The sequence below is a fragment of the Cyprinodon tularosa genome, unplaced genomic scaffold (assembly GCF_016077235.1).
Source record: "Cyprinodon tularosa strain WSP-4 unplaced genomic scaffold, ASM1607723v1 ctg115, whole genome shotgun sequence".
Taxonomy (NCBI): Eukaryota; Metazoa; Chordata; class Actinopteri; order Cyprinodontiformes; family Cyprinodontidae; genus Cyprinodon; species Cyprinodon tularosa.
The window spans coordinates 558,830-702,628 of NW_024037948.1; the positions used below are offsets into that span (position 1 = coordinate 558,830).

A 143,799-nucleotide genomic window follows, 5' to 3' on the forward strand; every position below is an offset into this window, starting at 1 on the left:
CAGTAGGCAATCTGGGATTGAACCCATGCAGCGTCCGTCTTAGTCCTTAATTCTATTACTACACCCTATGAAGATATTGCAATACATGAAACTTGCTTCTATTTGTACAGTGTGACTGGATGTCTTTTTTTGTTGTTGCAAAGAACAGTGTGCAAAAATGTTGTTTTTTGGTACTTGAAGCTGATAGATGGATGCACTAAGAGTTGCAGCTCTAATTGTAGTTTTAAGGGGTCTAAATGCAAATTATGCTTGACTTTTTGAAACCACACATTCATGATTTGTGATGGACTGCCACATACATTTCAAATAAAACATGTTAAAGGTTGTCTTCTCTATAGCAAGCACCATTAGATTAGTTTTACATATTAGTTTTACATATAAATCATATTAACAATGTGATAAATTAACTATGTATGTAGCTGTTAGGTCCTGATCAGCTATGACAGTTAACCTGACTAGGATTTTAAAAGCTAAATGAAGACATCCTCTCTATCTCTCTGCCTTCCTACTCTCAGGGAGGATTACCAACCCTGGGACACACAAAGAATAAAAAGTTGATTACTTCCTAAATATCAATTATGTTATTTAGATTCTTCTCTCTCAGTGGGTTTTTGTCAAGGCCAATGAATTGTGACAACACATTGTCACCTACTTCTACAATGGCAGACATATTTGGGGATTTTAATAAAAGATGACACCAACATTTCTATGATAAAACAGAAGGCAGCATGTGTGCATGTGTGTCTAAAATTGGCTCGTGTCTGACATGGGCATCGATTTGGACAGACAGCATATTGTCCCAGATGTCATCAGAATTAGGCCTGTTGTCTGACCTTTGACCTTCCCAGATGGTAGCAACATTTCTCCCCTCACACACTCAGAAACCCCGCCCGCTCTTATCTTAATGTTTTAACCGTGTGGTTATATTCTTTTGTTGAGGTACAAGCTTGAGGGATCGGAATTATTAAAGCTCTATTAAAGCTGTGTTGAAATAGGATAAACTGTGCTGTATTTTTTAACATTCACATCCTAAAAACATTCCTGTACTCCTGAGAGATCATATTTTTTGTCTTAAAAAGAAACTTCATATTTCATGTTTTATTTCACTCATTTTCAGTGAAGTTTTAGACCATCTTGAAGGTTTATTGTCTTCATTTATCTCTGACAAATTAAAATTTGAGATGTAAAAAGGTCCTTGATATCAAGGAGGAGAGGAGAACCCTTTAAGCCAATGCTCATAGCAGACCCACTGTTCTCTAATTAGGCATCAGGCTGGCTTTACCCAATCCACTGAGGGATCCACACATTATATTTCTGTTACTGCAGGTAATATCTTAGCAGGTTCTACTCTTGAAGTTTAAACTTAGTGCCAAAATGCTGTGGCACACTTTGAGATAAATATACATTCTAATCTCAAAAGTAAACATGATACGTGACAACAAAATTTAAAACAAATAATGGTAAAAAAGCACTTTTTTTCATTCATGGAAGAGCAACTCAAGAGAGATTTGAAATAGGTGCTTTAATGATGTAAATGCTTATTTAAAGTATTGTTTATAATACATTCATTACATTTTCAGTGGCACTGAAATAAGATCATTGTTGACTATTAACTAATTTGACAAATTTTTCAGTATTATTGGTTTAACTTTGTGGTCCAAATGTTTTTATTTGCTTTATTATCTGCTTTTATCATCAATTGTTTTATTCTGCTTTTATTTTTCTTCAATTTTGGTGTTTAATAAATGTAAAGCACTTTGAATTGCCCTTGTACTGAATTGTGCTATACAAATACAAAATTGCATTGCCTTTTATAGCTTTTTTGTTTTTGCAGTCTTAGACTAAAGTTTTATCCCCCCCCCCCCCCCCCCCCCCCCCCAATCTGCAAGGACAGCACCTTTTGAGGGCAACAAGACCTCTGACACCATCCCCCCTGTGTATTGTCTGTGTTTTGTTTTGCTGCTCCAGGCTGTGCAAAATAAAGTCTCTTTGAAATTCATTTAAACAGTTTAGCAGAAATAAATGCATATTCCAGCACAGTAATATTGATAAAATATGTATTTGTAGAAGATTAGCAGCTGTGGGATGTCTAATGCATAATATCAAGCCTTGATGATTTTTTTTTTATGAAGAAGCAAAAAAAGTGGAAAAAAAACAACGACGTTAAAAAATTATTCTGAGATCCAGGCTTCTATGATGTAAAAGTCAGTTTAGGGCTGGTTGAAATGTATTTGACATAAATGTAGTTGATAGAAAGCACATGATTAAAGGAAAATCACTCATGTTCAAACATTTTAAACCTTTATTGTGTTCCTCATACAATTCTCAAGAATAAATAAAACAAAATGCATTCAGAATTTTCCAGGGTTTGCTGTGCTGAATTTCTAAAGTGCACGTTCTAAAACAGCAGATGCGGACCAGTGAAGAGAAATGGCACTTCTCTTCACTAACATATTCATTACTGCCATTAACCTTTTTGGCTGCACAGTCCCCCTTATCTAATTATCCCCTTATTGCCGCTGAACACACATGGACGCATCCATTCTGCTTGGCATCACACATACAAAAACACACACACCCCACCTCCACTCCTGCCACCCAACATGTTTGACAAATGAGTTGTCTCGCCTCATCAAGCAGCTGACAATGTGAACAGATGGGAGGTGTAGACATGGATCTGTGCCATCTCAAACACACAAATTACAGAATCCCAGACATATGTTGTAGTTTTTCAAACAGAGACCTATACTATACAATTAGCATATACTATTTGTATATGCTAATTGCTAAATTCAAATTTAAAAATACTATACTAATCTTAAAATTTCTTTTATCTTATACTTGCAGGTCCCTCCAACTATTTCAGTGTCCATATCGTAATGTTTTTTTCACACAGCATCTCTATTTTAGGATGTTTACTATTATGGGTGCACACATTTACACCCGATGGACAGTATTTGAAGATCCCCAACTGTTTTTTTTTTATTTTGTTGAGGTTGAATGAATTAGCCAGGGGAACATATAAGGTGTAACACCAGGAAGTGGAGGAATCCAAGAAGCCGCTGACACTGGGGGGACTTGACTCTGGAGAAGCTGTTAAACACTCAAAGTTCTACTGTTCGAAAATATATTGTGGTGTTTGAATGTCTTAGTTTCATAATTGTGTTGCAGTTGTTATTTGTAGGTTTGACTTAGTTGTATAGCTTTATTTATTGTTTGTCTTGAGTTTTTTCTCTCCCCTCCTTGTTGTCTATTGGCTAGCCTATGTGTTTAAATACTCTAGCCTATGTGTTCATTGGTTTCTTATCCTTGGTTAGATTGGTCTTAGTTGTTATCTTCTTTTGGGCCCATTTTTTCTGAATTTTGAGTTGTTTGATGGACTTTGCTTGTTAGTACCATGGCAAAAATAAACGGAGGCTATTTTTTCAACAAGTTTGTTGTTTGAATGACTGCTTGGTCCTTGACATATTCAATAAAAGTGATTTAAGTGTTTTTAAGTGGTTATGGAACCTGGAGGGAACATTGACACTCTATCCAGAAACAACCCTGGTTGGGATTTAATCCATCTGGTATTTTCTAACCAGTGGACTCTTCCTGTAAATCCTGTCAAGCAAAGAATTGTGGGATACTGTAAAGCTCCTCTTTGGGGGACAGAAACATCAGCAAACATTTCTATGCTAAATTAACTATCCAGTCTGTACGAATGAGATGGGCCCTCATTCTCCTTGTTTCCCACTCAGCTGCTTCCATTTATTTGATAATCACATCTGCTTCTGTTTCTATTTTTTATTTTTGTGTTTAGCTTTGCTTAGTTTTGCTGAGCTTGGATTACCACTATTTTACTTCCATTGCTCTCTCTACCGGATTTCTTCTCTGTCAGCATTGGAGCAAACATTAACAGCTCCTTTTTTTATGCTGTATTGTTAGGAAGTGGAACAATTTAAGTTTTTTTGGAGAGTCTTTGAAAAAAAGTGATTTGAGTCTTCAGAACTTTTGGGTTTTAAATATTTTGCAAACTTTTAATCTAAAATATACATGTGTCACTTTCTGGCACTGAAAATGGAAAGTATGTATGCATGTCTTTTTTACAATAAATTTGTGTACAGCTTTTTTACAGTTAACAGTCTGTACGCTGTTCTACTTTTCTTAATATCTTTTATTTACTACTTAGAACAATCCTAATATTTAAAGCAACAATACAGCTATAAACTCTACAAGGAAGAATAATCTAACACTGTTTGGTATTATTTTAATGACGTTTTGCAACATGGTACCTGAAACCATAAAATATGGTCAAGTAAGCTGCACATCGCCATCTTAGATTAGTCTCATTATTCTTTTCACTTTCAACACTTTCTGTGTTTTGCAACCAGTGTTTAAAGCTTTATTTGTGCCTCTTATATTATCTTTTATCATTATTTCATTATTTTCACATCCACTTACTTGATTTTTCAACTCCTCATACATGCTTCACTGCAGCTCCTCTTTGGGTTAAAATTTTGACTGATTAAAAAAAAAAAAGCCCTATAAATATGTCGAAAAGCCCCCCTACCCCCAAAAGAAAAATAATAATCATGAGTATATTTTTCACAAACCAAACATTTACAGTCACTGAAAAGCTCTGACATCCACCAATTGAATCTTGTTTCTGCCACATTGTCCATAAATAAAACAGCTCTGGCTGTTGATGACAACCTGTTTGTGTGTTTCTTGCTAATTGTTTGTGTCTGATTTGTTTGGTTTCTGCAGTTATTCTCTTTTTATTTTTCAAATGAGGACAGGCGAGGAGGTTCAGCATGGGGGTATATGATCAGGTGCAGCAAGAGAGTTTTGTTTTATTCTTTGGAGTACTCAAGCTTGGCAGTGACGGATGCATTTTCTCCTCAAAGGTGGCCTGCTTTTTCACCAACCTGTCAGATCCAAAAAAAGAAAAAAAAGGAGAGACATCAACATCTTGTAATAATTCAAATTATAACTAATTTCATTACTTGAAAAAATCATACATTGTGATTTCTGGATTTTGTTCTTAGATTATTTCTCTCACAGATGACAAGCACCTACAATGATCATTTCAGACCCCTCCATGATTTCTAAGTGGGAAAAATTGCAAAATAGTAGGGTTTTCAACTGCTTATTTTCCTCACTGTAGGCTTTTGTAGTAAAAACAAACCCCAGAATGGCAACACGTAACAGAGCGTCTAACATTTTTTGGCCAGGGAAATCTGATACATCAGGCAGAACATTAACCAAACCAGGATAAGAAGACAGAGCATCTCACCTGGCCAGGTGCAGTACAGCCTCCAGGATGTTGGAGCCATCCTTGGCACTGGTTTCACAGAATAGTGTGTTGTATGTCTGGTGGGTAGAGGAAGAAAAACATTATTCATTCTGTGAGATTGATTTGAAAGTATTAGTGTCTTTTCTCGCTCAGTCTGAAAACTAACTGTGAGGAGAAGTTAAAAGCAAATTAATGGAATTAGATTCATATTAATCAAAGTTTAATTATGTAAAGGATCTTTCTGTCAGTTTTACTCTGGCTATGTCTTGTGTCGCTCAAACAGAGGATACATTTGTTTTCTGAAAATCAGGACATCATCATTCTCTGTATTAGCAACTGGGGGAAGAAACTGTGGCTAAGAAAGAAATATGTAACCAATGTGACTTTGGGGTGTGTCTGTGGAGAAAGCAGTTGATAAGTTTCCTTTTAGTTAAGAGAAAACATAGGAAACTGCAGAAATACAGAGAAGGTTGGAAAAAGAAAGATGGATGGAAGCTTTTGCTGCTGTTACTGTTAAGAAATTAGGAGCATCAGAGTTCTTTATCATTTTAACGAAGCTGCAACAAGAGAATCAGGTTTTATTTATTTGACAAAGAATGGCTTATACATTTGTGCCACAGGTAACAGTTTGCTGTGGAGGCTCCTCTACATTTGGGCTGGATTCTGATTCTACGTAGGAGCTATCCATCAGGTTATTGTATGAATACCTTCACATTTAATTTTATACTATTGTATAGACTTCATATTATTTTTATAGAATTGTTTCTTTCATGTTTAAGGTGTTAAATAACTATAAAGTATCTATTTTGATTTACTAATTGAGGAAAGGTAAATTAGAATTAATTGTCCTCTCAAATCTATATTATTAAGTATATTTAATAATTAATTGCTTAGACTTAACTACTTTGACAAACTTTGTTTTGTTGTTTTCTTACAAAGGCTTTTTGTTACTAGTGTATTACCATGGCAAGCTTTTGTCCATAGTTTGTAGGAACACAGCCATCTCCGTCTCGTCGAAGATCGCACTTGTTACCCACGAGCATGATAGGAATATCATCACGCGACACATCCTGAGAAATGAAACAAAAGAGATATGCAAGCTATGACTGAGTCCTCATTAACCCCTTTAACTGCCTGTTCAATCAAATAGTTGATTGAACAGCAAAATGGGTTAAGCAGAACACAAGACTTAAAAAATGTTAACCAGCTTTTAACACAGTGCAGCCCTATTTTAACAACCCTTTGATACTGTGCGGAGGTCAGTCCGAGCACAGTAACAAAGATGACTGTTGAGTGTAAATGGCAAGCACAACTGTACCGGACCGTGCCAGACACAACCAAACCACACTAACATGGTACTAGTTCATCAGTAGGGTTTGGCATGGTTCAGTTCTGGCTCGGTTCTCAGATAACAAAGAGTGCATGAACAGACTGTTTCATCTCCTTACAGTCGGCCTCCGTAATCATGAAATTTCAGACATTTATAGAAACACAAGCTTGCTCCCTACCGTACCACATGATATCCAGTGATGATTCTGCTTAGCAGCGTGATGAACCTCAAATCTTGTCATTGTTTCCTGCATCTGAAAGCCCTGATTAGACTATCATTCCTTCTTCGCCTGACTCTCCGCACTCTTCCTGAATGATAAACCGGGCATACACTGTATGATTTTTTTCCCCTTTTTGGGCTAATTCTCCAGTTGTGCAAGAATTTTTTGGATCAGGCCAACTTTCAGCCTAATCGCACGTTGTGTCTCGTGTAGTATACAGGGGGTAATGAGGGGTGATCAACCTCTCGCAACCACCTCCCGAGCAGGAGTCGTAAGGTTGGGTGAAAATCAAACATCAAGATCGCATCAGAGCCTCAGGCCGCAGTGTGAGAACTTACATCATGAAATTTTAAACCTTGTGGTTTCGTCATGCAGTTTGAGCTGTAGCTACGTCTAGCTATTGAAAATATCACACAGTGTATACCTGACTTTATGGGCGCCGCCATGTTGATTTGCTTGTTTACCACTAGAGAGCAGTAGTACCATAGATCATCAATAGTAGGCGAGGAAATGTGATAGTGTGATGTGTAAATGGTCGTTAAGGAACCAAGCTCGGCATGGTTAACTGATCTAACCTCGGCACGGATCAGTTTGCAGAGGAAAGTGTAAATGGGACTTATGTGTACATATCCTGTCCTCTTTTTACTAACATCTCACTACCAGCTAAAAACCAAGCATGCATTACTATGACATCACAAGGCACCAAACACAACAAATGCATGCTATCCTTTGAAAACTTACATATCGGCTGCAATTAGGAGAAAAGAAACATGCAACTTAGTTTTGATTATTAATGATTAACAAGTTTAACTTGTCAGCTTGATCAGCTTTATTGATTAAAACATCGTGGGGAAAAAAAACAATCTATGTAGCCAGCTGGAAAGCAAAGGTTTGTCTTACCTCAATCATGTCCACCCATTCTCTAACATTCAGGAAGCTTTTCTCACAGTTGACATCGTACAACAAGAGTACACCATCTGCACGTCTGAAATAAGACTTGGCAATACTGCGAAACCTGTTGGGACAAGAGGAGAGGTTTCAATGAAAAGAGAGCATATCATCTCAAGGAGGTTAAGTTATTTTAAGATTATAGCTCTTATATATAGCTACAATAAACTTTATTGGTTGTGTCTGTTCTGTATCTTATTGTTCTTGTTTATCATACCGATTTTAGCGCTTACCTCTCCTGTCCTGCAGTGTCCCATAATTGTAATAAAACTGGTTCACCATCCACTATGAGTGTCTTCATCTGAAAGTCCACTCCTGAGAACACAGAAAGGGACAAAAACTAACTCCACATCAAGGTATCACTAGTGCAATATGTAGCAATAGGAAGAGGGAGGACTTTTAGTTTATACATCTCACCCAGAGTAGCACTGGAGTTTAATTTAAATTCATTCTTGCAGAGGCGAAGCAGGAAGCTGGATTTTCCCACAGCAGCATCTCCAGCTAATACAATCCTATAGGCCTTTTCTGAGGTCATGTAGCCAAGGTCGGCATTTTCCTTGTCATCGTTCTGCAGAGGAGACACAGCAGCTGAGTAAACATCAGAGGACTACGAGTTCTAATCAATCACCTGATCCACCTAATCCATCCATCCATCCATCCATCCATCCATCCATCCATCCATCCATCCATCCATCCATCCATCCATCCATCCATCCATCCATCCATCCATCCATCCATCCATCCATCCATCCATCCATCCATCCATCCATCCATCCCTTTGCAGGTCTTTTAATTTTTTCCTGGCTTTTGTGGACAATATCTTTGTTGGTGTTACCTGAAATTGGTTTGGTTTGTACAGAGCCCTTGATTTTCCTTTTGTTTGAACATTGCCGACTGGCCTTTTCAATTCCTTAGAGAGAGGTTTTTATCCGTTTCCTGTTTAATACCATTCAACTACCTTTTTCCGTGGATCTTTTTACAATTCTTTTGCTTTCCTAATTAATCAGAATCCATATATGTCAGTGGCTTTTGTGCCAGAATATGGGGACCCCAAAAATTCAGTCAGTATAAGAAGTAAGTGTTTAAAATGTAATTAAAAGATACATTGGTATAACAGGATCAGAATCTGACTGGAAACACTGTGTGGAGGAGACATGGTTAGTAGCTGAGAATAACCAAGTGCTGCTGAAGTTACACTGAAAGCCACTAAACTTCTCAGAAGAATCAATCAAGTTTATTGCCAAGAAGGTTTGCACATACAAGGAATTTTACTTGGAAGCTGTGATGATTTGGATCACTAAATGACTGATCCAAATCTAGACAGTGCTAAGAGCAGGAGAGTTGTAGTCAGTCAGGGGTAGAAGCAGTCCAAATGCAGAGGTTTCCAAAAGGACTAGGTGAGAGAGGAATTCACAATGGACACAAAATAATCTGTGACGGGAGTCATACTAACTGGGCAGAGTTTTCCAGAGGGGGAGATGTAGTAGACAGAGCCGAAGTCCAGGCTTGGGTCATACAAGATGAGAGAACAATCCAGACAGAGGGAGAAGCAAGCAGATTGGGTTGAGTGGCAAGGCAGGAGGTCAATGTCCAGAGATTGGAAGCCAACAGCAGTATCCGATAGGGGCAATGCAGACATCAAGTGACAAGACGGGTCAATATCAGGTTAAAACAAGGATTGCTGGATGGACTACTAACACAAATGGCTTCCAAGAATCTGACGGTTACCCACTGGAAAGCCAGGAATATATAGTGCTCCTCTGAGATGCAGCAGTTCACAGTAATTGGAGCTGCTGCAGATGTAACTGCTCATACCAGATACTGCCAGTGCAGCTTAAAGAGCACGTAGTGAAATTATGGGAAAACACACAGCAGCATCACAGGCAGTAATGGATAGGAATCAATACAGTGGTAGGATGAAAGATGCACAAGTCTGTTTGGATCCCAGAGACTTAGCTCTTATACACACACGCACTTATTACAAGCAAACACTTCATAGATGAGGATGATAACCTTAACAAGCCATTCAATGTCATTTGTATAACATGTGAATATTATCAGGCCAAAATCACCAGGGTCTCTGAACTTTTGATCAGAGTTATCAGAGTAGTGTCTGGTGTTATTATGATAAAAAGATAAAAAGAAAAACATCACTTGACAATAAAAGGTTTACCTTAACCATTAAAGTATGGGTGGAATAAACTTTTTTTTTTGTCTTATCATTAAAATTCTTTGAAAAAAAGGCATAAAAAGCAAAACTTCTGCTGGGGAAGCCTGGGGAAGGCCAGAAAAACTGCATGGCGTGATCTAAGCAGGACCTCCTTAGCTCAGCGTGTGCTGCTGTCACGGTTGCTCAGAGACAGACAACACTCACCTTCACCTACACTGTTCTCATCTTACCCAGTTACACTCGATACGCCACCACTTCCCTAGAAGTAAACACTTGCAAAAATAGAGATATAAGTGGGAAGAATCAAATCCAAGGCTGAAAAGCATCGGTGGGGATCAGAACAAGGAAAATTATATATAATAAATATATAAAAATATGTTATGCCGTCTAACATCGCTGAAGAAGAATCCAAGAGTGTGTGGGTAATCACCTATTTGTGCTGTGACATTCAAAAGTTTAACTTAAAGTTAAATAAAGAATTGACTTGTGAACTACCTGTGACAGAGACAAAAGGATTGTGTTATGCAAAGGACGGTGTGAGATTAATTAAACACACCTAACTCATCTTTCACCCGCTGCACTGGTGCTTTAAGGTATAATCCCTGAGGGAATTCATAGTGCATCTTCTGCAGGGAGAGTGGACACCTACTGTATCCCTTATTTTTAAGAGTAACTTAATCAGCTGTTTATTCATTTTAAGTGGGGTCTGTTTCATATGATGAAACCCACTAACTGAATGATGGAGAATAAAATGGAAAAGTTTCAGGTAATAGTGTTACTGCCATCTGGTAGATAATACATAATCTCATTAAGTATTTGGTTGTGCAATAACTAGGTGCACATTGACTTTTAGTACACCTTTCTAATTGTTTGGTAAAAATGTATGCATGTAATTACGGTTTATGTAGCTTTATTCACATTACCTTATATGCAAGAATGTTTTACAATAAATAACACATTTCTAATGAAGGGTTTTAATTCTTTAATTTTTAATATGATGAAAAACTTTCAACTTTGGTTCTGTAGAATGATAGCTCATATATGTTTCCTATTGAAGTTTAATTCCTAACAGAGTGCGTGGTAAAATATCTTGTGTTGCATGTTTCCCCATATCCTGCTAGAGATGGCTATATTTTAGGTTTGGAACTCCCTTCTTCTGTTCTTTATTTTTAAGGACACTGCAGAATATCTTCAATTGTCAGGTAAAAGGACAAGACTAAAGAAAATGGCGTAATAAAGTTCAGCAAGAATCTCAAAAGCATGAAAAATGATTGATTATTCATTGTAGAAGATTCAGAAACATTTGCCCTTTTCCAACTAAAATCGGAAGAAGTTGAAATGGTGTACACTAAAAATCTATTTATTATTTTCAATTTTTAGTATATTTGTTAGAACTTAATAAAGGGATATTGAACATTGGTAGTTTTGTAATATGTATCACTTGATTCTTGATGACTTTTATTGAAAAATGTTTTAACTTGTATTTTAACATCACCTTAACACTGATGGCGCTGATAGTTTTCTTCATTGTTGGGGCAGGAGGTGTAGTAACACTGGGCCCGTCATTGGGCTTCCAATCCAAAATTGAGCTGCAGTCTGAGCCAATTGCTGACTCTGCATCCTGGGTCTCTGCTACCTGTGACAGAAACATACAGTATCTTTGACACTGAGATAGAAGTGTGTGGTTATGTCCTCAGGACTGTTTTTTTTTTATCTGTTCACATATTTCTTTAATTCCAGATTTTGATTGACAGAATTTTGCATAGAATTTCATAGATGATTCAACTTCTAAAATCTGACCTCTGTGTCAGAGTTTTCTCCCAGAATGCTGTCATTGTTGTCATGAACATCCTTCCTTTTCTCCTCTTCTTCCTCATCTTGACCCTTAACTTCTTGCTCCCAGTCGAAGCCGCCATGTGAGCCTCTTAGCGTAGACATGCCGCTGTCCATGTAGATCTCAGGTAGGCTGTCCTCTTCATACTCACTGCTGTTCCTGCGCCTCAGCCCAGGGTCACAAATGGCCAAGGCCAGAGTGTCACAACTTGGCCTTCGGCTGTACAGTGGGAAATCATCTAAACGCTGACCGAGCCTGAGTAAAGGAATATTACATTTGATGACTTATTTACATCCCATTAGCTGGCATGAATTTGTCAGATTGGACAAGTGGGGTTTAGATGTGGAGCTCCTCTGGGGTCCATAATTGGCCCTTCCTTTATTACCTCTTGGGTTATTTTTAAGGTAAATTAGTTTGATAATCAAAATATTTTTTTTTCTGCCATTATCCTGACTTCGTAAATTAAGCTGATTCATTTCTTGTAACCATAACTTCCTAATCTTCAGTCATTTCAATATTTGTAAATTGTTTTTTCTTCTATTTTTAACACTAACAGGTACAGGCTATATAGACCTACTGCTTTCTTTGGGTTGCAGAAAGAAAAACTAGGACAACCATTTTCTTACCATGTGCTTAGGTTCATACATAACTTTAGAAACTTTGTAGCAGTGGCTGACATTAAGATTAAGACATTTCAGCAGAACAAGTAGGATTTTGTATAGCAGTGCAGAGAATCTACAGATTATAAAAACAGCATTCTATCAAGATGGTAAATACCTCTCTGTTCTGATTTACCTGTCTAATAATGCATGTGGTGATGGGTAACAGATGCTTTTACTCCTGATTCTGTTCTTGATGTCTCCAGGGGATCCACCGTTACCAGACTGTAACACACATTAGCAAACCTTTTTTGTTTTCCTATTGTCTGCATTTATCCCTAAAAAATCTAATTCAAAAGAATGTTCACACTAATTTATAGTGAACTGAAGGGTAAAGTTATGTTATTGTCTAAAATGGTAGTGAGTTTTTTTTTTTAGGAGGTGGTTCCATCCAGTTCACTGTGAAAAGGGGAGGTTACCCTTGTGATCTTCTCTAGAGCTGCTCTCAGACCATCATTGCTGTCGTGCAGCTTCCTGTTGGCTGTCCTGTCCACACAGAGAAAAATAAATGACTTTACATTTATGATTTCTTTCTCTATGCTCCTTTTAATGTTATACTTACTGCAGAATCTCAATCTGACTTTCCAGGATGTCTCGCTCGTCTGAGAACTGTTTCATGAGCTCCTCGTCTCTGCAGCAAAAAGTAAGACAGAAAACACCCACTTTCTAATGTCTAACTTTGAAAAACAAACAACAGGTGATGTATATTTCATGCACTTTATATGCTTGTTAAGTTCTCAACAGAGCAGTGAAGCCCCAGATTAGAATAAGGAAGTCTGAGATCAATTCTGAGTAACAGCTGTAAGATGAAGAAGCAACTGTATGAGGATGATGAGAGGATGCGTGGAGGCCAAGTATCTATCAGCCTGTGACTTTTGTTTCGTCTGTTGCTAGGCAACTCCTTTGGAGAAGATATTGTGTGTATTGAGTCATTCCAGGATATCCTGTTGCGGCTCTGACAAAACAAAACTTCCCAGAGCAAAACCTGCGTCACTCAGCAGGTTGAGGAGGGCCCTTAGCCAATCTCTGTCCCTCTGTTCACTGGTAGCTGTTATAGAGAAACCTCAGGACAAAATTATGAGTTTTATACCCGTATGAAGAGACAGTATGTACAAACAAATATGACACCCTGTAAAAAATTATCAGTTTGCACAGTGGTGCAGTCTGTATCACTGTTGTCTTGAAGCAAGAAGGTCTGGGTTAGATAAAATGTTTGATTTCAAAATCACTAGAGAGCTCCTTGAATTTTACAATCTGTTTCAGTCTCACCACAGTGTTCACTCTGACTTTAACAGAGGCCGACCAAGGTAAATTAGTGGAATTTAAACAGAGCAAAACCCCTTTAAAATGCTAAAGTTGAATAAAGAATGTGTACAATGTTTGCCTGAAGTGATGTAACCATTTCAAGTGAGAAAAAATGAAATAAATTCCTTTCCAAGAAAGAGCTTTTTATAAATATGGTTAAAAGAAAATGTTAAGAATGTGTTTATTTTAGTTTAATTGTCATCGATATAACTAGATTTTTTAAAGTAATGTTGAAATTCATATTAAATGTCCCTATTTCTAAGTAAGTAGGGTGTCCCAAGTGTGTAGACTACATTTCACTAGACAAGGGAAAAAACTGGGTGAAAAAAACCCTGCCATAAAAGGTCTTTATTCCATTTAAGCAATAGTCAACAACCAACCGACCGACCAACCGAAACTGATGCAGAACTGAAGTTTGCTGCTCTTTTAATAAAACATACAGTATTTGGTTAAAGTTAATCTTCATTAACTCGGCGAAGTTGTATAAAGACCCAAGAATTTACCGTTCAGAGTTCATGCTTTGATCAGTTAGCTCTGTCTTTAATCCATCCATCTCACTCTGCAGACATGCAACCTTGGTCTGAGACTTCAGCAGCTCCTGTTTTAACCTTTGGTTTTCCTGAAAGAAATAAAAAATTACCAGACACTCAGAAAAATAAAGCAAAGCAGCAGAGATATTGTGTAATTAATAAATGCAGGTGTATCCAAACTTACCAGCGTTAGCTCATTGATCTTCTTCTTCAAAGCTGGGCTCTCATCTTTGACGGTGATGTTCTTGTATTTCTCCTCTATCTGGAGGGTAGAACATTTCACCGTTTTTATACTTCATTAAAAGTAGGCTAGCAGTAAATTCTTAACTAGATCATTTCAGTAAAGTTACATCAAGTTCAGTTTGGCTTTTGAAAATAAACATGTTTACTCACAAGGTTCCTTTTCTTGGGAGGACAATCAGTGTGACTGGGCTGGAACTAATTTTAAAGAGGCAGTTTTTGTTTTTAATCTAACTTCTTCAAACTTTGCCCCAGTGTCTTTTTTTGTGTGAAAAATCTCATTACTTACAGTTTAGGTCATCAGCATACTTAGATAAACTCGCCTCTGACGTAAACAGTCTTTGAATGTTTAATGTCTTAATGTCTTTTCTTTTGGGTAAGTAGACTGATATTACAATGAACAACCTCAATGTTTAAAGGAAACAGCGATGCTGATCACAATATGGGAATTCATTGCTGCTTTTCTTAGAACCAAACACACACAGGCTTACATTATTGCATCTATCAAATATTAGTCATATGCTTCTCCACATGCTTCTCTGGTGTTTTCATGTCCTTCTTTGCTAAATGTGTTTGTTTATATTGGTTTATATATTGGTTTCCTGGCATTGATCTGCTCTTCTGTATGGCCATGTAATCTTAATTAGCTGAAGGTCAGAGGTCATTCCAGTAGTTTAATGTTTTATAGAATCTAAGATTTTGTTGGTTCCACTAGTGCCAAGGTTTCAAGCATCAACCTAGTTATATGAGGTAAAGTTGAAGAATATGTAGGCATTGCTGCTTTAATTCATTCACTCTCATTAGAGCCACATGTAGCAAAAAAATGTCCCAGCATGATGCTGCCAACACTCAAATGGCTCACAGGCTTTAACTTTAAACCACTTTGACAAAATAGTTACATTTCTGTCTAGTTTGACTTAAAAGGAGCAATAACGTCTTTGGAAACATGAGGCCAATGTTAATCCTTGTTTTGTTCCTTTACGTATTGAACAATTTCTCTGTGAAAGACCTCTGTTTTTTTGCAGCAGTAAATATTCCCGATTGGCTGGTTGAACGTTTTGGTCCGCTGGATGCACTCTGCCATTTTGGTTCTATGCTATGTTAGAAAGCCTTGAGTGGCTGCTATTCATGTTCACATATCCACCATTGTGCACATTTATGTTCACATGAAACGTGCAGCTATGTAAACAGCAGATTAGAGAACAACACATACAAATGGGCTCCAATGTCTCACCATAGTATCTGAAAATATACCTTTAGTTCTTCACAAAAGTATTTGTTTAGTTCTTTAATTCTAAAATGAAGAAATGTCATTTATTACTTCTGTAAACCTTTTCCCTCAAAGGTATTTTGAAAATTTTAGTCAAGCTTAAAGATGTGGATTTAAACAGGGTATTCCTTCCAAATCCAAATATTCTTAACTGCACGTTTAAACTGGTTCTACAGCAGCCACACTGGAATTAAAGCACATTTTAATCTGTTATAAACTAAGGCTTCGGTGGTTCCTTACCTTTCTGACCACCTTAAAACGTCCTCATGATTGGAAATAATAGGCTTTGCTCTGAGGGCGGTTCAGTGTCAGAAAACTGACTCATTTTGGTAAGAAGAGCAGAGCTTCCAGATATCAAACCAGAATTATGCCAAAAGCTTGTTAATCACAACAAAAGTATTAAACAAGATAGTATTACACATGCATGCTCATATTTGAACTTGTGTGTATGGTTTTGAGCATGTCGATATAAAGGAAATGTACACTAATTTCAAATAATACATTCTTGTTTCTAACTTAATGTTCTGTAAGTGGAATATTTAGTCCATCCTGACAGAGACAAAACTGATGGAATGATACCAGCTAGTTCCTAAGAAATTTACTTAACTCAGCCTTAACATTAGAATCCTAATCTGGAGATTAGCTATTTCATAGCTTACAAACTTTATAGACATATTAAATAATGCATGGAGTAATGTTGATGTTTGTGCATTAACAAAACATGAGCAAAACTAGGGATGTAGGTTATTTTTACAAGGAATTACCTGATTTGTTTTAATGTTTTGTCTATTTGGTGTTTATCCTTCAAAAAGTGTTAAAGTCAATTGGATGTTAAGCTGAGGAAATATACCATCTGCATCCTCTGGATTTTACACTGAAGCTCACACACTTCAGTGTCGTATTGCCTTCGCAACTCATTCAGTGCTGCCTCCATTCTCTTCTTCTCCTGGGGGAAAGACACACAAGAATTCACAAAATCGCATTTCATTTGAAAAAATATTCAATTAAAACTGTTATTTTCAGTTTTAATGGGAACAGTCATTAATGCTCTACTAACAAAAAACTTGACAGGAAGTTCAGTGAGTGGTCAGATCCGGACTTTCTGCACATTTATCACACAGTTGGAAAACACATGTGATCACCCTCTGATTTTATTGACTATGTTACGACTAAACTAACAGCAGCTCCTTACATAACACACTGGGACAGTGATAAGACAAGGCTTATGCTCCTGCTTAAGGTAAATTGCGTCAGTTTCCAAACACAATGAAATAAAGTTGTATAAATCAAGAGATCTGAGAGCTGACTTGTACAACAATTACCATTTCAGTCAATTTCAGGTTGGAAAGTCACCTACTTTGAATGAATGCTTTAAAAGAAAGGATGTGCTTTATATCTATCTTTTAAATGTTAGAATCAATTCCAGCTACATGTAGTACAAATATCTATTAGTTGGAGTCTAACATAAAGTCAAATGCTTTCAACAGGGATGCAATAAAATTAAATCTAAATAAGAATTCGTAAAATAAGGGAATTTTCTTTCTTGGATTACGCAGTTAAGGCAATTTACCAAAGGAATAATTTACATTTAAAATAACAAAAAAGTGCATTGTCTTATTTCAAATTTATAATATCGAATTATCTAATTCCACTGGCAGATCAAATTAACTGTAAATAACTTATTGTACATAACTCAGTGCTGGTTCCTTATTTTTTGTTGCTGGTTCCCCACATGAGTTTCCCTGATGTTTGCTGGTTTTGGTTTTCAGTATTTTTTTTGTTTTAGGTTGTTTGCCTCAGTTTTTCATCATTACACTTACAAGAACTCGTCTCTGCCTCACTCATCTCTGCATTTGGGTCCTCAAACAACCTCACCACCCATGTTGACACCCTGGTGTGTCTGAGTAAGCAAGGTGGAATACAAATGCAACCCTCACTTTTCGTACTTCTATTTGTTCATAAAATAAAAATAAATAGAAAGTATTATGACATAAAACCCTAAAAACAGAAATTTAAGTTTAGAGTTACAAATTTAAAAAAGTGACAACAGATTAAGAGTTTTCTAAATTGCATAAATCTTTCCACCTTGGCGAAAACAACATTTTAAAATAAGAGGGAAAGAAAATAAACAAACCAAAGAATCTATAAGATGTAGAACATGATCTGAAGGTAATTTCAAATTGATGTTATAGTGCTTCCGCCCTTCATGCATTATAGATATGGAGATTCCAAGTTTGAAATGTCTTGTTTTTAATGAAAATAGTTAAGGGACAAATTATTGTTACACTATGTTCTCTAGTTTGTAAGTACTGGCTGCTATCTGACACCTCAGTGATGGTGGCTTAACTTACACATTGTCGTTTTATCCTAATGCCACCAATCTTATCGCCACAAATATATGCAGCCTTATCATTTTACACAGGAGGATAAACCATGCCCCAGTACCTCTGTCTGCCCACCAACTGGTTTTATATCCACAGAGTAGTGAAATCCATCTGATCAGCAGGCGTGTCAGAATTGGTATCAGTAATCTGATATACGGCTGTGCGTGTTTGTTTGACATAAGGGAAGAGCTGAACAAACGCAGTTTGCTTATCACACTGCTTACACAAACTCTAGGGAAAGGAGCAGAAACGGCTCACATCGGCTACCCTGGCATATGAAAACAAGCTAATCTTCTAAATGCTTTTGAGAGTTGCATTGTTTCCATGTGTTAATCCAAGCTTTGTCCCACCTGCTCATGTGTTTTCCTCTCTGCAGCCTGGATTCGTTGGTCCATCTCCTCCTCCATCTCGCTGAGCTGCATTGATGCTTGGTCCTGTGCTCTGAAAAAGCATCAGCATGCTATAATTCACAACCTCCATGGGTTTTATCTGTGCTCCACCACAGGACTCCAAGGCAATGGCATGTATTCAGATGAAACTACCATCAAGATTTCTCCAAAATCAGGGAATCAAAACTGTTTTAAATAGTTTATATCATACTAACATCTTGTTATATGTATAATCTGTTAAGGATATGGGGAAGTGAGTCAAATGGATCTTTGCCTTAACCTTATGTCAATTTTGTAAATGGGAAAAAAAGTACTTAATTATCTTGCTATCCAGAATTATGCTGCATTCTCTTACCAGTAAATTTCTAAAGATTCTTCATCAAGTAAAATTTCAGCTCTTATTCGATCGATAAAATGTTTCTAGAGTTGGTGCAACTACAGCTTTGCCAGTGTTCTCAAATAATGATATTTTAAAGAAGATTCGGTACATTTGGTCTCTATTTACCTACCTCTTGATGGCAAGAGCCAGATTCTCCATCTCTGAGTTCTGCTGCTTGATCTCTTTGGTGAAATTAACGATGACTTTCTCAAACTGAGGAATCAGTCTGGGCTCAGTCAGGCTGATGTTCTGGTACAAAGTGGCTGCCTGTTCGTGCCTAAAAGAAAACCAGGACACTTTTCATTGTTTGTGCCACTATTTTACCGAATCTATTAGATTCTGATTTGACCATAGACCTTTAAGTTTTTATTCACTACTCTTTATTTCCTAAAACTTTATGGTTTAATTTTGAGGCATTGAAAAATGCTTTCAGACGGCAATAATTTTTTTTTTTTTTGTCTATTTCTCAAGTCTGAAAATTTTTTCTTTTAGTGTTTTATTCTGCCTTTTGTAGTCGTCCAATGATTGTATCACAAAACATTTTGTTAATATTATAATCAAGGTCTTTATAAAAACATTTTGACCACTACAATTAAGGCCTGGCAAGTTATTACCGTATGAAAAAAAAACAACATAAGAAAATGAAACCCAGAAACTTTTGGATTGTCCTTTCAATTCGGAAATGTCTCATCCACCGATGTAATATATTTTTGTGCTGGAAGAAATAAACGTACACTCCTGTGTACATCAAGGTAGAAATCATCATAACCAGAGCTTTTGTATTCCTAATTTCTTTGCTTGGTCTTCAAACTACTTCTGCCAAACAGTAGTTTTCCTGGTTCCTCCTCACTTGAAAAAATCATCAATTTAAAATTTACCTGCTAATGTCACTTTTAAGCTTTGGACTTTGGTACATTTCTTTTTTATAAGATATCACAACTATATGTTGAAAACTACTTTGCTGTTTGTGTGTAATTTTTTGCATATTTCTTGACTTTTACCCATCCATCCAACTTTTTTCATAAGAACTAAGGACAACCTAAAGTCTGAACCATTCAAGTGATGACAGTAGCTAGTAGTGACACAACGAAATGAAAATATGTGCAAAATCTGCAGTTAACAAATATAAACAGAACAGATTGTTAGGATGGAGTTTATAACATCAAGCACATCAATAACAGAGCAGCACAAAGAAGGGCTCAACTGTGAAGTTGAATAAAACCCAAACGTGTACATTTACAAGATGTATATTTTTGTAGTTCCTTGACTGTAATAACCCTCAAGAATTTACAATGAACTACAACATCGTAGGAGTGGAAAACAACAGCAGAAAGGTCAGGTTTAAGAGGATGTAGCTTTCGGTAGCGGAGGTCCCAGCAAACTGATCCATGGACACTAAAACTGGCTGTGGGAATGTGGAATTGCCACCTTTATGGTACATATGCAAATTGCTGTTTGCGGACTACACCGAAACATAATTTTTACTGTGAAATTTGTGCCAAAATCTTTCTTTGGCAATGCTTTTCTTTATCAGGGAAAGTCTGAGATGCTTACAAGTCTTTTTTCACAAGTAAAATCTCAGTTGACTAATTACTACATACAAATGACTTATTAAATGCTTGTAATACTGTCCGGCTCTAACACTGCACTATTGAATAAGTTAGTGATCGAAATCCGAGACTGCCTGACTATAGGTTTGTATAAAACTAACAAGTTTTTTGCAAGTATTATACCATTTAGCAAGCAGGAAACATTAATAGAGATTAAGCAGTGTTAACACCTGTTAATGCAATGTACAATTTACATCCTATTTCAAACATGCTGCACTTTTCAGAGTATTTAGCATTTTTCTTCTCCCCCATAGAGTCTGAGGATGTCAAAAGTCATGGATGAATTACTGTATGTGCTGAAACCACATATCTCAACAGTAGACATACACGGGTACAAGGCACTCTTTAAATATGACCAACAAGAACAGAGCTGTGAGATGCCAACAGGGTTGGTGGCACAGAAACTTTCAAATGTGGTTTTACAACCAGAGCCAGTAGGGGGCGATGGCAGAGCACTTAATTGTCTCATAAACACTTTACTTAAGATTACTATCACAGGGACTTATAAGAGGATATGTTAAAGGTAGAGTGTGTAGTACTTACAGGGATTATATAACATACATATATAATCTATATGTATGTTATATATTGTCATCTATGAACTGAAAGTCTCAGTATTTATGTTTGCGTTGACTTAGAAATGGCTATTTATAATTACATTAGGAGTGGGTTTGCATTTGTGGAGGCAGACATCTTTGCACTTATAGCAGTGCAGAGCTGACAAACTAGTGATTATAGAAATCACAATTACACTTGAATGGGACTGCAGATAGATATATGCCTATATATGATCTACACAGACTAATAAAATACTATTTATAAAATTATCTATGTAAACTAGACTTACACCGGCCACGACCGACAACTGCACGGTTATTATAAAGACGACGATTTACAGTTTTTCTGAGTGGACTCTCATCTTTTTTCTGCCCTCGCTCCATGTTTGTTTTGGTCAGAGGTAAAAAACGGGGACAAATCACATGGATATTAGAGGTAATTTAGACAGCGTTGCTGAGCTCAGGCAAGAATCACGGTGCAAAGTAAAAATGGATGGCATACTTTTTTTTAGCTTTGCACAAAGTAATGAGAATCATACATCAACTAAATAAAAACCCTCACTTAGCAATTTTACAGATGTTTTGCTGTTGATTTTCAGACATAAAACATCCTTTCTTCTTTTGGAAAAGAAAATATGAGGTATGAGTTCATTTTTCCAAATTACTGTCTCTCAGCTGACTGATGAAGCAGAGGCTGTGAGAGTTTGAAGATAAGCGAGTTCTTTCAGCAGAAAACACCACTGTGACAATCAATGTCCTGATGCCTCAGTTCTGTGGCACGAGGATCAGTCTCATGCAGGGCTGTTGGCCACACAAACACACACAGTGATATATGCACAGAACTTAAATTGACTTTCCTAAGGTTGGACTGTAATTTTGGAGACATATGGTCTTGTCGTTTAGCCATTTTGGCCATTGTTAAATTTGGATGGAAAAGAGGGAGGCTTGCAATTCCTTGAAAGAATTATCCCTAGTTGGAGCAATGGGGGCGACAGCATCATTCTGTGGGCTTATATTGCCGGAGGAGGGTCTGGTGCATTTCACAAAATAGACAAAATCATGAGGGAATATTATCTGGAAATACTGAAAAAAACAAACCAGCAAGATAAAGCTAGGGTTCAAATCGGTCTTGTTAATCAGTTTCAGTTGCTCCCAGAAACAAATTGTACAAAGTCTATGTACAACTTCTGATTTTAAGATAGTTAGAAAAAAAAGATCACAAAATAACTTCTCCAACAATTATAACAAGGGTTGACTTGTTGACAACCCTTGGCTGACCAACTTAATGAAAATTTGAATTATTTAGGTGTTATACTAGCCTGACGTAGTCCGACTCAATTCTAGTCAGAATATGAGTCTGATACTGCTCCATAGAGCTGTGATTATGGGGCGTGTTTTGAACGAACCAGGAAAAAAAAATGCCTCTGCACTCAATTGGATAGAACTACAACCAATAAGAGCAACGGAGTGCGTGACGTATGTTAAGCGATGCATAGTTGTTGTCCACAAAAATCAAAGCGTGCAGTTTCACGCCTAGAATAAGAAGATGAGACTTGATCGCGTTTCTCTGTTCCTCTTTTAAAATTAATTTGCTGTCGATATCTTCTAGAACAGACCTAATAGCAGAATCTACTCACCTCAACTCTCCAGCGGCAGCCATTATTGTTGTCACCCAAGCGCGCTTTGGTCACGTGGTTGATAACGTTACTCTTGATCATCTGTCCATCATCGTATAAAGCCCGCCCTGACAATTTGATTGGATCGCCTGACAGTGGGCTTTAATACTCGCGCTACTATGGAGCAGAGCCAGACCGAACTTCCCCGAACTCAAACCTTGTGGGCGGGACTAAGTTCGGACTGGCACCCAGGCTAGTGTTATACAGGAAGTATACATGTTTTCATTTTGACAGTTTATGTAAATATCAGGTTTGAACTGTAATCAGCAGTTACCCTGTACATTCACAAGAAAAGAAGACATTGTTTTCCCTAGATGAGAATGAGACACAACACTACATTAAGTTATCAAGCTATTTAAAGGTCTACAAGAGGAAAATAAATATATATATTTTTTTAAATGAGAGAAATATTTGACTAAATATATACTAAATATCATATATCCAGATCAGGGCCTGAATTGTTTGAAGCAGTGATAGACGTTCTGCAAGTAATCTCCAAGACATCAAGCCGGCAAAATAAAGACCTTGAGACATTGACATACACCCCTGTTTGCTTACAGGTTACCAAATCACACAGGGCATCACAATACATGACAATAGACTCATTATTATATAATTATTGAATTTTTGCCACTTTTGCATTAGGGCAAAAGTGGCATTGGCTGTAGTGGTTTGCCATGCAACTGGTGGGTTGCTGGTTTAGTTAATCTCTGTGTTTCTCTTAGGCAAACAAATTCACATGTATTACCAACTGATGGTGGTCAGAGGGCTGCTGTTCTATCAGCATGTCCCTGGGCAGGTGCCCTCAAACTTTAAAAATGACTCCTGCATCGTCAAACTTGCAAGAGATGCAATTTCTTTGCAACTTTTCTGTACTAGACCTTCATCAGGCAAATGTCTTCTCTTGCAAGTTGGACAGTGTATATGAGTCCTCTTTCAAATCATTCATCTAGTATGTATTTCATTTCCATATTTTCTACTGAAATGGGCATTTATGAGATTTTGGGGGTTTTAAAATCTGCATATCTTTCGTTGATTTGAATCTATTATTTAAAGGCACTTAGAGTATCTCAGTTGACCTGCTCTCTAAAATCAAAACTGACTTGAGTTGAAAGATAACAGAAACATACTTTCTGAATGAAACAATCTAAGAAAACAGGGATAAATGGCAAATTACAGAGACGTATAACCAAAAATTAAAACAATTTAAGAAAATTATTCATCCATTGACATTTTTCATCCTGAATCAATCATAAAGAAGAAACAGCAGTGTTCTTATCCTGTTAGCATGAAATCAATAGGCAGTTACTATCAGATACTCCTCATACAAGGATCCAGAATTGCTGTCTTGTATGTATTAAGCTTTTTTTATACTCCTCTCTCTTCATATAAAATCCACAAATAGCAGCTAATAATGGTTAATATATAATATAATATATGTAAAGCTCTATATATTTATGCTTATTAACAATATGATATTGAAATGTTTCAACTTAAACAAAGTTGTATTATATTAACATTAAACATTATTCTTTTTTGGTGTTAAATGTATTATACAGACATCATTTAATAGCCATACTGTCTGAATTTCATACAGACTCATTACTTTCATTCCTCCAGAGAAAAGACGCACATGACGATTACTTTTCCTACACAACATAGGCTGTACAGTGAAATATTTTTCTTAAGGGCTGTATTTGCACATATTTTTGAGTCTTTAAAAGTAGCCTTTAAAGATAAATTGTCAGCATCAGCTTTACGCACACTGAGCTCTCTGTTAAAGGGACTCTTATCTTTCTGAACATTTCCATATTTCTAAAGCATGCAGACAGCCGTGCAGGTGCGCTCTCTCTCTCACCTCGGGATGAACTTGGCCTGGTCCCCTAGCCTCTTCTCGAAGGTGTCCCAGGCGATGGACACTTGTCCTCCGTCTGACTCCATGTTCTCTCCGTAGCGGTCGTGAAAGCCGTAGATGAACTCCTGCAGAGTGACGGTTCCGTCCTGATCCACGTCTAACCTCTGGAATATCCTGTCCGCCTCAGCCGCTGACACCTGCAGCTCGGCGCAGATCGTCAGGAACTCGTTTCTCTCGATTCGCCCGGAGTTGTCGACGTCGTACGCGCGAAAGAGGGCGCGCAGCCGGTCCTTCTCGTCAGCGCTCATACCCTGTGCAGAAGGCTGTGGGTTGCTGCAGGGCGAAAAGGAGGACTTTTCATGAAATTACAATCACCGCCGATACAGAGAATCCAATCAACCAAACAAAGTATCCAGTGTCTTTTTCTTGGGATGACAGAAAAACAACACAAGAAAAAAAAAAAGAAAAAAAAAAAAAGCTCGCGTTCCTGCGTACTACTTTTCGCAACTTTTACGCACAGATCAAATTTTGGATAAGGTGTGTAAACTAAGACTAATCCTCCGTCTGTGGATAAAATAGTATGTTGGACTCAGGTAGCGCACCTGCCCTCAGAGTTTGTCCCCTCCTCTTTCTCTTCTCTAACAATAACTTTACGCAGATGGAAAATAGCTGCGATATCTTTGCATTTGGTGGCAAACGCAGTAAAGGAAGCAAATTCCTCCGCTACGATGAAAAATACCGTGTGGATTTAACTATGGGATTGGGATTATACGTTTAATAAAATAAAAATAGGCCTACTGTCATCCTTAAGGTATATATATATATATATATATATATATATATATATATATATATATATATATATATATATATATATATATATATATATATATATATATATATATATATATATATATATATATATATATATATATATATATATATATATATTCAGTGGCGTAACGACACAACAACAGGCCCGTGAGCAACATTATCTGTGTGAGCCCCATATAAAGTACAACACTCTGGACCACCCATAATTCCAAGTAGTAGTGTAAAAACTAAAATACTCAAATACATAGTTCTTTTAAGATCTTTATTGCGTTTTGAAACATATTATAGCGTTTTTTTTAACCAACCATCTAATGAACTATACACAGATATTGAAATAGTAATTCAAAGTACCACTGTCTGCTTTGCTATTGGTGTCGTGTTCAAACGTCTCACCATCCTGTTGAAATCTACCATGTGTTGGGGTATAAATAAGGTTATAAATAAGGTTTAGTCAGTCACCTCAGAATCAGGTGGGTTTCAAGAGGAATTTTTCGTACCATTACATCTCCATACAAGCGTCCCAATTAACATTTATATGTATATATTTTTGTTTTACTATTTGGGTATGATTAGAATTAATGATATAGATACTTATAGGTAAGCAAGAGGCAGTGTGACGTAATTATATCATTATAGTATGCAGTTACCAAAGATAAAAATGTTTAGTAGTAATCATTTATTTATGCAACTATTCCATATAAAACCTCGACTATCTCATAATTAAGAGATTACGATGCACCATTTCATCGTTTGACAAACTATGATATAAATCTTTGGAGAGAATCTCATGTTTAAGAGATTTCCATACTTTTTTGAGGTATTATCGCTGAGATAATAAAGAATTTCCCTATATAAGACAAATATGTTTTAAATCGATACAATAATGAAGCATCTATATGCTATATAGTGGAACGACTGTTACTACAACTTATGGCTAAGCTATATCCTGATTATTGGATTTTATGTGATAATGGTTTTATAATTAAATAATGACATCTAACACTTTCATAATTATGAGATTGTAAAGTCAGTTATGAAACTGTTTAAAAACTTCACTCATTATTGGATGGCTATGAGACATTAGTCTACACGTTCAAGTCGTAATTGCGATTTTCTTTTAAGAATTGTAGTATTTAAGAGATAATTATCTGATAGCTATGTAATGCTATTAGTTTAATTACTTGAGTCATGTATATGAGATATATGAGATAGTACATGAATGTTAATACGAATGCACAATACAGTCTAAATCTTTACATATAATTCCTTATTTTCAGCACACTGACAGGAACTCATGAACATTTTTGGTGATTATTTTCCTTACTACTTTTAGCTGAAAAACATTACCAAATTTACAAATCATGTTTTTTTTTTTTTAACCTTGCATCAAAGTGTTATTTCCCTCTCTCCTTTATACAAAAAAGGCTTCTTAATTTCAAACCAGGCTGACCTGCATGTATCCTTAGATATAGCAATAAACCGGCGTCAAGATTTTTAACCATCTGGTTAAAAGGCCAGGAGGATACTAAACATAACGTATTGTTATATTAAAAGATAAGATGGTTGAAGCCAGTGATTGATCCAGCTTAAAAAAGGAGGTGATACTGTACATGTTTCGGTACACAGATCAAGGTAAATTATTTGTATATTTACAAAGTCCTTTCAGTTTGATGATTTATCAGCTTTTTCTTTTAAATTGTCTTTACACTATCACAAGTGCAGAGCAATGAAATGAAATCTCTGCATTTAACCCAGTGGGCTGCCATTGTGCAGCGCCCAGGGAGCATTGTTAAGGGTCTTTGCTCGGGGGCCTAGAGTGGCAGTCTGAACTCGGATCCTCTGGATTCCAAGCGCAATGCCCTAACCCCTAGGCCGCCACTCCCCTTTTTATATAATGTGAACTTTAAAGGTTCTGAAGTTTTAACTCATTCAGAGGGTATACATGTTGATTAACAAATGGTTTGTCAACATTTTTGCATTCAACTTAAATTAACTTTAGTTTAGTTGTTCACAAAAGATGATAAATAATGGTGATCTAAAAATGTTAATTCCTTCATTATGTAGTGTTATTTCTAGTCGAAGTGTTTGCAAAACTCTTCACATGTTACTATAACTACACTTTAAATACCTTATACTCTGAATTCATGTCACATTTTCCAGCAGAAGCATGATGTATACGAAAAATATGATATCTACCTACTTACCTGATCATGACCTGTTCTTTGTTGATAGAAAACTCCTCCAATGGTACAGACTTCTCACCTTCTTCAATTTTATTCTTCTGACCTTGGTCTTGCAATCCACTGAGGAACTCCTCTAAGGTAATTGTACCATCACCATCAGCATCCAGGCGGCTAAATATGCCTTCTGCTTCTTCAGATGGGACCTGGAGCTCCTGACAAATGGTGGAAAATTCATTTTTTTCAATCCGTCCTGAGTTGTCCGCATCGTAGGTGCGAAAAAGTGCTCTTAGGCGGTCTTGTTCCAGCTTGGCCTTTTTGTTTTTTGTAGATGCCATAGTGATCAAGCTTTAACTTTAAGACGGTTGTTAGAACCAACATTAAAATCGGAGAGTACTAAACTTAGATTACATTTTGGAGACAGAAAATGATGTGAGACACCTATAAGGTTAAAACCAGAAGAACAGTCTCATCAAGAAAAGGCGACTGTTTCATAGATAACCCTCTGTCATTCTGTTACCTCACTTTTATATTCCCCCTCCTCCTTTATCTGCCTCTCCTTTCATTTTTTTTCATCTATTTATCATGAAAGATGTCCTGTTAAGGCAATTACAGGACCCTTGAAAATAGTGTTGCAAATGCTGTTAAGACCATGGCTGTTATTAAAGAACAAAAACCCTCAGGAATAGAAAATTAACAGAGGGAATGTGCAGTGCTATCCATATGAAGTACTTTATTTATCAGGTTTCTGAGTGTTTTTTTGTTCTAAATAGAATTTTGTTTTGCCGTAGCATAGAGTTGAGGTCAGTAAGGCTACCACAGAAATTTAAAAGTCAAAAAATGACTTTTAGGTCAAGGAGGTCCAAAATGTGATGTCTATTCAATCCCTTGGTTAATTGTCTGTAACTGCTTTTCCTTATAGGGTTATGGGAGGGCTGGCTTCTATCGCCAGCAGGCATTGGGAAAAGTGATAGAGTACATCTGGGACAGGTCACCAGTCCACCACGAGACAACACAAACAACCATGCATTGAGAGACCTGTTGAACTAGTATTCATCTTTCAGTATTGGAGAAGGAAGCAGAAGTAACTTAGGGACAACAGTTGAGTAAGGTGCAGAAGATTGTCCTGCAGCTTTGGAATGCTGATGCTTTATACTTTAAGTACTGGCTATTTGGCATTTAGCTGAAAAGAACATGCATAGGCAGACAATGCAAACTCTGTGCAGAATGTCCCCTGATTAAAACCCAGGACCATTTTCCGCAAAATCACTGCTGCTAACTGCTCCATCATGTAGCCCCAACATATCAATACCTCTGAATAAAAAGCACAAATGCATGCCAATGTTATGTGATTTAATAGGCCTATTATAGTGGGTTATTTCACAGAAGGACTTAGAAATCTTAGAAAGTTTTTTTAATTGTCTTCACTTCATATGTCATTGTTGTACTGCCAGATTATTGTAAACAAACTGTAACTACAGTTGTTAATTATTTAACAATTAGTTGTTAATTATTTATATTAGATCATTAAAAGCTGTTAGCCATTAATCACAATCAATTGAAACTGCATTTATATGAATTTACTTTGATTAGAATAATACATTGTTAAAATATTTAATTCTAATTATTAATCATATTCATAATCAGATACATAATTGCACAGCATTGGCTCATAGTGAGGAAAATTGTGTAGGTGTACAGGTTTGTCTCTAGTGTCTTATGACAGCTCTTTGGTCTTGGCCATGTTAGTAGTTGGATTTTTACTGATTGAATGGGGTGGACAGGTGTCTTTATGCAGCTAACAACCTTAGACAGGTGCATCTAAATTAGGGTAATAAATGGAGTGGAGGGGGACATTCCGAAGCCAGACTAACAGGTCTTTGAGGGTCAGAATTCTAGCTGATACCCTGGTGTTCAAATACCTATTTGCAGCTGTATCATAAAAATGAATTGTTAAAAAAAAGTTATATTGTGATTTCTGTATTTTTTTTTTTATCAGAATATGTCTCTCACCATTGACATGCACCCATGATGACAATTTCAGACCTCACCATGATTTCTAAGTTGCAAAATAGCAGTTTACTGCTATTTACGCCATTGAACATGACAGTATGTTGTGTGTTTTTTCTGGAGATTTACAGTGGCCTTGAACTTTTTAACCTTTTGCCACATTTCAGGCCTCAAACAGAAAGATATAAAATTTCAATCGTTTGTGAAGAATCAACAAGTGGGGCAAAATCATGAGGTGGACTGAAATTTATTGGATTTTTTAAACTTTTTTAACAAATAAATGAAGAGTGGGGCGTGCAAAATGACTCAGCTGCTTTACTTTAAGTGCAGCAAACTACTATTTGTCATAATAGATAAATAGAGAATGGGCAAAAAATTCAGTCTCTTCATGTGAAAAACTGATAGAGACATACCCCAGGCAACTTGAAACTGTAATCGCAGCAAAATGGGGTGGCTACGAGGTATTAACTCAAGGGGGCTGAATCATTTTTCACAACCAATTTGTCAGTTTTTTATTTCTAGAAAAATTTTCAATTTTTTTCCACTCCATACCTGTGTCCCACTTGTTTTGGATTCTTCGCAAAAAATTACAATTTTATATCTTTATGTTTCAAACCTGAAATGTGACGAAAGGTCAAAAAGAGCAAGGTGGCTGAATGCTTTCGCTAGGCACTGTGTAACACTGATGGCTAATTAGTATAGTATTAGTTATAACTTTCAGTATCATCTTTAATGACCTCTATGTCTGTAATTCTATTTTTCCGTTAAATCACACCAGTAGCAGCTGATCTTTTCTATTTCTTAAAAAAAAGTCTCTGCATACAGTCGCTCCTTGTTTTCATAGTTGGAGTTGTGGATATGCTATTTTCCATGGTTTTATTTGTATTTCTCCATCTTCTGATCCTTTAAAGGAGGTGCGACCTGTAAGTTGTATAACAATAATAATTTCTTTCATATCTCTTGTAATATGTTTCAGTCCATCCATCCATCCATCCATCCATCCATCCATCCATCCATCCATCCATCCATCCATCCATCCATCCATCCATCCATCCATCCATCCATCCATCCATCCATCCATCCATCCATCCATCCATCCATCCATCCATCCATCCATCCAACCAACCAACCAACCAATACATTTATTTAACCACTTCTGTTAAGGATGTTAAGGCTGAGAATATCATCTCATCTTTCTAAATTCTGCTTTGAAATGTTTTGCATATCTGTCACATTGTTTGGATTAAAACTGGCATGCACTATCTGTGCTGTGTTTGCAGATTAGTTTTTTTTTTTCAGATTATATTTATAGAATGGATTATATTCAGAAATATGGCAAAACATTTAGGTAATTATGAAGTCTTTTGTAGAAATCTAAGCATCCTGGAGCACTGACCCTATAGCACATTGCAGAGATTTTTAGAGATTTTATTCCAGTATCTGCTGCTTTGCACCAACTGATCACATGACTGCAAATATGACTAATCAGGGAAAGCAGTCCGTCACCAAGAGGGCAAACAACTTGTGACTTGGAGTTCCTGTAATTGACAAATAACAGTTTGAGAAGGATTTTGCAGCCGGTATGCTGTATATGTGGAAATATGTGCACTGCCCAAAATAATCCAATCAGACAATTTTTTTTACAGTTGATAGAAGAAAAGACTGTTTTAGTATAAGGCTCGAATGAATACAACTCTTGCAAGATCTATCCTATTTTTTTTAATTTCTACAACTCTATAAGGCAGCTTCAAAGGTCCAACTTTCACAAGGGGTACACCACAGCCCTGAATGCTTTTTAACTTGACATTTTTCCTATTAATCTCAATGAGAAATACAAGTTATTTATTAATTTTCCTTTTTTGATGTTGTTTAGTCCTTTATTTAGGAATGAATTCTAACCTGCATCCTGTGAGCAGGTATGATTGCATGTGAAAGAGCAGTTCTAGGATATCTTCTGTTTGCCCAGGGAGTGGTGCAAAGTGCTGCTGTACTGGAAATACTTAGATCATGAGAACACGCCATGTGTTACTACTACTTGGAAAAACTTGGGACAGTGTACTCACGGAGTGCTTATGAAATATTTAATCTAAAACCACAAAGGGTTGTATATTTCAAACCATTAAGAACTTCAAGTTTAACCAAACAATGTTACGTTTTTTTCTGTATTTAGAATGCATCAGGATGATTTACAGAGCATTTGATCTACAAGCTGAAGGCCATTTGGTAGCAAATTTACAAGCACCAAATATAACCAATACTGGCCTGAAAAGCCCAAGTTATCACTTTTTGGACTGGATGTACAGACAAATATTTAGGTCTGCATGGTGATCAGTGACAGGGACATCTACTGGTTTAGAAATGAAAAGACGGAACACTCAGAAAATACATTTCAATCTGTTATTTTTTCCTTGCTTTTTCATTTTAACCTTTTTAATTTATTCTGTTTTTCTATATTATGTTATAGCTGTCATTGTCTTTTGTTTGTTTTTGTTTTTTTGTTGCTGTCCAACAGTGTATCTAAGTTATGAAGAATCCAACAGCAGAATTTACAACTTTCATGTAATTTATAAAAACATAATATCTGTTAGAGATAACCAAGAAGTTGTATAGTACAAAATTATTCATTAGTTTATTAGGAAACGAAAAAAAATTATGTCTTGTAAGTATGAAACAAATAAATCACTATCAGCTTTTTCATTGTTTTCCACAGAAGATAGATATTTTTAAAACACTCAGTGCTGTTACTAAATATATTTATGTGACCCATGAAAAGGGGTTATATATCTTCAGTATGCAAGTTTAATCATTAATCAGTAATTAACAACAGAGAAAGGGCTGAGGGTGTGCAGGTTTCATTTGATCTCTTTTTATTTGAGAATGCTTTTGTCCCACAATGACGCGTATGGATATTTATTGTGTTTTATTATTAGTTGAATCTTCCATTTTATTCTTTGAATTTTTTCTATTTCCTAACATGTATTTTTTTGACTGAGCTTCAGCACCCTTATAAAATATATATTTCACATTACTGCTTTTTAATTTACAGTCATGAGATGCTTTTATCAGACATCCCCCCTGATGATAAAGACCACCTGATCTATTTTTTTGTGGTATCTGATGCAAGGGGAATTGATTAGACATGTAGAGACTTTCCTACACTATCGTTTATTGGTATCAGGTTGCATGTTTTAAATTTCTCTAAAAGTCTAGGAAGAAAAATCTAATACTCATACTCTATTTAGAATATTATTAATATAAAGCAGTAAGGAAAATGTGTTAGCATGCAGGGTTCTTCCCCCACTATGCTGACATTTTTTGACAATAGACTAAAAAAACTTTGTTCTCAAGTGTGAGTTATCTAATGTCCTTTTTTTAAAGCTGTTTCATTTTACTGAAAACTCACCCATCTTCATAGAAACTTTGCAGATAAAAAGCAATAGTTTATTTTTCATTAACATGAAGGCATGCTATGCTGACAATGCTAACGGGGCACTTACCCAGTTCATATCAGAAGACACATAAATTGTTGTATCATCAGCATATAAAGTTATGTGGGCATTGTCTAATATGAATAAAATGTCAAAGACTATGAAGCTGGGGACCTAAGCAGCTACCTTGTGGAATTATTCATAGAAGGCTTCTATAATTGGAACAAATACAATTAAAGACCTATCAATAAAAGGGCTACTAATGAAATTGATTTATGATTAATTAATAGATGATATCAATAAATAGAATTAAGTTTGTTTTTTCTTTATTTATAGGCACCAATAGAATTATCATCATCATCATCATCATCATCATCATCATCATCATCATCATCATCATCATCATCATCATCATCATCATCATCATCATCATCAGAGCACTTTAAACCAGCTAAAAGCTGAAAAAAAAAAGTGCTGAACATGTCTAATGCTACGTTCACACCAGACGCAGCAAGAGCAGCAAAATCGTGTCTGCTGCTTCATTTTCGCTGCTTGTACCAGTTAGTTCTGACGCGCGGCTGAAGCAGCTTTGCTGCTCTGGCTGAACGGTGCAAAAGTGGGTCTGACGCGCATTGGGCGGAGCTTCACTATTCTTTCTCTGCCTTGCAGCTATACAGTATTTGCTGTGATCAGTGGGGATAAAGTAGTTTTAATATGTTTTAAAGTGAGAAAATCAACCTGAAAATTTAATCAATGCAGTCAGTTCATCTAGATTACAATCCTGCCTTCCAATATTATTTCTGTCGGAGCCGCTTAGACCCCCACATACCAGTGGTGCGCTGTCAGTAGGATCCCATTCAACAGCAGCCTTTGGCCGGGTTGCCTCCTCGCGGTTCACCACGGCGGCTGGTAGCTGTTTTTCATCTAAATAATCCAAACTGCAGGCACCAGGATAATAAAAGCTAACATATTCTGCCAGCAGATTTCTGCATTTTAAGTTCATTTATGCGTTAATAAACTGTTTCAGAGGAGTGATCACAGCGCTCTGTGTCATCAGCGATGTGTCTGTCTCTCTGCCAGCTCCCAGATCCCCTTCTCTGATTGGTTGACGCGGCGCGTCGAGCAGCAAAAGTTTAATTTTTCAATCTAGAGCAGCAGCACGGTGAGTTTGAGTCTTATATAGACAAAGCCTTGTATCGCTTGTCTATATAAGACTCAAACTCACTGCTGATCTAGATATTTGAATTGAGAAAGCTTCCTGGAGAGGTGGCGAAACGTCTTGAAATTTTGGAAACCAAGTCAAGTGGATATTTTTTTGAATTTTTACAAAATGACTATGACCTGGATGACTGAGAACCTTCATCAGCATACAGAACTAAATTTGTATAGCTACCAGAGTCACAGGCCAAGAGAATAACATTAAAAACTATAGGAATGCTGATTCTGTTCTATGACTACCCTCTGTGTAACTACTGCAAGTTTAAGTTTAGTTTAGTTTACCACACCAGAAGAGAGACTATGATTGATTGATTATCATTAATTATATTTTAAATGCAAGAAACTAAGGATCCCATGGGAAACCTAATAGTTTCAGAACTGTCACCACATCGACATCTGTTAGAAAAGAGAGAGTCACATGCTGAACCATTGTAAAAACCACAGAGCAAGGAGCTCCAGCTCAAGGGTCCAGAGTCAGGAGGTGAGATCTGAGCCCCTGTAGTGGAAACCTGTTCAAAAAATAATTTAGAAAGTTCTTAGAAGTCTCTACTGATAATTCCAAACAGATCAAAGGAGGGTTAACCACAGAGTCAATTGTGGTAAACATAATAGGATTATATCTGTTAAATGAATCAATATTTTCCAGAAAAGTAATTTTTCTTCTTCAACTTTGTTTTGGTAATGATGCCAGCAGTCTTCATGATCTGATGGGACACATCCAGTTTATCTTTCTTCCATCCATTTTTTCCTCCTTATTCCATCAGGGTCGCGGTGGGGTTGCTCTATGGGCGAGAGGTTAGGTACACTCTGTACAGGTCGCCAGTGTGTCGCAGGGCAATTCATTTATTCATTATTAGATTAATCAAAACACAGATTAATAATGTGATATAAGTCTAGAAGGCTAGGCTATGAAATCAGCAACGATCTTAAGAAGAAGTCTATATTGTCAATTCCAGAGGGCTTTTTTATATGGATTTGTCTAACCAGGTCTTCTGTGTCCTTTTTCTGTGAAATAACAATATCTTTAATTTGATTTAAATAGTAATGTTTATATATATATATATATATATATATATATATATATATATATATATATATATATATATATATATATATATATATATATATATGTATATATATATATATATATATGCCTTGACGTTTATATATGCCTTGATGTTGCTGTCGCTTGGGATTGCCACATCTATCACTACTGCCTTCTTCTGCTGTTTGTCGATCAACACGATGTCTGGTTGGTTAGCCATCACCTGTTTGTCAGTCTGGATCTTGAAGTCCCATAGGATCTTAGCTCGGTCATTCTCAACTACCTTAGGAGGTGTCTTCCATTTTGACCTTGGGACTTCCAGCCCATACTCATAGCAGATGTTCCTGTATACTATGACAGCTACCTGGTTGTGGCGTTCCATGTATGCACTTCCTGCCTGCATTTTACACCCTGCTGTTAGGTGCTGTATTGTTTCAGAGGCATCTTTGCACAGTCTGCATCAGGGGTCCTGCCTGGTGTGGTAGACCCTGGCCTCTATTGATCTTGTACTGAGTGCCTGTTCTTGTGCTGCCATGATTAGTGCCTCTGTGCTGTCCTTCAGTCCAGCCTTTTCCAGCCACTGGTAGGATTTTTTGATATCAGCCACTTCTTCTATTTGTCTGTGGTATACGCCGTGCAGCGGCTTGTCCCTCCATGATGGTTCTCCTTCCTCTTTCTTGTCCTCACTTTCGGTTTTCTCCTGCCTGAGGTACTCACCAAGCCATTTGTCTTTGGGGGCCATCTTTCTGATGTACTCCTGGATCTTAGTTGTTTCATCCTGGACAGTGGTCTTGACACTCACTAGCCCTCGGCCTCCCTCGCTACGCTTGGTGTACAGTCTCAGAGTGCTGGATTTGGGGTGGAACCCTCCATGCATTGTGAGGAGCTTTCTCGTCTTGATGTCAGTAGCCTCTATCTCCACCTTTGGCCAGATTATTATACCAGCGGGGTATCTGATGACTGGTAGGGCATATGTGTTGATGGCTTGGATCTTGTTTTTCCCATTCAGCTGACTTTTCAGGACCTGCCTTACTCTTTGTAGGTATTTAGCTGTGGCAGTCTTTCTTGCCATCTCCTCGTGGTTTCCGTTATATGTATATATATATATATATATATATATATATATATATATATATATATATATATATATATATATATATATATATATATGTATATTTATATATATATATATATATTTATCTAATGATCTCCCATGGGGATACTAATTTCTAAATAGTAAGAACTTTTTCATTCATTTGAATGCATAGAACGTATAGAGACATTTTCTTTACTTTACTTAGACCCATTAGTTCTTTATTGTTTTCCATAGTTATTTTTTTTGCCATTATTACCACACTGTTGAAATTTGTTTGTTAATGTTGGTTTTTCTTTTGCCTGTTTAGTTTTGTTACTTTTTATTCTTAATCTCTCCAATCTCATTTTTGTTTAGATAATCAACAGGGATTCAGATACACTTTTTTTGTCTTTATGTGTAGAAGGAAGGGATGCTCTGTTGACAATGCTAACTGGACACTTAGTTATTTTTTAAGATGATAAAATTACAATAGGAGGAAAGCTTCTCTGAAAGTTCAATATATAAAAACCATAAACTGGATTGGCGGCAACAGCAGCAGAAAAACACAAGCTGGCCTCTACTAGACAGGGAATAGAGACTACAGTTCTCACAGTCTGATTAAACCAGATATACATATACATATATACACATATGGACACACAGGAAAAAATTCAACATTTTAGATTTAGTTTTTTTATATATATAAATAGCATCAATTCACGTAGCTGTAAATCAGAAGGCCTTGATGTTGTAGGTTTAATTGTGTGGAAAATATAATATAAATATAATGATTAAGGCCTTTCTAAAGGCAAAGCTGTGGGTCCCTTCACCAGCAAGTCAGACCTAACCAGGAGGCCAGTACTTGCCTAAAAAGTGAAGTCAACAGAAGGTATTTTTTGTCAGTAAAGAAAGTACTTATGTGTGTTCTTTGGTAGGAATTGTTGTATCAGTCCATTTTCCTACAGAAAATCACAGTAGTATGTTGGGAATGCCTGATCTAGCTCCAACAAATGAGTCCTGTTTCATACAACGTTTATAAAGAAATGGTGTCATAAGGTTCACTACACAGTAGAAAGTAGGCCTTTAAATGGCCACTAAAAGGCATAACATAGAGACAAAGTTCCCATAAAAACAAAATGAGAGATGCATCGATTCAAGTACCCTCCAGACCTCCAGCTGTCTATTGGCCAAATGCATGTTACAACTTGGAGAGATTGCTAGTACAAATGCACCAATCCAGTTTTTTTCGGATCCAATAGCGATACCTGGGCTGATTGTAACGGCCAACTCCCAGAACCGGTCCGATTCAAATGTTGAATGGATGAACCATATTGCCATGTGAGTGAAGGCTTTAGCCTTGATATAAACATTGTTAAAAAAGGGTATAAATTAACCCAAATATAAATAAAATTAAAGAAATAACAGTTGCATTTAAAAGGCACTGGATTGGATCTCCGATATCTGATATCAAAGCACAAATGCAGCTGATTAGTCAATACCAGAACCGATATTGGTGCATCTCTTGTTGCCATTGTTTTGCAGAGCAATACGGTACATAGACATGCACATTCACTCTAAGGGGCAATTTAGAACTGCCAATCAACCAGACGACTGTGTGTATGTGTGTATCTGTGTGTGTGTGATATTAGTGGACTGGTTTCTCAGCTGAATAAAGCACCAATCAAGACAATAGTAAACAACAAATACTCTTTAGGGATCTTTATTGTGGCAGTATTAACATAGAAATCAGCCCATGTTTTTATTTTTTTTAGAACAAACAAACATTCAAAGTTCTACTCCACAAAATCCATAAGGCTTGGTTGTCTCTGTTATTTTTCTTCTTTTTTTAAAGGTTGACTTTTAAAGAAATCTCCCAGAGGGACCCAATCAAAGAGACTGAAATTAAACAATCAAATAAAACAAACACGATAATGACAAAAAAAAAAAAAATCCCCCAAAAAACAACATAAAGTTCAATCATGGTTAGAAGTTTACATACATTCTTCATGTTGGGATTTTGATAACAAATGGGATTTATTCTTTTTCCAGTGGATAAACAAGTGCTGGTGGCAAATTTTTAGTTTTGATCCTCTTTTATTTGCACATAAATTATCAAGAATGACCGTATAGCCCTAAATATCCCCACCGACGTTTGCCTAGAATATTCCCTAATAAGATTAATTGATTACGCGCTTTTGAAATCACCAAAATTCTACATGTTGTATTGTCAGTCCACAGTTCAAAGAAGAACGTTATATATTAAAGACATCCTTCAACTGATATGACATCAATGTAAATTGTGAGTGTATGTAAACTTCAGACCAGAACTGTAACCAAATATTCAACAAATATTGACAGAAAAACAGGAAGAAAAAAAAACTACAGAAAACATGCATGATAATCTGCTACTGTACATGCCCTTAAAATACTGAAACCTTCCCCTATTATCCAGCATTTTTGCATATATAAGACCTGAGTTTTAAAATCTTAAATACATTTTCAAAAACAGTGTTTTAAAATCCGAATACTATGTTTTTGTCAAATTTATCTTTGATGAGGGAATATTCATTTTCATTTAAGAATATAGAACCACATCATTAAGACTTCTTGGGACCTCTAAAGGTGCACCATTTTTTTGAATAATTTTTGATAAATCTCAACACTTATAAGCTGTACTGCTTATCAAACATGGGAGGGCAATTAGCTCAAGAGCTAAAAACTCTAAATCATTTCCCTCTAAAAGAGCTATAACCACACAGTGCTACAGAGTCAATCAGAAAATCAAAACAGTATGTCGTCTCAGAATCAAAACATCTCTTCATTGGTTGCTGTTCTGTTTTTTAACATAATTGTTCTTTGACTAACTGAGCAAATCCATACTTTGACTGGTTGGTTGACAATGACTGAAATTCTGTTAGATGTATGTTTCCCAAAACAAAATCTTATGAATCCATTTCATGGTAGTTGACACGCAGGCATGCTGTTAGCGATGAGATTAGCGCCAAAGCTCTCCTTTAATGCTTTATGAACACATAGCTGAGCATGATGAACATAACCTTTCAAGTACTTTAAAACTTCATTTTTGGAGGCTTAGATTTAAATGTTTAAACTTGTCAAACACAGTTAGCAAAGGAAACTGTTCTGAAAAATATTAAAGTAACTGTTTTTGTAGATAAACTGCATATTTTGGACTTTAAAAGCACAGTATTATCTTATTGTTTAAATTTTGACATTTTGTTTGAAAACCGTCTAAAAAAGTGTATAACTCTGTGAGCCGAAACATGGCTACTCTAGTTGAATTTTCCTTTTTCCATTTATATGTCTATGTCACTGCTCTGGGTTTAGGAGTAATCTAAAAAACATTGTGCTATAGAGGTGTTTCAGTAGAGCCACCCAGGTCATGGTTTGGAATGGGCAGCATTAATCCATCTGATCTTCAGGTGTGCATTTTATTACCTTGTTCATCAGCATCGCATTTTATTGTAAGTATTTAGATTAGTTAGCTATTTCAAATTCCCTGTCACTTCCCCTTATCCTCACATCCCAGCTTAACCTTCTCAGCTCATCCTCACTTTCTCTGCCCCTCAGAGCCAATTTTCACTTTAGTATTTTTTTATTTTTTATCATCTCAAGTAAATATGTAAAACTGGAGCCAAAAAGAAAAGAAACTCTCATTAACATGATGATTTGTCCTTCTGTTAGCTTAAAAAAAATACAGATAACAAGCAATAGTCTAATATGGATGAGACAGCCAAGCCTATACATAGCTTCACATAAAGACATACATAGAGAAGAAAGAGGAAGATCTTTATCTGCCTGTGTTTTTTGTTGTTGTTTGTTTTTCTTAGTAAAATCACAACTATAAACACAATATTTACAGATGAGGGCATGCGGTTTGCATTACGAGCTCATGGAGCCAGGTGAACTATTCTCTAGTGAATGCAGCACAGCAGTATACATGTGTAAATGATGTGTTTGCATCGCCTTTTTTTTTTTTTTTTTTTTACATCTGCAACATATCTGAAGCTTTAATTAATGTCCTAACATTTAGGGATAAATAAAATATGACATATTTGTCCACGATCGGATGTGGATTATTTTACAGCGTCAGTGCATACGGGTTGTCAGGTTCATCCTCCACAGTGAAGCAAAGCCGAACTCAGATCTGTGACGTCTGAAGTGAACGTCATCGTCGCATTTTGGCCCTTTGCTTTGTTTCATCTGTGAAAGTCAGTGCATGTGCTGTAGTAGGAAAATAAAGGCTTTTTCTCAAATACATGTTTCTTTTGTTACTGCATAATTTATATGCATAAAGCTTGCAAATGCATAAAGTGTATAAAGTTACAGAAAAATACAGCTAATCATAAGACATCAGATGGAAGGAAATAAAAGGATTTACTTTTGAATGATGCACTATGTCATATGAGTTGAGATTCATGTACGCTAAATGTTTCAGTATGACTTTAGCAGGAAGAATACATAAAAAAAATACACAATATGTTGCACCTAAGAAGACCAAACAGTTCTATCAGAATGACATGGATGCATACACAACTGATTAAACTATGTAGATAGACTGCAGCTTTACTAATATTTGGTTCCACATTAATGCTATGATGCTATCCGGAGAAATATATTGTGTGAATGTTATCTATGACATCTGTTTTCATGTTCACATAAACAGTTGAGCTTTCCTGAGAGTAAGCTACTTTTTTGTGTATCCAAGGTCCGTGCTCATCATTGCATGTTTTTCATAACCAATAAATGTTGATAACTCACTCAATACAATAGTTATGTGTTTTTCCAAGTCAGTGATGACTTTTTACCTGACTTTTTTAACTTGTATTATTTTAATGATGTACAAACTGAATGACAAACACTCGGATATTCCATAGCAACAAGTTTCTTAATGACTTTTTCAGGAAATCTTCTCTATAGATCTGTTCGTTGCCTTGGTGAGTGTGCTACAATTTAGCAGTATTTTTCTCACAGGAGCGATTTGCTTGCATGATTGGATCAGGTCTATGGTTCTCACACTTTTGCACAAGTATCACAGCCAGTAGTGTATTTATCATTCTGGGCTTATTTTTGTCATGGATTTCAGAGCTAAGAATGAGGGCATTCTACTTTCAGTTGTGAAAAACAATACCAATTTCTGACATTTTTAATTGAAAAAGCTTCCTGGATGGGAAGCGAAACGTCTTCAAACTTGGAAACAAAGTCCAGTGGATTGTTTTTTTTTAACATTTTAACTCATGAGGCACCAAGCTTAACAAGACGGGGTGTTTTTTAGAGTCAGTTGGAAAGTCAATCGCTGGACTTCAAACTTAATAGAAGGCAAATACTTTTTTGTCTTTATTTAATATGAGAAGTTTACATATCGTACACTAAGATTGCAGTGCATCTTTAAACAATTTAGGAAAGTCCAGATGATGTAAGCCTTTGATACATTAATTCATTACATGTGAGTAAGGGGTGGGTGGGTGGGGGGGATGGGGGGTGATCATCTGGATCATCCTTGGATACAATTTCATAATACCTTAGGGTGTAATATTAGTCTGTGTAAATAAACATAGATATTAATTAACAGTGTGGAAACCAAACCTCACCAAGATACTTTCTGTAGCGGCTTAGAGAGTATCAGTATCCACAGTACTTTACTGACGTGGCCTAAAAGGACACTTTGCAAAAAGCTAAATAAAAAACCAGATTAAAGAATGTAAATGAATGCAGGAGGTAAAACTTTAATTTCTAAATTTCTTTGGTCTGGTAAAAATCATATGCAGCATAACGACCATTACTATCTTTAAATGAAAACTATTGAGTATGAGATTGGCAGCATCATGATACAATGCTGTTTTGCTATTGGAGAGAATGGTGCACTTCACAAAAAAAAACCCATCCTTTTAAAATAAGATTCTAAAAAGATTAAAAAAATAAAAGTAACATCTCAAATCAGATCAGATTTGAGATGTTACCCCCTCCCCACCACACACACACACACACACACACACACACACACACACACACACACACACACGTACTTATGAGAGGTATGATGGCTGAATAATTCCACTCTGGTTATACTTGCATATAATTACTTCAACAGAGTAATTTAATTATTCTGTTTAATTACTTTTTAAAATTACTAATTACTTTAATTTACTAAACACAATAAAGCAATGCAGTCAGGCATCTTGAAACTGTATCCAAGATAGAGAAGAGGACCTGTGCACGTCTGCACAACTCTTAATGTCAAGCTATATTTTTATTGAGATATAGCCTTGAAATACTTCCACATTCCTCATTAACTTAAATAGTGTGACTCAACCTATCAAAAGGCTTGCAAAGCCATTAATAAGATCATCACATGTTCTTTCTCAAACCTGAAGTCTATGTAAATGTCTGCATTAACAATGAACATATTTCCTCTCACTACTCATTTTTTCAGCAATCACTGGAACCATTATGAGCTAATATGAGCATAATAAGCTAAAAGATAAAATGTGTAGTCGGGTTTCATTTCAGATGAAAAAAAAATAATATTACACAGTTTATGTAAATATGTTTCTTTACTGTTAGTTTGATATTACTTGTCCAACATGGCAGAGACCTGGTTTGGTCCATGGACACTGTTGCACATTACTTTCAATATTTGATCAAGATAGTTGTAGTGGTTTTTCTATGAGGCAATACTTGCTATAAAACTATGAGAACCATTTGACCAAACCATTGACAATCCTCACTTTACCATTCATGTATCTATAATAAAAGCCTGATGATTGTTTCCTTAAATTATTTTCCTTTTATCTGCTTCTTTGCTTTCCATCAACACATACGCAAAGCTTTTTTTTTTTAAGTAATACCTTTCAAATCCTCGGGTGACAAATCTGACATTATTTTCTTTCTACATTTTCCCTTTCCCTTTAGGTTTTATTTTTGCTGCATTTGCTAAAATTAATGATCCTAACCCAGGAACTGACATTTAGTTCACAAAACAGTTAAGGTCCCTCAAAAGACATTTTATAATCACAGGTTTGTTTTTCTCTACGCGCTTTCCTTCATAATGACATCAAATAATCCAAACAAAAAAACAAAATAATAAAAATAAAAAGATAAAAAATGAAGCTTGAAGTTTTGTGCTCTAACTTTTGCTGGAGTAAAACCAGAGTTCCACCACCACAAGGAAAACAGCTGTTGATGGTAGTCTTAAAAAAATAATTTCTCAAAACCCACCATTCTGACAAACTGGAGTAAATAAGCTTTTATTTTTTAATATATATATATATATATAGTGACCATTTGTAAACTCTTAATTTGAAAATAAGCTCAAGGTTGATCTTCTGACTGAAAAATTCCTGAAAGATCTGAATCACATATAAACGTATAAAACTTTAAAAACAACTTATTTAATATTGGTAGCAATTTTCAGTATTATTTTGTATTTTCTAATGAATCGGTTGCTGTTGTTGTGTTTACTGGTATTTTTTTTTCTTTCAGTTCCCACCCACTCCTTCATCACTGACAGACCTGATAACCAATCAGGTGACCTGGTTTAAAAGATGAAACCAATCAGAGTTATTAGTGAGTCTCTGTCTCCACTTGTCAGCATCAGGAGTGCAGAAGCTTTTCAAATGTAAAGAAAAATAAAACCAATAAAAAAAATTATTCATTCTGCTTCCCTTCATGATTTCCTTTTTTTATTCTCAGGTAATTCTTGCCAGAAATGTCAGTCTTATCAGGTGATCCACCTTCATGATGATTACTTAAATGAAGTTTAACCTTAGGAGGTAAATCAGTCTACCTATCAGGTCAAAGAAATAGAATTATTTTCAAATTGTTGGAAACACTTTTGAACAGGACAGTTAACTTCACCTAACTGGTTAATTAAAATGAATTAAGACATCTGAAGTTAAACCACATGTTTAGACAGACATTTGGCTCCATCTTTCTTTGAACTGAAAATAATAATTCCTTTTCTTCTATCTCCCTCTTCCTCAGTCAGACCACAGGTTCTCCAAGGCCATGCTGATCTTACAGAGAATCCAGCGTCGCAGTGGGCAGTAATACTCGTAGTGGAACTGCTCGAATTCTGGCGTCTGCCTGATCTCGTGGAGGAACGACACGTCGATGTCCGACTCCAGCAGCAGCAGCAGTGTGGGCACAGTGATAAGTAGGACACCCATGAGAACAGCAGCAAACCTAGCTACACCCAGCACCCAGGTGTTGACTCTCTCGTTGGATGAAAGCAGGCGCAGGCTACTGGCAAGGGCCCTGCTCATTCCACTTCTGGAGGCCAGGCGACTGCGTTCATATGCTCGGTCTCGCTCCCTTTCAGCCTCCAGCTGTGCTTGGATGTCAGGGTCAGCGTGGAGCTCTCTCAGCAACCTAGCGGGACTCTGGACTGGAGAGAAGAAGAGCTGGTTGACTCCTCCCTGACTGTCCTCCACTGGGGTGGGGAGCATACTGGCGCAGGGGCTGGAGAAGTGAGATAAGTTTACATGAGTTCAAATTTAATAAGGCAATTGTTTTTTTAGAGAAAGCATTTAGGATTAACATATTGATGTGTGCAAAGTGTATGAAAACATGTTACCATGAATTGTACAGATAAAAACCCAGCTATCCTTGGAAAATGTTGAAAAAAGCTCAAAACTATTTCATTTCAAAGTATAGTTCTGCTTACTAGGTAAGTTAAGACTATAAAAAATATTCATATTTGCTCAATTTTATATTAAAGGTAACATACTAAATATTTCATATTTTAGGATAACTTCATCATCTATATTTGAACTATGCCAGACCATTAGAGATATATATATTTCTAAATTGTTTTTCAGATTAGATTCAACTTTACTGACAGGTACAGGTAAAAGGCAACAAAATGCAGTTTAGGTCTAACCAGAAGTGCAATAGGAGCAAGAGCAGGATAAATAACGGTTCCATAAATACAGGACATGGGTTTCTACTGAATAAATATAGAGATGAATACTATTATAAACAGAATTTTACTTATAGATGAAGATAATATATAGATAAAAAGTGTTATGAACTAAATTTACAGCTGGATATGTACCTAATATAATATACAGGTGGATATTACTATAAAAAGATAGTTAGGTACTATAGCATATATAGATGGATACAGATGGATTTGACTATAAAATTAATAAATAAAGTTTGGACAGAAGCTATCTAAATTAAAGTGCAGTGGAAGGTAATTGCATATTACAGTTAAAGTAGGTTATTGCAAATGTATATGTAAACAATTGGTACTGTGAATAAACATTTGGCATTGCTCTTTAAAGTGGTAGCAAAGCCAATGATTTAAAGATGCTACTATATAAAGGTCTCAATGTTGATGAAAATTTGTTGGAAGAGCCTAAAACCAGTTAGAAATGTAGCCTATAACCTGACTAGGTTATATATAGTCTGTCTGCAGCAATGATAAATTCCAGAGCATCACAAGAAGCTTGTGGAAGGATATAAAAAATGCTTGATCCAATCATAAAGCTTAAAGGTAGACCTACTAAACATTAGGAAGATGAGGGTAGACATCTTTGACAAGCTTATTATTCTAGTGTTATTATTCAGGTTTAGTCTGATCAGGTAGTGAGATGAGAAGATGCTTTGATCAACAGTTATTTAATTAAAAGTTGCTGAAAACCAGCTTTTAAGCTGCAACGTAGTTTCCCAAAACTAAGCAATAACACATTTTGTCTTAATTCGTTTGAAAAGCGTAACTATGATCCATGTTTATTCAAGGTTTGTTATAGACCTGTAGGCAAGTTCAGAGATGGTGAGTGGACAGCAGCCCTCGCCGTCTTCCTCCAGTCCGTCTTCAGCTTTGGGTGTTTGGGGTGGGATGTTTGAGGTTTCCAGGGAAACACAGTGAGGCTGTGGTTCATTGATCAAAGAGGAGTTTCCTCTTTCTGCACTTGGCTGATCAGTGTCTGGCCCAGGGGGCTCGAGAGGAGACAGGGGAGCTGGGTCCTTAACAGCTACAATGCCTGAGAAAAGGAAATGCACAGAAAAATGCTTCATTAAAAAGATTCAATGAAGTACATTAGGATTTCTCAAATATGAAAATTCTAAGGAGGTTATGTTTTACTGGATAAAAAAACAACAACAACATAAGACATCTGGTTTCTCAGTATCCATTTTTCATCTGATTATTCCAGTATGAGAGAAAATGTTGCCTGTCCAAAAACAGAAGTAGTTTTTTCATGCTTTTGCACTCATTCAGCAAATGCTGTGACATAATACCAAACTGAATATTTATGCTACAGTCATATATTACACCAGCTTTAGCTGCAAAGATCTAGTTAAAGCTCCAGTTCCATATATTAACCACACGATGGTGCTCTTGTCCTAGGTTGACAACTTGTGCACATAATATAAGAAATATTGCCTAATAAAAGTCAAGGAACCACCTTAAATTTAAATATCAAAAAATTGAGATCAGTTATGTAAGTTGTTGACACAGAAATGAAGGATATACCAGAGCTACCATCTGCTTGGTTCAAAGTACATGTCACAGCTAGGATGTTCTGCAGGCCTGCAGAGGCTAGCATGGGAATTTTAACTGTGCATTAGTTAAGGTTAGAGCCAGTTTTTATGCTATTTGTGCTTCTTTCTCTTTCTACTTGAAGGTTTTGTCAAAGTAAATCTCATTAATGATACGCTGAAATAGGACAATAGAGCAGCTGTGTGGATTTAGTGAAATCTAAGGTGTTGACTTAATGATGAGTGAATGAATCTAAATAATGAATCTAAATACAATCCATCTAAATAAGTAATGTATGTGTAAAAATAAAACCAGCCCTCTCCCCCCAGCAGATTGAGAAGGAGCTGGGGGGGGGGGGGGGGGGGGGGGGGGTTAATGTCTAGAGAAATAAGAATCAGAACGTGAAGAACTTCAGCTCCAGAGCTTGTCTTGCAGCTTTGTGATGACATGGAAAGCTATGGAAAAATAACTGCTTGTGGAAATGGATGAAAAGAAGTGGAGAGGTTAACAAACGATACAATGGAAACATTTTAAAATAGCCTCTGTTACGTCTTATAATGACTGAGGAGATCAATATATACATAAGAAAGCCTGTCTACACTGATATGGCTCACTTGTTACCTGAAGTCTGCCTCTGATTGGTTGCTCAGCTAATTAGAGGCAGATTGGTTGTTAAGCCTCACATGGCTCCTCTCCAGAGAGCACACACTGCCAAAGGTAGGGCTAAAAGTCTAGTAGGGATTCAGAAATACCAAATATCAGAAACCTGTACAGACTGGGATAGTAAGGACTGTTCACTGGAACAAGTTTGTTGGCAAATGTTTTTACTGTTTTGTTAGGTATTTCAGATTTCGTCTAAATCTGGGGATGATTGCAGTTTTACCCTGTCCAAAAACTCTAGATGTTTCCTTTCAGAAAACTTTGTTTGTGCCAAGTCATAAGCCATAAGCCAAGTATACAAACAAGTGGAGCATGAGCAGCAAGATTTTCATTCTAATTTTTAGTGTTTATGAGTTAGATAGCAGCCTGATTATACTCAATGTGGTTTCTTTGGTGTTGATTATGGCGCTAAAAGCTGATGGGTCGAGCATGTTCATGCTTCCTTTTCTCTTTCAAACTCTCAGATTAGCATTAATATATTTTTTTTAAGTTTATGTGTCTGAAATAAATAATCAATGATTGAATTAAAGAATTATTAATCATACATATGCTCCTCACCATGTTAAATGCCAGTTATCATAGTATAATCATAGAATAAACATCCTATATTTATTAATCAAGGTTTTTATTTTAGTATTACTCATGAAAAAAAACCTTAATCCTTATAAAGATACAGAAATAGAATTGCTTCTACTTTAGCCTATTTCAGAATTGAAGAATTTTTCCTTCAAATTGAGATGAGTAGTGAGGCTAGTTAATTTAGCTAGCTTTGTTTGACTCATTGGTTTATGAACCCTATATGGTTCATCAATATTGACACCACTTGTTAATGTATAATTCACAAATATTTATTCCTCATTTCATTTTTCAACATAGTCGAGTTTACAAAAATGTGGGTTTCTTGTTCAAATTGTAGCTTCTGCTTTCTGAGTTTGTAAAGTTACCTCCTGTATGCAGGACCTGCCAACAATAGAATAACGTGCATGTCACATACATACTGAATGGTAATTCTTCTTTTATATTCTTTTACAGAATTGGTTAAAAGATGTCTCTTCCCAAATATTGAGAAAACAGATGAGCTTTCTGGTTAAGCTACAATATAAGTAGGTTATGGCAGCATGAACACCCACTATCTTTATAGAGTATATCTACTAAAAGCCCTGCTCATTAATCTATGGCACAAATTACTATTTGTGGCAGTAAAGCAAGAAAAAAGAACTGAGAATGATAAAAAAAAACTGAACCAAAGAAAGAGAGAAAATAGGAAAAGCAAGAAGGGGGAAACGCAGAAAGAAAGGAAGGAGGGAAGGGAGTAAGGAAAGATAGAAGAAAAATGTAAGACAATGAATGACAGAAAACAATGAAGGAAGGAGATGAGAATTGTAGGTAGATAGGTGGCGATAGGGAAGAATAGTTAAAAAAAGAAACAAGAGAACTTGAGAAGAAAAGATAAGTTAAAGGAAGGACAAATTCAAGTGAGAATGGAGGGAAAAACCAAGGACAGGTGTATTGAAAGAAACAAGGGGAAAAAAAGAAGCAGGAAGAAATGTAGGACAGTAAAAGGGGCAAAGGAGAAAAGAAAGTTAAATCGAAGGGAGAAAGGACGGGTAAGAATAGGAAAGAAAAGATTAGGAAAAGGAAGGAATGAAATATGAGTAAAAGCAGAAAGAAGGACTGTAAAAGGGGATGAAAGAGGAGAGGGAAGAATGGAGGAGGGATACAACATTTAGACATGGAATTAGGACTGAGGACAGAAAAAACAAATATTATCCTATACACTTTTTTCAATATTTATTCAGAAATGGAAAATGCCTACATCAAATAAAAAAATGTCCAGACTTTTCCAGGCTATATTAATTCCTTAAAATATTTCAGATAGAGAATATGCTTCTTATATATGTTGAACTATTTCTTTCTTTTTGTACCCATACTCTGTTCCAGTGAGCCTCTCTGATGTCCGGTTCTGGTTCCTGTGATTCGTCCACCATGCCCAGCCAGTCTCACATAAATGTCTCGTGCAGTGTGATTGGCTATTCGTAGATGGATGCTCCGCCGTGTTGTTATCTTAACCTGACATCTGGCGGCCTCGGCCACCACCACCGAGGCTGCCTGCTCCTCGAAAACCTCAATAGGCCCAGCCGGTCCCTGTTCCATCCTCTCTGACTGCGGTCTCTCTGATATCAGGTCCACTGTCAGTCCTCCTGCTTGTCCCTGGCTTATAGACCTTTTTGTATCCCCTACTTTAGGATGGTCGGTGACTCTCAGCTCCAAGGTGCTCTGCAGGAATTCCCCTGAAGCTCCAAGAAGCTCCATGGTTTGGTCTGACAGCAAAGTATTTACCAGCTCTATGCTGAGTCCCCCACACCCTCACTGAGCGGACTGCCAGCTGGGCTCAAAAGCAGAGACATTCACCAGACACATGCCCCAACTCATACACAGACACAGTGGGCCCTCCTGTGAATGTCAGTGATATTAACATAGAGTGGAGGGGGCATTAGAGGAGGATCAGGCCCAAAGCTGCAGTTTCTATATATAACAAGGTGGTCCTAACTGCAGAGAAGCAGCTAATCTAGCTGTGCTTACAGAGGGGCAGGCCTGACCCCTACTGGGATAGGGATCCCTTTCTTTTCCTTTCTACGAGGCTGCCTTTTTCTGCCTCTTCTGCCGACGATAAACCTTGCTCTATTGTGCATTAGTTATAGAACAAGGCAAAAGAGAAACATCATTCTCTGGAATACACCCTCTGATTAACCAGAGCGATGACTTGTCAAATCACTACCATGATCCTGCTATCTATTATATGTTATACTATCTTCCATGTCCTCTGCTATCCTCTATATATGTTGCAATCTGAAGCTCCAAATATAGATTCCTCCAAAACAAAAAGCTTCTGTAGAACAAACTGTAATACGAAAAAAAAATGCCTGGTTGGGATTTTGTTTGGATTTTGTCATAAGACAGTCCACACAAACAGGACAAGGACACCACTGACCTTGGGTCAGCTTCCTGTTTCCCACTAATAGTCGAGATTAGTGCTCTGAATATAGATGGTGATCCTAGACCATCTTGGGGACACTTTATCCCAAAGTCCTTGCAGCAGCTTCTTCAGTCAGCATTTCACAGTTTATGTGTGAGAAGAGATTTAAAAGAACTTGCTTTGATGATCATCACTGTAAAATTCATGAAACTAAGTGGCCTTTACTGCAGAGCAAAGTAGAGCATATTTAAGTTGACTTTTATGCTGATACATAATCCCTACCTCAATGGTCTCTTGATTTAAGGTACAACCCGCAGTGTGAAATAAAGGGGGCAGCCCCCAAATTCAAACTTGAACTCTTCCAAAAAGAGGCAAAACTAACAGCAATATCAGGCATACAATACTTATGTGTGCGTATATATAAAACCTGGATGACTCTTAACTTTCTGCTCCTGAATGAAGACAAAACAGAAGTTTGAGTCTTAGGACCATATTTTTTTATTATTTGACAGCTTATATTATCTATTAACTTAACAAATATATATATATATATATATATATATATATATATATATATATATATATATATATATATTTTTTTTTTACTTACAGGAAATGTTTGACATCTATCATTACCCACAAAGGTTATACTAGCAGGTACTGAGTTGATTATACAAATTTTTCAAAATCCGATCCAATGTGATTTTTGTGGACTATTTTTTCATTGGTTCCATATATATTTAAGTCTAAATTCCTTAGTGTAAATACTTTAGTCATCTATGAACTCTATTCTTTCCTTTTCCCCTCACCCTCTTAACCCCCACCTGCTTATCCCTTTCAATAATGAATTCTATATTTTTTTAACCCCACCTATCTTTTTCATTTCTCATTAATCCCTTAACAAACATTAAATTATAAAGCTATAAAAAGCTTGATATAATATCTAATGTTTCTACTACAACCACTAAGAGTAACTTCTATTAGTGTCCTCCAGGGGCGACTCCTCTGACTGTAAAGACAAAGGTCCAACTTTAGATCTATATTTATAGAGAGCTTTTAAATCAACATTTATAAGGTATCATTAGTTAAAATCTTCGTGTTTAGTTGCATTACATCAGACATCCCTGTACTTTCAAAAACCTTTATAAACATGCCTTTACCTGCTTCTCTTTGTAATTATCATTCATTTATTGTTCTGTTTCCACATCCTCACTGATCACTCAAATTGTGACGCTTAATTCTGCCTTATCATTTAGCTCTTCTGTCATAATATCCCCCTCTCATTTCCATTCACCCTGTTTGTCCCCACTCTTATGTAATTCTACCCTGGACTCTTCTACACCAGCATCTCTTTCCTGACCTATCAACAAGATTGATGCTTAAATCAAGTAGGAGCACAATGTGGAGAGAATAAAGGCAAATAAAATCATAAAAAAGCAATGATAATGAGGAAAAAAAGGAAAGCCAACTATCTTTCATAGGCTCAATAAATCTAAAAGTTTAGTTCAGTGGAAATCATAGAAGGCCGTTAGGTTGACTGAACAATTGCATTTTATCATTTATTCTGAATCCTGTTTGTGATAACTATACTTTTACGTATTTTAATAAGTATCCAGACAATGGTCAGTTAACTGAGTTTACTATAAAGTCCCCGCTCTATATAGTGATTGAGGGATTTAGGGGTTAGGGCGAATGTTCAGACACAGCATAAGACCACTGATAAAAAGCTTTATCTAAAAATAGTAAATCTAATGTTTTAATCTCTGCACTTTATAATAGGCTAATTACAGCCAATGAATTGTGCAAACATAAATGGTAATCAGCCAAAACTAAAAAGAAATATAAATATATTTGAAATAAAATTGCAGCCCCAGATGCATACAGGGGCACAAACTGAAGGACTCCTGTAGCCAAATGCATCACTTCTGATTGAGCCTCTTTAATGATACAGCAGCAGATGTTTGCTGTGCGGCTGTTTCTGAAGCGACAAAGGGCACATCTGACTGTGGAAAACGGTGCACACACAAAATCAGACATGCAGACACTCAGACGCATGGTGGCATCCTCAGGGAAGATCATGGGCGGGGTATTTTTAGCGTGTGGCAATTGGTGTCTCCAGGGACACGAGGCTGATGGAGGGAGCATCAGCTGCTCAATTAACTCTCCTTGGCTGAGAATCGCACATGAGCTTCTTCTTACACATGGGAGGCCCAATGTGACTTTCTGAGGCGTGTTACAGGAGGACATGAGTGTGCAGCTGTGGTGTGCGCTCTAAAACCAGAGTATACGGGTTCTTCCTACCAGAGTCTGCTGCTGTCTCTTCGTATTCATTGGTGGATGGCAGTGCAGGTACCAGAGGTTCCATGTTCATGATGAGATTTTTATGGCTCAGAGAGTTAAAGCTTCGACTCTGACCAAATTGTGCTCTGAAAAAAACCAAAACACACATCAAGACATTTAATACCAGAAGTTGTTGTTTTGTGTCCACCAACTGAGTCTTAAATTAAGCTGCAGGTGTCTTAATCTCACCTGTGAACTTCTGGCGGTTCCCTCTGAATCTTGGAGCTGGCTTCTATCACTTCTTTTGCTACTCTTCCACTGACAGGAGGAAAAACACATATTTATGGTGTTACCAACAGCGACACGTCGCTTTTCATTTTTTTTGTTAGAATAGATATAGAATGTAATTAAAAGTTCCAGTCAGTCAGTGCAACAATTTATTTATGTATACTATGGTAAGTAAAACATACATACCATATATATATATATGGTGTGTCATTTCCCTGTAATCGTTGTGGTTTATTTTCTCTAGGCGTAGCTTTATGAGTTTATTCCTTTGAGCTTAGCTTCTAATGAAACCTGGGTTTTAAACTGTCCATTTAGTGGCATTCATGTTAATCTCTCCTCCTCAAACTACCTGTGCTCCATCTGCCCAAGCTGATTTACTTTGATAACTGACCTACAGTCATTGCTACTGGTATATACTGTATATTCACATTGCCCAAACCTAGATTCTGCCATTAGATGTCCTGCTATCTATCTATCTATCTATCTATCTATCTATCTATCTATCTATCTATCTATCTATCTATCTATCTATCTATCTATCTATCTATCTATCTATCTATCTATCTATCTATCTATCTATCTATCTATCTATCTATCTATCTATCTATCTATCTATCTATCTATCTATCTATCTATCTATCTATCTATCTATCTATCTATCTATCTATCTATCTATCTATCTATCTATCTATCTATCTATCTATCTATCTATCTATCTATCTATCTATCTATCTATCTATCTATCTATCTCTCTGCCTGCCTGCCTGCCTGCCTGTCTGCCTGCCTGTCTGTCTGTCTGTCTGTAAATAAACATGCGCTTTTCCAGACATGGTAAAAAGTATAAATTAAATTCCTCACTTTTTTTTGGAACCTTGCCTTTTATGTTTGTTCATTACTTATTTTTAAAATCATGTCGTATATGTTTTATTTTCAGAATATTCTTTACCACTTCCATGCAGATGAAGATGATCTTCTGTCTCACCTGTATCTGAACCTGCTGCCTTTGAAAAAGATGTTGCTGCTTGAGACGGTCTTTATCTGACTCGACTTTGCACACCTGACAGAGAGACACAGAAGAAGAAACAGCGGCACTTAACATGGATTCAGAATACACTACATAGGATGTTTTTGGCAGAATTTAGGGTTTAATTTTACCCTTACCCCCTCTAGGTTTGTGTTCACAGACTCCTAGTGAACATTCTGGGTAAAAGTTCACTGGGATCCTTACAGACTGGGTATTTTCTACTGTACATTAAACATGCTTTTAGTGATGATTGCAGCCAAGATTAGATTTATGATTTTGTGTGCCTCATACACTTTTCTTTTTTCAGCGGGTTTAATATAATTTCCAGGAAATAATTTTCAGAGTTGAGCTTTTCTATGAGAAGGCCGGAGCAGCAGGAGTTGCTTGGCAGCCATTTCCAAACTTGATTTAGTCAGATTTGATTAAGAGGTTCTGGTGGTTGTCTGACATTTGAGCTGACTTTCAGCCCTGCCCTCTCTGGCTCTAAGACATGCATCCAGCTGTATTCCAGAAGCCATCATACAATAATTCACAATAAGTTGCTACAATAAACCGGTTATTACGACATTAACCCCTATCAATGAATGTGATTTTTGGCTGATTCTTTAGAGTAAATACATGTTTTGTCCAAATAAAACAAGGTGAAAATACACTGAGCCAAAAAAAAAAAAAAAAAAAAAAAAAAAAAAATGAAAACCAAACAAAATGATCTCTAGAGGGACTGACAGTTTGGAGAAAAAAATCTGTCAAAGAAATGTCAAACCTCAGTCAGCAGTCTCAGCAGACAGGTCCTCCAGGGACATCAGAGTTTCCTTCCAGTAGGAACTACATGGAATCCAGAGGGTTAAGGGCCCCTGATTAGTAACCCTGCCACCAGATGCTTATTGATGAGCCCAAACCCTGTATCTCCAGTGTGAAGCTCACATGGGTGATGCAAACTGCCTTGATGTTTGTTTTTGATGTATTTCACATCTAATTCTTTAGTATGTTTTCTGTTGATTGCTGCTGAAGTTCATTGATTAATGGAAATAACTGCTGTTTTTAATGTGAGGCTTCTTTGTTCTTAAGTGGTTTGAATTACTCTGCATCTCACAAAGATTTGTTTTTTATAAGCCATGTAAATGTAGTTTTTAATTATTAACCCTGGAACAGATTTGCACAGTGCCCATTGTAAGCTCTATGTTCATCAAGTTATATGTATAAAAATCTGACATTAGATCCTAGAAGAGGGGGGTGATCCTGGTCCAGAAAGTAAAAAAAAAAAAACCTTTACAGAGATTAGGTCCAACCATTTGCATATCCAGCTCTGCAACACAGACAGGGAGCTACTCAGCTAGTCAGTTATTTTTTTGAAGAGGTGCACTCTGCTCCTTATCTTTACATCAACAGCAGCACAACTAGCTACCGTATCAGCTGTTTCTCTGTGCGACATGCTCATGCACTCTTTCTAACGTAATAACACTCAAAAAGCAACATTGTCCCCCTCATTCATAAAATGATAAAATTGCGGACATGTCAGAGGACAGCTTTGGCTGGGAAAAGGTGGTCCAAATCGGGGACTGTCCATGGAAGTTAGAGACATCTGGTCACTTTACAGTAACATAACATTAACATCCATGTCTTTTCTCATTTGCTCATTACATTGATTACCAAATAATGACTAAAAGTCATTTAATGGGATTCCTCATGCCTGCTAGATGCTAGCTCACTCAAAGAAGGTACAGAATCAATTAACTAAAGGTTATCGGTTCCAGATTAAGCAAATCATTTAATAAATTTTATTCACCTCTTGGATTTCCATTGTGAATTAGTTTGAGAAAAATTCCAATGACTATAAATTAGCTAATTTAATCACATCCCTAATTATTCAAGATAAACTTTGGTTTTCAACCATAAAATCCTGTTATATCATTGCATCATCTCAGTGATTATGGCTTTCCATCATGTTTTTCCTTCCTCTTTGTACATAGTAGCTTAGTTTAGTTGAGTTTCACTAGTATAGTTGAGAGTTTTTAACTGAACTACGTTTGACTTGGAGCTTAATGACTGTTGTAAATAAACTCTTATGTCAAGAAAAGAGCTTGTGGTGAATTTATTCCATATATGTGCAGTTATTTGACCATGATTTGAGCTTGATTTAAACTTTCATTTGTTGTTCTAACACACAGCAAGTAGGGCATGTGTTCATAATCAATATATGGCAGTCTGAATATAATCAGATTAAATAACATATTTACCACAACTAGTGGGATGGCCAGTAACTATGTTAAAGTTTTGTTTGTTTTTCACTTTCGTTCATTTTCAATCTCTCCTGTTTTTATCATTTAAAAAACATTTTTTGTTGACCTTCATTTTCAAATTAAAATGAAAAAAAAAAAAAAAAAAAAAAAAAATCACACAAATACATATAACACATTTGTGTTTGTAGACGCACTTATAAAAGGCCTGGTTCTCCACCCCACACTTCCATAGGTGCTTACACGCAGCAGGAGTCGATGTGTGAAATGTCAAAACCAGCTTTTTCTGCACAGAAGAGGAGAGACAGAGAGAGAACTGAGAAAATAATAGCCAAAAGACATGTGAACAAGGAGGAGTGCTGAACATAATGTAAGGAAGGCACAAAACACTGACCCACAGATCCAAAGTTGTAAGCTTAGCAGGATACCAGATAGATATAGTGATTTGGCCACAGTGTGAAGCTGTAAAAATGGCTTGTAGCTTACAGAGGATGGATTTTTTATGGGAAGGGAGAGGGGATTTATTTCTGTAGATGTCTTGCTTTCAATCTTGTGTGTCTGGTAACATGAGATACCAGATCAATATCAAATGGGAGGTTAGAGTGTGAGAGGTGGAGGGGAAACAGTGTAGTTAATATCATGGAGGGAGTTACGGTAACATGGTATGAGGCATATGTTCTTTTGGGATCTGTTTCCTCTCCTGCACAGCTCCCTTTTTGTCATGCATCACATGCAGTGCCTTGCAAAAGTATTTGTATACCTCAGCTTTTTAAAATATAGTCACATTACAACCATGTACAAAAAATAAAAAAAAAATGTCCCAGAACAACAGAAGATAGTGTACAATCATAAAGTAAAAGGGAAAAGGATGCACGCCTTAAAAGATGCATCCATTTCGTTTAATGTCTAGAGTGTTCTGTGAAGAACTCAGAGGTTTGAGAGAGAACATTCATAAACAATCAGAATCACGAAAAACAAAGAAGACAGCTGACAGGTTGGGTAAAGGTTCATTTTTTTCCCTATTTTGTAGTTTCCGGTGTCCTTCTTTATGTGGTGGTGTGCTGGGTTGCAGCACATCACAGAAGGACTCAGATAAGCCCTGTAAGGATATCGGGAAGGCAGGTTCTGTTGCTGGCATGGAGTTAGACTCTATGAAATCACTTACTTAAAGGTATAGTGGAGGATGTTCTTTTCCCAGGTGGATCATTAAAATAAGTGGCCTTCCTTATTGTCTGATGATATGTTTACATAAGGCCATCCCACATGCTCGTCCCTAGTTAGCTATCTTTTTCTGAGCATGCATGCTTTCAGGTGTATATCTGTGATGAGCTACGGTTTCAGTCAGTCATTGAAGCTGGCCTTTCTCACTGTGGTTCTTTGAAAATGGCAGAGGGTCGTAAGAGAAAAAGTGTGAACAAAGTCTATAAAAGAAAAGAACGGCCACAGAAGAGAGACACAAGACCTGGGTGTTTTGAGGAGATTCTTTCACGTGATGGCATGAAATTGTGTGGTGGCGAACACTGAACGTTTTAATTTTTATTTTATTTATTGTTATTATTAGACTTAGTTTTGTAAATTTCTTTTTTTCTTTTTTAAGACATCTTTACACTTGTTTTGGGTCAGACTCAGGATTTCCTGCCTTTAGGTCCTGCAAACCAATCAAACTGGCCAACCTAAACATTCTATATATAGAAACATATTTGATTTTCAATGATCAGTTATCAAATTACTAATTACATTATTTCTGTATTACAAACATAGACTTTTTTGGGGGTCAATCACATATAATTTGTGTGTTTTAATATGATAAAATCAAAAACCTTTGCAGATATTATGTTCAAAGACGTTCAAACATTGACAACTTCTTTGGTCCCACCTTGGCTGAAATACTAAGGTAAGACCTGATTATATTTTACCATACCAATTAAAAAACAAACATGTATTGATACTTCTGGTAAAAACGTATCATAAGACATGAAATTAATAATTTATTGTATTAGCATAAGCCTGTGTTGAATAAATCTGCTTGGTTCATATCCATCCTGTCGTCTCTTCTGGTTACTAAATCATCTGGTTTTAGTGACTGATCTTCAGGTTAAGACGTCCAAACTGGTTTGCTTCCTCCCTACTGAAATGAAAAGTACGCTGCCTGCATTACTTGCAGTTTGAGAGAGTTTGGAAAAGAAAGATGAGGTTCTAAGCCATGTGTTGGAGGCTACAATGACAATCACCAAGTGCTGAAGCAAAAAGTGAATAAAAAGATGAAAATAACAAAAGTTAAACATAAAAGAGAAAATATCATAAAACACAGGAAAGTTTTCTTTGTCCTCAAACCATCCAACAGCTAGATTTAAATCCACCAGCTCCTCTTAACAGCCACTTGACCCAATTTGATGCATAACAAGGTAGGCCATTGATAACTTATTAAAACATAACTCTTTGACTTTGTGTGAAACCCATTAAAGAACATTAAGAGAAAAAAAATTCCATCTTGTTAAAATATCTACAATTGTAGAGATGTTTTTTTTTTCTGGACAGTGAAAAACCTGATTTTATTTTATTCTGAGACCTCTTTACATATTTTCTAGATAACATTCTTCTGTTGTTCAGATTGAATTGTTATCTATACTACTCAGCGTTTTCAGCACAAAAACAAACAAGACAAAATTATCCATGCAAGAAAAAAAAAAAAAAAAAACGGACTTTCAAGTGGCATCCTTGTTTTTACACTTTATGGTATACAATTATGTTATTGTCAATAGGTCCCACTTCCTGATCTCCACTCCTAAGTTTAACCAAATCACTGAATTCATTTGTGTTGTTAAACTTAGAGTTTTTTTCAAGCATGAATTAAATATTTTAAGTACATGAGGAAAGATCAATTACAAACCATATTACAAAAAAAGTTTGATAGTTGCAAGGATACGTTTCTTTGTAGGATTATTTTTCACAGCATGTCAACCTTTTTAGACACATAATAATTAAAGCATTAATCTGACCGGAAAATCTTAAAACTGTCACATCACTTAAAAAAAGCTTTTTCAAGCAACTGTTGTCTTATTAAGGAAGTGAAAAGTTGCAATCAGCCCAATGTGGGAAAGATGGATTTAAATTGAATCTGTGATATCATCAGTTTTGTGGAAAAATCTTATAAGATCATAAAAAAACACAAATACACACAACAGGAAACACCTAAAATCAATATGTAAGATATTGTTTGAATTAAACAGAAATAAGGTATAGATTATGCATCATAATATGGCATAATCTAATTGACCATGAAGCTATCATCACTTTGATTACGTGGCTATAAGGATAATTGAAAAACAGTGACAATACAATAATGCACGAGAAATGAACAACAAAGTGAGAATAAATATTACTCCATCATTCTATAAGTGGGGGAAGGTCTGCAAGGAGAGGTGTTGTGCGAGGGTTCAATAATGCTTTGTGCTACCATGATTACTTATATCTACTCACCAGTGAAGACTATGTTTTTTTAACACAGAGAGAAAAGACAGAAACACAAAGATAAGACTACATCTTCAGCCCTTTGTGAGTTACCAAACAGTCAAGCAGGCACACTGACATGCTAAGCAGAAATGGCAGAGCTGGGTTAAACGGCAATGAGGAGAATATTTATGAGATTGGATAAAAACCAATCAGCTGAAAGGTAGATGAAAGAGCAAGCAAATGTGTTTGCTAAATTAAAAAAGCAGATATGTAAAGTTTAAGACTGCTGCTTCAAATCTACCATGATTCTGTAAGATGATTAACACAGAGATGAAGCTGGTGTCCTAACAGTCTGAACAAATACTGAGGAGCAGTGCATGTCTGAGATGTTATTTATCTGTAATGCAATGCTTTACTTTGGGTCACAGACAAACACACACTGTAATGAGAGAGAGATTAGTTTTTACACACGCACCATCCTGTTACAGTGAATCCTGCCTGTTAAGGAGATCTGAAACAGTGACACACATATACATTGTGTGTGATGGTGGACAGGATTACAAACAGTACAGTTTATCTGACAGATCCAGTAAAATAGGTAATTGACAGAAACATGAAGGAGGGATGAGAAGAATAGATGGAGAGTTCAGATTGATTTCCACAAATGCACAACTGATTTCAAATGATTACTGTGGCTCTAAATCACAGTGACAGTTGGCGTTTCAGGGATACAAATGTTAGAACGAAGAGTTATACGTTTAATGTGATGATGAGAACGACTTTTCAAATTTTATTAGCAAGATAGAGGAATAAACATAATATATGACTAAAGATTTTGAGAAACAATGCTCACCTCTTTCTGGACTCCAATGACATAAAAGGTTTTCCCTTCAAACTTCAGCTTGCTTACGTCTCCCCTGAAAAAAGACAATTCTCTGTTTTCACATTCTACATTAATTATTCAAAGAAATACTAAATTTAGATTTTATTTTGAAGGAAAAAAAAATTCTAGATTCAACAAAGACAAAAAAAAAAAGAAATAAAAATAACCAAGCTAGTCCCCCCAACTAGCTTGGACCTGCTTTAATCTGGGTCATTATAATGATTGTTTTGCTTAGAAGAGTACAAACTCCTACATAATTCTTAAAATTCTTTTGCAGTTTTTGCAGAAAGTATAAAGGATTGGATAAAAAAAAACTTTCAAATATCTGTTAGATGTTTGGTGAAACCATGTGTCAATCACACTGGAAAAATTATCTAGAAATACATAAAAATGTCTTGAATTAAGTGTATTTACTCTTAATTTGAATACCTAAATGAGATAGATATCAACGGAATAACTTTTTACTATTAAAATAAGATGATTAGATAACAATCACTTGAAATAAGACAATGCAATAGCGTTATCTTATTTTAAATGTAAATTTTCTTGTTCCATTTGCAAAATGTCTCTTTTAACTCCTCAATTTAAGAACAAATGCACTTATTTTAAGAAAAAAAATGTCTTGTCTAGGAAAAGAGGAAAAGGGATCAGAAGTAGTTCTCTCTTTTTAGTACATTATAAAGGTACAGTTCATACCAGATGTTTCCTTTGGAAAGAATAAATACAGTCCTGTGATGTAAAAGGACTTAAGCTGTCATTGTGGTCCAATGTTATCTAAAATGTTATATGGGGGAAATTGTGTATTTTGTGCTGTAATAATGAATTAAAAGAACAAAACTGTTTGATTGTAATTATTTTCACCAAACCAATTATATTTACCATTTGAGGAGGTGAATCCTCTTGTTTCCCTGGAAAACCACAAACCCTGTGGCTGTGAAGCCCAGAAAGGCTGTTGAGCCTGTAAAGTCCTGAAAGCACAAACAGCAGAGGGGAACGTTGGGAATTAATAGGTCAATTACCCTGATTGTAAAATATATAAAATATGGCAAAGGGTAGGAGGTTATTTAATAGAGGGATCTAGATTAATTACCTTGCATGGATGGGGGTCGACTCCATATGTTTCCAGACTGTGTGCCCTTTGGAGCATGTTAAGCTCTGCCATCGCTGCACATTGACCCCTAAGGGAGATGAAACAATGCTTAGAAAGAAAACTAAAGTGTCGCTAAAAGATGCCCATATTGTATTTTCTATTTGTATTGTATTTATGTTCTAAATTATTTGTTTATAAATCTAAAATGCTTTAAGGAAGCCGTAAACCTCAGTATAGAGGCTTTAGTTAAAAAATATTTTTAAGACTCAATCCTCTTTACAGCAGGCTAAGATAATCTGATAGTGTTAAGGATCTACTAGATTGTTGGAGGTTAATAAGACAAAGATAATTTTACTCTGAAGGTAAGTATGATGCCAAACATTTGGTTTTATACCTGTTATTTTCTGGTAGTACTATAGAAAAATTACAATCGAGATTTTTCCTTACGAAGATATTTCCTCATGGCCTGTACATATTTCCTTTATATTTTGGAAGTTTTTATACCTCCATACTCAGTTTCAGCATTGCTGTAGAGGAGGACACGCCATCTTTATTTATATTGCTATCATCTTATCAGATTGAGAGTAGTTTATGGGGAATCTTTTATGCAGTTCTACATTTAAATTACAGTTAATTTTAAGTAATAAAGATTTAATTTTTTACTGCTTTTTAATATTGGGCCACAATCCATGTCTGGTGTGACAGAGGCCTTGGGAAGCCTGTCTTTGACCGTACACATTTAATTCAACATTACCATGTGTCCCCATAAGCTGTGACTCCTCCAAAATGTATTGACTGTGGAAATCACCTCAACTCTTTATAGCTCAGAGTTAATCAACACGCCGTTAATCCTATCAGTTGAACCCGTCAGGGTTCAGACAGAATGCACTTGTGGGAAATGAAGCATTTGCCTTTGATCTGCAGGAATCATCCCAAGTGTGACGGACAGGAGCTTCATAAGTCAAATTAACCAAAAACATGATAAACATGCAGCACTGTGGAAAAGTTTGCATAACAGCCTTTTTTACATTTTTTTAAATGCCTTTTTTTAAGGGCATTTACTACTCAGACTCAATACATGCATGACAAGTTAATTGTTGGTTTTCTTGAATCCAACTACATAAGAGACTACCGCCAAAACAATATATGAGGTATATCAGTTTGTTATTATTACTAACCTAGTTTTCATGCCAATACCATCTCAAATAACTATCATATAATTTCTCTTATAATCAGGCTTGGTTCTCAGTGTATTTTTTCCACCCTGTTCTAAAGCATCATGGAAGAGAACATCTGCCTTCATTAAAATTAAGCTAGAAAACCATGGGCCATGTTCCAGACAGAAAAAAACCCCATCAGACATCCTCTATCATGTTTTATTTTACCTGAGCTCATTTTTGTGTATTTCCATAATCTTCCTCTCCAGTTTGAGGGACTGTTTAGGGAAAAGCTTGAAGTCTCTGATGTAGTCTGATGGATGCTCCTCTGGGTCATAGTCTCCGAGCTCAGCTGCAAAGGAAAGGGGTTGTTAATGCTGTTATGCTGACATCTAGCAGTATTTATGTGATAAAGTGGATCATCGTAAAGGAATAAAGTGAGGAAAGGCACATATTTTTCTAGTCTCCCATCTTTCATGTCTAATCTTTCCTTCGTTCGCTGGATTTAGAGCCATTCGAAGAGGCACCACAGAATAAAAGTCTAGGTACTGTGTTTGATATAATAAATCACTAAATTTGTAGCAGGTATTTAAAGAACTGCATTAGGCTGGTTTTAGTAACATATCTGTCAAAATCTATAAAGACATTGAATGAGGTCCATACACCTCAGAATTGACCAAGGAGTTCCCCAGGGTTTTGTACTTGAGACATTACACTCCACAGCTGGATATGAGCTACTTTCATATTTGGCTTTATATAAAACATTGTGGGATAAACAAATTGTGATTATAGAATATAAACTTATAAAAGAATAAATAAGTGAATGATTACATTGCTTGAATTTTTGCTGCAGGTCAGGAGAAAATAACAGATGCCTGATGAATTTAATGATATATTAAATTATATATTGAAATATTCCCTCAAAATGTGTCTGAAAAGTCCTCAAATAATACAAAATAAAGTATATTGGAATAAGGATAAAATAATTTCTATAATTTATTTCGAAATAGTATTGACTTAAATAGACAAATAGTCCATACGTTTCTCTTACTTTGCCTTTTTTAATCTTTACCCTTTATGAATCAGGCTTAAACTCCAGGGAGACATTCAGCTTCTCTTTGTTATGCTGCCTGTACCACTGTTTCCCAGGCGAAATCAGACTATCATATTTATTACATTGTTGCACTTTGAAAAACAAGCTGCAACTAAATTATCACGTTAAGTGACAACACTATATAAAAAGAATCAAACAAGGGTTTATAACAGTGTACAAAACAATGAGTCACAAGGCTTTTAAGAATGTCAGCATGCTTTGCAAATCAAGACGTTTACATAAAATATCCATACACACATGCTAAAACTACAGGAAAAGATTACATTCATAGAATTTTTTTTTTTTTTTTACTTTACTGCGACTTATATTCTGCATAAGTCAAAATAAATAGGTAAAATAAATCTGCTTCTGGATAAAACGTAGAAAAGGTGTAAAAATCTTAATATAAAATATGGACAAAATTCATTTTATAGCAACATTTGATTCTCAAACTGCATTCTGTACTTAAGATTTAATAAAAGTAAAAGCAAAGTTAAACTGTTATACTTTTTTTTATTTGCTAAATTTTTCCCTTCAGCAAATAAAAATAATAAATATAAAGACATGATACACTGGTCAGCAAAGCCACACAAAAAGACCCATTGCATCAACATAACTCATCCTATTGATATGAACTTTTGCTCATATGTTGTCAAAGATAGGAACAAGTGCAGCAATTGGCACGAGCACGCTATATAATTCATGAACCACAAGTGGCATCTAGAAAGTATATTTATTTCTAAAAGAGAAAAAAATACAAATTAAAAGTGCTATGGTTTAAGTTGTGTAACAGTCAATGTGTTAAGGTGATTTTCACCAAATACAATAAGGCCTGCACTTTAAAATGACTATACTGTACTTGCAAGCATGTGGAGCATAAGATGTGCTTTAAATAGAAATTTGGTTATGTGAAACTTTTGTGCAGAAGTTAAAATTATTTGAGTGGTGAGCCGCTCACCCAAATAAATAACAGTAACCGCTCACCGTGAGCGGTTACTGTTATTTAAATCAGGGAATTTAAAAATGAGTTTTAATGTTTCTTTATTTCCATTGTAGTAAATCAATCCCACTGAATGAGGCACCAACGTTTAGATACAGGAAAGAAGAAGCAGGTTCACTCAGCAGATCATCATGTGCATTTGTTTGTGTCAGTGTGTGTTATTTAGATAAACAAAAAAGGTTTAGTTCAGGATTTTTTGTTTAAGGATCTTTCAGTTCAATCTGCTGCAGGTTAAAATTATGGTAGTCTAATCTGAGTGAGAGAAAGTGAAATAATGGTAAATGGCATGTACTTATATAGCGCCTTTATTCAAGTCAGGAGACTTGACCAAAGCGCTTTACACTACATTCATTCACCCATTCACACACACACTCACACACTGATGGTGGCAAGCTACATTGTAGCCACAGCTGCCCTGGGGCTCACTGACAGAAGCGGGGCTGCCGTACACTGGCGCCACCGGGCCCTCTGACCACCATCAGTAGACAATGCAGGTGAATGCACAACGACACTGAAAGTCGGAGTCAGGGCTTGAACCGTCAACCCTTCGATTTCAGGGCAAACTCCTACATCCAACGCCACTGTCGCGTGAACACATTGCTTAAATAAACAAATAGTTATTTGCCAATTAAGCTAGTATTACAGTTGTGCTTCTTTTGTTTTTGCTAAACATTTATTTTCATAGACAATGTGACAGAAGTGCAGCTGATTCAGATGAAGGAAATGATTGGATTAAGAACAAATCCCTCTGACCTACACTTAATTCTGGACCCATTTTTGATTAATAACCATAGCAAAGGTTAAATGAAAAAAACTACAAAGAGTTTAATTAAACAATAATCATATTCTCCATCTCCCCTAAGCAACATTTTGACTAAGTGGGATGGGGACCTGTCCTCATTAATCAGAGCAGCCAATGATACGCTGCAGACACGCTTTGGCTTGAGATAACTGGGCGAGTCACACTCTTCTCTCCTAGGACACAAGCCAGTGAGAGGCTGTTAGCACAGCTCAGAGATGTGAGCATCAGCCAGGGGGCTTCATTGATACGGCTGAGCTTCCTAATCCACAGTGAAGCGACTGTGATATGACGTTTATCTGTAAGTGTTAATTAAGAGAATGAAAAAAAAATCTATTTTAATCCATTTTCCCAGAGGTTTACATAGATTTCTTGGTGTCATAAAAATGTGGCACTATAAGATAATTCTTATAATGTTAATTCTAGCTCGTTAATGAGCAAGAACCCAGAAAAATGAGCCAAATGCTTCAATAGTCAGGAATACAATTTATCTTCTAATATAAGGTGGCATCATTTTAGTTATGAATTCAGACAACAAAAATGTTGTTGGCTAGGAGCGACTTTTTTAAGTACAGCATAATATCTTATATGACATATAATACATTTTTAGAGTTTAGATTAAAAACCGTTTTAAATGCTGACAAAGCTAACAACAAAATGCAGAAATTTACGGCATCTTTTTAGTTTATATTTAGAGATACATTTTCAAATTCCCAAACCAAATCTGATGAATAAAAAGTTTTTTTTTTTTTGTTTTTTTTTTATTAAAGGGATTCAGCAGGAAAACAATATGGAACCACTCTTGCCCTCTCTTCAGCTTACCCCAAAGTTTTTCACTACACTTTATTTCAGAGAGAACGTTAGCTTTCGTATTTGAAGAATTATTTCTGTTTCTATTTTCATGTATTGTATTAAAATCCTTTTCCTGTCAACCCAATGGCAACCTGTTCTTCAATGACTGGTGGGTCCACCAGTTGTCAATGTACGTTTTCTCTACATTATCAAAAAGTAATGATGTAATTCAGTCATTCAGAGAAATGGGCTTGTGCATGCTCTTGCACTGGGTTGTTCATGTGCATTCTTTTTTTTTTTTTTTTAATATAGAGGGCGGGTTTTTCAAAAACTTGTGAAAATCCTCCACTATACCTTTAAGTAGGAAAATATATTGTTGGTAAACTTAAACTCTCAAGTGAAAATTGGGATTTAAAAAAACAAACAAAACAAACTTAGTGACAATCTTATAACAGTATAAAGCGCCACGAACTACTAGCAGAAAAGTTTAAATAAAACTTTTTTTTTTCTTCCAGAAATGTGAAAATGGGTAATTCCAGGATCTTTCAGCACTTAAATAATCATAAACATGGAGCCAAGACCAACACAGATGGTTGAACATACATATTGTTACAAGAGCTGATTGTTTTCCTCCTTGACAATCAGTTCCAAGACTGCAATCTTATAGTAAACTTGTTAAGGGAGCTGAATAGAGGAGCTGTAGAAGAAAACTAAATGCTGTTCAAACAGCAAAATCTGCCATTTTAACAGCTGTTTTGCTGTAAAATGAGGGTTTTCCTTGGTGTAAGATGTTTCTTAGGATGTTCTCAAGTTAAAGATTTTATCTCTATCTCCTGTTCAAGAACATGCTATTGAAAACAAATCTATTTTGAAACCTTTGTAAACCTCTTTACACTTGGTTGTCGATATATGTAGCCAACATCATACAGTCTTCCTGTTGCTCTGAACCGATCCTTACCCTGTATGATGCAGGCTCCCAAATATGCAGCCTCAGCAAAGGGACACAGGAGGCGGCCGTGGTAAATGTCTCTCTTCAGCTGGAGGTACAGGAGGTATCTGGCAGAATACAGACAAACACATATCCACTTAAAATAAATAAATATATGCTTTAATTTAAGCATAGCTTAGCTGTCCCTGAAAGGTAGATTATTGACTGCTTTGAATCCGTAAACAGTGAAAGAAATTATCCTTTTAAACGATTATTTAAACAGAAGCATTTGCTCCCTTTGCGACACTAACCATACAGCAGATCGGTGCTGTGGTTACTATAGAAACAGCTTCACTGCAGACATGTCCGTGCTGCTAACGTGCTGATTTGTCTGGTTTTCCCAGACAAAAAAAAAAAAACACAAAAAAAACATTGGTTCTAGATCTGGGGACACTTGTTGCTATGGATGCGGATGAGCTTCCAAGAGAGATCACATCAACTAGTGAAATGTATATCAGACCAATTCAGCTTGGGTTGTAACAAGTGGCAGAAGGAATTCATTATAGACTGAAAGGAGAAAAAAAGACTAAAGGTCTATTGTTATTTATCTATTGGCTGTGTTGATATATTATCATAAAAATAAATAAGGCATCAGATTGTTGCATCTGAAGAGCTTTAATATTACGTTAAAATCTTCAGTACTAATTTGGAAAATACCTGCTTGGTGTTCCCATGATATATCTGCCACTGTCCCTCCCATTAATGCTATGTGACATAAGCAAATACTCCTTTATGGTCAGAGCTGTCTATATATTGTTGAAAGGAAGAAAAATAACTAGGTGATTATTACAGAGCTGCATTAAATACTCGGTTATTAGGCTGAAGAAAATGTTGTTGGGCCTCAGGAGCAGTAGAAAAATGAAAAAATGTGGTGGTGAACATCATCCCTTTCGTCTCTTATAGCCATATTGCTGGTGAGCAGGTCTTAGGTGCACAGAAGTCACCTGCTCTTCTTTTTCTTTGTGTGTTTCTTTCACAAAATAATTAAATGCATGAAAAAGCAATAATCACGTATGGATTCCCTGGGTTACTGAGAATCTACACCAAAGAAGGTGTGTATCAGTACATGTTGTCAGTTTTTTAAGATTGAATGTCAAGTTAGGAATTTCTCCTATAGAGTCACTACATGGTTCTGGCATATTGTATTCAACCAAACATTTACTGGTTTCCCCAGCAAATGAAGTGTTGCCTCAACATTTTATTTGCACAATAACGTTTTTATTTATTTAACTGAGTCAATTTTGTACTTGTTTAGCTCATACATACACATCTGAATTTACATCTTGACATATGTTGCACATTTTTCTAATGTTATTTTTAACAACCGTACAGTATTTTGTGTTGTAAAGTGACGTTTACCATGTAGTCTTATATTCTTATCATAGTTTTCCTTGTGCAAGTTTTGGATGCTTTTATTTCATCTTCGCCTTTTCTGCTTATAAGCCTGAATGAAACGCTTTTGGGACATATCATTTTTACTGTATTGCATGTAATTTAAGTGCAAACCTGATTTAATTTTATCAATGCAAATAGCATCTGCTCCAATCAAATAATTTTATGGAAAAAAAATGAAATATTTGCACATGAATAAATCATCTTTATCTGTCATTTTTTTACCTGGTGAGCTCCTCCTTAATTTTCATTGGCTCATGGGGGTAGAACTTGACGCGGAAGCACATGGTGTATGGCTGCTGAGCTGCTGAAGAAAAAGAAGATACACAGGAAGAATTGCTGAACTATTGTTCAATAATTCATTTATTTCAATAACTGAAATCACAAAGTATAATGCCTCTTATATACTAATCACACACAGATGGTTTCAATTCTTTATTTCAATTAATCGTGATGATATTCTGCTTACAGTTTATAAAAGTAGAAGATTTAACATTAGCATATTACTTCAAAGCAACAGTAGTTTTAATACATAAAAGTGTACTTAATAAAAATTAGGTTAAATAGCTGCTTAAAAGTTATTTAAACAAAAAAAAGAGCCTAATCAGAATGCATATTCCAGTTTATATGTGTGGGATTACTTTCGTTTTCACTTATTTGTTTACTTTTATAAAGATTGGTCAGAAATGTAGGGGCCTTGAAGATTAAAATTTCTAAAATGGAGTGTTTGAAGAGGAGTGTTAGAGGAGAAGAAATAATATTCTCTAACCAGTAATCTTCTCAGTGCTCCCCCCCTCCAGCCTGCCTTTAAAGGAATAGTACACCCAAAACATGATTAGCCTTCATTTTCTACTCACCCCAATGCTGAACAAAACTCTGGAGTACTTTTTTGATATCTCAAATGCATCTGGAGATCTGGGAGGCTTCTTGCTGTCTGCTGACATTCAAATAATGGAGGTCTATGGCGCCCGAGACAGAAAGGTCCACAAAAGTCCACAAAAACTTGTCAATATTCCTCCATACTGCTCGTCCAATGTAATCCAAGTGTCCTGAGTGGGTAGCATCCAGAATTTACTCGAAACGAAGTCATTTAGAACGTTTTAGAGCCTAAACAGTACACTGCATAAAATATAAATCTCAATAAGTTATTTTTTCTTAAAATAAGTGTGTTTTTCCTTGATTTGAGGAGGTAAGTAAGACACTTTGCCAATGGAACAAGACAATTTCCTTTTAAAATAAGAAAAAACTATTTTATCGTCTTATTTCAAGTAAATATTATCTAACTATCTTATTTTAAGAGTGAAAATACTCATTCCATTGGCAAATCATCTTATTTACCTGCTCAAATTAAGGCTAAATATACTTAATTTAAGCCATTTTTTACTTATTTCTGGATTGTTTTTGCAGTGTAGTGTATAGGATTTCCTAATAGCGCCCCCATGCGCGCTCACGATTCTACGGAAGCCGGCAGACCAAACCAGCGCATTCAGCTCGGCAAAGAACTCATGCTCTTCCTCAACACTGAAGTCCTCAGACATTTTTCTTTCGTTTGTTTCTTTCTTTGCACAGGTAAACAGCACATTTCTTCTTCTACGCTTGCATTATCGGCAGACCAGACGCTGAATGCGCACTTTCTTCCGGTTTGGTCTGCCGGCTTCCGTAGAATCGTGAGCGCGCATGGGGGCGCTATTAGGAAATCCTATACACTACTGTTTATGCTCTAAAAACATTCTAAATGACTTCGTTTCGAGTAAATTCTGGATGCTACCCACTCAGGACACTTGGATTACATTGGACGAGCAGTATGGAGGAATATTGACACGTTTTTTGTGGACTTTTATGGACCTTTCTGTCTCAGGCGCCATGGACCTCCATTATTTGAATGTCAGCAGACAGCAAGAAGCCTCCCAGATCTCCAGATGCATTTGAGATATCAAAAAAGTACTCCAGAGTGTTGTTCAGCATGGAGGTGAGTAGAAAATGAAGGCTAATCATGTTTTGGGTGTACTATTCCTTTAAGAGCAGGAGCCCCTGTGGTATTATCTAGCCATGAAATAAAAAAATAAAAAAAAAAACACATCTACATAATACATGCTGAGCAACGTGAAAAATGCATCCTCCCACCAGCTCCAAAACAACTGGAGCTGCTTATTTGCTAAAGCTTAAGGGATGGCAACAGTGTCTCTGAAAACCTTCTTGAGAAAGGCTGCTGGTGCAAACGCCGTGTAAATGTAAAATCTACTGATGTGCGTAAGCTGAGAGCCAAAAAAAAGTCCCAAAAACACAAGACGCAAAAATCTAATTTGGTTGGGAAAAAAGCCTGCCAGCGGCAGAGATGATGTGTCATTTCAAATCAAATCTATTCAATGCTCTTCCTCCATCCTCTTCTTTATTTTTTTCCTTTCTTCCATTCTCCGTCAGCTTTTCTCATCTCAAACTCCACAATTTCAGCTATGCTCCTGATTAATCTGGCTTTCCTCTTTTAGCCTCATTATCAACAAGCGTCGCTCAATTAGTTTGAATTAGCTCTGGAATATTCTGCTTTTATAACTCTTGTCCATGACATATTTATTACCCCGTAATTCCAGTTTTCAGCAAATAGCCTCAGCCTTGCATTTACTCTAAGGGAGATTATGCAGCCATTAGCTCTTTTACTAATTCATAACAGTACAGAAAGAACAGCACAATCATTAAAGAGTGAGTGAACTTCAGATAGTAATGTGAGGATGCAGGAATAGAGGAAATGAAAGAAATGGAGGAAACATCTAGACTAGATGGAGAATTATGAGAGCACAGGAAGAAACCGTTGAATAAAAACATACATGCCAGGCAACATTAAAACTCACAAAGATCTCAAAACCCCCAAAGTGGATTTTGGCTACATTTTTTATGAAGGTAAAGTAGATTTTTATCCCCTGATTTTTTTTTCTGTCCTTTGAAAAAATAATAATATATATATCCCAAAACTTGCTGCAGTACAGAACTGTTCAATAAAAAAAAACAAAAAAAAACTGAATGTTGTAACTGTAACTATACAGTCACATGTTTACATCACTTTTTTTCATCACAGTGTTTTTTTTTCATCATAGTATTTTTGTATCACTGCTGCTTACCTTTATCAAGGCTGCACATTAAAAAAATTAAAAAGTCTAGAGTGTGTACAAAATGACAAAATAAATTGATTGTCAATAAATACAGATTTACAATAAAACTTTAAAAACATTAATGTCAAACATTTTTTTCCCCAAATTAAAGAAATTAAAAAAGATACATTAAATGAAATTTAATAGACTTGTGTAACTTACAATACAATACAACTACATAAAAAAGCTGAATAAATAGATTCTTTTTTTTTTTTAAATTGACATAAAGTGGCAATTTTTGAAACATCAAAAATGTTCTATTACTAATGTGTTCAGATATACAACAGAAACAAAACATTTACATGTACCTAAGTTAGAAAGACCCAAAACGAATAGAAAATCAGACAAAGGATTTTATTCACTTTTTTACCTATTCCTGCGAATTACTGAGGTTATGGCTTTATGGTGGCCGCTCCTATCTGGACTTGTGTCTTTTAGCCACTTTGTCACTAATTTTGCTGTATAATCACTGTGATTATACAACTTCTTAAACTAATATTTAAGGTGTTGCTTTAATATTCTGAAGTCATGTAATTTGCTCTTCCTTTAAACTGGTTTGTGGAGTGCACTAGTTCCCCCCATTTGAAAATAACACACAAAGCATTATGCTGCCAACCCCGTGCATTAAAGCTGGAATGGTTAGGTTTAAAGGATGCAGGCATCCCTCTTTTTTATTCAAATCTGTAGCTGTGATCATCTTGGCGCCCAGATTGTTTTAGTTTAATAAAATATAATACATTTATGAAAAATCTGAGTCCTTGTCTTGAGGTACATTTGTAAACTTAACTTTCTACTTTTGAAATATGGGCCTCTTCCTGACTGAGTGATCTTTCAGGTTAACCAGTCAGTCTACATACGCACCCTCACTTATGGTCATCAGATCTAGATAATGACCAAAAGAATGAGATCCTGGATACAAGCGCCTGAAATGAGCTTTCCATGCAGGGTGGCTTGGCTCACCATTAGAGACAGGAGCTCAGTCATTCAGGAGGGGCTCAACATAGAGCTGCGTCTCCTCCGCATAGAGAGGAGTCTACTGAGGAGGTTCGGACATCTTTATTGGATACACCCTAGGCCCTTCCCCCGGGGGGTGTTCGAGGGCACATCACTACGGGAGGAGGCCTAGAGGATGACGGACTATGTCTCTCGACTGGATGAGCTAGAGTTATCTGTGGAGAGGGAAATCTGGGAGTGTCTGCTGAGACTGCTGCCTGTGTGATCCGTTCCCAGATAAGCCGCTAGACAACAACTACAAGTAGTAGCACCTTTGGGACAGTTTCAGCCCTCTTTGCCACAATTTTCTTTTGCTTTGTTATTGTTCTTTTTTATTGTTTTGGCGGGGAGTTACTCCAAAACATTTTCTTTGTTGGGACATAAAGACAGTCTTTCTTTTGAGCATAGTCTGACTGAAGTACCATGACACCAGTATACCCAGTCAGGCCTGAGTTTGACCTACATTTGAGCTTGTTGTGACAAACATAAGGAGCATCCAGTGCACGTAGCACCTGTGACTCAGAGACTGTCCCTTGTTAAAGACTGTGAAGCTGTTCTAGACATTACCAAACGCTGATAAATCACAATTTTATCTGAAAACCTCACCTAGCACCATGCATTTTGAGCCATGTTGAGGTTCATAATTCTCTTCAAAATAATCTAGACTGGCCTAAAACAGGAATGATAGTCTGATAATTATTGCTTATAAGAATCAATGTCAAGGCCACAGGTTTCAGTAAAATCTATAAAAGACCTTCAGATACAGTATCTGCTGATCTGTTCATTGAGACAAAAAAGAAAAGAAAAAGACTTTCGACTGAAGCAAAACATGGTGGATAATTTAAGACCAGCCTATGCTTACTCAGAAAATTACATTTACCGGTATTCTCATCTGTAAAGTTGCCTTTGTAATGGCAAACAGAGAGTGGGGTTCAGAGTGGTGCTGGCAAACTGCCATCAGTCCAAAAGGAGGATAAAACAATAGCAAATGCTAATAATTGCTGGCATAGATAATATTGCAGTCTGCTTGGCTGTTGTCAACAACCATTAATGTGGTTAACTTCCATTAGAGTAAAATCATACTCTCTTCAAACTTTAAATATTATGCAGACCTTTACAGGAAGCACTTCTTCATGAAAAATGTAAATAATTTCTTGAAATTTCCAATAGAGTTGTAAGATCAAATATTAGAAACTATTAAAGAACTGTAGCTATGACAAACGCCCTGGAAGATTGCTTTTTTGGACATCTGAAAACACTATCCAGAGACAGAGGGCTTTGATTAAGAAAAGTGTTTAATGAGCTCTGTTTGGATCAACAGTCAGTGTCCAATAAGTAATTATAGCTCCAGGGAGGAACATCTATAATATAAAGGCACAAAATGTACGGAAATGTTCATACGCTGTTGAGATGATGACCCATTTGATCTTTCATTGAACTTGGTTCTGCAAACAATGAGATGTTGTAAGTGGAAGGTCTCCAAAGATCTCTTTAGGAGAAATGCAGGTTTTTAAATGCTGCTGATTTATATGTTTTTAAACATTTTTTTTTACCAAGGATGCCAATCATTATGACGGACACTGTAGTATGCTTACTGATGCTTTTGCAGAGAGACTAATGCAACAAGGTGAGCAGAAGGGACACTTACACTTCATTTGCTTCACCACAGGCTTATTGGGCTCCAGCCAATGCTGAAAGAGAGAAAAATAGGACATGAATGAAAATAAAAAAAGGAAACCTTAAAAAATGACAAGGCAAATAGAAGCGAAATTACCATCCTTAAATTACTGTGTGCTTATTTAATATCTAAAATAAAGTTTCCTAGTTAAACCTGTGTTAAAGATCATGTCACGTTGGTTGTGTTGTTCTTATTACATCTCTTTGCAGGTGATGAAGCAGACTGAAGTTTTTTTTAACGTTATCTCCCTTTTATCTCCTCTTTCTTTCATCTTTTCTCCTTTTTTTCTGATTTTCCTTTCCTGTTAAATTGTAGTGTCCATATAATCTGTAATACTCCCTGCATGAATTATATTAAAGCTATTTATATGCATAAATCAAGCGGAACACTATGGTGATAGCCGTATTGCTCCACTTGTGAAAGCAAAATCTGTTGGGCTCTTTTTGGCATCAGGACAATTATTCTTATTGCCACATAGCCAGACAGGACACTGTAAGAAAAAAAAATCATGTATTAAGGTCTTTTATCCTGATGAATAAATTTTTTGTTCAATGTTAACAGCAATGATATTGAACAAAGTGTTACATGTTGAAATCAGAGAAGCTGGATTTCAGCAAAGGTTCAAAGATTACACTGAAAAATCATATTTAATTTCCATTTTTCCCAATTATTTGATTTTGTTGTCATTTTAAATCCATTTCTGTTTATTTATGTTTTTTTTTGTTGCAGTATTACACACAAAATAAAGGTTTTGCTCATACATACTCCATAACAGCAGCATGAAAAATCACTTTTTTTCTATACACTTCCTGTATAAATTACATGAATTAAGAACTCCTCAATGTGTTTGCTTTATTCAGATATCCATCTATGAGGTGAGATTTTTCCCAAGGCTGCTTTCTGAACAGATAGAGCCTAAAAAGAAATATTTTCTTCAGAATCAAGCTACTGTGTAAAATGACCCCCCCCCCCATTCCCCTCCATTTTTTTGTTACATTAGATCAGTAAACTTAAAACAAAGCGAGAAAAGAAGAGAATAAAGCTTATTTACATCACAATGGGAAATTTGTATTTAACAGACCAGATTTAACTTGAGTTTTAGGTGTATTTTCAACTTCCTTACACAGGTTCACATTACTTCTGTTGCATCTTTCCTCTGAATATAAAATGTCAAGTTTAGGAAGATCTGCTGAATTTTTTTATTTTTCATTTTGTCCTATTTTTGGTCGATTTAGTTGTGTACTTTCCAACAATATTTTCACTCTGAAAAACTGATGCGTTTTGCTCACTGTAAATTCAGTCTAGCTACAGTAAATGAAGCATCTGGTGTCGTCTGTTCGTGTGGGATGTTTGAAATATGGAGAGTGATCTTGATTATTTGTCACTTCAGTCTGTAATGCACTCACTGCTGCCTGAGTAACATCTAGCAGAGCGCAGCTGAATAAGTTCAACTATTTTCTCTCAGTGAGTTTTATTCTGTTTGCAGTTGTTTGTTCCTGAGCTGACTATTTTGGAGCTGACTATTTCATTTGCTTAATACTGGTAAAATATTGCCAGAGGCTGCAGGAGGCAGTCCTGTAAGATCTAGTCGAAAAACAAGCAAAACTGATTGTTTAAAACTCTAAACTCATTGATAAGCAATGAGACAACAAAACAGAACTATAAAAAAGGAGAATTGAAAGAAACTTTATTTAATTCCAGTCAAATTGCATGTTGTTTTGTGGTCTGATAGGGAAGGGGTTAGAGAAAGAGAGGGAAGAAATTCAGCAAAGGTCAGTCTTGTGTGGAAGATGCCATCATAGTTTGCCAGTTGGATACAGTTGATTTGAATTTAATTTGTTGTGCAAGGTTCCTCTAGGGAAAATCTGTTTCCAGGTTTGACCTAGTACATGGGTCTCCAGCCTTTCATAATTGAAGAGCCATTTTGCTTTTGATCTGGCTAAGCAAAAGTCATTTAGAGCCGCATAATATTACATACTACATACATACAAAATATCTGCCATAGTTAATCTGTTGCCATCTTAAACAACCAACAGTTTGTTTCTATTTGTAGCTTAAAATAAGGAAAAAACATATAACGATTAATGAAGATGAAGCATGAATTTTCTTCTATAGCGTAATATTTGATGTAAAAAGAAAAATTATATGATATAGCCAATATTTTTTCAAACTAAATAACATCATGTCATTCTGTTGTGATAATTCAATTCAATTATTATTTATAAAAATCACTAAAGCTTCTAAAATTGGCATTTATTATTATAGTGCATTAGTTAGTTCTTTATATAATTTTTAGCCACTATAAAGAGCCATCATAGAGGCCCCAAAGAGCCACATGTGGCTCCGGAGCAGCAGGTTGCAGAACCCTGACCTAGTGGAAGCATTCAAGCTGCACCTAAATGACACTGACTGGGAATAACTACTATAAAAGAAAACTGGGTTGAATTGAGTGAAGTTTAACTGAATCTTCCACACATCTGCTAAATGCCTGAACCCATTCATTTGCAATGTTTACAAGCCTTTTAAAAGGTGTAATTGTAAGAATTATTGGACATTGCAAATTTACATTTTAACAAATTTTTTCTTTTGCATTTGACAGATCCCTGAAGCTCAGTGGATAGCTTAGAGTTCCTCACAGGGGTACCTACTAAACTTGTTTAACAGCTTAATAAAGAACATGATTTCTTAACATTTGCTCACATAAAATTTTTATTTTTCTTTTTCACAACAGTTATACCCAAACCTGACTTAATGATGGGAGAGACAAATTATCAGTGATAAATAATAAAGATACTTTAAAAAGTTTGTGGTTTTGGTTGTGTGCTTCTGTGTTCGGATAATTACCCTTTGCTTATCAGGATCTACGTATCGAATACCGAAGTAGTCCCTCTCCAGCAGGTTATAATGATTACACACATGGTCCAACAGGAACTGGCCTCTGGTCTCTTTCTAGAAAGCAAGAAAAAGGCAAAACAAAGTGTTCAGTAAGATTTACTGCTAGATATCAGCCTCTAATTCGATGTACAATCTGCAGAAAACAACAAAACACATAAACAGTTGCATCTGTAGATATTATGACACAAAAATTCAAAAGAATGATCCTCAGCTGCCCCATAAACATTATTTCACTTAAGTATAAGTCGTTAACTTAAAGCACTGTGTCTGCAACTTTTTGGCCTCTTGGTGCTGATACAGTTGCTGTGGTTATACTGTTGACTCAGCCTCTATAGTTCATAAACACAGGGCTGGCTCAAAGCAATCAATAGTATTTCTACATTAATCACCTCCACATCTACACAATTTATAAAAAATTTAACTTTCTGTGCACAAAAATGATCATACAACCAAGTATGTCTATATCTTATTTACACACTGATGCCCTTCATTTTTTTTTGTTAAATTATAGATGATAGTTAAAGATAAAGCTGTAAAATCTGTATTACTCTGGGGCTTCATCATATCCAGGGACGTGCAGAGGGGGGGGCGGAGGGTGCTTGAGCACCTGCCCCTTTGTCCCTGATTCTCAAAGTGCCCTTTTGTAGGGTTTATTATTATTATTATTATCATTATTTTTTTTATTTATTTTTTTTGCGTGTGTGTGTGCGTGTGTATTTGTGTGTTTGTGCATGTCCAAAACAATTATAATTTAGATCTACTGTTCCATGGTAACCGTGGCAGGTCACATGATATACTGGATCATGTGACCGGCCGCGTCAGCTTCACACAACGTGCCCTCAAGCTAACCTTACTACCGTGACGTGCCCTGCTGCTGCGGATAACCACTGCGACTCCAGAAAAAGTAAACAACTGGTCAGGTAAGTAGGTGCTGCAGTGGTGTTAGTTTGTGCAAGGTTTATTGTTGCAAGATGAGTAGACTGACCGAGTAAAGTAAGCAATGAGCATCCTCTCTGCTGTGTGCAATTTGCACACACCTCTCACAAGTTATAGCCCTAGCCAGCGGCGCAAAAACTGGGTATGCACTATAGGGCACCGGTACTGGAGGAGGCGCAGAAACGATCATGGTAAAATGATCCCGCCAGTCATTTTTAAATGCTTTGATAATACTTTCATTGCCCCAGAATGTAGGTAGGTAGTTGCATCCCTGCCGCTATCTAATTGACCACCACACACGCACAGCGTGCTATGGGGAGGAAGTACGTCAGGTTTCTGTTGTTGTTACTGCAGAGAGATATGTATCTTACTCTCAAGCAGGTGTGTTTTCTTCCTGTTTTATTTCACTAAAACTGTGCAGTATGCATATTCACATCATTTTGGACCATTACAAAACAAAAATAATTAGAGTTTTGAATTTCTAAACCTCTCCTTTATTTACACAAAAAAATAAATATGCCCATATAGGCTAATATGCATACAGAAAAATTGTATAACTTTTGGACCCTTGCTGTCATGCGCAAACTTAATAGTCAAACTAAATAAAAGCAAAAAAACATTTAAAAAAGTTATTTCTATATCATTTAATAAATTTTTATTTTATAGCATTAGGAATAATAAAGGGCAAAATATTAATGGGTTAAACTTGTGGCTATGCAGTACAATTTTTTTTAAAAAGGTATGCAATGTCAATTTTTGTTTGTATGTGTGTTTTATGTGGATCAGATTGTAGTTTAAGTATCTTATTTCATTTTGCAGAGATGCCTTGTAAGGAGAGGAGGTTGAAACAAAAACAAAAGGAGCTGTGTGAGGCTGCAAAAGGCAGTGGATCACTCACCAGCTGGATGACAAAGAGCACAAAAGGTAAGATCAACACATGCACCAGTTATTTATAGCCATATTCAGTTAGAGAAAACAACAGTAACAAACAAATTTTCAATGTTGTTCTGTTACATTGTTAATAAAAAAAAAAACAAAAAAAAAAACTAAGGCACAGACTCTGACAGAAACTGACAGAAAGACAGAGCCACCTTCTCTCTATTGTCTTTCTCCCACGAATAATGTTACCCTTTCAGTTACAGTTACTTATACAATGTGAATATATGTTTGTTAATAAATACAGGTTGAAACCTTTAAACTTGAAGTATTGTTTGTGTTTGTGGCTTTGAATGAGCAACTGGTTTTTAAGCAGTCAGCCTTGGCAACAGACTCTAGCAATTCAGCAGTGTGGCAGGTCAGTCAGAGTGAGCCATTTTAAATGTTAGTTATCTTTGCATCTTGCATGAACACACACCACTTGTTTAATCAGCTGCTATCTCTCCCATGCTCTTTTTAGTGTCTGTACCATCAGATTAATACAGCCCAACTCAAGCAACACAGAAGCACCAACCCCCTCAACAGAAGCTGTTTCATGAGGTAAAACACACTCATTTCGCTTTGCACTGACCTCAAACAAATATGTGAGTATGTGTGATAGGGTGTATTTTGATTCTACGTTCCATTATTTATAGTATGGGTTGGTACATTTCAACCAGTTGTACAGCAAGGTATGTTTCTGTATAATGTTTTAAATCCGTGCCCCATGTGCCCTCTTTTAACTTTGAGCACCCGCCCCTCCAACGGTCTCTGCACGTCCCTGATCATATCACATGCATCACAGATTAACTTCCTTCAAGGTTGCTCTACCCATCACCATCCAGGATGAGTATATTATTTCCTTTGTTATGCAAGACCGATTGACCCAATAAAGCTCATCATTTGCCCTTGGTGTGTTTTATGTGCCCCTTACTTAACAACATACATGAACACACAAACAGATCCACAGCTTTGGCAGCATGATGGAAATAAATTAGTAAATGAGTAGCCACCAACAACAATATCAGCCAATCAGTTAACTGATCAAAAAATACATAATTGCTCTTCTCAGCTGCACTTATGCTGTTTTTAAAATATCTCATCCTCTTCTTGTCTACCCTAAAATATTGTTGCTTACTAAGGCTGGACAATAACTCATTATCAATATATTTCCTGATATAATTTCAATTCATAACAATGATATGAAGTTGACCCTAGCTGGGATAAAGTGTGATGGTATATGGAAGGATGGATATGAAGTTACCGATATTTCTATATATTTATGATTACAGCATTTGTCACTGACTGACGTTCTGGGTTTATATGTAGTTTAATGTGTTTTATTTTTTTTTAAAGAAAAATATCTCTAAAATGCTACATTAAAGAATTTTTATAAAATATGGTTATAATTTTGTATGGACATCTGTCACGGTTGTTCTTCAGTTTCTCAAAGATTTTTATTTTGCTTATATTTATATTGAAAATCACTTTATAAGTTTTGGCCATATTGAGCAGCCATAATGCATACATACAGGTACCTGTAAAAAAATATGAATATAATACAAATCTTGACTCATTTTTTTCATCTGTTTCAGAAAGAGAAAACCATATATCATTTAGATTCAAGAAAAGTATTTTAACCTTTAATTCTTGTGATTTCAATGATTATGGTTTACAGCTAAATTAAAAGACAAGAGTTCTGTTGGAGGAAAAGGTTCATTTTGTGAAAAGCTTAAGTATTGGAAACTACTAATGTCACACCTTCATCAAAACACCTGAAAATGCTTCCCAAACCTCTATATGTAGCCTTGGTAACATGATCACGGACAAGACTGTAGACTCAACAGATATCCAAGAGAGAATCACTGACATCCATGGATTATCATGGAATTCATTTCATTATTTATTTAAATTCGAGTGAAGGGAGAAGACTGGTAGGAAAAGGTGCCCTAGCGACAGGGATAAAAGCAGGTGGGTGTCATGATGAGCAGATATATTCAGAGATCTGTCCAAAATTAGCAAAAAACCTGCATTGTATTTTATTGTCCAGCATCTAAAATCTCCAATATTTTCATGGTGATAGAGACACTCTGCTTCCGTTGTAGTAATATTACTTGATCAAACTTTTTTTTACATTCGACTGTATAAAAAGGGTAATAAAAGTCAATATGATTTGAGCTGATATTGTATCAGGATCAGTATCGGCCGCTTGTCAAAGCCGCGATATCGGTATCATATCGAAAATAAAGAGTGAACACGGAACACCCTTAAAAAGCAGCTCCAAGAAAATCATCACGCAAGAATTTGTCGGAAGTTCCCAAAATGTGTGATGGTTTGGGATGCCTTGTCATCTGCTGGTGTTTTTTTGTTTTTTTTCCGATGTCCATAGTTAACCTACAAGGTCCAGTGACCATGGTATTACCAGTGGTGTAAAAAGTACACACATTTGTTACTTAAGTAGAAGCATAGATACTGCAGTTTAAAAACACTCTGCTAAAAGTTAAAGTATCAACTTGACCTCTTTACTCAAGTAAAAGTGAAAAAGTATGTGCTCCAAAAACAACTTAAAGTATAAAAGTATAAAGTAACCTTTAAAAAATCAGCCAGATTCCTCTATATGAATTGAAAGCTCAATTTTTCGACTATTTCGAAAAATTATTTGAGATAGAGCCAAGGATGAGGGAGGTCTTGTTGGTCTTCATCTCCCGATACGCTCTTGCCTGTGTCCGACCTTTCAGACATTTCAACATCTTTTTCTAAATCCAACATTGTAGCATGGCATAGACAATTCACGTTTGCAGTATGAAGATCACCTGCTTGCTTCTAATAATTTCCTTTAGCTAACCAATGAGTGTTTGCGTTATATGACTCATCCAAATACACTAGGTTTCACTAGATGTGAATGGCGCCAATGATCTGCATTGGATGGCGCACATGATGTTAAATAAATATTTATAAACATAAACCAAGAGTAATGAGTAACGTTTGTTTTAAAAATGTAAAGAATAGAAAGTATAGATAAAATGTAATGATTAGAAGTCAGAAGTAGGAAGAAAAAAAAGTAATGAAGTGAAGTATAGATACCTAAAAAGTGTACTTAAGTACAGTAACAAAGTACGTCATTACTTGACACCTCTGGGTATTACTATTTGACTGATCACCAAACTGGCCTGACCTGAAACCCATAGAGAATCTATGGAATATTTTATAGGAGGAAGAGGAGTAATATAAGAGCCAACAAAGCTGAAGACCTTAAGGCGGATATTAAAGGAACCTGGGCTTCCAGTTAACCTCAGCAGAACCACAGGCTGACCGTCATGCCATGCCCCACTTATACATTTATTTATAAAAGAAGCCCCATGGATCTATTCAGTGCATGGGAATAAACACACTGTTCAGGAGCAGTTTAGAATATATAAATATTTGAATGATCTTATGTTACATGGTAATAAATTATCTATATATTACCATGTAATATATATCATCATCATGAAATTTGTTAGAATTCATGAAATGAAATGTTTATCTCTGTCTAATAACTCTATCCACAAATAAGTTCCATATTCTAAAATATTCAATAAAAATATAACCTTTAAGATTCCAGATATTCTATTTTTCTTGCTTTATACCTGTATCTGCATCCTGTATCAAAGCTACTCTCTTTTCCCTCAGACATCCTCAGCAACAGTAGAGAAGTTAGGCTCTCTGTCAGCAAACCAGATCTTAATTGCACCTAAAGTCATTAGCTTTCCCCGCTTCTTCTGCAGACATTTGCAACTAAATTGCATTGTAAGATACTGACACCAGCTTTATTGACTGAAGCTGGTGATTCAAAGAATTAACGATCTAAGTATGTAGTGGTCACTGCATAGTTTAGAAGCTTAGCTTGTAAAAGAGAACCATAATGAATTAAATAAATAATCACAAAGCTAAATATCTAAAACAATTCTTTTCAAAATTATGGTTACTGTCATTTTTCACTGGTCATTATACTGTATCTTCTCTTTTTCCACCTTGCAACCTAAAAGTGAATCATAAAAAAACAGCATTTAATATTAAAATAAAAAAAAGGTGACAAAGAATAATCTATTTACAAAAAAGAAAATGCAATGTTGAAACAGCAAAAAAGATTTAATAGAAAAGGTGGCATAAGCACAAATTTATATATCTATATAATTACAGCACCATCCCAGATTACTGGAACCATCGGTTGTCTCTGATTTAAGCCTGTTTTGTTGCTATGACCTGGATGACTCAGAATTTGTACTGGCACACTGGTGAATAAGTACAAAGAGCATAAAAATACATTTATCTTCAATTGGTTTGTGCAATAAGTCCAAAATAATCAATGTATAAAAGTATCTTCAACATAGATGATTTATGTCTATGCGTGTGTAGGATTATGGAATGAATGTTTAAAACCCTTCATGTCAGAATACCTGACTTTAAAGTTTACAATTATCTAAGCTGAAAAAAAACATGAGTATGAAATGCAAAATACATGAATTGGAAATTTCAGGTCAATGCTTCTCTCAATGGAGCATAATTAAACATGAAACAAGCACGTTGCACAGAAGAGTTCACATATAGTCAACTCATCCCACAAGCATACTGCAGGAGGCCTGCCATGGCTGATTTGTATCATGTGATGTAAAAAATCAAGTGCTAACTAGAAAAAAGAAAATCTCTATTTATGGGATTTTCCCTGAAGAAACGTAAGAGTAGGTGTGTATCTAAATATGTTATTTGTTTGACTATTAGAGGCATAGAGGATGACGTTTTATTTCTGGGTGGATCATCTAAATAAGTGGTCCTCCTAATTGTCTTTTATCATTCTGGTGATTTTTTTACATAAAACCATCCTACCTTACCGCCCCCGCTACCTTTTTTTGCGCATGCGCACTTTCAGCCATAAAGGTGAGGTGAGCTATGGTTTCAGGTAGTCATTGAAGCTCACCTTTTTCACCGCGGTTCTTTCTAAATGGCCGAGGGTCGTAACACAAATAGTGTCTACGAAGTGTATGAGTTGAAAAGAAAGGCTTCATAAGAGGCAGATATATCCCGGAATGCTTTGCATGGAGAGCTCCCCTCGCAAAGCATTATGGGATTTGCTGACACAGCGGCCCACTGTCGCCATAGGCTGCTGCTACCAGACACAGCGAATAATAACAAAGATGGCGCAGGCACTGCGTAGTGGAGGAGGACTTACGGACCAACGGGAAGCTAAAGCAGTGATAATCTGTCCGAATGGTAAGTTAACTGAATTTTGCTATAAATTTCAATATATACTCCCCTGCTCTATATAGTGATTTAGGGATTTAGGGGATAGGGTGGAACTTTGGGCACAGTAAGCTTGTAAGAGCTATGAGAAGAGCAACTTTTAAACAGAGAGTGCGCAAGGAGAAAAGGGCTCTTGGATGCATTTAATAGGCGTTCCCTCTCGGGAGGGTACAGGTTTGTGGAAGTTTTTGTTGCTCAAATTTGTGAAAATCCTACACAATACCTTTAACAACTTACATCATAACAGATTGAAATCATACAAGCTTTAGATTAGCATTTCAGCAAACTGATCTATGCAAAAACTATTCAGCAAACACAAGAAAAGCGTCTAATTAGGGTCATGGGACAAAATAAGGAGCCCCTATAAGGGTCTGAAATGGACCTCTTCACACAGTAGTATTTCACATCTGGTCCACATGATTAATACATAATTGCTTAGCACAAACACAATGAACACCATCGTCAGACCCAAATAACCTTTTGATGCCTTAAGAATGACGACTATCGCAGCAAAACGGAGATGGACCATAAAACATTTAAATGACCAAACAAACATACCAATATCAGGGTGGAAATTTAGGTATAGAAAGTCCTGGACCCAGTCAAAAACCAGGTTTTAACCTTTTTAAGACCCTTTGAGTGACTTTAAATGAGGTTTAAACACAAGAAACATCTACAACATTTCACAACTGAAAATGGACTGATGTAAAAGACTGAAGAACGGCTAAAAGACAATTTATTTCATTATTTCAGCCCATTTGACTGCTAGCTGCTGGAGCCTTCTTAGCTATTTTCAACTAATGGATTTTCTATTATTACTTTAATTAATAAAATTAGAATATCTTTTTGACTGCCTTAAATCAAGTAATTTTCTTTTTAAGAAACAAGTAAGTTAAGAATGTACATGCAGGGTCTAAATGCATAGCAAAACAAACTAAACCAGCATTCTATTAATTCAAATCTGATATTGACACCACATGCCTTTATGCAAAACACCTCATCCTATCTAACACTGAGCTGTAAATATCAGCAGTTTCTGATCTCTGTGACCTATGAGAGAGTCTTGCATCACGTCTCATTGTCAGGCTTCTCAGAAGTAGCAGGTCCACATTGACCACAAATTAGATATTATATGTACCGGAAAGTGACAGTAGAGGGTCAATTAGACGCTTGTCTCTGTGGATACAGGCGTGATCGTCTTTATGAGGATCTACTGTTGGAGTCTTAGTGTAGGGGGTTGATAATCAGTGAGTACTGTAGTTATTTGAGGGTGCTTGTCTTGCAAAACACTGGTACTTTTTTGATATTGTTGAATATATGGGAAGGTACACAGTGGTTTGTCCATAGAAATAAAAGAAATGCAACAGGAGTGTGTGTAAACAGATATGCTTTTATCTGTATAAAATCCATATTTCTGTCAGTGTGTGTTTGACCATATCTCCTTTGGATTTACAGCGGATCTGTAACAACATTGCTATCAAGCTGTTAAATATAACAAGCAAACACAAACAGACACAGAAGGAGAAGGAAAATAGAAGAATCAGAGGGAAACAGGAAAGCTTAGAGCACTTTCCAGCGAGATCATCAAACACCTTCCCTCTGTCTGGTTCTCAGGGCAAACAGGGGAAGAACAGAGGTGGACAAATGCCAAGTAAGAGGAGAGAAACCCTGACCAGACAGAGAGTGAAACAGGGCCAAACATGCTGAGAGGCTGAAAGGGAGAGAAAGCAAAAACACGGCTAAAAAAAGAAAGCACATAACAGAGAGATAGGAAGGCTGACTAGTGAGGCAAAAAGAAAGAGGAAAAGAGTGGGAGAGAGAGAGATAAAGAGTCTATGTCATGTCCAACAAGGGCAAGATACATATTTTATATTTCCAAAGGCTAGGCATTAAAAATTAAACCAGTCATTCTGTCTTTACATGATCTCACCTAATGACAGCAAAGTACTCACTCTCTCTGACCCTCTCAGTCCACTCTCTCTCTCACACACACACACACAAGCACACACATGCACTAAGAAAGAGCAGCAACAACGAGTGTGTTCAGTTTAGCAGAAGCAAAGTGCACTTTGACATTTGTTTGGCACAGACCCAGCCGGTAGAGTTATTTTGTGTTAGTAAAACATCACCATTACAGCCAGCTAAGTTCACATGCTGGCCAACAGGAGGTCTACAAAAACAGGTATAAATAAAAATGTTAGGGTCTCTGGGGTTTTGCTGTTTTTTTCTGGTGTGAGTGAGCTTTGTGTCACAAAGAGGATCTTGATGATGACTGAGCCGGTGTTGCTGCCAACCTGAGAAAATTTCTCAATCAAGATGACTAGCATGTACATAGGGAGGCAAAGGATCATCTCTCTTTGCCCAGGTGATTAATAATAATAACTAAACTTAACTGATCTCACGTTGGAGAGATGTATCTCTGCATTTATTCCATCCCCTTGGGGAGCAGTGAGCTGCCATTGTGAGGCACCTGGGGAGCAGTGTGGGGTTAAGGGTCTTGCTCAGGAACCCAGAGTGGAGGCTGTGGGGATCGAGCCAGGTAATTGCAACCTGTGTGGACTCTGTTATTGTTCCAGACCACCAGGGAACCCCAGTTTGTCTCCAGTTTTCATTGACACGGTCTTACCAGTGTGCAGCTCCCAGTCTTCATCACCTGCCTGCCCGCTCTCCACCACAACTTCTCTTGTAGTACCAAAGCTCTCGGATCTCACTCGCCTTCTCCTGGACCTCTGGTGTACAACCTGCAAAGCCCACCGAATCAAACCCCTACAGATCGATGCTACCTCCCCTTCATCTCTCAAGTAAACAAATCAATTAGTCAAATCAGTTGTCATCAACCAACTCCTTCTTGATCAGTCTGCTTTGTCCCCTTACACTGAGGAAGTTCAACTTACTTTCTGCAATTGTACACCTGCTTTGGTAAATAAAACATGAAAACTCACCGGTTCTCCCTGGGATTCTGCATGTGGGTCAAAGAAACTACAAACCAATATGACAGAATCATCCAGAAAGGCAGACCCAGCAGAATCTCCCTCCATTATCATTTTGCCAATTTCCCCACACCTGAGCATTATGCAGGTGAAATTGGAAGGTTTTGTGGATTCCTGTTACAATGTTAAATAGGTTTCAGTCAATTCCCCTAGATCTTTATTGGTTGTTAAGGATAAAACCTAGTAAGTCTAATTCTCTCTCTCCTGCCTCACCACCCATATGACCACTCCGCTTCCCTCCAGTAGGCTGTATAACCTGCACGGGCCTGAGAGAGAGAGTATGGAGAGGTACATAATTGAGTCGGTAGCTGCTGGAATTATCCACACCTCTACCTCACCTGTTGGACCAGGTTTTTTCTTTGTATGGAAAAAGGATGGATCACTAAGACCTTGCATTTATTACGGGGGCCATAACAACATAACTGTGAGAAATACATATCAACTTTCTTTTCTCTCAGAAGCTTTTGCACCAATTCATGGCTCACATTTCTTCTCCAACTTGGATCTCAGAGACCTACCAACTTGTCTGAATCAGAGACCCTTCTAGGTCATTTTGAATATCTGGTAATGCTTTTCAGTCTCACAAACACACCTGCAGTTTACCAGTCCCTTGTGAATGGCATCCGTAGAGAGTTTTTTAAAATCAGTTTGTATTTGCATTCATATTTTCTCCTGGACCTATCTAAACATTAGATCCACGTACATCAAGTTTTCCATGTCTTCTAGAGAACCAACTCAGGGACCAACAGGGAAATAAAGGATCAGTAGTCTAAACTCGACCCTGGCACTGGACGTTCAAACCAAATTTAAACAAAATTTCTAGTAGCCTACATTATATAAGGATGTTAAATGTTATATTCTATAGTCCGTCCAGTGTGTGCCCACAACAAGGCTAGTCAGCAGCCCCCCAGTTGCCTTCTTCAACCATTGCCTATCCCTAAACATCTGTGGTCTCATATTGCCTTTAATTTCGTTACTACACTACCACCATCTAAGGGTTGCAGCACTATCCTCACTATAACATACCGTCTCTCCAAAGCCTGCCACCTCATCCCTCGTCGTTGACTCCCGTTGTCCCTTGAGACAGCTTAGCTCCTGACTGAGCATCCCGCCTTTACGGAATCCCTTGTGAAATCCTGTTGGACAGGGGTCCGCAATTTATCTCCCAGATTTGGAAGGTTTGTACTTCTTTGGGGGCCAAGACTGCTCTAAGCTCAGGTGTTTATCACCAAACAAATGGTCAATCTGAATGCATGAACCAGGAGATGGAGGCATCCTTTCACTACCACTGTTCGTCACACCTGTCATCATGGAGTACTTAGTTTCCTTGGATCGATATGTACGTAACTGTCACACTTTGTTTGCTACTGGTCCGTCTAAATTATTGTCCTCTCTAGGATCCAAACCTCACCTGTTTCCATCTGACCAGCAGGGCATTGCAGTTACCTCAGTCAAACACCACATTCAGCTCTTCAGATGAGTCTGGTACCTGACAGTTTCTGCTTTGAACTGGTCAGTGGAAACAAATCCACTTCTGGCCGATCGGAAAAGGACTCCTACTCCCCAGTACTTACCTGGAAAAAAGGGTTGTCTATCAACTCATGACATTAACCTAAAGGCTTCTAATTGCAAACTCTCTCCCACATTCATCGCTCCATTTTAAATCCAGGCAGTACTCAGTCACTCCGCAGTTTGCCTTAAGCTGCATTATCATTTCAAGATTCATCCTGTTTTTGCACATCTCTCTGATCAAGCCCGTCCTGTCTAGTCCTGATCAGTCTGCTTCCTCCCCTCAGTCACAAAGTTCATCTGACTTCCTGCTGTTTTCTGCCTTCAGATTCTTGTTGCTTTTGTAAATAAAACATTAAAATGCACTGGTTCTCCGTGTGAATCTGCATTTGGGTCAAACAACTACAAACCAGCTAGACAAAAAAAGACACCACAGTCATCCATGCCTCAGACCAGATTTTTCTCCTACTCAGGAGGGAAGTAATCGCAGGAACCCACAACACAAACACTTATGCATATACATAATCACTCCTAGAATCACCATCAGCAGCTTCTCCTGACTATGTATTTAAGAAAGGGACATTTTCAGGAGAATAATTTATTTTCTTCTTCTGTGGAAAATGTTAAAAGATATTACCTTTCAATAGCTAACTTTAACTTCTTTTGCTGAAATAATTTCAGTGTGACCCTTCTAGAAGCTGTCTACCAGAGAGATTATACAGCTTTAAACTCTGTAAAACCTGTAAACTGTGTTTAAAGTCACTAACAAAATCTCAAAGAAACACCGTACTGGGAGTGCGTAATGGTAAGCTAGGTGTGCTTGATCAAAGTATCTCAAAACCATAACACCTCTGTTGCTACCCTTTACAGGGTCCATTTTCCAAAATAATGTATTTTGGCTAAACATGTCATGCTCATTACACTGCAGAATGAATGAATAAATAGAGGAATCAATAATGTTGATTAAAAAATGTACTTTTATTGCAGTTCAACTGGCTAAAAATATTTAATATTTTTTTAGATCAAGACTATGTGACCAAAAACGACTCCAACACTGGTGGAGCATTTTGGCCCTGTTAAAAAAATTACTTATTAATGAATAATTTTGCATGTAATCTCCTCTCCTTTCAAATAGTTCATTTCATGATTTGGAGTAAGTGCCTGAACTGACATACTTTGGGAGTTTAAGTGTAAAACTATTGCCTCCTTTAACTCTAACTAGTGGCTGCAACCTCAGAACCTAATAATGGGAGATAGAGACATAAGTGATTGTTTAAACACAGCTATAGGCCCTGGTTTAAATATCCACACAAAGTAGTTCAAGGTCTACCACATGAAAGAAATGAAAACTAAACTGATTTATTGTCTTTATGTTTAAATTAACTTCTGTTGGTCTATTGAAAACAAAGATTTGCAAACCAATTGGACCTATTTACTGTTTTTTCTCAGTTAAGTATTAAAATATGTGAGCAGGCTTTTCAGCAAGTGTATAGGAACATTCTTGTCCTACTACTACTAAGAGTGGCAATATTTCTAACGCCACCACACATCAGGCTAGAAGCCAAAGCATGGATCGATTTGGAGCTTGATGAGGATATAAGAGAGACAAATCAATGCATTAGGTATGGAACGGGCTGCTGGAAAAGCCATTCAGTGTTTCAGAGCATAAGAGCTGAGGTAAAGAGCTAATTGTTTTTTGGGGGACACTAAAACATGGTACGTCCTTTTTTGTTTTACCAACTTTATTAATATGTTGTATATTTTGGTTTAGTTTGAGCTTGTGCTTTATTCTAGCTTAATTCAGATTTTTTTTTTTAAAGCATTTACAATTTTTTTCTGTTTTTTTTACCATTGAAGATTTACTGGAATCTCTTTGGGCTTCCCAACATCAAAAAGTAGTGTTGTTTAGTTGAAGAACAAAGCTAAATTTATAAAAAAAAAAAAAACTTGGAAAGGTGTAGTGTGTACCGACATTTAGTGTGTATTCAATAAAAACTTTTTATTAAAAAAGCTGTAGCTCAGTTCAGGTGAATTATGTTGAAAATCGCATTTTCACACCTTTAACAGGTTATTAAATCTGAATAACTGCTGAGTCCCCCTAAGCCCCCCATGGCCTCAGCTGACACAAACCACTTGGATTCCTGACGTAAAGATCCCTAGGATGGCGTATAAATACGATTTGGCTATAGGAAACCTTGGTTATCTAATACATATATATAATGAAGTGTTATTTTAAGGATATGTCCCGTAAAAATCTTCAAGGTGTAAACATAGAACTTTGCCTAACAACACCCTAACAATAACCAATTATTCTGACCCTCTGCAGTTAGACTACTTTTCCCTCTGAATAAAATAAAAAATCAATATCCTTATGGTTCATGAATTAAACCCATTTCTATGTTGTCTATGGACACAGGAGGCCATTCAGTCCTTCTAATACTGCTTTGAGATCAAACTTATATTTTTCAAAAGCCATAGTTTCTTAAAAATAGAGCATAATCGAAGGCTGACCCCTGGATGTTATAACTGCTTTCCCTACAAATCCTCTGGCTCCTGTTTTCTTCAGGCTTAGGACTTCAAAACTTCCTTCTTCTTGCTTCTGTCTTGAGCTTATAAATATTTTATCTTACCCTAAGAATAGTCTAATACAGACATTCTGATTACTTTTCAAATTCTTTGGGGTATCACTGGTCTGGGAGGGGGGCTTAGTGGTTAGGGCATCAAGCTTGGAATCCTGAGCTTCTGAGTTCGAGCCCCACTCCCACAGACTGCCACTCTGGATCCCTGAACAAAGACCCTTAACCCCATACTGCTCCCTGGGTGCCCCACAATGGCAGCCCACTGCTCCTCAAAGGGATGGGTTAAATGCAGAGAGTTCATTTTATTGCTCTGTACTTGTGACATCATAATGACACTAAAACTCTGGAAAAATCATCCGGTCTGCTTATTTTTTTCTTTCTTCTGGATATAAACTTCTTATCTGGCCCATTTTGTTTGGTCTTGAATGTTCTATTTATTCTGCTCATTGGAACCCTTACATCTACCTAAATCTTACCCTAAACCTTCTTCAAGCGCTCACTAAGACAAAGGGTCTGTTTCTTCTGCTCCTTGGAACCCTCTCTCGAGTGGTTGAGCTGGGATGACAGGGAGGCTGGAGCCTCCAGCCCCCTAACTTCATCTTCTGAAATGAAGTATCGAAGCAGGAGTCCAGGAGCAAGCCGGAGAGCCAGACTCTTGGACAAGCAAGTCCTTATAACTTGTCCAGAAAAAAAGAAACTCATCAATTATTCACACTCATTTTGTTGCATTTTACACATCAGTGTAAAATAATGATTTTACAAGCTCTTAGTTTTGTCATAAGTGCAAAGAAATTGTAAGAACAATGTACAATGTAACATTGTACAATGGTTAAACTCAGTATGAAGAGAAGGATTCTCTTTATTTGTCACTTCCTCCTTTAAAGTAACTTCAAAAATCACATTTTATCCACAGCACAGCACCTTATACACACTTCTTATGGGATTTAATTTCTTCATAAAGAGGTTTCAGGCTCCCAGCTGTGGCTACACAGGAAGCGCTGCTGCGACTAGGGTGACACATTATTTCCTGATTGGCTCCCTACAGTCAGTTGTAATGTTGGCTTATAATGCTTCAGTCGAGTTCATGATTTCCTTAATTATGAGGATTACTTCAAATTTCTTTGAGGGGAAACAAGGCTGACTTCACCTCACATGACAAGGGGCCATTTTAACATGTAAGTATATTCTTCGATCAAAGTGATCTCCTTGTAGCAATTGGTGTATATTTAAGGTCAGTGTCCTGTTAAGATCATGAACCTCCAATTGGGAATTTCTAATATTTATATTGGAAACTGGTCCAATATCAGCCAAAAAATGAACATTTAAATATATCATCTTGCATCTCTAATATCTGCATGCTGACAGAAACACTCCATTTCTGTCAACTAATCCCAGAATTTGGTTAACAATAAATAGGCCAGGTGTCCTCTAAGTTATGACTCTTGATCGAGCCTTGTCTTAAATTCCAAAAACAAAATATCTAATTAAATTATGGATGATTTGTGCTGGTATTGTATTGGGTCCACATCATTATCGGTCAATGCTTAAAGCTGCAATACCAGTATTTAGCAGGGTGCGATAGAAAGCGGTCATTATTTAACAGTCAATATGTTCGTAGATTTAAATCCCAGCAATGGTCTTTCTTTGTTAAGATTGCATGTTGTTCCCATGAATGTTTTCTTTAAGTTGTCTCTCTTTCTGAGAAGCAAAACAAGCATGTTAGGTTGACCTGGAAAACTGAACTACCCAAATGTATGAGTATGCTTATCTCAATAAACCACCTCAGGGTGCACAGATGGATAGGTAGAAAATCTGGAATTTCTGTAAGGATTTAAAGGAAAGTTCTTGGTTGATATTTTACATATAATGTTCTACGTTTAAATAAAGAATTTAAATCTACTTTAAGTTATATTTCTGTTGCCATTTTGCTGATAGCCCTCCACATCCCCTGAAGGTACAAGAGTCACCTTGCCCCGGAGTGCAGGGAAGGAAACCAATGACCATTTCATAGCCTGTCATGCTCTAAAGATGCTCATATTTATACACAGTATAGACACAAAGGATTGCACAAGTAAACACACAAAAGCTGTTGTGTAATGCTCAGAACTCTGCATTTCATGGCTGTGCACAAAGCTTATTAGCTCAGGAAGAGCTACAAATTAAGAAAAAGGGAGCTAAAGCAGTTTAGTTTTAAAGGAACATTACCCTCTGTAAAACTGGAAATGTGTCATTGAATGACAATAAAAACAGGACTGCAGCTGCAGCACTGACAGATTGCAGGACACACTTTTAATCTGCTGTTTCCAAACTATTCCCTTGCAAAGGTGGGGCTGTGAGAAAAAACTGACTAGCTTTAGGTTATTACAGATTTTTTTAAAGAGAGGAGCAGCAGAAAATAATAGCTTATATTTAGGGAAACCTTCAGATACAAAAAGGAGAAGGTGTCTTCTCTGATCTAGGGAAGGAGATACAACAAAGAGCTCACATAGGGAAGAATGCTGGTGTCATTGTCCAACATAAGGTTTTAGCAAACAGTTCTGTAAAAAGGATTTGTCCTCTTACGCATTTTCTCTGTTTTTGCTGATTTGGTGACATCTTTTAATTTGTAAAGAAAGAGTCAAATTTCTAAAAATCTACCATTTTTCTCCAGTTTGTAGAAATAATATTTTTAAACTGTATTTTGTAGTTTTTCAGGTTCTCTTTGTAAAATATTGATTATGTTTGATGATCTGAACCATGCAAGAAAGCAACATTAGTAGAAACATGGAAGGGGTTAATATTATTTAATTGCACTGTGTTCTTACTTTAGTTTCAAAAAGCAGATCTAGCAGATCTAGACAATGGAATAAAACAGAGCTATGATAATTAAGGTGCCAGTGATGCAACAAGACGTAGCAGCGTTTGCAGCATTGATATTCACAGATGGTATAACATGCTTTTATCTTTGTGCTTCAGGCAGAATTAAATGGATATATGGAAGAAAGGATGTTTGCACAAATGTAAGGCTGCAATGTCTCTGATTTGGAAAAAATTTGTAAATGTGTCAACTGAGAGCAACGTATCCAGTGTCATTGTATGTTATCTAAGCTCTATATAAACATGAATTACCATCTATTAAATATGTTTTTTTAAATTATATGTTTATGTTCAAATAGCTAACCACAGCAGAAGTGTTTATACAAATTAGGTTAAATGATACAGTCAGTTATTTTGTACTACTCTAAAATAAAGAAATCCGAAAGGAAAACATTTGAAATATCTAGGAGTTATTTTGAATTATAAACATAAATATAAAGTTACTGATTATGTATTGAAAACTAAATAAGATCTTAGGTGATTGTAGTGGGTCCTTGAGAATGATGAAATCTTACACACAACTTCCAACATGTTGAGATTTAACCAGCTTGACCAAACATTTCTGCAAAATAACAAATCAACCTTGAATATGTCAAAGTTGATTAAGATGAGGATCCTCAGTATATTCTTTCTAAATATATCATTGTTAATACTTTTCAGTGAAAAAAGAGAAAAATATATTATTCTCAGACAGGCTGAATTGGTTTTACAGCAACTCTAATGAAGTACATTTGTAAAACAGAAACCTGTGTGAGCTCTTTAATCTGTGTTTTTAATTTTTTTATTCTCAGTGATGTTACATGGATGGATTCAGTCAACTTTTCTGTTTTTATCAGATGTGAAGCATGTTGCTTAATATTAAGACAATTAAAAGTAGTGTTGCACCGATACCGATACCAGTATCGGACGGGGCCCCGATACTGCCCTAAGATGGTGGTATCGGTATCGGCGAGTACCAACAAATAGGGCACCGATACCATTTTGAGAGCCATAAGTTTATTCAACTATTGTCACCCATTCCAGGTAGGCAATAAAAACTTTTTATTTTTATTATCCAGTAGAACTTTTTAATAAAAACTTCTACTGGATTCACTTTGTGTTAGATTTTTTCCTGCTTCACAAAGGTAGGCAGCAGCTTGACAAAGCCATGATGGCAATTATTCTACATTATTATGGTATCGATATCGGCCGATACTGCACAGCCAGGTATCGGGTATCGGGGCCAAAAAATGGCATCGGTACAACACTACCGTATTTTCACGACTATAAAGCGCACTTAAACGTCTTTTTTTTTCCTCAAAATGTGCGGTGCGCCCTATGGTGCGGTGCGCCCTATGTGTGTTGTAACTGCGACTTTTGAGACCACCTCATTGAGGAGATGATGAAAGAGTGGCTGAATGTAAGGAGACCAGGTGTTTTTTTTCCACCCCTCACCATTGCTGTTAATATGTAACTCCATGCGTGCCCATCTCACAGCTGATGTGAAAAACATGGGGAAACAAATGAACGCTGTGCTGGCTGTTCAACCGCTCGACATCGGTGTGAACCGGACCCAGCAGGTGCAGCAGAAGCAGCGAGTTTACATGCAAAGTCAATGGTTGACGCGCATATAGGTGCAGCAAAAGGTCCTGCAGCGCATTTTGGTGCAGCACGTCGGGAGCGTTTAAGCATCTGACGCACCGCCAACGCGCTGCTGCTGCTCAGATGGAAAAATTGAAGTTTTGCTGCTGGACGCGCCGCATCAACCAATCAGAGAAGCTGATTTGGGAGCTGACAGCTAGACAGACACTGCGCTCTGATGACATATGATATTAACGCAAATGAAAAAGGCTGGATGAATGAGGAGATGATGAAAGGCAGGTGTATGTGAGGAGACCAGGTGCTTTTTTCCACGCATCACCATCGCTGCATGCCCATCTCACAGCCGATGTGAAAAAAAGATGAATCAAATGAACGCTGTGCTCGCCGTTATCTCGGGGGTCTGACAAAGGAACTTCAACCGCTTGACATCGGTGTGGAGCGGCCATTCAAAGTAAGGCTGCGAGGGGCGTGGGAGCGATGGATGACAGACAGAGACCACAGTTTCAGGATAAGTGGAAGGCAGCGCCGTGCAAGTTACGCCACCGTTTGCGGATGGATTGTAGATGGACTGTGTCTGCTGGCTCTGTTGTTCAAGCTTTCGCAAAAGCCGGCATTATTTCTGAGGAGCTGCGCTGCACGGAAAGTGACTCTGACAGCGAAGAAGGGGAAACTGGCATGTCTGATTTAGCGCAGCTGTTTTATTCAGAGGAATGCTGAGGATAACAGAGGATGATGACTTTGATGGGTTTGATTAATACTTTGTAATAAATACATGAATAAAGCACAATCATACTCAGGTTTGCTCCCGCTCTATTTTTCTACCTGAAAACTTAATTCAACAGCAGCCTCTGGGCGGGTCTCCTCCTCTTCAGCGCGGTGGCTGGCAGGTGTTTTTTCATCTAAATAATCTAAATCTTGCAGCTATATTTGCTGTGATCAGTTGGAATAAAGTAGTTTTAATATGTTTTTAAGTGAGAAAGTCCACCTGAAAACTTCATAATTGCAGTCAGTTCATCCAGATTATCTATTTCTGTCGGAGGCGCTCAGACCCCCACATACCAGCGGTGCACCGACAGGAGAAATCCTTTCGTTCACCGCGGCTGCTGGCAGGTGTTTTTCATCTAAATAATTTTAGCTGCAGGCACCAGGATACCGGTAATAAAAGTGAACATATTCCGTCGGCAGGTTTCAGGATTTTAAGTTAATTTAGGAGTGATCACAGCACTGTGTCATCTGCGATGTGTCTGTCTCACGGCCAGCTGCCAGGTTTGATTAATACTTTGTAATAAATACATGAATAAAGCACAGTCATACTCAGTTTTGCCCCCGCTGTATTTTTAAATACGCAGTAGAGGTATTTAAAGGTAGTAGAGGACATGTACCTGTATATAAAAAACGCGCCCTATAGTCCGGTGCGCCTTATGTGTGTGTTAAATACAGAAATGGGACACAGAACTGAGAGTGCGCCTTTTAGTCCGGTGCGCCTTATGGTCGTGAAAATACGGTAATTAAAAGTAAACATAAAATCATTATGATGGCACATTACTATTACAGATTGGTTGGTTTTAAGGAGGAGGAGGTCACAAACAAAAGGACAATAGACACATGGGCCAACCAGAAGCCTTGGATGATTAACAAGGTGCAAGTAAGACTTAAAGAGCAAAATGTTTTCTTTAAATCTGGTGATGCTGTGACACTGAGACACAGGCCAAACTGAACCATGCCATCAGGGCAGCAAAGCACATCCACAATCAGAAGATCCAAGGCTTCTTCCAGGACCCCAGCAACACCAGACAACTGTGGCAGGGCATCCAGAACATTACAGATTCCAAAGCACCAACCACACCCTTCCAGGACAACATCAGCTTCCTTAATTAGCTCAACGATTTCTTTGAAAGCTTTGAAGCTCTGAAGAACACCTCTGCGAGGAAAAACACATGGAAAAATATTCCCGACCCAATTTTTATATATTATGTGCAGTGAAATACCAGATTGTTCATTTCATTTCATTTCATCATCTTAATCCATGCTGCTACCACACTTGTCTTATTACCCGCATTCTTTATTTTCAGATCCCAACTCCATATTGCAGTAAAATCACTTTTTTTCTCAGCTCTTTAATATTTACAGCTATATTTAAATAGTTATTTTTTTTAACTATCCACAGTATTCATTACCCAACCTACATACAGACCTTTCTGTACCTGGTAGCCAAGCAACAACATCCCAGTGTCAATTTCACTATCTGGCTTTGTACAATGACATTAAAGGAAGTCTGAGTCTAAACCATGGGAATTAACAATAAACATTTTTAGCTAAAATATATATATATATATGATTGGTACCCTAGATGAAAAAGTATTTATCAAAGTTACCAGAAAATGTCTAATTTCCCCACATTTAGCCCCATTCTCTCCTCAAGCTTCCAGTTTATGTCAGATAAAGTCCTGCTGTTTGTTTAAAGCCATAAATGACCTTGCTCCAGCATATTTGCCTGAACTGTTCGCCACCACATAAGGGCTCTTGTTTCAGAACTAGGTGCTAAAGATGGGGGTGATCTTCTATGATCCACTAACGTCTTTAAATCACAGCTAAAATCATGTGTTCAGACAGGCCTTTCACTCCTGCTCAGCTGTGGATTATGTTTTCTTTTACTTTGTATTGAAGTTTTATTTTTCCTTATAGCTTGTGGAATTGTAATTTTAAACTTTTTTTATTCTCTTTTATTTTATGCCTTGGACAGGATTTTTGAAATGTGATACATATTAATAAACTTTGAAAAGTGTGCCAAAATAAATGTATCTGTTAGCAGTATATGTGGGATGCTGTTAAAGTCTGAAAAACAATCAAGTACTATATGTTCTCCTCATTTTGAATTCAGAACTCAACCTAACTGCGTTAAAGTATGATAAATAACATAATTGAGGCTGAACTATTAAACATTTTTTGTTTGAAAAATGACTTTTAAAATGTATTCAATCAATCTCTGCTATGCTGTCTTTATTCATTATTCAAGGACTTTATTACATTGAAGTTTGAAAATCCTATAGCCGATACTAGTGTCTGAAAAGCATTGTTTTCTGTAAATGACCCTCTGACCATTCTCAATGTTCTGTTTTCAGGTATAACATTTCTGTCTTGTGTTCCTCGACTTCTTTAATAAATGGTCTCTTATCCTTTGATAACCATTTGATTTTTTTAGGGTATATCAATCTATTTCAGTTTATTCTTTTCATTTTCCTCCCATCTTCCTTTTAAAAAGGAATCTGTGAGCTGTCACAGCCTCATTTCCAATCCGTTTGATGTTTTAATCTACTTAATCTTTTTTTTTTCCAGAGCCCCGCCATTACATTTCCTCTCCCATTCATTTCCTTCATGGTTACATTTCCAGAGTTCCTCCAGCTCATGTTTTATGACCAGCAATGATATATTTTAATTTTCTCTTATCAACCATCTAAGATTTTTGCCCACTTGTGCTTCTGTTCCTTAAGGAAAGGAGGCGCCTGATCTCTCGATGCTTCCTGCTGGTTAGCAAGCAGCATTCACAGAACGGATTATTTCTTTTTAATCATCTTGGGCACAACATCAAAAGGATGCCTGCGAGTAAGATAAGAATAGAAAACGAATGCTATTTATAAGTTGCTTCAAATAATGCCTAAAAGCTGAAACAAGAGCAGTGTCAAGTTTGTTCACACTCACAGAGAAGCGTCTCTTCGACCGACCAACAGACGGAGACGGTTTATATGATTCTTTAACCTGAATGCACTTCCAATTTAATGATGTCTAATTCCGATTATAATTTTATATTAGCATGCTGAAATGCAACTAATTCTTGAATGACAATGGCCTGTATCGACAAAACTTTGAATTGTCCACAAACGACCCCATTACCACATAAACACATAAACACAGTTTTGTTGCTGACAGCTGACTGATGTTGGCCTCATGAAGATCAGTGATCTCTCTTAATTAAACATGATGTGTCACCGAGAAGCAAATGACAGAGAAAAAGTAAGGAGAACAATAATGGAGCAGAAAAAGGTAGCCAAAGAGGATGAAGCTGAAATTGGAGCAGAGGATAAGTGGGGGTGGCAAAAGAGAGTGAAAGAAGAAGAAGATGCAGAAGGAAATGAGAGTGGGAGTGTGATGGATAGATGGAAGGACAAGGAGAAGAGGGAGACATGACTAGAAGAGGTGAAAGCAGATGAGGTCAGAATGTATTGATCCTGACATGTCTGTCCTGCAGCAGGTCTGACTAAACATTACCACTGAACACTGGAGCAGGAGGCCAGACATGCTCAGCGCTGTGGGCCACTACACAGACATGAGGAACACACACTGTACAGACACACACAGTCACATCTCCTCACCTGTCAAGTTCATCTACACCAGATGTTTACATAAGCTGTGTACAACAAATGATCTTTTCTTAGATTAAATCAGACTAAAGGTTTCCGGTTTTATCTTTATTCGCTTTATCAAATTAATTTAGACATAAGATAGATTTTTGTATTTATTTTATTTCTGTAAAGAGTATACACTAATGCCTCTTTTCCACAGACTCCATCTGGCCTGGATCTACTCCATCCCACCGATTTTAAAATGTTTTTATAACTCAGTCTGTGATTTTGCCTACTTCTGAACAGATCCAAATAAAGCAAGTAACAGTACTGAAAAAAGCAGCAGAGGAAACATTTGCAAATTGGTGGGGTGGAGTAGAGACAGGCCAAGTGGAGGCAGTGGAAAGGGAGCATTAGGATGACTTTCAACAGTTGGGGAAAACATAGACAGTCATTTTAAAGTTTCCTATCTGGCTAACTTAAAAAAAATGGTATTTAAGTTTAAATCAACAGTCCGATATGTATACTATACCTTTATTTGTGAGGTTTATGGCCGACATGACCATGAACCTGTCTTTCCAGTCATGAGTCATGACCATGAAAAAACTGAAGAAAACCCTCCCATCAGTACAGCTTGGATGTAGAAAAATTATGTGTAGGAGATTTGCAGATACCTTTAAGAGAAAAGAACACTATAGGAAAATATTCAGAGGTAGGTAGGAACTAGTTACAGTTATACAGTTAGATTAACTTGAGTAAATTTTTGAAAACTATTTCTATTTTTAGGAGTATTTGTACTACACAATACCTTTTACTTTCACGTCAATAACATTTTTATCAGTTAAGAGGAGATATTGCCGCTGGATGTTCTTTATCCTTTTCTAAAATATATGTATTACAGACTTAATGTAAAGATTTATATCTATAGGTTTATGTTTTTATTTTTTTTCTACTTGTTATTTAGTAATAATGTTACATATTAGTATTTATTTTTTATATATACTCTGAAATAGCAGAATTTGCATAAAACTATGTCTGAGACAGAGATATCAGTTTAAACATTACATAAGTTTTTATGAGCCAACAAATAGATAGTTCAGAGGCAATTGCTTAAAAATGTGTGCATGACCTAGACTGCCTACAGACAGGATTTGTGAGAGATTAACAATTCCCTCAAAGGATCTCTTTCTTTAATTTGGTCTTTATCAATTAATAAAAAAAAATGTGTGTGCACCCAGCTTTAACTGATGCATAATAGTGAAAGTAAGATATAATAGCAAAATGTTTAACCTGGGTTTGAAAAACAGATTTAAACCCAGACATATTTTGTACAATTAACCATTGCATGTAACTGGGCATTACAGTAGAAAATCAGTTAAGATCCAGATAACTGCAAACTTTTTTTAAATAAGTTCTAATGCTGTCTGTGACTGAAGGGGATCCAGGGGCAGTGACCCATAATGTTTCTGTGACTTTCAAGAGCTGATACTTTAAAGGTACACTATGCAACCGGTGTTGATTTTCCAGCGAGGCTCCCCCCAGAGGGCGAAAGTAAAAGTGCACTGTCGTAAATATGCACAGCTGTTCTCCTGGTTTCTCCGTCAAGCCAGGCGCGGTTGTTTTGAGCTTTGCAGACAGGCGAACGCAACGAATGACTAACTGCACAAAGATCGGCACTGTGCTAGCAACGAGCATGCTTTTAACGGGGGGGTGTAGCAATTCTCGCCTTAAAGCAAGACCGACTCTCGCGAGACTTCTGAGCCTGTGGGTGAGGGCCGAGGGCTCCTGCAATTGCAAGTGCAGTATTTCCCCCACAGACCACCAGGGCGGCCGAGAATACCTTTGTTCAACCTGAAATGACTCATTTAATCATCCAAAACGTTATGGAACACATTCATTAACTGAAAAATGTTGCATAGTGATAGATCCCATTGTAGAAAATTATTCTTTACATTACAATTTTTTTATCTAGTGCCACCACTGATATTTTATCCTGACCTTCATATAGAGCATTGGTAGAATATACATAATACGACAGTCAGATGATGACATTGTAGAGGAAAATGAAAACTAACAAAAAGGGCAGATAGTCTCCACACAATGGAAATTGGAGAAGCACTGTTGGGCATCAGAAGCGTACCATGGTGAGAGCAGGATGTCATGAAATATGTAGGAAGGAGCAGCTTAGCACCGGAACACAAAGCCATTAAAGAAAGCCCAGTAAAACGCAGTCAGCTAGAAACATAAAGGTCTATTTCCTGATAATTTAGACATATGCACACAACATCAGTTAAAAGCCCCAAACACCCATTTCACAGCGGTGCACTCTTGCTTTTAAACATCTTGTGGTGAAAATACACACTTTAATATTTTCTCCTGTATAAACACTCTTGAATATGTTTTGTTGTTTTGTTTAACACTCAAAGAAGCAAGCATGCAAGTGTTATGTCCACGTGAGCACTAAAGAACAAGGGTAGCACACATAGACATGCTCTGTTTCACACTCTACTTCTTCCTTTTCTCTTTGTGCATAAAATGATCTCTTTTAAATCATTGATTGAATCCATGCAAAGTATCAGCAAGATACTCGGCTACAGCGAGAGGCTGTTTAGTCATTCGGCTTTACACAACAAGGCTTAGGCGGGCGAATGGTCCTGAGACAAAGTGATGCACTTACAGAAATAGTGTGACAGTTACTGATAGTCAGCTATTCTCAGCAGAGATGGAGGGGAGAACATTTTACAGTTTGTCAATATTTTTTTATATCAATAGAGGCATCAATCAATCAGCCAAAAATTTTATTTTTTCCCCTTTATCAGCTATGATGATGAGCAGGTCAAACACTGGGTTACTTTCTCCTGCATTCAGATGCTTTAAAACACATCCTCTCAATTCCAGTGTAAGTAATCAAAATAGCAGATACCTTTTGACAAAGGTTAGAGTGTATTCTTTAACTGATAAATTAGGGAAATCTAAGTCATTCATTGTCTGTTGGATTTATAAAGTCAACTCAATTTAAAAAAATCATATGATAAATGTTCCCCTTTATTAATGTGTTTTTAAAAAAAAAAAGGAATCCGCAGAATATACCCAAACTCCAAACTGGTATCAGAAAAAAAGAAAGAAAATGAAACCTGGACCTGTGCATCAGAATTAGGATAATTATTTTTCTTTTTTTTTTTATAATATTTATATTTTACTTTTGCACAGCACAACAAAGTTCCAGCTAAATGAAATGTCCTCTTATTTTCCAGACCACTCTGTTTGTCTCTTGTATGTAAAAGTTATCGCAGTTTAGAGGTTGAAGACACTGCAGACATTTTATTTCAGTCTAGTTTATCTGTTTAAAACATCCAACTGTATGACTGTCCAAAATGAGAGCCCTAACATGACACTGCCACCACCATGGATGAAAGTTAGCACAGAGGCATGGATGCTTTATTTCTGTACTACTGACTGTCTTCTCTCATTTGATCTAATTGTTTTTCTACAGGTGGCATCAGAGTTCAAAGTTCCTGGGGGGCCCATAAAACTCCTTTTACATGTATGATTAATACAACTATTCCTTATTTGTGCAAATAATTATGTTTTTGATCAAAATTATTTTGCTAAAATGCCATCAGAATGCTTATAATATTAAGTGTATCTCAGCCCCCCCTTTAGTGTCCACCACATTGGATCAGTCCATTTGCTGCACATGTACAGAAAGGTCAGCAGCAAACCATTTGAAAGCAAACGATGCAAAGAGCAGTGTTGCCAACTTAGCGCTTTTGTCGCTATATTTACTGTAGCGACTTTCAGACCCCTGTAGTACTTTTATTTCAAAAAAGTGCCTAGCGCCACATCTAGGGACCTTTTTCTGCTAGTAAAGATTTCTGCTACTGCTTGGCACTGAACTCTGGTCTCCAGAGCAAGTAAAAAGTAGGGGAAAAAAATCAATTGTTCTACTATTTCTTGACAAATGTCCAGTTCCAATTAGGTTAGAAGATTGTTAATAAACAGTGTTTTTTAAAGATTTTTTTAAATTTATCTTAATAAATAAAATAAAGAAGAAAAACATTTATTTGAATATGAGTGGTTGATATATGTATTCATATTTTTGTTTTTGCATATATAATTCTAATGCCTCTCTGGTGAAGGAAACTGTAGAAAATCTCCTACTTTTGCAACCAACACTTGTTTTTTGGAAAAAACTATATAAATTCTATTTTGTATAATAAGCTAAACTTGAAAAAGAGTTGCTCATTTAATTTATTTACAGCTGCAAGTTAACATGATATTTCTGAGTCATTGTAATACTGTGATCATTACCCTCCAAAAACCACACATATGATCAAAACACCAAGGTTTTCTTTTAAGGTCAAAAGATGCATTACAAGAGGCAAAACCTAAAACTAAAACACCATCAATGGCAACACCTAATCCAACTAAAAACTTTTAAACTGATTATAATATTACAGCACTGAAATGAACTGCCAAATCAGCAGAAGTAGAAGGTATAGGAGCAGACATTAAAAGGAAACAAATTGGACATTTTTTCTGTGTGTGCGCCTGCTGAGATTTATATATCTGTAAGACAAATATTAGGCATAAATAAATTAGAATAAAATAATGTCAAATTTGAATGAGAAAATCCATTTAGATATGGGCGTCTCAATCATTTTCTTAGTTTTATTAATAACATGTCTCTTGGGGCATCAACCTGCAGCAAAATCATAGAAATAAACAGAATCTTCATTTAATACAACTTTCTCTGGATGTTTACAATCAATAACAAATGATTACTTTCATAACCACCACGCCCAGTCTCAGCTTCATCATTTTTTCCTTTAATATGAAGCAAAGTTCATCCTAACTTCTCTCCATACAACTCACATTTATATTGCTATTTATATTCACATTTATATCCGTGTCTCTCTCTGTCACTGTATGGAGCAAAGCAAAGCATCCTACAGGAAATTATAACAGGAAATGATAGCAGGGAAGGATGCGCACAAAACGATGTTTCTCCAAGCAAACCTCGTGACACGGTGGGAATAATAATCCCCGTAATGCTACAGTTTACCTTCTTTGTTTGTGTTCAAAGATCAAATAAAAAAAGCCACATCCACGAGGCTTTCCTCTACCTGAATGGTGCACGAGATCTCAGAGTCATCCAGTAACCTGATCGTGCAGAGGAGCTCCTGGTCCAAGGAGCGGATGCTGGGGCTGCGAAACCGGAGCATTTTCATCCTTGAGTCGGCGTCGGTCTCAGCTCCTCATGTCAGTGGCCCCGAGCGCGAAACAGACGCAAAGATAATAAATAGATGAATAAAAATGCATCGAAGAGGGGGGTCGCGTTTACGCAAGGCATAACATGTGTCCGTCGGGTCTCGTCAACCTTTGAACCGCCCTTGGAGGTGAATGGATGAATGAATGAATGAATGAATGAATGAATGAATGAATGAATGAATGAATGAATGAGTGGAGGTGAACCGATCAGATAATGGATGGATGCGACAGAGCAGGAGGAAAGAGGTGTTGGATCTATCTGCTGTAGATGGAGCCCGCTGATTGATCTTCAGCAGGGATGATGATCCCCCCCCTCCTCCCCTTTCTCTCTCTCTCTCTCTCTCTCTCTCTCTCTCTCTCTCTCTCTCTCAGTCTGGTTCAATTCAGCTTCCAATGTGTTCATTACATTTCAAATTTCTTTAATATATTTATTAGTGCTTCATATGTATATATATATATACATATATATATATATATACATATATATATACATATATACATATATATATATATATACATATATATATATACATATATATATATATATATATATATATATATATATATATATATATATATATATATACATATATATATATATATATATATACATATATATATATATATATGTATGTATATATATATATATCTATATATATATATATATATATATATATATATATATATATATATATATATACATACATATATATATATATACATATATACATATATACATATATATATATATATATATATATATATATATATATATATATATATATATATATATATATATATATATATATATATATATATATATATATATATATATATATATATACACAGTGGGGCAAAAAAGTATTTAGTCAGCCACCAATAGTGCAAGTTCTCCCACTTAAAAAGATGAGAGAGGCCGGTTATTTTCATCATAGATATACCTCAACTATGAGACACAAAATGAGAAAAAAAAATCCAGAAAATCACATTGTCTGATTTTTAAAGAATTTATTTGCAAAATATGGTGGAAAATAAGTATTTGGTCAATAACAAAAGTTCATCTCAATACTTTGTTATATACCCTTTGTTGGCAATGACAGAGATCAAACGTTTTCTGTAAGTCTTCACAAGGTTTTCACACACTGTTGCTGGTATTTTGGCCCATTCCTCCATGCAGATCTCCTCTAGAGCAGTGATGTTCTGGGGCTACACAGACTTTCAACTCCCTCCAAAGATTTTCTATATGGGGTTGAGATCTGGAGACTGGCTAGGCCACTCCAGGACCTTGAAATGCTTCTTACGAAGCCACTCCTTCGTTACCCGGGCGGTGTGTTTGGGATCATTGTCATGCTGAAAGACCCAGCCACGTTTCATCTTCAATACCCTTGCTGATGGAAGGAGGTTTTCACTCTAAATTTGACGATACATGGCCCCATTCATTCTTTCCTTCACACGGATCAGTCGTCCTGGTCCCTTAGCAGAAAAACAGCCCCAAAGCATGATGTTTCCACCCCCATGCTTCACTGTAGGTATGGTGTTCTTTGGATGCAACTCAGCATTCTCTCTCCTCCAAACACGACGAGTAGAGTTTTTACCAAAAAGTTCTATTTTGGTTTCATCTGGCCATATGATATTCTCCCAGTCATCGTCTGGATCATCCAAATGCTCTCTAGCAAACTTGAGACGGGCCTTGACATGTACTGGCTTAAGCAGGGGGACACGTCTGGCACTGCAGGATTTGAGTCCCTGGCGGCGTAGTGTGTTACTGATGGTAGCCTTTGTTACTTTGGTCCCAGCTCTCTGCAGGTCATTCACTAGGTCCCCCCGTGTGGTCCTGGGATTTTTACTCACCGTTCTTGTGATCATTTTGACCCCACGGGGTGAGATCTTGCGTTGAGCCCCAGATCGAGGAAGATTATCAGTGGTTTTGTATGTTTTCCATTTTCTAATAATTGATCCCACAGTTGATTTCTTCACACCAAGCTGTTTATCTATTGCAGATTCAGACTTCCCAGCCTGGTGCAGGTCTATAATTTTGTTTCGGGTGTCCTTTGACAGCTCTCTAGTTTTGGCCATGGTGGAGTTTAGAGTGTGACTGTTTGAGGTTGTGGACAGGTGTCTTTTATACCGATAACGGGTTCAAACAGGTGCCATTAAAGCTGCAGTCTGTAACATTGAGAAGAGAGCAGACTTTGACTGAAAATTTGAAGAAAAACAGGTTTCACGCCACTCCCCGACCCTCTCTGCTTCACTCATGCCCCACCTCCAAGCCCCACCCCTCTCACAGCACCTGCGCGGCTACCGCATGCGACCAGAAGCGACCAAGCAGCGTACGCGGCATGGAGTGTGAACCGGTTAGAGCGATAACACTCACCTCCAAGCAGCTAGATATAAGATGCTGGTTATACCGAAGTTTGCCGTGTAAGCAGTTGTCGGCAGGGGCAGTAAGGGCAGTTTCTCTTTCTCTGGTGGCTGTCGCTCCGCCATGACTTCCACGCGCGTCCTCCTGACTGCGGCAGCCGGGCGCTGCGGCAGGTTAAGCGGTGAGGGGGGGGAGCTGTGATTGACACTCCATCAGACGCTCCTCTGGCTGTGATTGGTTGTTTTGACTCGTCCCGAATTATTCTTTCCAGATTGAAATACAGGCAGTATGTGGGACCAATTGAAGCAGTTTTTTTCACAGATTACATATCACATGTACTGCTGTCTGGGCATAGGGACAGTTTTAGCCAATATGACAAAAAAGTGATTTTTAAAAACTTACAGACTTTCAGCTTTAATGAAGGTAACGAGTGGAGGACAGAGGAGCCTCTTACAGAAGAAGTTACAGGTCTGTGAGAGCCAGAAATCTTGCTTGTTTGTAACTGACCAAATACTTATTTTCCACCATATTTTGCAAATAAATTCTTTAAAAATCAGACAATGTGATTTTCTGGATTTTTCACTGCATGAAAAGTGAGATTTTCGTCCCCGTAAACCCCCGTAAACTCCCGCAGATCTGCCTGATTTTCGTCAGTTTCCGACAATTTGCAACCCGTGCTTGTCCGCGTTTGTCGTGCCACAAATTGTCGGAAACGTACCGTGACGTATGTGGAGAGCGATCAGCTGTACTAATGGCCCTAATTAGCATATGATTCTGAATGCAGCTGGCCAGGTCTGGCTTGAATAACCTTCTCAGTATTGGCTGAAACCACTATTCTTAAACAAATGAAATCGCTCGTGATTGGCAGCAAAACCACACGTGGCCACGCCAGGCTTTAATTTTCTTACTGAGTATTGGACGGAACCACTTCTTTTTAAACAAGTAAAGTCGCTCGTGATTGGTTGGCATATATATATATTTTAGTGCTGTCAATCGATTAAATTTTTTAATCGCGATTAATCGCATCAATGCCTGAGTTAACTCGCGATTAATCGCATTTTAATCGCACATTTTTTTCCTGATTGAAAATCATTTAAATACTCTCGATGACATACAAAAAAATACATACAGGCTAGGTTTGTGCCAATGTTCTTTTTTTTAAATGAAAACAGGTCACAGATACTGATTTATGCCATAGAAACATATGGCAAGAAGATGGGGAGGCATGTAGCAAAAAATAACAAATATGTAGCCAAAAAAAAAGGCCCTGAAAACAGGCTGATGTAAATGACAGTCTTTACAGTTAATACAGTCTTTTGAACAAAGACAAGCATTTTACCCTACTGCTATAAAATGTAGTAGAGTTAACATTAGATGTTAATTAACCAAGGTAATAATGAACAATTTTCAATCAATACATCAAAATCAATAGACCGACATCACTAGATGAAGGTAGTCTATCCTCTAGAAAGTTACTTTTCAGCCTCTTAACAAAAATGAGAACACACACACACCCACTCACCCACACACAGACACACACGACCTGTTGCGTACACAGACGGCAAGAGTGCTGCTACGAGATTCCATTTCACCTCAGTAATCTGTTTTCTCAGCGTATTTCAGGTTGCTACTAGTTACCAGACACTCAACTTGTTTGTTAGTGGTGGGGCTTAAAGAAAAGGCACTAGCGCTACCCAGTGTATGAGCGTCTTTTTCCCTTGAGGAGCTCCGCTCTTGAAGCCTATGAGAAATGCATAGACTGGGGGAAAATAGCCCCGCCTTCCCGCAGGCTGCAGCGGGATGTACTTGGAAAATTGTACCATAAAACCACATAGCGTTAATCTCACGTTAAAAAAATTATCGCCGTTAAAATGGCCTCGCGTTAACGCGTTAATAACGCGATAATTTTGACAGCACTAATATATTTACATATACATATTTATTCATATATATATATATATTTATTCATTCATATATTTATTCATTCATATATTTATTCATTCATATGGTGTGTATTTATGTTACCCTACACTACTACACAATTATTATGCTACCATCAAGGACATGAATGAATTTATACAGGAAATGAACATTTGCCAGGAAGCTGTTTATGCAAAGAAAGAGCTTTATTGAAACACACACAACTATATACAACGCGTATCCAAACACATGCGTTTCTAAAAATTAAAACTCCGTGAACGGTCCGTTTGCTTCCTCGGGGTTGGAGGTAAGTGGCAGCATTCCCTCCGAGGCAGGTCCGATGTGCAGACGCCTAGTGTGCGTGGCCCTGTACTTCGGCATCGCTTCTAACCGGGACTGCAGCTTAACACAGAGTTCAGTGAGATCCGGCCTACGAAATGGCGGCGACCGTACAATCCATCCAGAGACACCGCGACGACGGCGGACTTCCAGAGTTCCACTTCCTCATCTGCTAGCACACTCTGCCTCGCTTTCAGCAGCTGAAAAAAACAAACAATGAATCAGCGCACTGCGTATGGACACAACACATCTATTAATGCACCTGAAAAATAGTCACCAAATAAAGTCTTACCCTCTTTCTTCTGGCCCGACTCTGAGCAGATTGCCTCCGCACGCAGCGTGTGGCTGGCAGCGTATATCTGAAGCTCCTGCGTACCGTCTGAAAATACGTCTTACAGGCAGCTGGAAAACAATTAAATGAGAGTGGTATAAATAAAAAATCAAACGCAAGTCACAGTAACAAGGAAGGAGAAAACATTAAAACAAGTCACTTACACACAATGTCGTCTTTATCAACATCGTGCAAATCTTGACTTGCTGATTATGGCTCCGAGCAAATAGGAGGTCACCGCCTCATTGTGAGGCGACAGTAGTCTGTGAAAACAAAATGTAAAAGCTATGATCGGTATCTATCCGTATCCATTGCCTTTTACCGCAGAATGAAAGCATATTCTTTAAATCTTACCCTTGCTCCGGTTCATAGCGCCTGCAATTAGTCTCCGAGTTGTTAAGACGGCGTACTGCTTCCTGTAATCACAAAAAATACACTTTAATAAAGCTTGTTCTTGCAAGGCTAGGCTAGATAGGCTAATAGCTAGGCTGCTATTAGCCGGTAGCTTAGGCTAGGCTGCTTTTAGCTTAGCAGGCAGTAATCGAACATATATTTACCGCTAGCATCTCTTCTTTGAGTTCGTCTTGTTCGATGCAGAGTCACCATCGCGTCCAAGAGGAGTTTTACCCCAAAATCCAGACGCTCCAGACCGCCTGCACAAAGCAAAGCATCCATCCTCCACTGTGGCTGCACACCCCGCCGCTCTAAGTTTCTTGGAGACCGTACAGAGCATGCGCGAGATGAACCAGAGTTTCGGCGGATCAATAAAAATAATTAAAAAATCATTCTTTTTTTTTTTTTTTATCAAGGCCTTAATTGGCACTAAAATTATTTAAATATGTTTATCGAAGTATTTATAATTCTTTAATAAAAAATGCTTATAAAAACAATTTCGTCAGATATATTATATCGCTCCAGGCGGAGAAAAAGCTAGAGGATATATATATACGTATATATGTGTGTGTGTGTTTACATACATACAGGAGTCATGGAACTCTGCTTACAGCTCCTTCATATTTCATGTACACTAATAACTTGTGTACATGGTTCTTGTTGATGGCATTAAAATCATTTCTAATAGCATTAAAATAGCATTAAATTAGAGTCACTCATTCCTGTATGAACCCTGTGAGCGCTTAATTTAATATGACATATTAAAAAAATCCCACCATCATCCAGCATATGTTCAGTTTCTGCCCAAATATATATATATATATTTTTTTGTAGATTTTTGTAACAGAGATAAGGATAATTCAAAACTGCTTTTTTTTTTATGAACTTGTTCTCTACAACTTAGCATCTCTTTTCATTCCTGTAATAAGAAGTTTTGTTTTAACTGGATTTGATTAAACTTTAAGTCCCTCGGTATAAAATAAATATTTTGATGGAGATGAGAAATCTGCTTCCTGGTTGGTGAATAACCAATAGTTTGGATCCAATCATTTAAATAAACGGTGTTAGTTTTTTTTTTTTTTTTTTTTAGATATTTATAAGAATTGCGCTATAATTTCTAGTCACCAATCTGTTGCTGCTATATTTTAATTTGACGAACCGGAATTTGTCGATGTTCTTTTTCCTGTTTGGTGCAATTGCAATTGCGGATCTTGACCTGGCCAGACCGTATGACCACAGTGTACCAATCTTCTGATGGCTACTTCCAACAGGATAATGCGCCATGTTATAAAGTGAATCATCTCAGACTCATTTCTTGAAACTTTTCCACTTAAGTAATTGTGAATTGAGCATATTGACAGACAATATTTTATTTTTTATCTTAAATGCAAATTTTTAAAAAAAATAATTACTGCTCTAAATGTATTGCTCTGTCAGCAAAAGATCTGTTTTGGTCTCTATACTTTAATTAAATAAATCAATTCAAGCTAAAATGTGAGAGGCTATACTAAGCCTGATCTCTTTGTATCAGAGATTTTCTTCCTCAGAAAGATGTCACTTGGGGTAAAACCCCCCCTGCAACCCTGGTTTGCATTTGTATAGCTCACAGCATGTTCATTTACATGTTAAAGCCTCCCCTAGAATTCCATGGGGGGGAGGCATGGGGGGAACACTGCCTAAGAAATTCCACGTCAATTTCTGACAATTTACGGGAGTTTTCGACGAAGCCTGCAAATTGCCGTAAACTGCCGCTAACCTGAAGTTCCACGACAATCAACAGTGCCGTATATTGACGAAAATCCCACTTTTCATGCAGTGTTTTTTTCTCATTTTGTCTCTCATAGTTGAGGTATATCTATGATGAAAATTACCGACCTCTCTCATCTTTTTAAGTGGGAGAACTTGCACTATCGGTGGCTGACTAAATACTTTTTTGCCCCACTGTATATATAAATATATATATATATATATACATATATATACATATATATATATGTATGTATGTATGTATGTATGTATGTATGTATGTATGTATGTATGTATGTATGTATGTATGTATAGATAGATAGATAGATAGATAGATAGATAGATAGATAGATAGATAGATAGATAGATAGATAATTTTTTTATACATTTATTTTATGCCTTTCTTGTCCAAGCACACAAGAACGGGCCCGCAAGCAGCTTTATCTGTGGGCCCCATATGAAGTAGAACACCTCTCGATTACCCATAATTCCAAGTCGTAGCAAAAAAAGAATTAAATACTCAAATACATTGTTCTTTTTAAGATCTTATTGCGGTTTAAACACATTATATGAGCGTATTTTTTTTTACCAACCGTCTAATGAACTATACAAAGTTATTAACATAGCAAATAAAAGTACCACTGTCTGCTTTGCTATTGGTGTTTTGTTTAAACGGCTCACCATCATGTTGAACTCGGACATACAGGTGCTGGTCATAAAATTAGAATATCATGAAAAAGTTGATTGATTTCAGTAATTCCATTTAAAAAGTGAAACTTGTATATTATATTCATACATTACATACAAACTCATATATTTCAGATGTTTATTTTGTTTAATTTTGATGATTACAAATGACAACAAATGAAAATCTCAAATTCATCATATCAGAAAATTAGAATATTGTGAAAAGGTTCAAAATTGATGGCCCCTGGTGCCACACTCTAATCAGCTAATTAACTCAAACCACCTGCAAAAGCCTTTAAATGGTCTTTCAGTCTAGTTCTATAGGCTACACAATCATGGGGAAGACTGCTGACTTGACAGTTGTCCAAAAGACGACCATCGACACCTTGCACAAGGAGGGCAAGACACAAAAGGTCATCGCTAAAGAGGCTGGCTGTTCACAGAGCTCAGTGTCCAAGCACATTAATAGAGAGGCGAAGGGAAGGAAAAGATGTGGTCGAAAAAAGTGTACAAGCAAGAGAGATAACCGCACCCTGGAGAGGATTGTGAAACAAAACCCATTCAAAAATGTGGGGGAGATTCACAAAGAGTGGACTGCAGCTGGAGTGAGTGCTTCAAGAACCACCACACACAGACGTATGAAAGACATGGGTTTCTGCTGTCGCATTCCTTGTGTCAAGCCACTCTTGAACCACAGACAGCGTCAGAAGCGTCTTGCCTGGGCTAAAGAGAAACAGGACTGGACTGCTGGTGAGTGGTCCAAAGTCATGTTCTCTGATGAAAGTAAATTTTGCATTTCCTTTGGAAATCAAGGTCCCAGAGTCTGGAGGAAAAGAAGAGAGGCACTTCATCCACGTTGCTTGAAGTCCAGTGTAAAGTTTCCACAGTCAGTGATGGTTTGGGGTGCCATGTCATCTGCTGGTGTTGGTCCATTGTGTTTTCTGAGGTCCAGGGTCAACGCAGCCACATACCAGGAAGTTTTAGAGCACTTCATGCTTCCTGCAGCTGACCAACTTTTTGGAGATGCAGATTTCATTTTCCAACAGGACTTGGCACCTGCACACAGTGCCAAAGCTACCAGTACCTGGTTGAAGGACCATGGTATCCCTGTTCTTAATTGGCCAGCAAACTCTCCTGACCTTAACCCCATAGAAAATCTATGGGGTATTGTGAAGAAGAAGATGCAATACACCAGACCCAACAATTCAGAAGAGCTAAAAGCCACTATTAGAGCAACCTGGGCTATCATAACACCTGAGCAGTGCCACAGACTGATCGACTCCATGCCACGCCGCATTGCTGCAGTAATACAGGCCAAAGGAGGCCCAACTAAATACTGAGTGCTGTACATGCTCATACTTTTCATGTTCATACTTTTCAGTTGGCCAACATTTCTATAAATCCTTTGTTTTTATTGGTCTTCAGTAATATTCTAATTTTCTGATATGATGAATTTGAGATTTTCATTTGTTGTCATTTGTAATCATCAAAATTAAACAAAATAAACATCTGAAATATATGAGTTTGTATGTAATGTATGAATATAATATACAAGTTTCACTTTTTAAATGGAATTACTGAAATCAATCTACTTTTTCATGATATTCTAATTTTAGGACCAGCACCTGTATGTTGGGGTATAAATCCTTTGAAGAGGGATTTTTCGCACCTTTACGTCTTCAGTCAGACGTCCTAATCTATAGGTGCAAAGGGGGGGCACCAGGTTTCAGTGACGGGGCCCCAAAGAGGTCGGGGGCCCCTGAGCAACTGCAGTCTCTGCTTACCGATAGTTACGCCATTGATTTCAATGCCTGCAGTAATGACGTCAAAGACAGGTCATTGCAGACGTGCTCGTTTGTTTTGATGTAACGGAGTGCATCTCGCTGCTGTACCTTTAAATAGTGAGCAGGCGCAGGCACTGTGCGTCAGCACGCATCAGCACAGCTGACTGCCAGGGGCCATCCGCACACGGAGCAGGAGGGAATGTTACCTTCATTTGGTGTTTTTCTGCTGAGCACTGTCGCTTGTTACCCTTTCTGCAGAGGCGTTGTTCTTTCTCCGAATGTTTAATAAATAAAGTTGGCTTTTTGTCGGCAGGGTTTTACTGTTTCACTGCTGCGGAAGCGCTACGGAAACATCACTAATCCATTCAGTGTAGGCCAGCGGTGAGTCAAGAATGTGCAGTTGGGTGAAGATTTGTAAAAAGCCACGAATTACAGCAGCGTGTCCTATAAGTTTTAAAAGTATATATATATATATATATATATATATATATATATATATATATATATATATATATATATATATATATATATATATATATATATATATATATATATGTATGTATGTATGTATTAACTTATCGATAAACAGTTTTATACATCGTAGCAGTTATAGGTTCCCCTTTCTGATTACAATGGAACTGTACCACTGTAGGTAAACTCGTATGTCAATCACAAAACAGAAGGCAAATGAAAACAAACAAGTACTCAATACAAAAGAAAAATGAAAATAATAAATTACATTTAAAATATACCATAAGTTATGAAAGATGGTATGCTCAGATCAAAAATGGATAGGTTAATGGCTAAAAGAAACAGCAGTCCAATTACAGAAAAGGATAGGAAAAACTGCAAATAATGGCATTGATGTAAAAAAGCCTTCCTATATCTGATTTGAATCTGGGAAACTGACAGCAAGGGTGTAAACACTTATTGGACCTGATGAAAGCATAACGATTAAAGAAGTCATGTCACCCTTTTGCCAAGAGGAAAGCATTTACTCTTTTATGAAAAATTACAACAAGACATAGCAAGATAGGGATATTTGATCTCTCTATATAATCCAGAGTCAACTATTATATATCCATCTCTGTAGTTTACCCTATAAAGGATAGATTGTGAAAGCTACCATCACATTTTCTATTGAAAATATCACAGTATTTTAAATATGGCACAATTTACGTTTACAGTAATTACGGGATCCTTTAATTGGCATCTTTAAGCCAACATAGTCCCATAGCATCATAAATATTAGACTTAGACAGACTTTTTTTTTAATTTGTTTAAGCACAAATAAATCCCTTTCGTTGAAACATTTATTCCTTTATCTTTTATTTTTACATTGGTACTGAAAGGTTTCATTTACCCATAATAACTGTGGAGGTTTTCCTGTTGATTTGAGTTGCATCATTTCAAGCATAAATAGCTCCTGAAACCTTCTAGGCTTAATAAGTTAAAGGTCGTTGTTTAGAGATGTGATCTTAGAGAAGTTTGTTTCTTCAATAAGGACATTTAGCAGGTTTCTTGTATTTGGGTTGTTATTTTAGTCAATTGAAGGATCCGAAAACTTCATCAACCCTTAAAATTCAATATAGTTTTTTTTCTTGTATCATTTATTGTAGCACAAGAAATGCATTGAGACCTGTGAGCAGACAGGATGATCTACATCATAATGGGAGTTTCAGGCTGTGGAAAGTAAGTAATTTTACATTTAAGGGTTACTATCTGGATTGATTTAAACATTATTACACTAACTTTTGTTGCTTAAAAATATGTATACATTGGATGTTTTTTATGGGGCTGCTCAGTGACGTAGTGGGTAGCACTGCTGCCTTGCAGCAAGAAGTTTCCTGGTTCGATTCTTTCTCCATGGAGTTTGCATTTTCTCCTTGTGCATTCGTGGGTTCTCCCCGGGTACTCCGGCCTTCTCCCGCAGGTCTGAGCATTTTTGTCTCTCCCGGATGAGATTGCGTTAGCTCCTCGCTGATGCACAATCCATCTTTCTGTGGAGAGTGACTATGGTGTTCTGGTATTTCTGGATTATTCAGCTTTGTTTTAATATAAGGGTGAACACTTTATATGGAATTCTATAAGAAATTTGGACGATACTTTAGACCTGTGCCAGGAAATGAGCCAGTTTAAATGAGCTCGAGCCATTTTGCCAAAAAGAGTGGCTTGAAATAGCATCTAAATCACTCTAGGAGCTTGTTGATTGGTGGCACCAAAAAGTGAGCTGCTAAAGATGCAATTTCCAATTTAAGAGTTAATATGATCATTAAAAGGATCAAAAGACTTATGCTAAAATACTGCACAATATGAAATGTGGTTATAGACCTTAAAAAAATCAAGAGAATACTATGGTTAAGATAGTAATGCTGTGACCAATCTATTTAAATGTCTCTTAGTAAAATATCTGAAGATTTTTCCCTAAATTGTTCATTAGTCTTAAAATAGCTTTATTAATAATTAGTCATCTGATTCCCATCATTACTTTTTCTAAAAGTTATTGTGAACATTTGCTAATTTTTGGCGTTTTTTCTTGTTTTTTCGAATAGAACCAGTTTAGGGACGTCTCTTTCTGAAAAGGTAAATAAATCAGGATGATTCTTTACCAGAACACAACACTGTCTCATTACTTTATCTTGATATGAAGGTGATACTAACCTTCTCATGTAATTGTCCATAGCTTGGCTGGCCCTTCTATGAAGGAGATAACTTCCACCCTCAAGAGAACATTGATAAGATGGCTCGAGGTGAACCTCTCACAGATCAGGTCTGCTCAGGAATGATTTATTATCATGTTTATGGACATATTTCATATATTAGTTCCAGGAACTCTAAAGCTGGGTCAGAACTTCACAGTTAAGACTGCATTTTAGATATTTAGGTCTGGCTATCAGTTTGAACCACCAGGCAGAGACAGTCTGGCAGCATTTGGCACCAGGTTGCTGTTAGCTGCGGTTGGAAGCAGATGATAACTTCCCACGCACAGCTTTATTCTGAACGCTGAGGAGGAATACCTCTGTCCAACACTTGCTGCAATGTTTCACTGACAGCCAACAGTTGGCAGACTGAGATTAAACGATGAAGTGTTGCAGAACTGTAAATAAAGGATTACTGCCAGGTTTCATTAAAAAAAAATAAAAATCTTCCTGTCATATCGTTGTTAACTGGCAGAATGAGGTTAACATAAGCAAAACAAGTTGAAGCCTGTGAGATTCCTTTTCTGAGCAAATTCATCCTAAAAAACTCTACCTGATGTTTTAATTTTATTTGCATTATTTTAAACAGCCTTTAATGTGTTGAGCGAGTGAATATTGGCAAAGAAGTTCTTAAGATTAAATCAAAGTATTGTGAAATTGTAATAACAGCTACTTTTAATTGATTTGTCTTCTTAATGCTCAGGGAAAACGTTCAACTATCTTGTTTTGTATCATTTGAGTGATTTTTAAATGTAGAAACTGATTATTTAAACATGTATTCTTCTGTCAAATCTCCTTTAACCCACTGGTTGCAAATAATAGATTCAAATGGAATCATCATTTAAAAGCTATATTTTGTATTTTTACAGGTTGTTATGTCTCTGTGCCAATAATACCCCATTTGCATGTCTGTTTATGAATGTTTGCGCATCAGCGTGGGTGATGGGTAAATGTGCAATATAAATTCTGTAGATTTAGCATCTTTTTGCCCATGATTTAATGTCAGACTACCTAAATTTTTTTTTTTCTGAATGGCCATGTATTCATCTGCTCTGACTAAAGTGCACAGATCCAGTAAAAGTCTCATAGTTTTTAAAACTTCTCACATTTATGTTTTTAAAGATTTGACATTGAAGATTTTTTTCTGGAGCCAGTTAGCATGAAGAAAACCTCTTATGGTTACTGTGATACCAAGATGCCATTCAGTTCTTCATAGGAACACAGGATTTGTTCTACTCCTTTATTATCATCCCTTATGTATTTGGGGACAGACTAAATGTAAGTTTGTGCTCTGTGAGCAATGACCAAAAAAAAAAAAGTCTGTTGGAGCATCAGGAAAACAGGAAGTCATTAGTTGAATTAAAACAAATTCTTGAATAATTTTATTTTGAAGAATTCGTCCAGTGCATGGACAGTTGTGCCTCTAATTTACAAACAGTTAATTCTTAACCTGTATTTATTTTCTTCCCCTTCAAATAAACCCCTGATTTAAATAAATTTATGAAACCTAGTTTTATGCATTTTTCACATCTTAAATAGGGGTTATGGAAAATCTGTCTGTCTCTAGTTGATGTGTTAGAACAACATTAAAAAGCATTTGAATCTGATTCTCACAACTTTCCTTGCAGCTGACCTAAAATCTGACACATCTCTTCTTCTAATGATACTTTTCAGGATTTACATTATTTGCTTTTGATATCCTAAGCACTGGGTTCTTAAAGTTTACAAACTACCCGTGTGTTTCCTGCATTTTGTCTTCATAAATTTAAATCTAAAAAAATAACTAAACATTCTGTTTGCTCAAAGGAAAATGTTTTTTTTTCAGGACAGATTTCCTTGGCTTCTAAGACTACATGAAATCATTGAGAGGTAAGAATAAATTGTACCATAAAAGGAAAACAAGAAAACGAAAAACTATTATTTTCACCTTATGTTAAGTTACATCCAGTATAACAACATCTTTAGCATTTAAAGCAAGGAGCAAAGTGTGTAGCAATAGAATGTCGGCTATTTTTAGTGATGGAAGCAACACAAATTCAGTCTTACAAATCTCAGACACTCAGCAGTGAGGTAAGAAAGAACAGGCGTAACAATGCTCAAAAACATCAGAAAACATTGAATGTGGGTTAGAAAATTAAGGTGAAAACCGGAAAGGTTTTGTGGGAGTAAAGACGGATTTAGTTAGAGCATGAGGAGGAGAAGTGAAGATGTTAAAACGTACATGGTAACATCAAAGACTGCTTCTCCTTGGCATCCATATGGCACTATTTTTCACAGCCTGCTAATCATTGGTATGCTTAATGCTAACTTTAACATAAGGTTTTATTCCTCCCTTCAACAATATTAACCATGCGGTGTAAAAGAAGCCGTTCTTGACATCTTCACGTGTTCTCGTCACAGAGAAAGGTGTTCCGGCTCAGATGCTCTCATAGCTTGTTCAGCTCTGAAGCGTCTCTACAGGCACATCCTCCTCCATGGCTCGATGTCCGGGGCTCCAACTATTTGCTCACACCAAACCACCTCACATTCAGCCTCTCCAGAGGTCTTCTTCCTGTACCTGCACGGTGACTATGATCTCATTCACCAGAGGATGGTGGCCCGACAGGGACATTACATGAAGGCAGAACTGTTGCGCTCCCAGTTTGATATTTTGGAGCCTCCATCAGAGGAGGAGAACATGCTAACCCTGGACATTCGGAAGAGCCTGAGTGAGATGATCCTGGAGGTTGAGAAGCACATTAAAAGCCTGAAGCTGTGATGCTGGAATCACTGCAGCAGTTAAAAAAATAAACCTGACTTTATCTGTATAGCATTGAAAAGACCATTCAACCCAGATGTCATACATATCCCTACACATCAATGATAAACATATCATTTGCTAAATTGCAATGCCTTTTTTTGATAATCTTGTTTGTTCCCTTAACCTTTAAGTAAGTTAACCTTAACCTTTGAATAAGTTTTTATTTGAAAATGTAATTTCAGTTTTGAATGCTTGGTACTGGTGTGCATGATTTTCTACTCAAACTTTTTGTTGGGTTCCATTAGCTGATAAAAGTTTACCAAATTGCTAAGAACATTACCATAAGCTTATTGAGAATTAAAGTATACAATACAATAAAAAAAAAGGTTTAAACTTCTTTTTTTACACTGAAATATGAAGTGTTTAGCAATTAGCAAAAGTTCAGGATTAAAACACCAGCTTACAACTATAACTATACCTTTAGCTTTCTTCCCTTTAGCATCACGCATTCTATAAAAGCACACTGAGTGGATTTGTCAAGATCTAACCAGAAAATATGATCATTCTTCTTTTAATTCCTGTTGATATAAACACATCTAGCAGCAACGTATCTAGCCGCCAGGTTAACAAACCTATTATGAAAAAAAGGAGCAAGTTAGATTCAGCTGAGCCTCAACCCAAATGCACTACGTCTGAACAAAATAACAGATTTAAACCTTTTAGGGAGCTAGAAATAAGGACGACGCTGGCCTTCAATATTAGGAGCTCACCATCCAAGATTAATCGTCAAAATACTGTTGAAGACATGCAGGAAGCTGCTCAGCAGTTATAAGAAGGATTTGATGTAATGCAATTAAATATTATTCGAATTGTGATTTAGCATGGATATAAAGTATTGTCATCATGCTACTTTTTTATTTAATGTAGTTGAAAAACAGATGATATTTTAAACTAATGGTCCCTGCATGATGACCGATTATGCTTTGAGAGATGTTCATTTCCTGCAGGAAGCAAACTGTGAGGTTTCATGAAAATAAGTGTTACGTCTTGTTTAACTGCAGGAATTAAGAGTTTTGCTCAACATTGTGTTGAAGCATCTCAGGCAGCAGTTCCAGCCTCAGGCATCTCTTTGCAACTGGGCTCACCTCTTTTAAAGGATTTTGCAGCCATTCTTCTAAAGCTCAGTCAGCTTTAGAAAGAACTTCTCTCCCCAGAGGAGCAGATTATCTTTATTCTAGTATCGCCTCCATGTTAGCTCCTAATTTGTGCCCATTTTAAATTGAAACTTAGAAATGAATCCTTGTAGTTTTGTTTAACATCCTGATGTAATCTTGGATATTATTCTCCTTCAGCCTGAAATAAGAAATCTATGTTTCTGTTAACATACTGCAAATAACCTCAGTACCTGTTTGGTGGAGTTAAAACCCGCATAAGTTTGAGTTAAGATTAATTGTATGTTTCTACGTTCTAAGCTGCAGCCTGTGTGCTTGTTTGAAACACTGATCCTCTTGGAAACATAAAAAAGGGCCTAAATTCTTGAGCGGAGCTTTAATGTTCTTAGATGTTTTAATGTGATTATTATTAATCATCTTGTTCATTATAATGGGGAAAGTCTCACCATTAAGAATCATTGCAGATAATTATATTTTGGTATGTGCTAGATTTCTTTTTACACTAGCACAAAACAACATCCATAAATACTTGAATGTAATTTAAAGTATTTATTGGTTTGGTTTGGGGATATATTTTTCAATTGATTGAAATAAATCTTAAATACCTTTGCCTTAAATGAAATAAACACCCAACAAGTGCAAATTCTGACGTTTTGTTATTTACAGACCAACATCACTATAGAATAAGTGCAAAGGTGGAAGGTAAGTGTCACTCCTCACTGTTTTTAAGTTTTTTGGCTTCTTCAGGAGACACACTCATAAGGGGAGAGAGAGACGGCTCCACTCCATACCGAAGGGCTGTTTCTGTGCCGTGACTCATCTTCAAACTTCAACCCGAATATTTTTGGAGCTTCTAATCCAGAAAACCCCCTCAGCTACTCCCATATCTTTCACACTCACACAGCCAGAGATTAAACCCCCTCAGCCTGCCAGCCACAGATAAACACAGGCAGGTTGTCAAGAGTAGAACAAGAACACATGTGTAACGTGGAGAACATGTCCTGTTTGTTAGGTAGCTAAACAACTCAAAGTAACATGCATATGACAGTGATCAAATTTACTTATACAGACATTAGTTCTCTTTCACCCATGATATGAATTAATCTAGAGTGCTGTTTGAATCTCAGGCCAAAGAAAAAAAAATGAAAAAGTCAAACAAAACTGCCCTCTGGTGTCTGAAGATGTTTACTGCACTGCTAGCTAGGTTTGCAGGCCAAGCTCATTCAATTCATATTTTCTCAAACCTTATTTGAGTTTAAAAAAAATCACAAATATACAAAAGTGTACTAACTTTAACTTTTTATTCTGTATAATCGTCTATTTCATTACCAAAACACATCAAACAGCATAAAATAACCTTTCTTGTTAAATATAAATACAAATAAAACTCAATTAACCTGGGGTTAAATACTATTAACTCTAGTGAGACAAATGTAAAGATACACCAATAACAAAATGTTGGACATTCAGGTTTTTATTTTGAACCGACAATGCCAGCGACGGGGATAAGAGAATTAAGCTGGTAGTCCTTAACCGTGATGCATCAAGGAGGTAGAAAAGCAAAGAAAATTCTAGCAAACAAATTATCAAGAAGGTTTAGTTAAACTAAGAAAGTTGCTGTTTTATAATAATAAGTTGGCAAATGTTTTTAAAGGAATAACTTGGCAAATAAGAACTGCTCCTTGTCTTGATAGGAAAATTGAAGCATGTTTGATTTGTAACAACACTTTTATGATTCTGTGAATCATTTGATAAAGTAAGGTCGGCCAAGGAAACTATGCATCTTCTTCCGCTTATCCAGGGTCGGGTCACGGGGGTAGCAGCTTCAGTTGGGAGGCCCAGACGTTCCTCTCCGCAGCCACTTGGGCCAGCTCCCCCGGGGGAATCCCAAAGCACTCCCAGGCCACCCGAGAAACATAGTCCCTCCATCGTGTCCTGGGTCTCTCCCTGGGCCTCCTCCCGGTGGGACATGCCCAGGACACTTTGCATGGCAGGCATCCAGAAGGCATCCTAATCAGAGGCCCGAGCCACCTCAACTGGCTCCTCTTGACAGGGAGGAGCAGCGGCTCTACTCTGAGTCCTCCCCGGGTGACAGAGCTCCTCACCCTATCTCTAAGGGAGAGCCCAGACACACTACGGAGAAGACTAACTTCTGCCGCTTGTATGGAGAAGGCACTCTACCCTTTTCCGGCTCAAGACCATGGACTTGGATTTGGAGGCACTGAACCTCTTCCCAGCCTTTTCCAACATATTTGGATAAATGAAATTAAAATCCCTTTGAAAAACACTGAAAAAAATAAAAATAAAATAAAATATATATATATGTTTAGTAAAAACACAACCCCTGATCTCTAAGATGAAACTTAAAATGGGGTGTAAATACAAGGAAATCCATCAAATCTCTCAGTTGAGATTGAGGAAACAAGTAAATTGTCATCTGACTGGTTACAAGCAGCATCTCAGTCGAGATATTTCCCCCAAAGCAGGTTAGATGGCCTATTATGGGTGTCGGATTAATTCACAAAGTTTTAACATTTTCCTCAGAGTATACAGCTTGGTTTAAGTGATGATATGTGAATATTTGTCATTGAAAACCTTTATAATTATGAAGCATCCTGCGGATGTAGGGTGCTCATAACTATTTGAAACTATTACCTCAGAGTATGACTGTGACCAATATGGTAACCAGGTGGTAAAAAACAAAGATCCTTCACGGTGCAGCAGCTATTCATTATACATCAGCTGCCTCTGAATATTGATGCAGATTCTATAGACCGACAGCAAGTAGAGAAAATTGAACTACCAGAATTCTTATTTTCACCTAAATAACACTATTCTGCAAAGCATTTAGTTTGGTTACTAAAAGGTGAGTATGGGTGTGGATCCCTGCCACATCACATAATGATTTCAGGTATCTACAGGTATTCCTGTGTAATCAGCACTTATAGTTTTTATACATCTACACTATAACGTTGCTTGCCACCATGCAGAGATTAAATACTGTCATGCAGGCACAAATATGGCTTACACTTACATTTGGTTTTTGCAATAGACCTCTTAATAATAGATCATGTATGTGTTGCTGTTGAAAGACTGAGCAGATGTAGAGCAGAGGGCAGATCTCCTCCTGTGCTGATGAGGGCCTGAAGGTTTGCCTGTCTGTCTCTAAAGCCCATTAGGCTGAGCTGCTGCAGCTCCTCCTGGAAGTCCTCCTCATGATGAACCTGGTGTTCAGCAAAATAAAAACAGTCGTAAATTTGAAGTTCTTGTGACTAAACTCTAAAAGTAAATATTATGTTTACAGAAACAATTTGTACTTTAATTTGTTAAAGCATTCAGAATGTGTTATGGCTAAACATATATCTCTACTTTAACGTGTTTTCAAATTTTACATTTTCATATTCTATCACACTGTATACAGTACCACAGGATAAAAAAAATGGTGGATTTTAATTTGACTATTAATTTTCTTGAAGTTTTTTAATATCTGAATTGTTGAACATTCTAATATGTAGCTGCAGCACATTTCTTCCACAAAGGATGAGCATTTATAGTCTTTAACTTTATCGGTTTTCTTTTTCAATTGATATTAATGGATTTTACAAACTTTAAATGTTTTCTAAATCTACTTACAAACATTGAACTTTAAACTTTAAGAACAGATCAATATTTTAAAGAGATCAGCTATAGGGAATTAGTGAGTTACCCCATTGTTGGCGTTAGCCAGAGCCTTTAGCATTTGATCCACAAACTGCTGCTGCTGCTGTTGTTTTGTTAGGAGGGCTTCCTGTGGGCATCCAGACTGGCTGTTCGGGTCCGGATCAGAACCGCCACTGGTTCCAAGTCCTGCACTGTCAGACAGATAGGTTGGTAAAAAATGTCTGCAGGTTTCAGTAAGTTTAATATCAGACTTCAAGTTTATTTAAGACACTTCATCAATGAAATGTATGAGCTACAGAAATTAAGATAAATCAATTCATTTAATTCCTTTTATATATATTATAGTATATGTGACCTAATAAGCAAGCACTATGGTTACAGAGGTGACAGTTAAGGTGAATTTTACCTTTACTTCTATCATACTTTAAAATGTCCTTAAAGTATAAAAAGAGCTTCACAATAGTTATGATTGTTATTCACTATTTTCTATTTTTTTTTTCTCAAGGCCATATTTCTTTTAACATGAACTTTCTAAGAGCTGAGACTAGAATGCGTCCCACAACCATGTTTATTCCCTAATCAAACAATTAACAATTTTATTACATTAAAAAAGTTAATGGACAAGGCAAAAAACTTACAAATAATAAATGGAAACAATTTCCATTTAAGAGACAATTTGGAGAAACTATAGATTTACAAGTTTTTAAGACCAAGTAGAAATCCTTTAATAAGAGTCTTTTCACTTAGTAAACTGAAGCTATATTTTGTACTTACACAGGCACAAGGAAGGGAGCCTCTACAGCCAGAGTCTGCAGACCATGTTGGATTTGTAGCAAGGCCTCCATAGCTTGGGGGTTCAGCACCATGGACAGCAGCTCTGACCTCTGCATCTACAATTCCCAAAAAAGATCATAGATAGCCATATCTTGTATAAATAAAGGTCTGAGCATCTATTCTAGTGATAAATGAAAATAAATTAATATCAAATTTAAGGAAACGTTTTAACACCTGTCAAAATAATTCAGAATCTAAGATCACAGAAAAACGTGGGAGGGAAAAAAAGAAACCTGTTGCAGAAACAGAGGGATCTGCTGCCTGATCTGCTCTTGCAGCTGAACATTTCCTGAGAACAAAGGATGGCTCAGCAGCATCTGAAACGACAGTAGAATAGTAAAATGTAGGGATTTAGTGACATCTAATGGTGAATCTATAAACTGCAACTGGCAGCAGGAGAAAATGGGATCACCTGTGTAAAATATAACAAAAAACTGTAACAATCGGAACCTGTTCACTAGTTATTCAGATAAAAAATTTACCTGTAAACGTAAACATTGCTCCTTAACTGATATATTTAATGCTTTTAACTTCCATAACAATGCATATTTTTGCACCATGTTTTTTTTTTCTCCCACACTGTTTACATTGATCACTGCTGCACTTTAAGAAATTAAAATCTCATGAAAGCTGTACAAAATGAAATTTCATTTTGTGTACAGTCTGTGTATACAAAATGACAATAAAAGCTGTCTAAGTCAAAGAATATATCCAGACCTTATCTCAGAGGGTTTACTTGCAATCTGAGGCTGCATCACCTGTGCAGTGACGTCAGGGTTCTGGCTCAGGCAATCCAATAGACTGCTGATGTACGGTCCAGACAGCAGAGTCTCCATCAGACCTGGGCTGGACGTGACCTCCTTCAGAAGCGACTGAATACCTGAAGGAGAAGGAAGGTTTGAAGTGGGATTAAAAACTACATTAATGTGCTTCTAATGAATCATACAAACTTGCTTATATTAAGTGCATGATTTTTATGCATATGTTTTTTTTACCTGCAGTAAAAGTACCCTGAATGTTTGAGCTGGGCGTATCAGTCATTTCTTTAAGGGGGTCTCTGGAGTCACTGGAGAGAGGTGATGCAGAACTGGTGTTTCCCTCTGGTCCCTGAGGACTTCCGAATGATGTAATTACCAGTGGAAATGTTGCTTTCTAAAAGAGGCACAAGAAGCAGACCTCTCAAAGGATAGATAAACTGTCTAAACATCATTACCTATTTGGTTTTTACCTGGGATATCTGCCAATTTGCATCTACTGTTTGAAGGACATCCGGATCAGCAGTGTTTTCATCGTTGCCCTGCACCACATTTTCTAAAGCTCTGCCTGCAGTTTCCTCCACAACGTCTTCCCCCGGACACTAACAAAAAAAAGTTTAAATGTGGAAAATAACAATCACTCACACAAATTCAAAACAAAAGCACTCACCCACCTGCATTATAACACCTGTGTTGTTCAACATGTCCTCCACCTCAGGGTGTGTTTTCAGGACCTGCTGAAACTGTGGATTACACAGATTGACCTGGTTTGTCAATTCAGGGCTGGAGGAGCAGTGGGGGTTCTGCACCATCTCTGGTTCACTCAGTGACTGTTCCTCCATTTGGCTCTGGGGTGCAGTACAGAAACTCGATCTACTGTTTTCCAAACCAGCACTGCCCAGACCCTCTACCAGAAATTGAGAAAAAAGGAAAGAAAAGGCTTTAAAATAGACTTAAAACTCTAGAGAGTAGGAAAGGAGCTAATTAATGTTTTTACCCAGGAAACCCAGAGCACAGGGAGTTGGTGTTTGGATGGGATCAGGGTCAGGAACAGCTGTCACCTCTGACTGGACAGATTCTGAAGGTGGATCCCCAGTCTGAGGGGGTGAAGACTCAGGCCTGACAGAGAACAACTTAGCTTAAAACCTGTGTTTAAAACATGCTGCATCATGCATTGCATTGAGTACAGAGTTTTTATATTTTTCTCTGAATCAGACAAAGAAATAGCTCATCCATTTTCATAATCGGAGTGACATGTTTTAGGATCCTTTCCTGATTAATTCCTGGAATCATTAATTCAGTGATGTCCCTGCTTGATTCAAAATGCATCTATTTTGTATGAGTTTGGATATGTTCCAGATTTCTAAATATTTAAATAGACAACACCAAGTAAGGTTTCGTATGGAAAAACGTAAATGTCCCAATTGTTTGAAAACCATCATTTGTATCACTTTATCTACACAGTAAATATCTCTGGTGTCAAAAATCAGTGTAAGAGTCTGTGAACTCTATCAGAGGGTGGAAAATGTGTCCTATGGGCCCCAGTATTTGTTGAAAATATTCAGGGTTTATAAAGATTTTTTTTAGAAATGGAAAGCAGGCTTTATGGGAGAGACTCTCATGGCTGGAAAAAGATTGCAGGAAACATAAGAAGAACTTTTTTCCGTAAATCATTCTCCAATAACTTAAAATGACGGTTCCTGTAAAATCAATTTTCAGTATGGAGTTTTAAGATCTGTTTTGTATATTAATATACTGCACTGTATAGTACTGATTGTTTTAGCTTATTTTAAAATGCTAATATGTTGCTGAATAGTATTGATATTTATTTAATTTTGTTGTTCCTTATTTCTACAGATGAAAGATTTGCCTTCTCATGGCTAATTCCTCTATGTCCAAGAATATGCAATACATATGTATGCATGCCTTTGGATAATTTAATGCTATCTGATTTTTTTTGTCATTTATTTGCTTAAGTATACAGAGATCCAAGTCATAAGGAATAAGATGTTATGCTCTGTCAATATCTACCAATAGCCATACTTCCACTTGCCCCTGTTATATTCAGGAAAATGAAAGGGTTTTATTGCTAAATTTAATTTGTTATTAAAATAACAAAAAACATCTGAATGACTGTGAGATTTTTAATGGCATAAATGTAACAATTAGTATGATGGTTTGATGCTTTGTCTCATTTTGCATTTTATTGTGACTCTCCTGGTCCTCCATAGGAAACATCCTAACCTTTGACCCGTTTTTATCTATACATTTGCAATCCAATAACTTTAATTACTATTCATATGTTAATCATCACCATGGAGTGCCCACTCTGTGGTCTGTACCGTCTGATCGTGCAGAGGCTGACAGATCCTCTCTGTCCTTTTAAGTGACTCATCAGTTCTGACTCCCTAAGGACCCATCCAGAGTGGGTCAGCACCAGCTGCTCTGCTGGGACCCGCAGCTGCTCAGACAGACACAGCTTCAGCTATTCACACACAGAAAAACACACACACCTCAGCAGCTATATGGCATCTCAGTAAAACACTGTCAGAGAATAGATGTGAGGAAACCCACTCAGCCTACTGACCTGTTTGACGGTGCAGTCTCCTCTGAAGGTGAACACTCTGCTCTCTGGGACTCTTCTTAAAACAACCTGGGTTGTTTCAGACCTGTGAGGCTCATCAGTGCTTTCCCGTTTGTCTTTCCTTGTTGTTGACATCTTTGTAGGTGAGGGTAGAAGGATGTGGACCTGGAGCAGCTGTAGTGGAGGAGTGAGTGTGCTTGTATCTGGATGACTCTGCATAAAGTTGAGGACATGTGAGGCTGTAGGAGCTGCGCAGTCAGGGTACAGCCCATCCACATCCTTTCTCACGAATCCTAGCAGCCCATATTAAAGAGGTGTTAGCGGTTTTATTTCTCCAACTCTTATTGCAAAAAAATTGTGATGAAAAATCTCTTAAAAAATTAACCAGATGATTATTTGAATACATCCCAGTACTCTTATTATTTTTGTAAAAACAGAGAATATAATTTTGTTTACCTCAGATGTCACTCAAGAAAACTCTATTTTTTGTGTGTTTTCTTTAAGTCTACATTGATAGAAAACATTTCTGGGGTTTTCTGTGAAAGCTCGAATGCCACATTGTCAGACAGGACACTGTAAAAAAAAAAAGAATAAAATAAAAAAAAAAGAATGAGAAAACTATCAATATCTTAGATTTCATCATTCTGAACTTCCTTTCATGAATGCACAATTTCATTTTGTGTTTAATTTGGGGAAATAATATAATTTCTATTGGTCTATATTGTTAAAAGCATTTGTGCTTGTGGTTGGAGCCTGAGAAAATGTTAAAAGTTGAAGGGATATAAATATTTTGCCAGGAATAATTCCAGTAATCCCATGGGAAATTTTGAGCTAAAGATATTTCTTTGTTTTATTTTTCTGATATTGTCAACTGATATGGCTATAAGTTTTATTTTTATATAACCAATACATTGTTAAAAAGGAAAGCAGCATTTTTGTTTATCATAATATTTAGTTATCTTTTGTCTTACAAAACTAACTTGATACCTATTTGTAAATGGTTTGTAAAGTTTTTGTAACCAGCTCTTAAATAATTTAATCATACATTTAACTGTCATATGATTTATTAGCAAACAAATTATGTTAAAACAAATATGTTAGGGCAAGATTTTTTGGAAACCATATATTTTGATTTCACATAAATCCCAATTTATGAGAATATTTTTCCTCAGAAAGACATTGTTCCGTGTGAGCTTTCATTTTGGGTTCTCAGTTATCGTTTGTTTTATTTTCTGTATTTTCAAGCTTTATATAAATTTTGAATTCTTAGTTTTAGTCTCTCTTGTTACATCTTTTCAGCATTTTTGCTATTATTTATTCCTTTGTCTAGTTTTAGTTAGTAATTCTTTCTCTTGTCCTTAGGTTGTTTTCTATGGCTTCAGTTATCTCCAGTCCCTTTTCTTATCCTCTAGTTTTCCCATTGATTATTCCTTATTTTGTAGTTATTAGTTTTATTCCCCTTTAGATGTATTTAAGTTATTTTCTTGTTACAGTTAAGCCATGGTTTCCCTGGTTACTCTTTGTTGCCCCCCAGTGCCCTTTTCCTTTCTTTCCTTGCACTTTAGCTCCTTTCTGAAGGCTTCTGTCGACACACACTCCCAATTAACTGATTACTCAAATTCCTTGTTCTGTCTCCCATTTATACTCCTTCTCTGCAGTCCCTCAGTGCTAGATTCTCCTCATTTATTCTTATATGTTTCTCCTGAGCCTCTCTAATTTTTGATTTCTGAAATCCCAGCCTGTGATTTCTGGATTGATGTATATTTGTACCATCTATGTCACCATTAAAACTGCAAAAACTAAAAATAAAAAAAAAATTAGATAAAGAAAGCTGGAATTAGTAAGAAAGCCTGGACATTTCTGACCAATCAATGACCTCTAAGTCTAACAGGATCTTCTGCATATAAAGTAAAACTATATCAGTATTTTATTCCTTGAATGCCTAAACCCCCATTAAATGAGTGTGTAATAGATTTGATAAGATACAAGTCTTAACCTTATTTTGATCTTTAATTGCTACTATCCATTTTCTCTCCATCTTTACTGTCGTAAAATAAAAGAAAGACCCTTAGGTTTCCCAGATCCAGGCAGAGTTCCACACACGGACTTAACTGTTTTAGCAGAGGCTCTAAATATTAGCCTGATTCCAATCTTAGTAAAGCCATGCAATAATTTAACTGAACAAAAACCTCTAAAAAAACAAAACTCCTGAGTCATTTTAGCTGCTCATCTCAGCAGGGTCAGGAGCCATCTTTCTTTGTGGCATGTGGACCGAATGCAATCATACTATGTTGGACACGTTTCACAGTAGACAGAAGCCTGCTTAGTAACTGAGGATATGGAAGTTGGACCCAGAACAGTGAAGCCAGTTTTCACATCCAGAGGGAAAAGAAATGCAGCCACCAGCATGCATGATTGGTTCACCTGTATTTAATGTTCATACTGCTTGAAATCTTTGAACTTCTTAATTTAACTCCCCTATTTGACTATTGGAGCTGATTAATGCTCACATTTCATCACCCCATCTTCACCCTTCAATGAATGGATATAAACGTTTCTCCTACCATGAAACATAGTCCAGTAACAACAATTCAATCACTGAAAAAGTATTTTATTTACTTCACAGTGTGCAAGGAAAAGAAACAACCATACATTTCAATCTGTCAATTTGGCATTAGAACCCTTGGAGAGAGAAAGAGGCACACAGCTTTAGGAGTGTTGGAGATACTGCTGCTCTGTGGAGCAGTTTCTGAACAGACTTTAAACTCCTTTCATTTAAAAAGCTGTAAATAAATACAACCAATAGCTTGGTTGTTCAATAGAGCATGCCATGTCTGGATGATATTCTATGTATTTAATAGGACATGCATGTTTACATACTGTCTAACTAAAAATAATTAGAACCCAAATTAGAGGAAATAAAAACATGAAATAAAGAGAACTTAATGATTAGTGGTGTTTTATAACTAGTCAAATATTTTTGTTCATTCTTTTCCCCCTCCAGACAGTTGTTCTTCCCTCAGGAATCTTCATTGGTCCACCTCTGAGCCTTTCTTCCCTTTCCTGTTGCCCTGCAAAACAAAATAACATGACTTTAGAATGAAAGAAGACGTCATTTCACATATGATATGATAGAATATGATTATTTGTGCACTCACTTGATGTTTTGGTTGCTCTGACTGGAGCCCTTTCACTTTCGATCGTTCTTGTTCAAGAGCAGCATGTAATAATGTTACCTGAGTAGAAGCGTACGATTATTTACATCCCCAGAAAAGTACAGCTGTTCAACAGAGCAACATTTATCTGCAGAGCAAACCTGTGATGACAGTTCTTCTTTGATGTGAAGCAGTTCTTCTACCTGCAGAAGAATTTCTGCTTTGTCTTTCACTGCAAAAACCACAAGGAGCAGATAATAAAACAGGAGACAGGAGAAGGAAGAAGAGAAATATGCATCTGGCTGCGCTGATAAACTCACTCTCCCCTTGTTGGAGCATCTTAAGGAGCTGGGCATTTCTTGCTTTCACCTCTTTGTATTTCACCTGCAATGTTAAGAAGGAAATACTTGGTTTGTGATGACTTTAAACTTTAGAGGCAAAACAACATAATTGTGCATAAGGTGTCTCAGATATTTAAACACTTTCAATCCGATTGGAAACTAACCCCTATATTGTTTCAAATTAAATCCACATTCAACACAAAAATAAAAACGCATAAAAACATTATAGATTAAGAAACAATTTCATGTAACAGTATGTCTTAAGCAAAAAAAATAAAAAATAAAAAATAGCTCAGCGTTAGCTGTTTCTCCATCTAACCTCCCACTCCGAGATGGTCTTTTTTAGCTTCTTAATCTCCTGGTCCTTCTTCTCCAGCTCATATTTCAATTGTTCTGCCCGAGGATCCTAGAAAAAAAGAAAGAAAAAGAAGATAAACATTCACTCGTGTAATACTGAATAGGTGGAACATAAATATGCATGGTTTATTTCAAGGACACCATAATATCAGAGAAAGCATTTGTTTTGTTCCATTCTCTGCACTCACAGGTTCATGCTCTGTGGATGTGTTGACTTCTTGTCCCGGGCTGTTCACATACTGTTCAAGTCGCTTCTCCCTCTGGATAATCCGACTCACATCATCTTCCACTTTGTTAAAAAAGCGTTCCTCCTGTCCGACTCCTGGAGCCAAATTTGTCCCTCTGGTTTCCTGGGTAACAAATCAAGTGATAATTCTGCTTTATAATAAAAGTTTAGATACAGATAAGGGTCACCTGGGAGGTACTGGGTGATGACCCAGGACCTAAACATTGAATGTAATCAATATATATCATAAACCAACGTTTAACATAATGGTCCAAATAAAGAAATAGAAGCTTCTGTTTGTTTATTTGTGCTGAGAAGGAAGTTGTGATGGACGTGAAACGCTGCACTGCATCGAGATTCCCCTAATGGTTTTAAGAAAACCCAAACTAAAGGGATTGGTTATAAATAAATATAACCAACAGATAGTCACAGAAAGAGTAAAAATAAAAAAAATCATGGTCAATGCAGGAGGAAATAGTTTATTATGGTGTATAACTAAAATAAACAGTAATCTCACAAAGAGACCCTATCTTGTTTTTGATGAACGGGCCTAATTTTACCCTCATACATACTCTGTATTGCTTTTATTTCACATTGTATTACCTTATTTTATACTTTTATTGTTTAAACTTTTTTAACATATTTAAAAAATACTTTACTGTGTATTAAGTTCAAATATGTCTGCAGTGTTCAGGCTTTAAATACAAAACCTGCAAAAATAAAACAGGTTTTAAGAAAATGACAGGATGGATCCTTTAGAGTAGAGGTCACGGATTAGCGGACCAGGGTCCGGATCCAGACCCAACCTGATTTAAAACATTTAGAAATTACTGCATGTTGTCCAACAACAGTGTCTAAACGTCATTTGCGTCGCTTCTCTTGTTTGTATGGTAAAGCCCTTCGGAGCGTCCGGCACCAGGGTGCACCTGATACAAATTAGCTGTGTCAGTCTGGGCTGCTGCTGCTAGCCACTTTTAGACACAGCAGGCAAACCTGTGGCAAGCCGGGCAATCGGAAAGAAGGACAAGACAATGAGAAAAAGAGCAGAGAAAGTGTGAACTGCTGGAAGAACAGCAGCGATCTGGTAAAAGAAAAGTGAAATGGCGAGCTCAAAGATGACCCTGCATATTTTGAGTATGTTTGGCTCAACCTGCAGCTGTGGAGCAGGATTCTCCATCATGAACATAATCAAAAACAAATATCTATCCAGGCTCAAAATGAGCACCTTGATATGTGCTTGAGAATGACTTTGACGCCTTTCAAACCCAGGTTTAAAAGCGATGCAGGGCAGCATAAAGCCCACTGTTCTCATTAAGCCATAAAAAAGAAAGAAAAAAAAACTGAGTCAGGAAATTGTTTATATACCAAACTGAAGATTTTTGTTCTCTACTTCAAAAACAATTTAGATTTTAAAATGAACAAAAGTTCTTTTTTTTAATATTTTTTATTTAAAAAGTCAACGTATAGCATGGATGCATAAACACCTGCTTTTTATTTCAATGTTAAAAGCTGTTTAAATCAACGGATTATAATTAAAAATGTCTCCGGATCTTCACTGGTTTAATTTTTTACCCCTGCTTTAGAGGATGGCTCAGGGATTTAAGTGGGTATCTGGGGAAAAAACTAAATCTTTTAGGATGCTGTATGACCTAATAATCAGAGCTTCTTATTAAAAGATGTGATTGAAATTGAACTAGTGGGTCAGACATTGTTAGTGATAATAGACAGATAAATAGATAAATACAAAGATAAATCCAGAAACAACAGATCCTTTGCTTACCTCTTGTTTTCTACTTAAATGCTCTGCAACAAAAGAACAAAACATAGAATTAAATAAATGAAAAAAAAATCTAAAAGCTTTGAAAAAAAACTAATCTCTTGAGTTAATATATTTTTGTTGCACAAAAAAGATAGTTGCATGTTTGACAGCAAAGCAGTTCAACACAGGACCCGTCTCTCCTACCTGTGGTGCCTTCAGCCTGGAAGTCCTGCAGAGAAACTGTCTTTTTATCTTTTGCCTGCTGGTTTTTCTTCTTGTCCTTCTTCCCACCGCCCTCTTTTCCTCCTCTGGACTTTGGCGAAGCAGAGTTTGTGTTGCTCTGTGGGGAAAGAAAAGTACTAGTACCTCAGGGATTTATATCAGTAATTTGTGTTTAATACTGATCACAACAACAAAGTTTACTCAGCTGAATATAAATGACCAGTTTTTACATAGCAAGGTTTTTGTTTTTTTAATAAACCACCATGTTTTATACTGTAGACGCATAAAGCTCTCCTGCAGGTGGGAGTTGAACACGCCCCTGACTGACGGTGCAACCAGACGTTCCCTCACTACTAGATTGGGTCTGCTGAGTTCCTCCTCTTCCAGCTCATCCAGCTCCACCAGGTGGTGATAGGTGGACAGCTCTGCCTCTCTCTTCACCCGAGTGTCCAAGACAAGCATTTGGTGCTCAGATGATACAACGTAGATCATCAACCTCCAGCCTATGGTGTCCCAGTGCCAAGTGCAGCGATTGACACCCTTGTGGCTGAACATGGCGTTCATTATAGACAATCCGTTACTTGCACAGAAGCCACCTCTCGGGTTCAGAGCTGGGGGTTCGTTCCAGCCGATTGAGCTCACAGAGGTGCCACTGTTTTTTCTTGCATGGGCATTGAATTCCTGCAGCACAATGATGGAACCCCTGTGAGGGACTTCAGCCAACAACCCCCAAGGATGCAAAGAAGACCTGGTTCTCTGTATCAACGATCGGCCAATGGGCCGAATTAACAGTGAGAGACCACCCCCCCCTTCATGTGAAGGTAAAGAGATACAACCCTTTCCAACACAGACAGCTGAGTTGGTGGGAGACAGGCAGGCCAACTGCAGCCCTCCACCTGTACCTGCAGACCCCTCCAGAGTAGAGGAGACACCCCCCCCCCCACCCCCCCCCCCACCCCCGCAAGGTGACATTCCACATCCTCAGAGACCGTTTTAATGTCCATGGATCAGGTCACCGATTGCTACCCAGTCCTCTCTGCACCAGTCCTTCGTGGCTCTATTCTGGCCAAACACCATTGTCTACTTCTTTTCTTCTTCCTTGTGTCAACAAGCTCTCCCACCTGAGCAGTGGGTAAATGTAGATGCTCCAGTTATAATTGGACTCTTGGCTGTTCCTCTGATGAATGCTCCTCTCCTTATGTGAAAGTCCATATCTTTAAAGGCCAACTGTTGTGCCGTTCTGATTTCACTTTCAGACAATGGCCTAATACAGAGCCCTCTGAGATGTTTACTGTTTGGGAATGTGTTTTACAACCCAGTAATAACATGACATGTGTTGACTAATGTAGCATACCTCTGTGGCCTTCACGGGACAGATAACTTCCATAGACAGGTTTTTTGTGCTGGATTTTCCTTCAAGGTTTTTCTTTTTGAATAAATATCGATAACTATGAGAACTTTTCCTTCTACTCTACATTTTTGTGTGACTCAGTGTCACGTGTCCCCACTTACGAAGTTTGTAGTTTTGATACAAAAGTGTGCAGCACTTCCAGGAAAAAGCATAATAATTAAAAGGGATGACAACATTTTAATGCAGGTGGGATTTAGGCAAACAGAGAGATTTCCTCTGGATAATCTACTGCCTTCATATCAACATTTCACTACTAAGTCTTCAATACAACAACAACACACATGCATCATTATATTAGCTTTCAAATAGCAGTTATACATGTCTCTAAATCTTTAATCTGGAAAATCTACACCTCTGTTTTTGCCATAAAGCCTTATTAGTGTGTGTGTGTACTGAATGAACCTGTTTCTGTTGTTCATATTCCAGTTTACTTAGAATCAAGGCCTTTTCCAAATCTGCCTCATACAGCTCTGTGGTGATCTATAAAGAAAAGAAAAAGGGAGTTAGGTAAATAGTATTTTTTTGTAAAAGAATCTTAGCTCTTTGTGATGCAAATATCCAGGACAAGTAGCCTTTATTCCCAATTGTTTTAATTTTGTTAAAACAATTAAAAGGCATTCCATTTTTCACTGCTGAAGATAATCGGCAAATGACCTCGGAAAAAGTTTTAGAACATTTTCACTAACCTGTTCGTCTCTCTGTTTCCACTGTTGCCACCCCTCTGAAGGTATACTGTGGTCCCCTAAAGCCGGGTTAAGGAGCTCACTTGCTATTCCTGACAGCGTCATGGAGGGCGGAGGGGCAGAGGACTTCTGAGGAATCTTCTTAAAGGCCAGATTGCGCAGCTAAAAGAGGGAAGAAAAATATCCAAACATTTCATGAGTTGAAAGCAAAATGTTGCGAATAATGGAAATAGAACAAGCAAGGTACATTAAGAGGAATTGAGCACAATAAAACAAAAAAAGGGGATGGAAACATTAGAATGACCCTGACCATGGGCACCTGAATATCTTATATGATGTGTGTATAAATGTGCATTTCAGATTTACTGTCAAAGTTTAAAGCAGCTTATGAACCTTAGGAACATGATCATCGTTTGTTTCACTTATTAACTGCAAAGAAATCTTTAAAAAATTGGATTAGTTTGTCATCTCTTCTTTCCCCAACACTTGACTTTATCTAGAAATGCAACTATGGAAATAGCAGAACTCCTGCTTTTACTGTTGGCACTGAGAAAAAATAAATACAGACACCCTGTGATTTCCAGAAGTCCAACATATTTGGACATGTATATGTTTGGTGTCTGTTTTATTAATACTTAAAAATTAAAATAATGTATTTAAAAACAAATCTAGGATAAATCCATCTCAAGTGTGAAAAAATAAAATTCTTGTTAGTTTAGGAAATTGAAGAGGTCACAACCAGACATTCCACTGTACATAGAACCAAGGTACATTAAGTACAATATCCAAAATACAACTACCTGGCTCAGGTCTGGCTGTCTGAGGAATTGTGCACTAAAGGTGAAAAACAAAATGTTAAAGGAAGCTTCTTAAATCCCTAGAATGTAATTGTGAGGCCTAAAGCAGACTCTAGCCACAATGAAAGTGGATATGGAAGCAAATGCATGTAGAATCAAGATGGAAACTCTGGATCCAACAACCAAAAGAAATATCTAGAATAATGTTTTTAGGACAAGAAAAAAGTTCAAATTGAATTATTTGGACACCAAAAGACAAGAAAATGATATATTTTTTTTTTTTGTTTGTTTGAAAATACAGCATTTCATGAAATGGAACCGCATTCCAACTGTGAACTACAGAGGTTGTAATGGTTTTTGGGATATATTCCTCATGACAGAATCCAGCAATTTTTCAGTGTGTTAAAGGAGGATTGAGGAAAATCTGATGCAGGACCGGGCTCTATAACAGAGCAATGACCAAAACATACCAGCAAATCACTTGAGGACTCGCTGTGGATTAAAATTAAATGTGGATCTTATTGGAAGCTGTGCAGTGACTGGATGCTGAAAAAAGATGATGACAAAATGCATCTCATTCAGGTTAATTCAGCCAATAGTGCAAAGAACGGCTTAGGGTGTGACACCTTGTTCTGTTAGAATTAGTTTGATCCAGTGAGGCTGTTCGCTATCAGAGTTTATCTGCAAATAAATCACATCCTTCTAAAAATAAAAACATTTAAGATTAAGGAGAGAACTTTCCTTTAGAAACAACTAAATATTTAATTGAGTGTCCTTATTTTATTCCCTGTGGTTGTATGTTCTCTATCAGTAGTGATATTGTGATTTGAATATGTGATAAACATAAATAAAAAAAAAACAATTATCAGCATTTGCTGTGACAATGACGCACTTTTATCTTTAAGTGAGGCAGAATCGTTTCACTTATGGTAAAATGAAACAAGGACCAGGGTTGGAACCAGGCAGCTGCTCAGAACAGATCAAGAAGCAGGAGGATGAGCTGCAGATGTTTCTCCTCCTTATCTCACCTCATTTGCCTCACTCTGCTGCTGCTCCTTCTTCTTCTTCTTCTTGTCTTTCTTCTTGTCGCTGCCCTGGGCTCCTTTCCCCCCTGATCCTGTGCTCGCCCCTGCTTTCCTCTGCCTGGGCTTCCCGGAGGAAGAGTCCCTGCCGGCTTTGGTGTTGGGCTTCCCTGTCTCCGAGGTGTCGGAGTCCGAATCCGAGTCAATCTGGAGCAGGGCGAACCGAGAGGCGGTGGTGGGGACAGTGATCATTGCAGACGATGTCATCTCTTAACGGGAAACTAAAAAAAAATCACAATAATTGGTTCATTAAAATAACTCTAAACGTATAATGTTTATATTTCTGGTAAGCTGACAGGCAGCCCTTATAACCTATAGTTTTATTTGCAACTGAAGCAAATACCGTGTTGAAAATTACAGTTATTTTCTTCAACTCTGCCTTAGCGGACAACAATCTGCTGGTGGAAAGCAGCAGCGACACAGCCGAGCTAGCAGGTTTTTGTTAGCGCACTAACAAGTGTAAAAACTCGGTAAAAACCTTTCCACACTTGGGCTAGCCCTTTGTTGGTGTTTCACTCACATAGCTGTGTTGTAGAAACAACGGAGATAAGAGAAGTTGGTTTAAAGTAGTTCTGTTTGATTCTTCAGGGGAACTGAGCTGCAGTTGGTTGTGTTACCAGCGATTGTCTCACTCGGTACGGAAGCCCGGTTAGGACAAACAGGGCGAATCTACATTAACTGCTGGCTCTTCTGGTTACATGTTTACGCAAGATGATAAGGGCCACTGAAAAGAAGAAGAAGAAGAAGAAATAGGAGTTAAAAATACATCTCCAGGTAAAGATGGCATATGTTATAGGATGATTGAACATTTATCAGATGATGCTAAAGGAATAATTTTAAAGTTATACAATAAAGTATGGAAACAAGGTGAATTGCCCTTAAGCTGGAAGCATTCAATCATTGTACCAATATTAAAGCCAGGTAAGGATAAAGGAGAGGTTAAAAGTTATAGGCCTATAGCTCTTACTTCTAATTTATGTAAATTGATGGAGAGAATGATAACTAGGAGATTAATGTATGAAATAGAAAAAAGAGATCTTTTATCCCCTTATCAGAGTGGTTTTAGAAGTGGACGGACAACAGTAGATCCAATTGCTTGTTTAGAAAATGAAATAAGAAAGGCTCAGGTAAATAAAGAAATTCTCTTGGCTACATTTTTTGATATTGAAAAAGCATATGATATGCTTTGGAAGGAGGGTTTATTAATTAAGATGAATAAAATGGGAATCAAAGGAAAAATGTTTAATTGGATTAAGGATTTTTTAAAGAATAGAAAAATAGAAGTAAGAGTTGGGGTAAATTATTCAAACATTTATGATATACAAAATGGAACTCCACAAGGTAGTGTATGTAGTCCAGTGCTTTTTAATATAATGATTAATGATATTTTTGATAATATAGATTTTAGAATTAATAAAGCATTATATGCAGATGATGGGGCATTATGGGTGAGAGGAGGAAATCTTAGTTATTTAAAAAATAGAATGCAATCAGCAATTAAAACGGTAGAAAGATGGTCACACGAATGGAGGTTTCGTTTGTCTGTTGAGAAGACACAAGTATTATGTTTTTCAAGGAAAAGGGATAATCCAACAGTAGATCTTAGATTATATGGGCATGAATTGAAACAGGTAAATATGATAAGGTACCTTGGTGTATGGTTTGATGAAAAACTTTCATTTAAGATACATATGCAGAAGATTATTGATAAATGTAAAAAAGGTATTAATATATTGAAATGTTTGTCAGGGAATGACTGGGGGGCAACTAGCTCATCCTTGAAAAGAATATATGATGTTTTAATTCGATCTGTGTTGGACTATGGATGTATTGTTTATAAATCAGCTGCAAATTCTTTGTTGTTAGATTTAGATAGAATCCAAGCCAAAGCGCTTAGGATATGTAGTGGTGCTTTTCGAACATCTCCAGTTCCTGCTCTTCAAGTGATTACTGGAGAAATGCCACTGGACTTAAGGAGGATGAAACTGTCAATAAATTACTGGTTAAATTTACAAGGGCATGAGGAAAATCACCCTACTAAACAGATATTCAGAGAATGTTGGGAATATGGCCATAATATAAGGAGTTTTGGATGGGAAGGAAATATTTATGCAGAGTATTCTGGGATAAGTAATATAACATACTGTAAAACTGTAAGTACATCTAAAATTGCTCCATGGTTTTTCGAAATGCCAATAGTAAATTTAGAAACTAAAAAAATAGAAGAGTCTTGTGGAGGTTTGTATCAAATTATTCAGCAGCATTTAGAAGTAAGGTATGAAAATATGACACAAATATATTATACAGATGCATCAAAAGAGGAAAATGGTAAAACAGGAGTAGCAGTATATATTCCAAAAGAAAATATTTCTATCAAGAGAAGAACAACAGATAATTTATCAATTTTTTCAGCAGAGATGTTGGCAATTATTTTAGCATTGCAATGGGTGCTGGAGGTGAAGCCTAGAAATGTAGTTATCTGTTCAGATTCAATGTCTTGCCTGACTAGTTTTAAAAGTGGAAAATCTGAAAGCCGTCAAGATCTTTTAGATGAAGTCAGTTATTTAATGTATGGTATAAGGCAACAAAATATAAGTATTCAATTCACATGGGTTCCAGCACACAAAGGAATCTTAGGTAATGAAAAAGTAGATAAGTTAGCTAAAGAAGCAGTTAAAGTAGGAGAAATTGAATATGATGTCCCGCTAAGTAGAACAGAAATAAAAGTAATTATTAAAGATAAAATAAATAAGGTATGGCAGAAGAGATGGAATTTAGAAAAAAAGGAAGACATTTATATAAAATACATAAAGATATTAGCATAGGATATAACAGTATAATGAGTAGAAGAGAGGAAATATGGATAAACAGGTTAAGGATTGGGCATACTAGTTTAAATGCAGGTCTAAAAATAATAGGGAAACATCCAACGGGTAATTGTTGTTATTGCGGAGAAATCGAAGGAGTAGAACATGTGTTGATCTATTGTAGCAAATATACAAAAGAGAGGAAAGAACTGGAAAGGGTAATGGGGAGTTCAGTAAAGATGGCAGATTTATTAGGGAAGCATCAATCAGATAAGATAATTAAAGCACTTATTAAATATTTAAAAGATACAGAATTAGCTGGGAGAATTTAGTGTGTGTATGTGCGTGTGTGTAAGTATAGATAGAATTTAGTTTCATGAAGATATAAAGATATACAGACATTATATTTCTGAATTACATCTCCGTCCAGTTGATGGCGGTAATGCACACAGGATGCAAACTGCCAGAAAACTCAATAGAAGAAGAAGAAGAAGAAGAAGAAGAAGAAGAAGAAGAAGAAGAAAGTTAACTCATTTTAAAATTTTATTTCAGGATAATATGAGAAAAAAAGTCAGAATTCTAAAAAAAAAAAATCCTGACTTTTTTCTTTGAATTCTGACATTAAATCTCAGAATTCTGACTTGAATCTCAGAATTGTGGATCTTAATGAAGATGGGTTACATGAAGGAAGAGATGTGGGAGCACCCAGCTTCACTGACAAAGAGTTTCTGGGAGGGCCAGTGACACATTGGTGGGAAATGACCAAATTATGCAACGTTTTACATGCCGAGGGGTCCCTGGTGATGCTATTTCATTAATGGAGGAGCAGAATGTAATTAAAACAAGAGAGCTAGTCTCTAAAACAGACATGGCTACAGCTCGATGCTAACAGCCTAACAGAAAAAAGTCAGAATTCTGAGATTAAAGCCAGAATTCTCAGAAAAAA

The 143,799-nt window shown here is 36.8% G+C and overlaps 5 protein-coding genes across 11 annotated transcripts; 1 reads left to right on the plus strand and 4 right to left on the minus strand.

Annotated features, from left to right (window-relative positions):
• Positions 1-2,931: 2,931 nt before the first annotated feature.
• On the minus strand, positions 2,932-28,153 carry rasef (RAS and EF-hand domain containing). The gene is made up of 18 exons (XM_038305321.1): positions 27,673-28,153; positions 24,638-24,967; positions 19,067-19,213; positions 18,519-18,609; positions 16,635-16,730; positions 14,459-14,536; positions 14,248-14,363; positions 13,002-13,070; positions 12,859-12,925; positions 12,576-12,664; positions 11,747-12,035; positions 11,442-11,582; positions 8,194-8,344; positions 8,010-8,091; positions 7,729-7,843; positions 6,241-6,348; positions 5,279-5,355; positions 2,932-4,910 (listed from the first exon to the last, which is right to left on the minus strand). Exons 1-18 carry the CDS (start codon positions 27,984-27,986, stop codon positions 4,811-4,813), a joined length of 2,460 nt encoding a protein of 819 aa, XP_038161249.1. The 5' UTR covers positions 27,987-28,153; the 3' UTR covers positions 2,932-4,810.
• A 15,550-nt stretch (positions 28,154-43,703) lies between these two features.
• Positions 43,704-106,161, minus strand: frmd3 (FERM domain containing 3). 6 transcript variants are annotated; one of them, XM_038305428.1, is made up of 17 exons: positions 105,863-106,161; positions 77,700-77,804; positions 74,826-74,868; positions 69,267-69,348; positions 67,620-67,717; positions 63,206-63,329; positions 61,821-61,908; positions 61,610-61,698; positions 60,701-60,764; positions 60,323-60,358; positions 59,875-59,883; positions 56,592-56,680; positions 54,116-54,190; positions 53,095-53,163; positions 52,867-52,991; positions 46,200-46,431; positions 43,704-44,902 (listed from the first exon to the last, which is right to left on the minus strand). In XM_038305428.1, exons 1-17 carry the CDS (start codon positions 105,965-105,967, stop codon positions 44,422-44,424), a joined length of 1,914 nt encoding a protein of 637 aa, XP_038161356.1. In that variant the 5' UTR covers positions 105,968-106,161; the 3' UTR covers positions 43,704-44,421. The 6 variants fall into 6 exon arrangements, with proteins under 6 accessions (XP_038161356.1, XP_038161374.1, XP_038161382.1 ...); XM_038305446.1 differs by lacking the exon at positions 59,875-59,883 and having other exon boundaries at positions 69,267-69,345; XM_038305454.1 differs by lacking the exon at positions 60,323-60,358.
• A 9,536-nt stretch (positions 106,162-115,697) lies between these two features.
• LOC119796816 (probable gluconokinase) lies at positions 115,698-121,393 on the plus strand. 2 transcript variants are annotated; one of them, XM_038305568.1, is made up of 6 exons: positions 115,698-115,950; positions 117,189-117,261; positions 118,122-118,152; positions 118,253-118,339; positions 120,094-120,137; positions 120,669-121,393. In XM_038305568.1, exons 2-6 carry the CDS (start codon positions 117,224-117,226, stop codon positions 121,024-121,026), a joined length of 558 nt encoding a protein of 185 aa, XP_038161496.1. In that variant the 5' UTR covers positions 115,698-115,950; positions 117,189-117,223; the 3' UTR covers positions 121,027-121,393. The 2 variants fall into 2 exon arrangements, with proteins under 2 accessions (XP_038161496.1, XP_038161502.1); XM_038305574.1 differs by having other exon boundaries at positions 120,099-120,137.
• A 2,375-nt stretch (positions 121,394-123,768) lies between these two features.
• LOC119796779 (ubiquilin-1-like) lies at positions 123,769-130,215 on the minus strand. Its single transcript, XM_038305497.1, has 12 exons — positions 130,017-130,215; positions 129,772-129,914; positions 128,427-128,548; positions 128,104-128,336; positions 127,903-128,031; positions 127,670-127,826; positions 127,433-127,554; positions 126,908-126,991; positions 126,615-126,730; positions 125,887-126,031; positions 125,215-125,404; positions 123,769-124,467 (listed from the first exon to the last, which is right to left on the minus strand). The coding sequence occupies exons 1-11, from the start codon at positions 130,146-130,148 to the stop codon at positions 125,249-125,251; spliced, it is 1,539 nt and encodes a 512-aa protein (XP_038161425.1). The 5' UTR covers positions 130,149-130,215; the 3' UTR covers positions 123,769-124,467; positions 125,215-125,248.
• A 2,775-nt stretch (positions 130,216-132,990) lies between these two features.
• On the minus strand, positions 132,991-140,720 carry gkap1 (G kinase anchoring protein 1). Its single transcript, XM_038305521.1, has 12 exons — positions 140,567-140,720; positions 139,993-140,267; positions 138,171-138,329; positions 137,887-137,964; positions 136,056-136,191; positions 135,873-135,895; positions 134,055-134,216; positions 133,829-133,915; positions 133,489-133,552; positions 133,330-133,400; positions 133,172-133,249; positions 132,991-133,084 (listed from the first exon to the last, which is right to left on the minus strand). Exons 2-12 carry the CDS (start codon positions 140,251-140,253, stop codon positions 133,043-133,045), a joined length of 1,161 nt encoding a protein of 386 aa, XP_038161449.1. The 5' UTR covers positions 140,254-140,267; positions 140,567-140,720; the 3' UTR covers positions 132,991-133,042.
• Positions 140,721-143,799: the final 3,079 nt, after the last annotated feature.

Coding starts and splice junctions, on each gene's coding strand:
- rasef (XM_038305321.1), bottom strand. CDS start 27,986: ATGGCATCTACAAAAAACAAAAAGGCCAAGCTGGAACAAGACCGCCTA. Junction 24,968..27,672: donor AAAGAACAGGTCATGATCAG/GTAAGTAGGTAG, acceptor TTCGCCCTGCAG/CAACCCACAGCCTTCTGCAC. Junction 14,364..14,458: donor AGATCAATGAGCTAACGCTG/GTAAGTTTGGAT, acceptor TATTTCTTTCAG/GAAAACCAAAGGTTAAAACA.
- frmd3 (XM_038305428.1), bottom strand. CDS start 105,967: ATGAAAATGCTCCGGTTTCGCAGCCCCAGCATCCGCTCCTTGGACCAG. Junction 74,869..77,699: donor TAGATCCTGATAAGCAAAGG/GTAATTATCCGA, acceptor TCTCTCTTTCAG/CATTGGCTGGAGCCCAATAA. Junction 60,765..61,609: donor AGGATTCACCTCCTCAAATG/GTAAATATAATT, acceptor GTCTTTTTTCAG/GGGAGACGTAAGCAAGCTGA.
- LOC119796816 (XM_038305568.1), top strand. CDS start 117,224: ATGATCTACATCATAATGGGAGTTTCAGGCTGTGGAAA. Junction 117,262..118,121: donor GGAGTTTCAGGCTGTGGAAA/GTAAGTAATTTT, acceptor TTTTTCGAATAG/AACCAGTTTAGGGACGTCTC. Junction 120,138..120,668: donor CTACATGAAATCATTGAGAG/GTAAGAATAAAT, acceptor TTCTCGTCACAG/AGAAAGGTGTTCCGGCTCAG.
- LOC119796779 (XM_038305497.1), bottom strand. CDS start 130,148: ATGTCAACAACAAGGAAAGACAAACGGGAAAGCACTGATGAGCCTCAC. Junction 129,915..130,016: donor GAGACTGCACCGTCAAACAG/GTCAGTAGGCTG, acceptor GTGTGTGAATAG/CTGAAGCTGTGTCTGTCTGA. Junction 126,032..126,614: donor GCTCCCTTCCTTGTGCCTGT/GTAAGTACAAAA, acceptor TCTGTCTGACAG/TGCAGGACTTGGAACCAGTG.
- gkap1 (XM_038305521.1), bottom strand. CDS start 140,253: ATGACATCGTCTGCAATGATCACTGTCCCCACCACCGCCTCTCGGTTC. Junction 135,896..136,055: donor CCAGGCTGAAGGCACCACAG/GTAGGAGAGACG, acceptor CTTTTGTTGCAG/AGCATTTAAGTAGAAAACAA. Junction 133,553..133,828: donor AGACCATCTCGGAGTGGGAG/GTTAGATGGAGA, acceptor TTAACATTGCAG/GTGAAATACAAAGAGGTGAA.